The 133,179-nt window shown below is 43.2% G+C and overlaps 90 non-coding genes across 90 annotated transcripts; all 90 read left to right on the top strand.

Annotated features, from left to right (window-relative positions):
* The first annotated feature begins 72,224 nt into the window (after positions 1-72,224).
* Positions 72,225-72,296, top strand: TRNAE-CUC (transfer RNA glutamic acid (anticodon CUC)). Its single transcript has one exon. It is a non-coding gene; the product is annotated as a tRNA-Glu (tRNA).
* Positions 72,297-72,983: 687 nt separating this feature from the next.
* Positions 72,984-73,056, top strand: TRNAR-UCU (transfer RNA arginine (anticodon UCU)). Its single transcript has one exon. It is a non-coding gene; the product is annotated as a tRNA-Arg (tRNA).
* Positions 73,057-73,480: 424 nt separating this feature from the next.
* On the top strand, positions 73,481-73,573 carry TRNAI-UAU (transfer RNA isoleucine (anticodon UAU)). Its single transcript is given in 2 exon segments — positions 73,481-73,518; positions 73,538-73,573. It is a non-coding gene; the product is annotated as a tRNA-Ile (tRNA).
* A 1,472-nt stretch (positions 73,574-75,045) lies between these two features.
* Positions 75,046-75,118, top strand: TRNAR-UCU (transfer RNA arginine (anticodon UCU)). The gene has a single exon. It is a non-coding gene; the product is annotated as a tRNA-Arg (tRNA).
* A 360-nt stretch (positions 75,119-75,478) lies between these two features.
* TRNAI-UAU (transfer RNA isoleucine (anticodon UAU)) lies at positions 75,479-75,571 on the top strand. Its single transcript is given in 2 exon segments — positions 75,479-75,516; positions 75,536-75,571. It is a non-coding gene; the product is annotated as a tRNA-Ile (tRNA).
* A 697-nt stretch (positions 75,572-76,268) lies between these two features.
* TRNAE-CUC (transfer RNA glutamic acid (anticodon CUC)) lies at positions 76,269-76,340 on the top strand. The gene has a single exon. It is a non-coding gene; the product is annotated as a tRNA-Glu (tRNA).
* Positions 76,341-77,027: 687 nt separating this feature from the next.
* Positions 77,028-77,100, top strand: TRNAR-CCU (transfer RNA arginine (anticodon CCU)). The gene has a single exon. It is a non-coding gene; the product is annotated as a tRNA-Arg (tRNA).
* A 360-nt stretch (positions 77,101-77,460) lies between these two features.
* Positions 77,461-77,553, top strand: TRNAI-UAU (transfer RNA isoleucine (anticodon UAU)). The gene is given in 2 exon segments: positions 77,461-77,498; positions 77,518-77,553. It is a non-coding gene; the product is annotated as a tRNA-Ile (tRNA).
* Positions 77,554-78,251: 698 nt separating this feature from the next.
* Positions 78,252-78,323, top strand: TRNAE-CUC (transfer RNA glutamic acid (anticodon CUC)). Its single transcript has one exon. It is a non-coding gene; the product is annotated as a tRNA-Glu (tRNA).
* A 704-nt stretch (positions 78,324-79,027) lies between these two features.
* Positions 79,028-79,100, top strand: TRNAR-UCU (transfer RNA arginine (anticodon UCU)). The gene has a single exon. It is a non-coding gene; the product is annotated as a tRNA-Arg (tRNA).
* Positions 79,101-79,460: 360 nt separating this feature from the next.
* Positions 79,461-79,553, top strand: TRNAI-UAU (transfer RNA isoleucine (anticodon UAU)). The gene is given in 2 exon segments: positions 79,461-79,498; positions 79,518-79,553. It is a non-coding gene; the product is annotated as a tRNA-Ile (tRNA).
* A 697-nt stretch (positions 79,554-80,250) lies between these two features.
* TRNAE-CUC (transfer RNA glutamic acid (anticodon CUC)) lies at positions 80,251-80,322 on the top strand. The gene has a single exon. It is a non-coding gene; the product is annotated as a tRNA-Glu (tRNA).
* A 687-nt stretch (positions 80,323-81,009) lies between these two features.
* Positions 81,010-81,082, top strand: TRNAR-UCU (transfer RNA arginine (anticodon UCU)). Its single transcript has one exon. It is a non-coding gene; the product is annotated as a tRNA-Arg (tRNA).
* Positions 81,083-81,506: 424 nt separating this feature from the next.
* TRNAI-UAU (transfer RNA isoleucine (anticodon UAU)) lies at positions 81,507-81,599 on the top strand. The gene is given in 2 exon segments: positions 81,507-81,544; positions 81,564-81,599. It is a non-coding gene; the product is annotated as a tRNA-Ile (tRNA).
* A 697-nt stretch (positions 81,600-82,296) lies between these two features.
* TRNAE-CUC (transfer RNA glutamic acid (anticodon CUC)) lies at positions 82,297-82,368 on the top strand. The gene has a single exon. It is a non-coding gene; the product is annotated as a tRNA-Glu (tRNA).
* A 687-nt stretch (positions 82,369-83,055) lies between these two features.
* TRNAR-CCU (transfer RNA arginine (anticodon CCU)) lies at positions 83,056-83,128 on the top strand. Its single transcript has one exon. It is a non-coding gene; the product is annotated as a tRNA-Arg (tRNA).
* Positions 83,129-83,488: 360 nt separating this feature from the next.
* TRNAI-UAU (transfer RNA isoleucine (anticodon UAU)) lies at positions 83,489-83,581 on the top strand. The gene is given in 2 exon segments: positions 83,489-83,526; positions 83,546-83,581. It is a non-coding gene; the product is annotated as a tRNA-Ile (tRNA).
* A 697-nt stretch (positions 83,582-84,278) lies between these two features.
* Positions 84,279-84,350, top strand: TRNAE-CUC (transfer RNA glutamic acid (anticodon CUC)). The gene has a single exon. It is a non-coding gene; the product is annotated as a tRNA-Glu (tRNA).
* Positions 84,351-85,037: 687 nt separating this feature from the next.
* On the top strand, positions 85,038-85,110 carry TRNAM-CAU (transfer RNA methionine (anticodon CAU)). Its single transcript has one exon. It is a non-coding gene; the product is annotated as a tRNA-Met (tRNA).
* A 360-nt stretch (positions 85,111-85,470) lies between these two features.
* TRNAI-UAU (transfer RNA isoleucine (anticodon UAU)) lies at positions 85,471-85,563 on the top strand. The gene is given in 2 exon segments: positions 85,471-85,508; positions 85,528-85,563. It is a non-coding gene; the product is annotated as a tRNA-Ile (tRNA).
* A 697-nt stretch (positions 85,564-86,260) lies between these two features.
* TRNAE-CUC (transfer RNA glutamic acid (anticodon CUC)) lies at positions 86,261-86,332 on the top strand. The gene has a single exon. It is a non-coding gene; the product is annotated as a tRNA-Glu (tRNA).
* A 687-nt stretch (positions 86,333-87,019) lies between these two features.
* Positions 87,020-87,092, top strand: TRNAR-CCU (transfer RNA arginine (anticodon CCU)). The gene has a single exon. It is a non-coding gene; the product is annotated as a tRNA-Arg (tRNA).
* A 360-nt stretch (positions 87,093-87,452) lies between these two features.
* On the top strand, positions 87,453-87,545 carry TRNAI-UAU (transfer RNA isoleucine (anticodon UAU)). Its single transcript is given in 2 exon segments — positions 87,453-87,490; positions 87,510-87,545. It is a non-coding gene; the product is annotated as a tRNA-Ile (tRNA).
* A 697-nt stretch (positions 87,546-88,242) lies between these two features.
* TRNAE-CUC (transfer RNA glutamic acid (anticodon CUC)) lies at positions 88,243-88,314 on the top strand. The gene has a single exon. It is a non-coding gene; the product is annotated as a tRNA-Glu (tRNA).
* A 703-nt stretch (positions 88,315-89,017) lies between these two features.
* Positions 89,018-89,090, top strand: TRNAR-UCU (transfer RNA arginine (anticodon UCU)). The gene has a single exon. It is a non-coding gene; the product is annotated as a tRNA-Arg (tRNA).
* Positions 89,091-89,450: 360 nt separating this feature from the next.
* On the top strand, positions 89,451-89,543 carry TRNAI-UAU (transfer RNA isoleucine (anticodon UAU)). The gene is given in 2 exon segments: positions 89,451-89,488; positions 89,508-89,543. It is a non-coding gene; the product is annotated as a tRNA-Ile (tRNA).
* Positions 89,544-90,240: 697 nt separating this feature from the next.
* On the top strand, positions 90,241-90,312 carry TRNAE-CUC (transfer RNA glutamic acid (anticodon CUC)). Its single transcript has one exon. It is a non-coding gene; the product is annotated as a tRNA-Glu (tRNA).
* Positions 90,313-90,999: 687 nt separating this feature from the next.
* Positions 91,000-91,072, top strand: TRNAR-CCU (transfer RNA arginine (anticodon CCU)). Its single transcript has one exon. It is a non-coding gene; the product is annotated as a tRNA-Arg (tRNA).
* Positions 91,073-91,432: 360 nt separating this feature from the next.
* Positions 91,433-91,525, top strand: TRNAI-UAU (transfer RNA isoleucine (anticodon UAU)). Its single transcript is given in 2 exon segments — positions 91,433-91,470; positions 91,490-91,525. It is a non-coding gene; the product is annotated as a tRNA-Ile (tRNA).
* A 697-nt stretch (positions 91,526-92,222) lies between these two features.
* TRNAE-CUC (transfer RNA glutamic acid (anticodon CUC)) lies at positions 92,223-92,294 on the top strand. The gene has a single exon. It is a non-coding gene; the product is annotated as a tRNA-Glu (tRNA).
* Positions 92,295-92,981: 687 nt separating this feature from the next.
* TRNAR-CCU (transfer RNA arginine (anticodon CCU)) lies at positions 92,982-93,054 on the top strand. Its single transcript has one exon. It is a non-coding gene; the product is annotated as a tRNA-Arg (tRNA).
* Positions 93,055-93,414: 360 nt separating this feature from the next.
* Positions 93,415-93,507, top strand: TRNAI-UAU (transfer RNA isoleucine (anticodon UAU)). Its single transcript is given in 2 exon segments — positions 93,415-93,452; positions 93,472-93,507. It is a non-coding gene; the product is annotated as a tRNA-Ile (tRNA).
* A 697-nt stretch (positions 93,508-94,204) lies between these two features.
* Positions 94,205-94,276, top strand: TRNAE-CUC (transfer RNA glutamic acid (anticodon CUC)). Its single transcript has one exon. It is a non-coding gene; the product is annotated as a tRNA-Glu (tRNA).
* A 687-nt stretch (positions 94,277-94,963) lies between these two features.
* TRNAR-UCU (transfer RNA arginine (anticodon UCU)) lies at positions 94,964-95,036 on the top strand. The gene has a single exon. It is a non-coding gene; the product is annotated as a tRNA-Arg (tRNA).
* Positions 95,037-95,460: 424 nt separating this feature from the next.
* On the top strand, positions 95,461-95,553 carry TRNAI-UAU (transfer RNA isoleucine (anticodon UAU)). The gene is given in 2 exon segments: positions 95,461-95,498; positions 95,518-95,553. It is a non-coding gene; the product is annotated as a tRNA-Ile (tRNA).
* A 697-nt stretch (positions 95,554-96,250) lies between these two features.
* On the top strand, positions 96,251-96,322 carry TRNAE-CUC (transfer RNA glutamic acid (anticodon CUC)). The gene has a single exon. It is a non-coding gene; the product is annotated as a tRNA-Glu (tRNA).
* Positions 96,323-97,009: 687 nt separating this feature from the next.
* On the top strand, positions 97,010-97,082 carry TRNAR-CCU (transfer RNA arginine (anticodon CCU)). The gene has a single exon. It is a non-coding gene; the product is annotated as a tRNA-Arg (tRNA).
* A 360-nt stretch (positions 97,083-97,442) lies between these two features.
* TRNAI-UAU (transfer RNA isoleucine (anticodon UAU)) lies at positions 97,443-97,535 on the top strand. The gene is given in 2 exon segments: positions 97,443-97,480; positions 97,500-97,535. It is a non-coding gene; the product is annotated as a tRNA-Ile (tRNA).
* Positions 97,536-98,232: 697 nt separating this feature from the next.
* TRNAE-CUC (transfer RNA glutamic acid (anticodon CUC)) lies at positions 98,233-98,304 on the top strand. The gene has a single exon. It is a non-coding gene; the product is annotated as a tRNA-Glu (tRNA).
* A 687-nt stretch (positions 98,305-98,991) lies between these two features.
* Positions 98,992-99,064, top strand: TRNAR-UCU (transfer RNA arginine (anticodon UCU)). The gene has a single exon. It is a non-coding gene; the product is annotated as a tRNA-Arg (tRNA).
* Positions 99,065-99,488: 424 nt separating this feature from the next.
* Positions 99,489-99,581, top strand: TRNAI-UAU (transfer RNA isoleucine (anticodon UAU)). Its single transcript is given in 2 exon segments — positions 99,489-99,526; positions 99,546-99,581. It is a non-coding gene; the product is annotated as a tRNA-Ile (tRNA).
* Positions 99,582-100,278: 697 nt separating this feature from the next.
* On the top strand, positions 100,279-100,350 carry TRNAE-CUC (transfer RNA glutamic acid (anticodon CUC)). The gene has a single exon. It is a non-coding gene; the product is annotated as a tRNA-Glu (tRNA).
* Positions 100,351-101,037: 687 nt separating this feature from the next.
* On the top strand, positions 101,038-101,110 carry TRNAR-CCU (transfer RNA arginine (anticodon CCU)). Its single transcript has one exon. It is a non-coding gene; the product is annotated as a tRNA-Arg (tRNA).
* Positions 101,111-101,470: 360 nt separating this feature from the next.
* TRNAI-UAU (transfer RNA isoleucine (anticodon UAU)) lies at positions 101,471-101,563 on the top strand. The gene is given in 2 exon segments: positions 101,471-101,508; positions 101,528-101,563. It is a non-coding gene; the product is annotated as a tRNA-Ile (tRNA).
* A 697-nt stretch (positions 101,564-102,260) lies between these two features.
* TRNAE-CUC (transfer RNA glutamic acid (anticodon CUC)) lies at positions 102,261-102,332 on the top strand. The gene has a single exon. It is a non-coding gene; the product is annotated as a tRNA-Glu (tRNA).
* Positions 102,333-103,019: 687 nt separating this feature from the next.
* Positions 103,020-103,092, top strand: TRNAR-UCU (transfer RNA arginine (anticodon UCU)). The gene has a single exon. It is a non-coding gene; the product is annotated as a tRNA-Arg (tRNA).
* A 424-nt stretch (positions 103,093-103,516) lies between these two features.
* On the top strand, positions 103,517-103,609 carry TRNAI-UAU (transfer RNA isoleucine (anticodon UAU)). Its single transcript is given in 2 exon segments — positions 103,517-103,554; positions 103,574-103,609. It is a non-coding gene; the product is annotated as a tRNA-Ile (tRNA).
* Positions 103,610-104,306: 697 nt separating this feature from the next.
* On the top strand, positions 104,307-104,378 carry TRNAE-CUC (transfer RNA glutamic acid (anticodon CUC)). Its single transcript has one exon. It is a non-coding gene; the product is annotated as a tRNA-Glu (tRNA).
* A 687-nt stretch (positions 104,379-105,065) lies between these two features.
* Positions 105,066-105,138, top strand: TRNAR-CCU (transfer RNA arginine (anticodon CCU)). The gene has a single exon. It is a non-coding gene; the product is annotated as a tRNA-Arg (tRNA).
* Positions 105,139-105,498: 360 nt separating this feature from the next.
* TRNAI-UAU (transfer RNA isoleucine (anticodon UAU)) lies at positions 105,499-105,591 on the top strand. The gene is given in 2 exon segments: positions 105,499-105,536; positions 105,556-105,591. It is a non-coding gene; the product is annotated as a tRNA-Ile (tRNA).
* A 697-nt stretch (positions 105,592-106,288) lies between these two features.
* Positions 106,289-106,360, top strand: TRNAE-CUC (transfer RNA glutamic acid (anticodon CUC)). Its single transcript has one exon. It is a non-coding gene; the product is annotated as a tRNA-Glu (tRNA).
* A 687-nt stretch (positions 106,361-107,047) lies between these two features.
* Positions 107,048-107,120, top strand: TRNAR-UCU (transfer RNA arginine (anticodon UCU)). The gene has a single exon. It is a non-coding gene; the product is annotated as a tRNA-Arg (tRNA).
* A 424-nt stretch (positions 107,121-107,544) lies between these two features.
* On the top strand, positions 107,545-107,637 carry TRNAI-UAU (transfer RNA isoleucine (anticodon UAU)). The gene is given in 2 exon segments: positions 107,545-107,582; positions 107,602-107,637. It is a non-coding gene; the product is annotated as a tRNA-Ile (tRNA).
* A 697-nt stretch (positions 107,638-108,334) lies between these two features.
* TRNAE-CUC (transfer RNA glutamic acid (anticodon CUC)) lies at positions 108,335-108,406 on the top strand. Its single transcript has one exon. It is a non-coding gene; the product is annotated as a tRNA-Glu (tRNA).
* A 687-nt stretch (positions 108,407-109,093) lies between these two features.
* Positions 109,094-109,166, top strand: TRNAR-UCU (transfer RNA arginine (anticodon UCU)). The gene has a single exon. It is a non-coding gene; the product is annotated as a tRNA-Arg (tRNA).
* A 360-nt stretch (positions 109,167-109,526) lies between these two features.
* On the top strand, positions 109,527-109,619 carry TRNAI-UAU (transfer RNA isoleucine (anticodon UAU)). The gene is given in 2 exon segments: positions 109,527-109,564; positions 109,584-109,619. It is a non-coding gene; the product is annotated as a tRNA-Ile (tRNA).
* A 697-nt stretch (positions 109,620-110,316) lies between these two features.
* TRNAE-CUC (transfer RNA glutamic acid (anticodon CUC)) lies at positions 110,317-110,388 on the top strand. Its single transcript has one exon. It is a non-coding gene; the product is annotated as a tRNA-Glu (tRNA).
* Positions 110,389-111,091: 703 nt separating this feature from the next.
* Positions 111,092-111,164, top strand: TRNAR-UCU (transfer RNA arginine (anticodon UCU)). The gene has a single exon. It is a non-coding gene; the product is annotated as a tRNA-Arg (tRNA).
* A 360-nt stretch (positions 111,165-111,524) lies between these two features.
* TRNAI-UAU (transfer RNA isoleucine (anticodon UAU)) lies at positions 111,525-111,617 on the top strand. Its single transcript is given in 2 exon segments — positions 111,525-111,562; positions 111,582-111,617. It is a non-coding gene; the product is annotated as a tRNA-Ile (tRNA).
* A 697-nt stretch (positions 111,618-112,314) lies between these two features.
* On the top strand, positions 112,315-112,386 carry TRNAE-CUC (transfer RNA glutamic acid (anticodon CUC)). Its single transcript has one exon. It is a non-coding gene; the product is annotated as a tRNA-Glu (tRNA).
* A 687-nt stretch (positions 112,387-113,073) lies between these two features.
* Positions 113,074-113,146, top strand: TRNAR-CCU (transfer RNA arginine (anticodon CCU)). Its single transcript has one exon. It is a non-coding gene; the product is annotated as a tRNA-Arg (tRNA).
* Positions 113,147-113,506: 360 nt separating this feature from the next.
* Positions 113,507-113,599, top strand: TRNAI-UAU (transfer RNA isoleucine (anticodon UAU)). Its single transcript is given in 2 exon segments — positions 113,507-113,544; positions 113,564-113,599. It is a non-coding gene; the product is annotated as a tRNA-Ile (tRNA).
* A 697-nt stretch (positions 113,600-114,296) lies between these two features.
* TRNAE-CUC (transfer RNA glutamic acid (anticodon CUC)) lies at positions 114,297-114,368 on the top strand. The gene has a single exon. It is a non-coding gene; the product is annotated as a tRNA-Glu (tRNA).
* Positions 114,369-115,055: 687 nt separating this feature from the next.
* Positions 115,056-115,128, top strand: TRNAR-CCU (transfer RNA arginine (anticodon CCU)). Its single transcript has one exon. It is a non-coding gene; the product is annotated as a tRNA-Arg (tRNA).
* Positions 115,129-115,488: 360 nt separating this feature from the next.
* TRNAI-UAU (transfer RNA isoleucine (anticodon UAU)) lies at positions 115,489-115,581 on the top strand. The gene is given in 2 exon segments: positions 115,489-115,526; positions 115,546-115,581. It is a non-coding gene; the product is annotated as a tRNA-Ile (tRNA).
* Positions 115,582-116,278: 697 nt separating this feature from the next.
* TRNAE-CUC (transfer RNA glutamic acid (anticodon CUC)) lies at positions 116,279-116,350 on the top strand. Its single transcript has one exon. It is a non-coding gene; the product is annotated as a tRNA-Glu (tRNA).
* Positions 116,351-117,037: 687 nt separating this feature from the next.
* On the top strand, positions 117,038-117,110 carry TRNAR-UCU (transfer RNA arginine (anticodon UCU)). Its single transcript has one exon. It is a non-coding gene; the product is annotated as a tRNA-Arg (tRNA).
* Positions 117,111-117,534: 424 nt separating this feature from the next.
* Positions 117,535-117,627, top strand: TRNAI-UAU (transfer RNA isoleucine (anticodon UAU)). The gene is given in 2 exon segments: positions 117,535-117,572; positions 117,592-117,627. It is a non-coding gene; the product is annotated as a tRNA-Ile (tRNA).
* A 697-nt stretch (positions 117,628-118,324) lies between these two features.
* On the top strand, positions 118,325-118,396 carry TRNAE-CUC (transfer RNA glutamic acid (anticodon CUC)). The gene has a single exon. It is a non-coding gene; the product is annotated as a tRNA-Glu (tRNA).
* Positions 118,397-119,083: 687 nt separating this feature from the next.
* TRNAR-CCU (transfer RNA arginine (anticodon CCU)) lies at positions 119,084-119,156 on the top strand. The gene has a single exon. It is a non-coding gene; the product is annotated as a tRNA-Arg (tRNA).
* Positions 119,157-119,516: 360 nt separating this feature from the next.
* On the top strand, positions 119,517-119,609 carry TRNAI-UAU (transfer RNA isoleucine (anticodon UAU)). Its single transcript is given in 2 exon segments — positions 119,517-119,554; positions 119,574-119,609. It is a non-coding gene; the product is annotated as a tRNA-Ile (tRNA).
* Positions 119,610-120,306: 697 nt separating this feature from the next.
* On the top strand, positions 120,307-120,378 carry TRNAE-CUC (transfer RNA glutamic acid (anticodon CUC)). The gene has a single exon. It is a non-coding gene; the product is annotated as a tRNA-Glu (tRNA).
* A 687-nt stretch (positions 120,379-121,065) lies between these two features.
* TRNAR-UCU (transfer RNA arginine (anticodon UCU)) lies at positions 121,066-121,138 on the top strand. Its single transcript has one exon. It is a non-coding gene; the product is annotated as a tRNA-Arg (tRNA).
* A 424-nt stretch (positions 121,139-121,562) lies between these two features.
* Positions 121,563-121,655, top strand: TRNAI-UAU (transfer RNA isoleucine (anticodon UAU)). Its single transcript is given in 2 exon segments — positions 121,563-121,600; positions 121,620-121,655. It is a non-coding gene; the product is annotated as a tRNA-Ile (tRNA).
* Positions 121,656-122,352: 697 nt separating this feature from the next.
* Positions 122,353-122,424, top strand: TRNAE-CUC (transfer RNA glutamic acid (anticodon CUC)). Its single transcript has one exon. It is a non-coding gene; the product is annotated as a tRNA-Glu (tRNA).
* Positions 122,425-123,111: 687 nt separating this feature from the next.
* Positions 123,112-123,184, top strand: TRNAR-CCU (transfer RNA arginine (anticodon CCU)). Its single transcript has one exon. It is a non-coding gene; the product is annotated as a tRNA-Arg (tRNA).
* Positions 123,185-123,544: 360 nt separating this feature from the next.
* TRNAI-UAU (transfer RNA isoleucine (anticodon UAU)) lies at positions 123,545-123,637 on the top strand. The gene is given in 2 exon segments: positions 123,545-123,582; positions 123,602-123,637. It is a non-coding gene; the product is annotated as a tRNA-Ile (tRNA).
* A 697-nt stretch (positions 123,638-124,334) lies between these two features.
* On the top strand, positions 124,335-124,406 carry TRNAE-CUC (transfer RNA glutamic acid (anticodon CUC)). Its single transcript has one exon. It is a non-coding gene; the product is annotated as a tRNA-Glu (tRNA).
* A 687-nt stretch (positions 124,407-125,093) lies between these two features.
* Positions 125,094-125,166, top strand: TRNAR-UCU (transfer RNA arginine (anticodon UCU)). Its single transcript has one exon. It is a non-coding gene; the product is annotated as a tRNA-Arg (tRNA).
* A 424-nt stretch (positions 125,167-125,590) lies between these two features.
* On the top strand, positions 125,591-125,683 carry TRNAI-UAU (transfer RNA isoleucine (anticodon UAU)). The gene is given in 2 exon segments: positions 125,591-125,628; positions 125,648-125,683. It is a non-coding gene; the product is annotated as a tRNA-Ile (tRNA).
* Positions 125,684-126,380: 697 nt separating this feature from the next.
* TRNAE-CUC (transfer RNA glutamic acid (anticodon CUC)) lies at positions 126,381-126,452 on the top strand. Its single transcript has one exon. It is a non-coding gene; the product is annotated as a tRNA-Glu (tRNA).
* Positions 126,453-127,139: 687 nt separating this feature from the next.
* On the top strand, positions 127,140-127,212 carry TRNAR-UCU (transfer RNA arginine (anticodon UCU)). The gene has a single exon. It is a non-coding gene; the product is annotated as a tRNA-Arg (tRNA).
* A 424-nt stretch (positions 127,213-127,636) lies between these two features.
* Positions 127,637-127,729, top strand: TRNAI-UAU (transfer RNA isoleucine (anticodon UAU)). Its single transcript is given in 2 exon segments — positions 127,637-127,674; positions 127,694-127,729. It is a non-coding gene; the product is annotated as a tRNA-Ile (tRNA).
* Positions 127,730-128,426: 697 nt separating this feature from the next.
* Positions 128,427-128,498, top strand: TRNAE-CUC (transfer RNA glutamic acid (anticodon CUC)). The gene has a single exon. It is a non-coding gene; the product is annotated as a tRNA-Glu (tRNA).
* Positions 128,499-129,185: 687 nt separating this feature from the next.
* On the top strand, positions 129,186-129,258 carry TRNAR-CCU (transfer RNA arginine (anticodon CCU)). Its single transcript has one exon. It is a non-coding gene; the product is annotated as a tRNA-Arg (tRNA).
* A 360-nt stretch (positions 129,259-129,618) lies between these two features.
* TRNAI-UAU (transfer RNA isoleucine (anticodon UAU)) lies at positions 129,619-129,711 on the top strand. Its single transcript is given in 2 exon segments — positions 129,619-129,656; positions 129,676-129,711. It is a non-coding gene; the product is annotated as a tRNA-Ile (tRNA).
* Positions 129,712-130,408: 697 nt separating this feature from the next.
* On the top strand, positions 130,409-130,480 carry TRNAE-CUC (transfer RNA glutamic acid (anticodon CUC)). The gene has a single exon. It is a non-coding gene; the product is annotated as a tRNA-Glu (tRNA).
* A 687-nt stretch (positions 130,481-131,167) lies between these two features.
* On the top strand, positions 131,168-131,240 carry TRNAR-UCU (transfer RNA arginine (anticodon UCU)). The gene has a single exon. It is a non-coding gene; the product is annotated as a tRNA-Arg (tRNA).
* A 424-nt stretch (positions 131,241-131,664) lies between these two features.
* On the top strand, positions 131,665-131,757 carry TRNAI-UAU (transfer RNA isoleucine (anticodon UAU)). The gene is given in 2 exon segments: positions 131,665-131,702; positions 131,722-131,757. It is a non-coding gene; the product is annotated as a tRNA-Ile (tRNA).
* A 697-nt stretch (positions 131,758-132,454) lies between these two features.
* Positions 132,455-132,526, top strand: TRNAE-CUC (transfer RNA glutamic acid (anticodon CUC)). Its single transcript has one exon. It is a non-coding gene; the product is annotated as a tRNA-Glu (tRNA).
* Positions 132,527-133,179: the final 653 nt, after the last annotated feature.

Raw genomic sequence — 133,179 nt, 5'->3', positions numbered from 1 at the left:
TGTAAAGTGCAATCAGGGGCGTACCTAGAGTATTTGGCACCCGGGGCGGATCCTGTAAGTGGCACCCCCCCCAAATGTAAAGACATCTACAAAATTATGTTAAGAATATTTATTGCACCAATTTGTAAACTGTATGTCAACTGTAAACAACAAGAAATCTGAAAAAATTAATTAATAACTTATAAGTAAAATAAATACATTTAAATAACATTTACTGAACATATAATAGTGCTTTCTTTAATAACCCTCCAAAAAAAACAGCGTCCACATTGCCCACATAGAACCTGACCAGCACCCAAATTACACACATAGGACGTGCCATCTTTGCCCCCAAACAGCCCAGCATGAGTCAGCATTGTTCCCAAACAGCCGAGTGTACGCCATCTTTGTCCCATGAACACGCTACCTGTGCCATCTTTGTCCCATAAACACCCTGCCTGTGACATTTTTGTCCCATAAACACCCTGCTTATACCATCTTTGCCTTTTTGAAAAATCAACTATACACCTATGATTAACACAAACACTTTTACAGTCACTCACTAATTCACTTTCATTCACACAATTCATTCACACAATCATTTATTCTTTCACACAAATTATTTACACATATTCATTGATGCATTCTCACAAAATCATTAATTCTCTCACTCATTCACACAATTCATCCACACATTAATCCATTCATTTTCTCTCTCTCATTCTGACTCTTTATTTCAATATTCTTGCTACCCTCCTTTCTCCCTATCTACCCATTCTCATCCCCTTCTGCCCTATCTACCCCTTCTCACTCCCTTCTCCCTATCTACCCCCTATCCCCCCGTCTCACTCCCTTCTCCCTATCTACCCCCTCCTAACTATCTACCCTCTCCCCCCTTTGAAGTTCACTTACCTTTCAGGAGTCCTGCGGTGGGGGTGCAAGGCCTCTGTCTCCCAGCTCTGCCACTGTATGGAACAGTATAGAGTGATGGGAGTTATGATGTACTTTAGAGCATAATTATATAATGAAAAAGACATTGGAAATGGTACAGCATAACACCCATCGCTCTCACACACTTACCAATCCACACATATGCCAATCCACACACACACCAATCCACACACACACCAATCCACACATACACCTATCCACACATACACCAATCCACACATACCAATCCACACATATACTAATCCACACATATACCAATCCACATTTACCAATCCACAGATTCCACACATACCAATCCACAGATTCCACACATACCAATCCACAGATCCCACACATACCAATCCACAGATCCCACACATACCAATCCACACTTACCAATCCACATTTACCAATCCACAGATTCCACACATATCAATCCACACATACCAATCCACAGATTGCACACATACCAATCCACAGATTCCACACATACCAATCCACTCTCACTGTCACTCTCACTGAATGATTTCCTACCTTTCCTCTTTTCTTCTTACAGCAGTCAGCTCCTTTTCTTCCTCTTCGCTCCTCATCTTCTGTCTTCTTCCGGTTCAGAGGGCACGAATGGAGGTGGGCGCGGCTTCAGTATTGTGCGCCGGGATCTGACAACAAACCCCGGTGCACAGCAGCAGTTGCCGCGTGGATCGCGAGGGAGCGGTATCGGAGGTCTTTCAAGGGAACCGGCTTAAAATCACTCAAGGGAGCCGGAGATCTGTTAAAGACCTCCCATACCGCTCCCTTGCTAGCCTTCTCCTCCAGCGGCGGACATTACTGTCCGTCTCTGGAGGGGTGCCGGGTGCCGGCAAGCTGGCACCCCCCTGATGAGCGGCACCCGGTGCGGACCGCCCCACGCTAGGTACGCTACTGAGTGCAATTGCTTGTATCGGTGAGTTCTGCAAGAGCGATAAAAAAAAAACAAACTGTCCCTCTTTCACATTTTGAAATGTTGGGAATTATATATGCTCTTCATTTTTCACAATTTTTTGTAAAATTGAGCATAAGTTGAAAAAAGTTTCATCAATCAAAAAATCTCCAATGAACTTCAGTCACTACGCCGTGGGATGTGCAGTCCCGTTATAGCTGTGGTAGTCCCTGGAGTTCTCCATGCGATAACCATTCCCTGTGTCCTTATACAGAAAGTACGCCGTGCTTCTTTACACGATATAAAGAGCTCTGAAGCAGTTATCGTCTGTTTATTGCTCTCTACTTCTGCTACAGAATAGAATGCTAATGCTTGAATGAAGTAGCGTCCAGTTTCGGTACCTCTTTTACAAATAAAAACAAGAGACACTTCTTTATTTCAAAATTTTATTAAACGTCAGATATGGAATTATTTGTCCGCAGTGCGGACTAAAAAACTTTAGCACCGTGACACTCAACCTTTATTAATATGTTGCAAAGTGTCAAATATTATTAACACACAAATTTGACACCATATATATCAATAATTTATTGTCAAAACGAAAGCAAACATAACCAATTGTAACCATTTAATAACCACTTAATAACCAAATTAATAACCAAATTAATAACCTGCTTATTAATCCACCTGCATCCCTGCTGGAACTGCCGGCGTCCCCTAGCGCGGCAGTCACATGACCCTACGATTCACAGGGGCGCATGCCCCCGGAGTGTCCTGCACTTACACCTCTGTGCACCACAAGTAACCGTACCTAGAGGGTTAACTCCTGCACCGTACCAGCGTAAAAACCAGAGTACCCGGCAAATGCCAAAATTAGGGGAGGGATGGGCGGGAAAATTATTGCCCCTATAGGCCACGACCCTTCCTTATATAACATCTTACCTCCTCAAGAACGTCGACGTCCCTACTTTAATATTTAACCCTTTAAAACTCTATGAACCATGGATTTGTATTATGGGGATGTTTGTGAGGTTATATTTTGCTTGACTCAATTAAGGCTACGTATATTACATAGCATGAACAAAATGTTACTGTACATAACACTGATCGATCAGTAGCTTTTCCTCACTAATACATTTTAATACTTTTTCAAAAAGTTTTATATGATTTCTGGGCGTTTGGAAAATCCCAACACTATATCAAATAGTTGAAATACTACTTTTTTTTTTTTAAAAAAGAAAAATATCCATGAAGTTTCTCTTCATTTTTGAATTGAATTGGAAGAACTAAACTGATGATGAACCCATAAATACACGGCTTTGTGAAAGTTGAAGTAAGTTTATCCAAAACCTTTTTATGTTGGTGGCAAATTTTCAGAGTCTGCAATCTCCCATGTATTTCTTCCTCAGTCAGTTATCGGTGTGCGATCTCCTACTTACTTCAAGTATAACCCCCAACCTGCTCCATGTTCTAATTAATGGAGGAAGCACGATATCTCATTGCCTCTTTCATTTGTAAAAATGTTTGAAGTGACTCAGACAAAAGTGGTGGGGATTATACTGTTGGGTTTTCGGAACTTACAGAGTTTGAAGTATGTTCTCTTTGTTCTGTTCTTATTGATCTACATCTTGACGTTAGTCGGGAACCTGCTGATTATTATATTGGTGCCCAAGTTTCAGAGGCTGAAATCTCCCATGTATTTCTTCCTCACTCAGTTATCGGTGTGCGATATCCTGCTGACCACAAATATATCCCCCAACATGCTCCATGTTATAATTAATGAAGGAGGCACAATATCTCTTACTGGCTGCATTACACAGTTTTACTTTTTTGTGTTTCAGAAGCCACAGCGATGTCCTACGACCGGTATTTGGCCATTTGCCGCCCCCTGCATTATAACTCCATCATGAGTTTTAGACTCTGTTTCCAATTCATTCTACTTTCCTGGGTTTTAGCATGGATAACAACATTAGTTCTTGTCCCTCAAGTTTCTGCTTTACAGTTCTGCGATCATGTCATTGACCATTTTTTCTGTGATTTGCTTCCCCTCCTAGAGCTCTCATGTACAAAGCATACACTTGCCGAGCTTACAGATTTCCTCTTAGGCATTCCCTTTGTAGCTGTCTCTTTCTTCTTTATTATTTTTACATATCTTTCTATTTTTATCACTATCCTTGGAATTTCCTCCAGCACCGGGAGACAGAAAGCCTTCTCCACCTGCAGCTCTCACCTGACTGTAGTTTGTGTCTACTACGGGACTCTAATTATAGTCTATCTTGCTCCCTCCCATGGGGAATGGTTTCATGTAAATAAAGCACTATCTGTTCTGTATACAGTTCTATGCCCATTTATAAACCCAATGATATATAGTCTTAGGAACAAGGATATCAGAATACACTTTAAGAAATTTATTTTCAGTAGCCTAAGGATTTAAAAAAGACCATTTATCTTTTTCTGTTGTGGAACCCTCAAGCTTAATGCTGCCCTCAGCCTTGTCTTAAATTTAGGAGCCTTACACCTATCCCATTGATATGTAAATCCACTCGCTACATGAATTTCTGTCTCAGCACTCTTTCTACTGAAAGACTGTTCCACATATGTGCAACCCCTCTCTGGAAAAGTAAAGTTACTTCACAACTAAGCCTCTGATCCTCTAGTTTTAAAAAAACGAGCACTTGTCCAACCATTTGTCCTCTTTTGAGGACAGCATTTGACGGAAGCTGCTTTCCAGAAGTGGTACAGGTTTGAGGGAATTAAAACATGCATGGAATAGGCAAGATGTTCCTGGATTTCAGAAAAAAACAAAGGACTAAATAAGGATTGAGATTTTTACAGCAGAAAAATTGGTTGACTAGATGGACCAAACATTTTGGATATATCACCAAAATCTAGGTTTTTATGGATTCTTTCCTTTATTTACTTCCTTCTTTCCTTCCATTCCTGTCTCCCTTTGATTTAATTTTCTTCTTCACAGTTTTTTATTTAATTTCTTTGCTCCCTTCCTTACTGGCATAATCAGATCTGTTATTGTTGTCCATCAGGTTTTAATAGGGTAACAGAGGTCATTTTTGGTCCCACATAAGTGGTATAGATTAATTCAATGAGGACATTTAAATATGCGTGGTATAGACACATGGATCCTGAATCTAAGATGAGACCAACGGCTAGTTTGAGGCTTTAAACCATGTTTTAGAGTTTTATCATTTGAACCTACCCAGAACTAGTTTAGTCTACTGGCACTGTGCTTTTGTTATAGATTGCAAAGTCAAGCTCATGATCATTATGTACCATTTCTCACTTTATAATGATGAACTCCTTAGGTTCTTTAGAGGAGATCGGCCTGTAATAGGGATGTTATACCTAAATGTTCTAATAAACATTCCTGTCTTGTACCATCAACTGGCTACTTAGACAGAGATCACACACGAGAAAGCAATGGTGGCAGCAATAGCCAACACTTCTTTTCTCTGAATGCCAATGGAGAATCCAGTTGCTTTTAGTGATCCTAAGACCGAAGTCCATGTTAGGAAGCAGGAAGTATGAGTCCTAGCAGAAGTTTCAAGATTTTAATTTGTATTTTGGGATAACATGAGAGAACTTTTTGCAAGGCTTCACTTCTTCTCACTTTGCCCTTTGTGAGTGTATTTAGTAATTATATTCAAAACAGGAGAGTGCATTCAGCAGACAGAACCAGCCCATCCATGAACGTATGAAGGATTCACACAAGCAGCCAAATGAAGAAGTCCATGGTCCATCGTCGATTATTAGACGAGGTTTCTTTCAGAGCAAATAGAGGTCTGACTACAAGACTAAGATCCAGATCCCTACAGAGCTGCAGGGGACCTGGATCCACCTCACTGGCAGCCGGTGGGCATCTGTGCGATACGCGCAGATATCCTCCACTGCTGCCGGCACTTCCTCTGGGGCTTCTATGACGGAGCGCCAGCATCACTGCATTCATCGCACAGACCTCCACCGTCTGCCCCACTAGACACCAAGGAATCTAAAGCATGGGGACACTGGTAAATTGTGGGTTTGATACAGGAAGGGTAATGTTTTTAGCTGTATAATTTTTTTTGAGAGACACGATCATCAGTCAAACTCTACAAACAAGCAAGAGTTTAAGAACATATTTCACTCTATGATTACATTTAAGTATAATTAAGGTTTTGTGACAGAATGACCTGTCATACAAGGTCCCAAGGTAGTCAGAGATGGCTCCAGACTGGCTGCCAAACAGGCAGGAACTCCATTGTGTAAACTAATCCCATTAACAGGATGGCTACCAGGGGGATATTCAGTAGCTAAATGGGATTAAAGGTTGGGTTGTCTACATGTACCTGTTTATCAATGTTAATTTATGTTAATGAAGTTATGTGGCTATATGAGTCTATGTTTTACAACAATAAACTGTTCATTCCTGCTGTACTCAATTCAAGGTAGTTGTGTGTACTTATTGGGTACACATAGCAGGGTTCCAAGGTGCGCATGCTGACTGGTGCTGGAAGTGATTCCGGGGACAAGAGGAGGATACATGTGGGTGATCTCTGGGAGTTATTACAGCTCTCTTGGTTAACCCATTACAGGTTTATTTTTACACTAAATGTTATATATATATTTTTTCCCACATTGCACATATTTGTGTTAATCTGCATGTATATTTTTTCACTCATTTACAGCGCTCCTTCTTTATTCCTTTTTTTTTTCTTGTACTTTTAGTGTAAAGTGGGAGAAGTAGTGAGCACAAAATTGATATTAAATTCACATTTTAGCCCGGAACATTTTCTTTTGCTCTTTACAACCAGTTATTAGGTTTGGGGGGGAGATTACTTTTGCACATGGATGATATGGGTTTTGCTTAACTCAATTCAATAAATAAAATGATCACTTAAAAGGTGCATTTGGGTTTACTCACGTTGTCTGTCTAATTTTTAAAGTTGTTAGATGATCGGAAACATTTAAATTTGACAAATCAGCAAAAATAGAAAAAATCGAGAAGGGGCAAACACTTTTTCACAGAACAGTTTTCTTTCAGTGAGTGCTAGACATATTACTACAATAACCCAAAAGTGAGTTAAGATACAGCGGAAAAGTCAGGTTTTTAATTAAACAATTGATAGGGAGCAAAAAAGAACAGTCTGTAGTCTCACTGAATGCTCATAAAACTAAAAGAAAATGGAATATGTCAAGACAGAGGAAAGAAAAAAAAAGAAGAAAATAAGAAGAAACTGATAACAAAATATATCCATCTAGCCTTATACAAAGTAGACTTGTGCATTCGTCTTCGGGCCAACATGGAAACGAACACGAAGAGTGCGTTTTCGTGTTCGTTCCGAAGACACGCCGAAGAGAAGACGGCGGCGGTAAAACGTAGGCGAAGACGAAGACACACACCACGAAGATCTTCGTGATTGTCTTCGTCTACCATTCCCCCCCCTTCTAACTTACCTTGTCTTCGCGGCTTCGCGGCAACGCGGCAACGCGGCATCGCGGCAGTTCCCGGAAGTGGAAATCCGCAGGTTCGCCGTCACGGGTTACAGGGCAGTGCGAATGAGCCTATTGGTAGCCTACAGGGACCTCCTCTGGCATCAACCAATAGGCTCACTCGCACGGTCTTTGTAACCCCTGACAGCGAACCTATGGATTTCCGCTCCCGTTAACCCCTTCGATGCTGCGTTATCTAACACAGCATCGAAGGGGTTAACGGGAGCGGAAATCCATAGGTTAAAGGGCCGTGCAAGCGACCAATAGGCTCACTTGCACGGCCCCTTAACCCTTTAAAACAAAAAGTTAACCCCTAACTAATTGAACAGGGAGGGAGACCAGTGGCATCGGCAGGGTAAGTTGCAGCATTGGGGTTTTAAAACCCCAATGCTGCAACTTAACCTGCCGATGCCACTGGCCTCCCTCCCTGTTCAATTAGTTAAATGTCCGTACGAGCGACTTTATTGGTCGCTCGTACGGACATTTAACCCGGCACAGACTAACTAATTGAACAGGGAGGGAGACCAGTGGCATCGGTCTCCCTGTCTCCCTCCCTGTTCAATTAGTTAAAGACCAGTGGCATCTGCAGGGCAAGTTGCAGCATTGGGGTTTTAAAACCTCAATGCTGCAACTTACCCTGCCGATGCCACTGGTCTCCCTCCCTGTTCAATTAGTTACATGTCCATACGAGCGACTTTATTGTTCACTCGTACGGTTGCTCATACGGACATTTAAACTCCTGGCGCCAGACCCCGTAAAACCCGAACATGAAGAATGTCCGCGAATATTCGCCCGAAGAGAAGACAGGACCAGGGGAATATTCGCGGAATACGAAGTTTTTTTGTTGTTGCTGAAGACGAGCACGAAGACGGACACGAAGAGCCCCCTGGTGCCCAAGTCTAATACAAAGTGCATGTAGAACATAGGATGATAACAATAGAGCCACAGTGCTGTAGTCATACTTACTCTGTACCAAAAAGAGCTTAAATATTACATTGCCTCATACTATTCTTGCAAATTCCATAAAGTAAAAACATAGTAAAACAGCAAAAGAACATGGAAACAATATCCCAACTGACCATCATCCAGCAATGTTTTTTCACCCAAGTCCCTCCAGTAATCACAGTAACCCAGTTTAGTCATGTTAAAGAAGTTACTCAATGCGTAGCCCAACGAGGGATATAGAGAAGTTTTAGGAATAATAAATGAAAAAATACATTTTAACAAAATATTTTGAGTTGCTTAAGGATTTAGGAAAAAGCCCAGAAAATCAGTGTTTTTATCTTTCCTGCTATAAGAACTAGACTTGTGCATTCAAACTCGTAAGAATTTTAATTTTAACTAAATGTGTCTTACGAACGTCCAAAGATCCCAATGAAACAAACGATAACGAAGCAGAGCGCTGGATTTTTGTTTGCAGCCTTGCTTCTTCTAGTTCCTCTTCTTGTTCTTCTGTCTTCTTTCTTCTTTCTTCTATCTTCTTTCGTCGGCTGCTTCGCTTTCTATCCACTCCGTTAAGTAGGCCGCCCGGAGCAAAAAGCAGAGAAGTGGACAAAGAGAATACATGAGGAGATGTATGTGTGCATGTGGGAGGTATGTTTGGGTACATTTGTGTATGTGTGTGTCTTGGTGTGTTAGTGTGTGTGTATGTTAACGTGTGTGTGGGTATATTAGTGTGTGTGTTGGTATTTTAGCATGTGAATATGTGTCTTTGTATATGTTAGTGTGCGTGTCTGTGTATGTTAGTATGTGAATATGTCTGAGTATATTAGTGAAGGTGTATGTAGGTATGTGTGAACTTGTGTCTGGTTATTTTAGGAGCGTGTGTATCTGGGAATGTTAGTGTGTGTGTTTTGTCTTGGTATGTTAGTGTGTGGGGGTATTTTAGTGTGTAAACATGTGTCTTTGGCTATGTTAGTGTGTCTGGGTATTTTAGGCTGTGTGTGTGTATTTTACTGTGTATGAACATGTCTTTCTTTGAGTATGTTAGCATATGTGCCTGGGTATGTTAGTGTGTGTGGGTATGTTGTGAATAGTGTGTTTCTGGGTATGGTAGTGAAAGTGAGTGTATGGGTATTTTGCAAGTGTTTCTGGGAGTACTTTAGTGCGTGAACATGTGTCTTTGGGTATGTTAGTAAATGTGTAGGTAGGTATGTTAGTGTGTGAACATGTGTCTTTTAGCATGTTAGTGTGAGTGGTTGTGTGTTAGTGTTGAATGTCTAGTTGTTTTGGTGTGTTAGCGTGCATGTTTGGATGTGTGCATGTTAGGGTGTGTGTCTTGATATGTGTGTCTGTATGTGTGTTAGTATAAGTGCCCCTCTCAATGTCAATCTCTGGATCTACCACTGTTCAATGATCTCCTGGAGTCCGGCCTCAACTACAAAAGTGAGACTAGTTGTCGACTCCTTTTATCGACTCCTTTTATCCCTTGTGTCAAGAGGCATACCAATGTACCCTACTAACAAGGCCAAAGAAGGCCAAAAGGTACATTGTTGTTGGTTCTCTTGTGCAAAGGACATTTGTCTCACATTTCAATTCTGGACTCCTCCTGTTGGCAGGATCAGACTGATATGTTGATAGAGATTTCCTATTTAATGGCACAAGTGAACCAAAACATCAGATGCTTCTGAGCAGGGACTCACCATACACCAGGCTATCATTAAGTGGCCAAGTCTGTTCTTGGTTTACTTGTTTTAAAGTTTTTGGTAAATAACTTCAATTTTTGTAGATCTCTTGGTGTCAACTCCAAGAGAAAAGTTGAGCCCAGAAGTTGACCCCCTTCATCATTTGTGCCTAGAAGGATCCCACTGATGAGGCCAAAATCTTGACTTTCTTTGTGCAGGACAATTTGTCTCACGTTTGGTTTCTGGGTACAATTTTTATGTTAATGTCTCTGTAATAGAACAAGTGAACCAAAGCTTAAGATGAGGGGACTCAACACAGGGCAGGCTATTATGCAGTTGTGTTAAGTGTTGTCAGAAAAGATAGAGAAAGTGAGTGAAAGTCAACAAGAGCAAGTGGAAACAATGAATTTTGTTTCCAAACCAAACAAGCCCTCCAGATTTCGTCATTAATGGACAAAAAAACCAAAATGAAAATGTTTTCTCATCCACGTGCACAAGACTAGCACATACATAACGCTTTAGTACAGTGATTGGAAATCCCAGTCGGTTGCAGCCTAATCATGTATATGGAGTCAGAAATGGGACTGAAGACAAAACGAGGGAGGTCTTTGTTCCAATAAAAGTGCCTACAAGTTATTAGTTAACTGAATGCCAAACATAGCCAATTATTCATCTGACAAGGTAGTGCATGAAGGAATCTCTACACAGGTTATGGTCATGGAATCAGAAATGTTCTTTCTTAGCAAGTGTTGCTGCTCTGATATGCGTTAGAGGAAGATTCTATCCACTAAAGGGGTAATATTATGGAGTCTTGAATATATTGGGGTGATATCAGGGCGTTGAAAAGCTACTGATACATGCAGATAAACGTCATACACTTGGATCCATGACCCTGCTTACACCATTACGACAGGCTTCTGGTTGGAGGATCCTGACACTATCTCTGAGCTTTGTCTTTTTCTCACAAGCAATGAGTCATGGAGCTTTTACTCTTACTGACTTCAACAAGTGATTACAAAAGTATCTTCTAACCTCTCACAAGTCATGCCGCCATGAACCAAGTGGGCCCTATTTGGGCCCCTACAACACCCAGTAAAACAGGCACTGTGTTCATGCTGCGTAGTGCCGGTAAATATATAAACAACAAGTAAGGGATGCTCTATGAACGGTCTTTTTTGCCTGTTGTAAATCTGCCCCCGCTATCTGGTCTTTCCCATATCCTTGTTCTGTTTTTTTTTGTTGTTTTTTTGTCAAAACCTTTCCGCGTATTCACTCTGACCATTCTTTTCTCTCATTCTCACAAAACTTTTTAAATGTATCATTTTAGGTTAAATAAGGCTCACATTAAATTATCATTTTCAAAAATACCCTCTGGTTTGATAGAAAACCCTGAAGATTTAATTTGAAAAATGCAATTATAATGTTAGGACGCACAGGGATTATTGCTGCACTGGGGCTTTACTCCCTGGAATTTTCTGTGCGATGTCATATGATGTCATGCTTCTTAGCAAACTATAAAGGCCTCTGAAGCAGTTATTGTCTGTTTATTGCTCTGAAATCCTGCTACAGAAACAGTGCAGGGTCTCAGAAAATAATATTCCCAACTAATATCTTTATTCATGAAGTCGCTTATTTCTTCCTCTTATACGGCGATATATCAGGAAACACCAGACTGGTAAGATTACCGTTTTTTATCTTTTAAATGTGATGATAAAAAGTTAATAGACAAACAAATAACTCTCTATTTTTAATATTCTTCACAAATTTACTGTGTATTGTTGGGGATTTCTTTGTACCCTAAAAATTGGATTTTTGTAATTTTTTTGTAAATAAATCTTCTTGTAATTGCAAAGCTCCTTAACCCTTTAAATTCCATTCACCCCTTTCTATCTCATTTTATAAATTAAAACTACAGAGATAGATAGATAGATAGATAGATAGATAGATAGATAGATAGATAGAAGGATAGATAGATGATAGATAGATAGATAGATAGATAGATAGATAGATAGATAGATAGAAGGATAGACAGAATTTTGTTGTCGACCATCTTCTTCTGCTTACCAAATAATGGTCAAAATAAGGACATGGGAAGTGGGTCTGCTCCAAATTCTAGTTTGCAGCAAAAAAAACTTCTACATATCTCTATCCAGATAGTCGACCTGCATATTTTATTAATAAATTAATCACATGACTCCCTTAATTTAACATATTAAAGAGAATGAATATCTAAAAAGGGCTCCCCTGAAACTTTATGGCGCAAGCAGGGGTCGGCCTCTATACCATGTATAGGATAGAAAGTTAATATAGGAGGCATTGTGGCCATTAATACCCCTCCCCATCCACTCCTGCATGACAACTGGCATTAAGGGGTTAAAAAATAAACTGTGTGCAGAATGATGCATTGTATTATAGAGACCGAACATGCGATGTTGAACATCCAATTTTTCTGGTTACAAAAACAATATTTACACATTCTTGTGCAACTATGACTTTCTTTTCTATTTGTATAGATATTTTACCTTTAAGTTAAATTATGTTAGTTTGATTATACAAAGAAATCAAATTTTTAGTGACCTGTTCATTATAGACTTATAATGTTATTGGACTTAATATTGGTTGAATAATAACTTCCCCCTCTGTTTTTTTTTTCTCGTTTTTTTGACGAATGTATGTTTTTTTGCAGGATCTTTATAATTTCTGGATATGTCTCATGTCTCTAAGTGAAAAATTTGGTTCACTATTTAAAAAAAAAAAATTAAAACTTGAAGGAACAAAGCCAACAACATAACCCGGGGACAGCCTATTTGGGAACTGTTTTTTTTTAAGGCTTTTTTTCCGATGATGAAATACTAAAATAATTTTTGTGGACAGATTTGTAGAAGGAAAAGGTGCTGCATAGATACCAGGAACAAAAGTCCTCTTTTATTTGTAAATATGTCTGAAGTCAATGCGACTAAAGTGGTGGGGTTTCTGCTGTTGGGTTTTCAGAATCCTAGGAGTTTAAACTCTGTTCTATTTGTTCTGTTCCTTGTGATCTACATCTTGACGTTAGTGGGGAACCTGATGATTATTATATTGGTTGCCAAGTTTCAGGGTCTTCAATCGCCCATGTATTTCTTCCTCACTCAGTTATCATTGTGTGATATCCTTATAATCACAAATATATCCCCCAACATGCTCCATGTTATAATTAATGGAGGAAGCACTATATTCTTTATTGGTTGCATCACTCAGTTTTGCTTTTTTGCTATTTCAGAAGCAACAGAGTGTTTCCTTCTCTCAGCAATGTCCTACGACCGGTATTTGGCCATTTGTCGCCCGCTGCATTACACGTCCATCATGGATTTTAGTCTCTATTTCCAACTCATTCTTCTTTCCTGGCTTTTAGCATGTATAGTAGCTTTTATTCTTGCAGCTCATGTTTCTGCTTTACAGTTCTGTGGTCATGTTATTGACCATTATTTCTGTGACCTTGGTCCCCTACTCGAGCTGTCATGTACAAAGCATCCTCTTATTGAACTTATAGATTTTGTCCTAACCATACCCTTTGTAGCTGTCCCTTTCTTCTTTATTATTTTTACATATGTTTCCATTTTTATCACTATCCTTGGAATTTCCTCCAGCCTTGGGAGGCAGAAAGCCTTCTCCACCTGCAGCTCTCACTTGACTGTAGTGTGCGCCTTCTATGGGACTGTAATTATCGTCTATATGGCTCCATCCCAAGGGCTATCATTTAATATAAATAAAGTGTTGTCTCTTCTATATACAGTACTATGCCCATTTTTTAACCCAATTATATATAGTCTAAGGAATCAGGATTTCAGTAGACTTGGGCACCAGGGGGCTCTTCGTGTTCGTCTTCGTGCTCGTCTTCGGGGAAAAAAAAATCTTCGTATTCCGCGAATATTCGCCCGTTCCTGTCTTCTCTTCGGGCGAATATTCGCGGACATTCTTCGTGCTCGTTTAATCTTCGTTTTCCTCCTGGTTGCCTAGCAGGGGTTAATACGGGGTTAATAACACATCACAGCAGCAGCAGCTGCCGTGAAGGTACGTGTGTGCAGCTCTATTGGTCGTTTCGGCAGGGGGCTGGTCTGGCATCAACGAGTGAATTGCAGAACTGCAGAATGCACTTCATTCGTTGATGGCAGGCGAGCCCCCTGCCGAAACGACCAATAGAGTTGCACACACATACCGAGGTGTACTGTCCATAGATGTTTAATAAAAGAATAGGGAATATTTTACATTTTTAAATTGATTTTGGACCACTTTACATGCCTAACATTTGCTACCTATTTACAATGGCATACTTTGCAACAACCCAACTTACTTATTGGACAGGACTGGAAAATAGCAGGACTGTCCACCAAAATCTTGGGTGTGTTGGCAGGTATGCTGATGGAAAAATGTTGGACAAGAACTAAAAAATAGCTTAGGGTTAATGTACGGTTATGTTTAAGATTAGTAGCAGTGCACTGGTTTGGTTAAAGATGGATTATGTCTAAATAATAATAATTAAATTTTAATGTTTTTTTTTAAAAAAAAATAGGGGTTTATTTAAATGTATTTTAAAGTTAGATTTATTATTTAGTACTTGATTATATTTATTAAATGTTTATAGTAGCGTTACCTACCGAGCTATAACTACCTATGTGTATTTGCATTTTGCATACCTAGTTTAGCTAAATTAGATGGGACAGGACTGGAAAAAAGCAGGACTGTCCCTGAAAAAGTTGGGTCTGTTGGCAGGTATGTGGATGGAAAAATGTTATAGGGTGAAGTGTGAGTTATAGTGTTAATGTAATGCTATTAGTGAGTGAAGGCCAGGGCAAATAACAAGGAAAAGGTCCTTGTGTTTTGTGCATTGTAAGTGTGTGTGTATGTGTGTTATGTGTGATGTCACTGTGTGTTATATGTGTTATATGTGTTATTGTGTGTGTTATGTTTGGTTGGTTGTGTATCAGAAGGAAAATAATGAAATGGAAAAGGAAATGGGAAAGGCAAATGAGTGGGCAATTGGCGACCCGCTCACCTGTTTCACCCCAGGGCAAAGCACCCAAACACTGTCAGTCTTAGACGTTTGGCAGCAGACTTCCAGAGCTCAGACACAAGGCCCTAGCGTAAGCTGGCCACTCCGGCGGAGGTAGCAGGCGTTGCCACACCGCAAACAGAGGCAGCCAGGGGGGAGAAACTGCCCTTACCATTAGGGACATTTTGGGCATGACTCTAGCCAGGAAGCGAACTGGCAGAGAAGAGATGCTGGCACCACCACCAGCAGCAGCATTGAAAAGGCGAATGAGTGGGCAATTGGCGACCCACTCACCTGTTTCACCCCAGGGCAAAGCACCCAAACACTGTCAGTCTTAGACGTTTGGCAGCAGACTTCCAGAGCTCAGACACAAGGCCCTAGCGTAAGCTGGCCACTCCGGCGGAGGTAGCAGGCGTTGCCACACCGCAGACAGAGGCAGCCAGGGGGGAGAAACTGCCCTTACAATTAGGGACATTTTGGGCATGACTCTAGCCAGGAAGCGAACTGGCAGAGAAGAGATGCTGGCACCACCACCACCACCACCACCACCAGCAGCATTGAAAAATTGGAAAGGCGAATGAGAGGGCAATTGGCGACCCGCTCACCTGTTTCACCCCAGGGCAAAGCACCCAAACACTGTCAGTCTTAGACGTTTGGCAGCAGACTTCCAGAGCTCAGACACAAGGCCCTAGCGTAAGCTGGCCACTCCGGCGGAGGTAGCAGGCGTTGCCACACCGCAAACAGACGCAGCCAGAGGGGAGAAACTGCCCTTACCACTAGGGACATTTTGGGCATGACTCTAGCCAGGAAGCGAACTGGCAGAGAAGAGATGCTGGCACCACCACCACCACCAGCAGCAGCATTGAAAAATGGGAAAGGCGAATGAGTGGGCAATTGGCGACCCACTCACCTGTTTCACCCCAGGGCAAAGCACCCAAACACTGTCAGTCTTAAACGTTTGGCAGCAGACTTCCAGAGCTCAGACACAAGGCCCTAGCGTAAGCTGGCCACTCCGGCGGAGGTAGCAGGCGTTGCCACACCGCAGACAGAGGCAGCCAGGGGGGAGAAACTGCCCTTACCATTAGGGACATTTGATTCATGACACTAGCCAGGAAGCGAACTGGCATCGAAGAGACACTGGCACCACCACCAGCAGCAGCAGCAGCAGAATTGGGAAAGGCGAATGAGTGGGCAATTGGCGACCCACTCACCTGTTTCACCCCAGAGCAAAGCATCCAAACACTGTCAGTCCTTGGCGTTTGGGAGCGGACTTCCAGAGCTCAGACACAAGGCCCTAGCGTAAGCTGGCTACATTGGCGGAGGTAGCAGGCGTTGCCACACCGCAGCAAGTGCAACCAGGGGGGAGAAACTGCCCTTACCATAAGGGACATTTGAGGCATGACACTAGCCAGGAAGCGAACTGGCAGAGAAGAGACACTGGCACCACCACCAGCAGCAGCAGCAGCAGCATTGGAAAAGGCGAATGAGTGGGCAATTGACGACCCGCTCACCTGTTTCACCCCAGGGCAAAGCATCCAAAAACTGTCAGTCCTTGGCGTTTGGGAGCGGACTTCCAGAGCTCAGACACAAGGCCCTAGCGTAAGCTGGCTACATTGGCGGAGGTAGCAGGCGTTGCCACACCGCAGCAAGTGCAACCAGGGGGGAGAAACTGCCCTTACCATAAGGGACATTTGAGGCATGACACTAGCCAGGAAGCGAACTGGCAGAGAAGAGACACTGGCACCACCACCAGCAGCAGCAGCAGCAGCATTGGAAAAGGCGAATGAGTGGGCAATTGACGACCCGCTCACCTGTTTCACCCCAGGGCAAAGCATCCAAAAACTGTCAGTCCTTGGCGTTTGGGAGCGGACTTCCAGAGCTCAGACACAAGGCCCTAGCGTAAGCTGGCTACATTGGCGGAGGTAGCAGGCGTTGCCACACCGCAGCAAGTGCAACCAGGGGGGAGAAACTGCCCTTACCATAAGGGACATTTGAGGCATGACACTAGCCAGGAAGCGAACTGGCAGAGAAGAGACACTGGCACCACCACCAGCAGCAGCAGCAGCAGCATTGGAAAAGGCGAATGAGTGGGCAATTGACGACCCGCTCACCTGTTTCACCCCAGGGCAAAGCATCCAAAAACTGTCAGTCCTTGGCGTTTGGGAGCGGACTTCCAGAGCTCAGACACAAGGCCCTAGCGTAAGCTGGCTACATTGGCGGAGGTAGCAGGCGTTGCCACACCGCAGCAAGTGCAACCAGGGGGGAGAAACTGCCCTTACCATAAGGGACATTTGAGGCATGACACTAGCCAGGAAGCGAACTGGCAGAGAAGAGACACTGGCACCACCACCAGCAGCAGCAGCAGCAGCATTGGAAAAGGCGAATGAGTGGGCAATTGACGACCCGCTCACCTGTTTCACCCCAGGGCAAAGCATCCAAAAACTGTCAGTCCTTGGCGTTTGGGAGCGGACTTCCAGAACTCAGACACAAGGCCCTAGCGTAAGCTGGCTACACCGGCGGAGGTAGCAGGCGTTGCCACACCGCAACAAGTGCAACCAGGGGGGAGAAACTACCCTTACCATCAGGGACATTCGAGGCATGACACTAGCCAGGAAGCGAACTGGCATTGAAGAGAGACACTGGCACCACCACCAGCAGCAGCAGAATTGGGAAAGGCGAATGAGTGGGCAATTGACGACCCGCTCACCTGTTTCACCCCAGGGCAAAGCATCCAAGCACTGTCAGTCCTTGGCGTTTGGGAGCAGACCTACAGAACTCAGACACAAGGCCCTAGCATAAGCTAGCTACACCGGCGGAGGTAGCAGGCGTTGCCACACCGCAGCAAGTGCAACCAGGGGGGAGAAACTACCCTTTCCATTAGGGACATCTGAGGCATGATTTCAGCCAGGAAGCGAACTGGCAAAAGATACTGGCACCACCACCAGCAGCAGCGTTGGAAACGGAAAAAGGTGAATGAGTGGGCAATTGACGACCCACTCACCTGTTTCACCCCAGGGCAAAGCATCCAAAGACTGTCAGTCCTAGGCGTTTGGGAGCGGACTTACAGAGCTCAGACACTAGGCCCTAGCGTAAATTGGCTACACCAGCGGAGGTAGCAGGCATTGCCACACCGCAGCAAGTGCAACCAGGGGGAGAAACTACCTTAAACATTAGAGAGAAAAAATTTAACTTTCCAAGCTAAGAGCTGGGTAACCCAATTTGGGCAGATTGAATTTAAGAAAGGCAATCTGCTCCATCAGATGAGGTGCCATGCGTGAGCGCTGTGGACTCAGTATGTTTCCAGTCATAGAAAACACGCGCTCACTTTGAACAGTGGTTGGCGGACATGATAGAAGCTGCTGCGCAACCCATGAGAGTGCAGGCCACACACTCTTCTTTTCATCCCAGTAGCTAAGAGGATCAACATTAGGAGCAGAAGGAACTTCACAGAGGTAAAGTTTGACCATTTCAGCAGCACTACTCTCCTTTCTGCTGCTAGCTCTGTCAGATGGTCCAACTATACTGCCAAGTGCCTCTTCCCAAAACGCAGCTGCTCCACTCAGCTGTGTTGTGCTGCTTGTGGCACTGCTGCTGATGCTGCTGCTAGGGGTAGCAGACCACATCATCTCTTCCTCCTCCTGCACCTCACCCTCCTCGGACAGCATTCCCATTTTACGCTGCCAGTCACGCACCTTGTTGACCAATTGCTCCCGGTAGCTACTGAGAACATTGAATTTCAAAGCTAGCTTTCCCTTAATTCTTGGATCACAAAGGCACGCTAGCATCATTTCGGGACTCTCTTCCATTCGCTTGCGAAGGTGTACTTTTAGCAGATCCTTCAGCTTCCTGACTATGGCTGCTACGTCAGGATGTAGAGTGCCACCTTGAACAGCCTCACGGTTTCCAAGGAACACATCCATCTTGCTGCCTAGATGGGAGAACACTGGGATTACCTGGGCCAGACTGGCAGTGTTTGAGCTTAAATTTTCTGTGGCATCCCTGAATGGTTTAAGGACTGCCACTAGCTGGGCGATCACTGTCCAATCCTCCCTATTCAATGGAGAGGTAATCCCAATATTGTGCTCTGAGGCAAGATTATGGATTGCCCTCTGCTGCTCCAAAATCCTCTCTAGCATGTCTAACGTGGAGTTCCACCGTGTACTGACATCCTGACGTAGGCAGTGTACGGGAAGACCTGACCTCTCTTGCTCTTCCCTCAAAAGTTGGCTAGCCTTAACACTATGGTGAAAGTGCCCAGCGATCTTTCTGCAGCGGGACAGAACTACTGCTGCCACATTAGTTCCTTCTGACATTGCTGCCTTCACTACAAGATGGATGATGTGGGCTGCACAGCGCACACCAACAATATGACCATCTCGCAGCGCTTTCACCATATTGGCACCTCCGTCAGTTACCACAAAACCAACTTCAACATTGGTGCCCGCCTCTGCTCCCACCCAAAGGCTAAACATTTTCCTAATCGCATGCAGAATATTTTGGGAAGTGTGCTTTTCATCCATCACTTCTGCATGGAGAAGGAATGATCGGTAGCCTGCTGCAGCAACTTCCTTAGACACACCGGGCTGCCACCAGTGTGCTGTCAAAGAAAGAAAGGCATGCTGGGCGCTAGGTGCACTCCACAAATCTGTAGTGAAATGAACACACTGACCAGCAGCCTTGGAAAGCTCCTCTTTCACTGCTGCAACACAGGACCGATACAGCGAGGGGACAATGTTCCTGCTGAAAGTGGAACGTGACGGAACTGTGTATTGTGGAGCCACAGCCGCCATCAATTGTTTGAAAGGCTCCCCTTCAATCATGGAGAAGGATGCCCCTCCAACAGCAATGAACTGACCAATAAGTCGCGTTACTTTATTGGCCTGCTGTTTGGGCATCGTTCTCTTGGAGTGGAATGCCCCAAATTCTTCCAGGGTGGGCTGGGCATGCAGTGCTCCAACCTGCCTTGGTCTCTGGCTGCCAGCACTAGTTGCTGCTGCTGCTGCTGCTGCTATTGGCTCAGAAGAAGAAGCTGTTGGGGTTTTTCCACGGCCACCAGCTATGCTGCCTGCACTAAGTTTTACCTCTGCATCTTTCCCCAATAGCACAGCGTTGTGTTGAGTGCTGAGGTGATGCTTCATGCTAGCACTGGTAAAATGGCCAGACACTTTCCCTCTGCTTATTAGCTTCCCACAATGTTTGCACTTTCCATAGCGCCCTTCTTCAACATTTTCAAAGTGCTCCCAAATTGGGGCGCGCATAGCCTTGGAGTGTGCCTTGGGTGCTGCTCTTACTGCTCGGGGTGGATGAACAGAGGCAGAACTAGTGGTGGTGGGACTGGTGGTAACAGTACTGGCCATAGTGGGACTGCTAATTGCTTTAGATTTGCTAGGTTTTGCTGCTGCTGCTGGTGGTGGTGATGGTGATGATCGTAGCGGAGAAGGTGGAGGCTCAGGGGAAAATTGTGCACTAGTCATTTGGACACTGCTCCCTGAGGAATCTGATTCCTGACCACTCATCTCCTCTACTTCCTCTGGCTCATAGTCTAGCTCTTCATTAGCCAGATCGAATGGAATTCCTGCTAGGCTGGAGCTAAGACTGATATCGTCGTGAGACTCGTGACTAGTAGTAGTGCGAGCAGGAAGAATAGACTCTGCACTTGGCCTCTCAGTCTCAGGCTCCTCTGCTACCTCGCTAGGTGGAGTTCCACTATGTGTAGCCCTCTCTCTAACTGTCTTTACAAAAATTTTGTAAGGACTTGGTGGCTTGCTAGAGGTACTAGGAGGACATGGCGTGGCGGTACCAGTGGGAACAGTAGGCGCAGCACTAGTGGTGGTAGAGGCGGGGGTGGTGGTGGTGGTGGTTTTCCCTACAAAGGAATGAGATCGCTTTGGTTTGGGACCCCTCTGAGTCTTGCTGCTAATTTGGCTCTGCTTGGTACCTTGCATGCTGCTGGTGGATGGGGAAGATGCTGCTTGGGGCAAAAGGCACTTCTTTTTAGTCACTGGGCTGGTACTACTTGTGCTACCCTTTAACTTTGAACGTGCTTCTGGTGCTTTAGGCTTTCCGTAAAAAACCATAGAGCTTGTGGGCCTAGCCGCACTACTACTGCCTGCTTTTGGTGCCTTTCCTTTACTTGATGATCCTTCAAGCAATGCTTCCCCAAATGATAAGCGAGAGCTTGGCCTACTTGGCCGACTAGACTGACGCAAAGGCTGCATCTTAGAGCTGGTGGTGGTGCTGGTGGTGGTGCTGGTGGTGGTGGTGGTGGTGGTAGATGGAGCTTGTCCCTCCTTAGTCCCAAAAGGAGGATCCATTTCAAATTTTGTGTTGTGTGTGTAGTGTAGTGTAGTGTAGTGTAGTGTAGTGTTTAAAAAACTATAAAAAAAAAAATAAAAAAATAAAAATAAAAAAAAGGAAAAACGAATTAAAGACAAAAAAATTAGAGGAAGTTCTCTTCAGTGCTACTGCTTAAAAAGTAAAACTATGCACTACTGCACTGTGCTGTGTGCAATCTGCCAAAATCCTAAAGTTATTGAAATTATTAACTCAAGATTAACTATTTAATAACTAGCAGTATTTTATTTTTAATTTGAATTTACACGGGCCTAAGAGCTTAGCCTACCACTATGCTAGCCTAAAGCTATATTTCCTTACTATAAGTCTACCTCTAGGCAGACGCTCTCAAACCCACTAAGCTAAAGTGAGGTTAAATCAGATTCAGTATATGATTTATTAATTAATATTAAGTTATATAATATTAATAGATTAGAACTAATTTACTTATATATTATGTATTATAGATAGAAGAATATAGATTATGAATTAGAATTTAGAATTAGAATTACTTATATTATAGATTATGAATTAGAATATTATTATTTATAATATATTATAGATTAAGATTAAAGAAGATTAGAATTATTTTAGTACTACAGCTAGTAGCTTGAAGCTTTGCTTAGTACAGCTCGTCACAGTCAATTTTTCTTGAAAAGAATTAGAAATAAAATAAAATGTCACAGCAAAACAGTTATCTTCACTGCTTGCTGCACTCACTAGCCCAACAAGTTCACTTCACTGATGGACTGAGGTGAGCAAAACACTAAGGGTACTTTTAATAAAATTGAAATAAAATGTAAAATAAATGAGAAAATCTTTGCAAAACAGTTAACGTCACTGCTTGCTGATCAAAAAAAAACACAGCACTTATGCGGCTGCACTCACTAGCCCAACAAGTTCACTTCACTGATGGACTGAGGTGAGCAAAACAAATGAAATAAAATGAAAGATTAATTAAGAAAAATTGACTTGGTCTCTTACTGTTGCTAAAACAAAGCACAAACTATAGAGCTGCAGCACCAGTACTAATAAGATTAGCTGAACTATACGCTAGTAGTAATTAATTAATATTATTACTTTTATTTATAGCTAATTTAATTAACTATTAAGATAAGAAAGAATTAGAGAATTATTGATATTACTGATTTTAGATTAGACACTAGTAGATGTTCTGAATGTCTACAGTACACTCTACACTAGTATACTATTACTAACTATAACTGACAAATATATATATAATTTTATAATGAATTCAATTATTAATTATATTAATTAATATTACTGATTTTAAATTAGACACTAGTAGATGAATGTCTACAGTACACTCTACACTAGTATACTATAGTATATATATATATGACTGACAAATATATATATATATATAATATTATAATGAACTATTAAATTATAGATTCTATTAAATTGTAATTTATAAATTCTATTTAATTTATTTAAGCAGGACAGGCAATAGGCACTAGTGCCAGCCCAGGGCAAGGGCACCCCAGTGCCACTGAGGCACTGGGTGCACTGTCAACTCAACAGCACTTACACTAAAGTTGATGACAAATTAATTTTAAAAAAATTAAATTAATCAAATTATTATTATTAAATATATTAATTAAGTAGCACTGAAGTGAGGATGAAGTACACAGTGAGAAATGGCAGGCTAAGGCTTACCAGTCTCACACAGAACAGAACAATCTCTCTCTGTAACGCTCGGATGCAGCACAGCAGTGTTGCCAAAGCAGTCACAGCGAAAAATGAATGGATCTCTCAGGCAAGCTCTGGTCTTATAAAGGCGCCTTCAGAATTCAAAAAACAGCAGCACAGGCATTGGACGAGACCCTTAGCGTTACGTCACAAGAGTGAGCTGATTGGACAGACGAGGATCAGCTCACTCCTGTTTGAAATTTTGGCGGTTGCGCGGCAAAAACGAAGACGATCACGAAGAATCTTCGAATCTTCGTGATTGTGAGTCTTCGTCTTCGCCTACGGTTTGCCGGCACTGTATTCTGTTCTACGTTCCTTCGGAACGAACAAAAAAACGGCCTCTTCGTGCTCGTTTTCATGTTCGCCCGAAGACGAATGCACAAGTCTAGATTTCAGAATATATTTAAACAAATTTATTCTGAGGAGTTTAGGAAGGATTTAGAAAAAAAAAAGTGTGTTTTCCCCCACCTATTTCTTTCTGCTTTAAGAACCTAAAACCTTATTTGGTCACTTGGTCTTTTTTATTGGTCTTTATTAGACTTAGGTTATTTATCTAAGCCTCTGACCCTCTAGTTGTCAGTCTTCTCCTTTAAAATATGTAGTGTCAGAACAAGGATACCAATCGTTAGGGGAGGCATATTTCACTGCCCCCCTTCCAGCTGCACAGGACACTGCATAGACCTCTGGGTATCCCCTACTTCTCTTATATGTGGAGGCGAGCAAGAAAGTTGAAAAACAGCTAGTTAAATATATATGGGGCCTAGATTTTTTTTATTTACCCTTCTTTTTTACATGCAATTTGTCTGGTTACTGGGATGTCATACTCCTGCGCTCTGTATAAATAGCATAGTGATGAGGGACCAATAAAGCAGAGGTCTGAAATGACAGACCTTGTGCTACCACAACTGGATGTAAGATGAGAAACGTAAGAGGTGGTGTATGTATATATGTATATATGTATATGTGTGTGTTTGTTGGCTGGTGTGTGTAAGGGCAGTGTAGGTATTTCTATGTTTGTAAGCTGGTGTGTGTATATGTATATATGTGTGTGTAAAGACAGTGTATGGGTATATGTGTGTTAATGGACAGGCGTGTGTAAGGGCAGTGAATGTGTATATGTGTGTTTATGGGCAGGTGTGTCTAAGGGCAGTGTATGTATATATGTGTTTATGGAAGGTGTTTGTAAAGGTGGTGTGTGTATACCCCTTGTATGTGTATATGTGTGTGTATGTAAAAGCAGTGTGTGAGGGCAGTCGTATGTAATGGCAGTGTATGTGTGTGTTTATGGGCAGGTGTTTGTGAGGGCAGTGTCAATAAATTAAGCTTTGTAAAAAAAAAATAGCTGGGGGGCGCAATATTCCATTCTTACCTCGGGCACGAAAGAAACCAGCTACAGCTCTACTCATAATAACCAGGCAGCGCAAGAGCCTGTCCCTCTTAACTATAAAGAAAAGCTTGTGATAGTTTTCTGTCTCAGGTCTGAAGCAATACCCGAGGAAGACAGGAAACCTGTCTTTTAAGTATGTTAATCCAATAAAAAGGTATAATTGCATATAAGATTACATGATATCCTTAGGGTAGCAGACTAGTCCACAGAATAAACTTTTCATTTTAACCCTAATGCTCATGTCTATAATTCTGTGATTCCATAGTTCCATAGTTTTTTTCCCCTGATTATCATTGTTAACCCTCTGTAAGAAATCATTGTTATACTTTTATTCTGTTCAACACACTTTAGGCTTGAATGCAACTTGAGTGCTAGGAACATATGTTCTTAAACACGTAATGTAGCTATTAGAGGGTCTTCTGTGGAATGCTAGTGTACCCTATGACTGCGCCAATAGGATTCCTTAAATTCATATATTGCCTATATATAATAAGAACTTATTCCCTAACTGAAGGTAAAGGGTATAAATACTCATGGCTCCAAGGGCAAGGTCTCTTTCTTTCTCCTCTCTTTCACCTTCATCTCACCAAGAATATTGAGCCTACAGTACCTACGCCCACCATCTGTTCATCAAACAGTACTGTATGTATTGATACTTTGTTACTGAATAAATCTACTTAAGAAGACTTGGAAGCTGTGGTCTTGATTGCTGATTGGTCACTGGAAAAGTTTAGATATTTAAGACAAAGAGTATCTAACACCCTCTATTGGTTTTGTTTATCATTTTCTTCTAGATTTATCATCATCGTACTGATCTTGATTAATGTTTTAAACTATTATATTTCATATTTCAGCAAAAATGTATATTGATACAGATGACTATCGATACATTTGTGTGTTATGTTTAGGAATGTTAACTTCCATGTCTACCGTTATTTTTTAAACATCATTATTCTACATTATAATTCCCTATTTGAAGTTACACTATTTGTATTTATTTTGTAATATGGATCCCATTTTTAGAATTCTTTCGCAAATTTTGTTTCAGAAATGTGTTTATCACTTTTAATCGCACTTCAGTGTGATGGACGGTTTCCCACTATCCCTAAATACATTACATGATGGGACAAATAATGAATACAATAATGTAAATAGTGTTTTAAATTATTTAGAATTTTTTTCTTCCTTCTTAGTGATTATAGGTGTCATGAACCTTAACAGCACACTTTTACCCTGAACTTGACCATTCATAGTATTTAATATCGTATTAAATAATATATTATTTAATAATATTTCAGTATTGTCAGCCCCTAATGCTGTTGATATGCTTAAAATATATTCTCTCCTGGCTAAACAAACACCTCTCCCCTAATTAGAGGATTGGGGGAGATAGTGTGCGTGAGGTTTTTACCCTGCCTGCCTGAACCCAGTCTATTTTATACATTGACATGTCTACCTGCAGCCACTAGTGGACACCCTTCCCTCTCAGGAGCACCAGTTTATTTATTTGGGACAGCTGAGCCACGTTACCTGGCCCTGGTCTCCTGCTAGCACTGTTCTGATTTGGTTTGCCCGGCCTGCCTCTGACTTCGTTCCTTGGTTCCTGATTTGGCTCTTTTACTGCCCGTGTTGACCTGGCTTGTGTTAACTCTCCTTCTGGATTCCGATTTGGCATTTGATATCGTCCTTCTGGTTCTGACCCAGCCTGCCTGACTACGTGTGCCTTGCCGTATATCCAGTGCCCTGCCGTGTGTCCCAAGCCCTGCCATGTGTCCAGTGACATGTCTGAGGACTTCCAGCCATGTGCCCTATTTGGTCGTGTCTACAGCCTGTACTTACCTGTCTTGCCAGCTTCTTCAATACAGACCATCTCTTATTTGATTCAGCCTCCTGTGTATTTCATTTTGCCTGTCTGTGCCTTCCTCCTGGTAATGATGCATTATGGGGTAAAAAACTGACCCTTTGATATCCCCTGCAACTGGGCTCCTACCTAATCTGCTTACCTGAGCCCTGACAGTGTGCCTGGAAGCTTCCCCATTTTGCCCGCAGATAACCTCCCGTGAACATCTGCAAAAAGATTGGAGGATCAGGGGAGAGGGTGTGCCTGGAAGCTCCACCATTTAGCTTGAAAAAATACCTCCTGTGAACATCCTCAAAAATGAATGAGGTTCCGGTGACATCCCCTCCCCTGACTGGAGAATAACACCAGAAGCGCTCAAATTTTTAGGGAAGTTCATCAGGGGCTCATGTCCACCAAGATGAAGATGGAGAAAAAAAACAGAAGGACAAGAAGATGAAGAGGGTGCAAGAAAAGAAGCAGAATTGTGACACACGGAAGCGATTGAAGGAAAAGGTAGGAAGATAGATGTGAGAGCGACAGAGTGAATGAAAGTGTGAGAGAGTGAGTGATAGTGTAAGAGATTAAGTGAAAGTGAATGTGGGCATCAGATAACTAATTTTGTTTCCGAATTTAAAATGCCCCTGAGTATTGTCTGAAAATGAATGGGCAGGAAAAGGAATTCATTGTTCGAAAACCAATGGGACAGAAAGAACCGAACATTTTGTCCAAATCGCTTTTGCTCCATTTGCACATGTCTACTATATATATATATATATTTCTCATATATTCTGCTATAATTACTGCACTGATGTATAGATTATATTTGATTACATTTTATTGGCCTCATTGCAGTAGAGCAAGAGTTAAGACATACCAGGCTGTGTATTCCCATTATATCTATATCCAGATGCCTTTTCCGAAATTCCCTGGGCTTTACTGATCCTTCAATCAGAAATGATGTAATGTGTTTTATGTACACTATAAAGACCTCTAAAGCATTTACTGGCCGTTCATTGTTTGCTTGGATTTTTTAACACATGTAAAGACTGTGTAGACTGTTATTTTATCCTTTTATATGATGATATAAGAGGATGGGCCAAGCCGGTAGGTTTATCAAGTTTCTGTTATCTTATTATAAAACGGTTGTGTTTTGGTTGCTCATCTTGGAGTCTGTCTACCAGTAAGTATTGTTTTTTTGCATTTTTAAGCTATCTATTTTTATATTTTTCCATGAAATACTAATGTAAATTAAATTATTATATCCAATTTAATGAAGCTCAGCCCCAGGAATGTTAATTGCAGACTTTTGAAATCTGCAGGACTGAGCAACTAAAATTCAAAGGTGTCTAGATACCTTTTTTTTATGCCACACATAATTATAATATATATATTTTTTTCATGAAAGATAAAAATGTCATTTTGTTTTAGAAAATCCCAGCCTTGTTGAGTTTATATAAATTTGAATTGCTGGGTTATTATTTTTCACAATTTCGATTTATTCATTCTTCCAAATAGACTGCTTTATGAGTTATTTAGCAGTTAAAAATCATTTGAATTGTTTTTATCTTAAATATAAAATAATAATATGAATAATGATAATAATTTAGTTTGCCACTTTTAATTGTTAGGTTATTATTTTTTAATAGTTTTGATTTGTTGATTCCTTCTTTAGGTTATGTGTTATTCAGCTGTTAAAAATAAGGAAAAAGCAAAAGATCTGTATTATAAATATTACCACTTATAATAGAAATTGTTCTTGTTATCCATGTATTTGATTATTATTTACAATACACATTTCTTATTTTTTCTTTATTTTTAATAGCTTAATAGTACTCTATTTTAAAAAAAAGGAATTGACAAATGCAATTTATGAAAAAGTGCTATTCTATCATTTCAAATTTGTATGTGGCAAAATAAATTATGATTACCCTATTTTAAAAAAAAATTGAGAAATATAAATGATGAAAAAATAATGACCCACTGTCAGGCTCCATCCAGGCAGCGGAGCTGCATATCTCTGTTTTTCCCTGCCTTGTCTCAGTTCCCATGTTTTGCTGCGATCCACTCCTGGATTTCCGTATGCTCTGTCCTGAGCCTCTGATTCCTTGATTCTAGTTCTGCTCTTTGCTTCAGCTCCTGTTTCCTTTATAAGGTGTGACTCCCCCATTTGTTCTGTTTGTCTCAGTCTGCAGTCTAAAGGTTTGTCCTTCTCTGTTCTGTGTTTGGATTCAGTGTTTAGTTTATCAGTGCTTTCGTATGCAGGGCTTAGCGTTAGGACCCACCGTCATTGGAGTACTTTGGTGTAGTGGTGGGCTAAGCATACTATGGCCATACGATGTGACGGAATCTCCAATAGTTATCAAATAGTCCTAGGCTAGTTCCTGTATTCATGTTTGTCTCTTATGTACCTTTGCCCTTCTTCCCTGAATCATCTGAGGATTTCAGTTCCTCTCTCCTCTCCCCATGTCCCGGTTAATATGGCCTATCCTTGCTTAAAGGAGAAGCGTCCGAGGATTCCAGCTCCTCACTCCTTCCCCTGTGTTCCTTGCCTTGTTCCCCGTCCTTTGCTGTTCCCTGTATCATGCATGTCGTGTCTGGTTATGTTCCTTGCTTGGTCCCCTGCTCGTTGCTCTGTCCTTGCTTGCTCCGTTTCTGTTGATACTCTGCTTAGCTTCCATACTCCCAGCCTGCAGCAATAATAAACAAAAGCGAAACACCTCCACGTGATAAATATGAAAATGTAAATACCCTAATAAGGTTAGCAGCTCCCAAAAACAACACTCCTCATAAAGTGTACAACAGCAAATATATCAAGGAATGGGGCGCATAAACATGTGAAGAGAAAAGAACAAAACACAATAGTGTAATATGTCCAAATTATAAATATGGGTGATAACAACGTGATGCACTCACAAAGGTAGTAAGTAAAGGAGGCCCATCGAATGAGAAAAATTCTTCTGAGTATCTGGAAAGCAAATGAAGAAAACCACAAATGGTGCAGTATAATGAAACTATATTTAATAAAAAGAGAGCTTATATAACTCACAAAAGGGTTGGCATAACCGAAATGTTATGCAAAATGGCAGAGTAAAAACGTCCAGCAGATCAAAAGAAGTCCAAATACAATAAAGGCTCAGTCTCAACGCGTTTCGCCAAACTCCGTTGGCTTCTTCAGGAGAAAAAAAATATATGTATTCAAGCAGGCAAATGCGTTGGGACCCGTCAAATGCCTTCTCTACCTGCAGCTCGCATTTGACGGTAGTTTGTACCTACCATGTGGCGGCAACAATGGTTTACTTAGCGCCTTCTAAACTGCAATCTTTTAATATGAAGAAGGTTGCATCGCTTCTATTTACAGTGCTTTGCCCATTTGCAAACCCATTTATATATAGTCTTAGGAATCAGGATATCAAACAATATTTAAAAAAAATAGCCATAAACTCAAGATTTAGTTAATCTGTCTATGTCTGCCTGTCTGTCTATCTCTCTCTCAACCCATCTCTTTTCATAGTTTAAAATTCTATAAGCTGATATAAAGATGGATTTGGAAGAAAGGGAGGCGTTAAAGACCGAGACGGGTTTATTCATCAGAAAGAAGAGCCATCTATCAAAAATCCAGCGTTTTTGGCCGCACAGAAAAATGATAACCTGACAAAAGGCTTAATTGGTTCAGAATATAAAAAATATATTTCAATGCATGATGCACTGTAATTAATGCTGTTATGTTAATGCTACAACTGAAGTCAACAGATAAAGTCCAAGTCACTGGATTTAAGAGACCCCGTGTCTGAAGCTTTCCAAAACCAATCCAAAAATGATTAAATAAAAAAAAAACACGTCGTCCCGACCTTCTTCGCTACTAGTTGTATAAATATGTTTACTAATAAGGGCATAGAACTATTTTATGTATTATGATTGGTTTAGGATAGGGTGTTATTTCCGGTCTAATTATATAAATATACCCATAATGTGTCATAATAAACAGGAATCTTATTATACAAACACTCTTGTCTGTGTGTCTGATTTCTCACCGGTCGATCGGGATATAATTTGGAACCCCAAGGTATAGAAGTACTCGGAAGTTCTCCGACAATGCATACAGTACTTCATGCATATAAACATACAGCTTAAATCCGAGGCTGATAATGTATGCAATACCAGGGTTTTAAAAATGAAGATAAGACTGTTTGTTCACTAAAACCCTTAGGGGGTACTGAATACAAAGTTCTCATCCAGAATATCTCTTGTTGAAGTGGTTTTCTTCCACGGCCATTTTACCCAAACTTGAACTCAGGGCAATATGATGGCGCGTCTGTTGACGTCTTCTTCTTCTTGATCCTTCCATAGCCCAGATTCTCTTAGTTCTATCCAAACTCTGTTGGAGCTTTCCACAATAAAAGTATCCATTAAATTGTTTGACCTACGTATTTTATTTGACTGAGTCAGTATGTGTGAGTGAGCCTTAGAAAGAGCAGAATAGAGCTTATGAAACCAACATTTGCACGTCTCTGTGTTGTATTCAATCGTATGACCCCTTAAAACAGTAATCTCAAAATAAGGACTGACATCTTGACATCATTGTTAGTAGGAAAAGTGGGTAGACAAGCGCCAAGGCCTAGGGCCACCCATTAATGTAGGCATAGTGGACTGTATTCAGATGACAGCATGATCAGAAATAACAATGTTTTCAGTCATGGCTTTAAGAATATGGGTCAGTATGTAATCTATTTTGGATGTAGAGTAGGAAAGGAGAGTGGGATCTATAGAGTTGTGTGAAAGTCCCTAGCTGTGGGATGGAGAATTCTCCAAGGGGAAATCCAAGCTCTCTTCCTAGCCTCCCTGAGTTCTGTTAATGATGAGAAAATGATTGTCCACTCCCGTGATGAAGCAATGCAATGCATTCCAAATACTTAAAACCACAACTAGAATTCGTAACAAGTTTAAGCATAACAAAAGAAAACAAAACCATAGCCTCTACATAATTCAGTGAGAATTGTTGCCAAATACAATTATATGTTTAAATGTTGCATGCATGTGAATTCACCTTCTGAATGGTTTCAAAAAGTACAACATAGCAAATTGTATCATTTTGTCAAGAAGCATTCTAGTATTTGAAAAATTAAGATTATGTTAGAGATGTACATAAAATCTAACTAAATATGTAGTGAGAGATAACAGGAAAGGGGAGACTTAATGAGTAAGAGGAGAGATAGGGAGAAGGGGAGAGATAAAGAGAAAGAAGATAGATATAAAGAGGAGAAGAGATATAGAAAGAAGAGGGACCAAGAGGAGGAGATATAGATAAAGGAGAGGAAATAAAATGAGAAGACAAAGAGATATAATGAGATGGGGGAGATAATGTGGAAAAGGAGAGATAAAGTGAAATAGGAGGAGAGATAAAGAAAAATGGAAGAGATGAGATAATGAAGAAAGGAGAAATAACGAGAAAGGATGGATCAAAGAAAAGAGGGAGTATAAAAGAAAAAGGGAGAAATAAAGAAGAGGAGATATACCGAAAGGGGAAAAAAAACAGTGAAATTGTGAGATAAAGAAAAATAGAAGGAGAGAAAAGGAAGAGAAAGAAAAGGGGCTAGAGAAAGAAGGAAAGACCAAAAAAAGAAAGAGGGGTGATAAAAAGAACAAAGAGGGATAAAAAGAAATGAGTGTGATAAAGAGAAGAGATAGAGAAAATAGATAAAGTAAAAGAGAAGAAGGGATAATGGGAAGTGTGATCAAAAAGATTAAGAAGAGATAGAGAGAGAAAAGGGAGTGTTAAAGAGAAAGAGAAGACATAAGGAAAAAAGGAAGAGAAAGGAGGAGAGATAAAGACAGAAATGATAAAAAGATAAATGGGAAAAAGAATGAGAAAGAGGGAGAATCATAAAAAGGGGGAGATAAAGATAAAGAAGAGACATAAAAAGGAGAGGAGATTAACAGAAAAGGGAAAGAGTGAGGTAAAGAGAATGGGGGGGGAAAGGGAAAAATAAAGAGGAGAGAGAAAGAGTAGTAGAGAGTAGATAAATAGACATATAAAAATAGAGAGAAAGAAAGGAGAGACAAAGATACATAGAAAAGAAGTGCTGAGGTAAAGAGAAAGGGGAGGATCAAAGAGAAGGGGAAAATAAGGAGACAAGGGAGAGATAATCATAGGGGAGAAATTTTGAGAATTACAAAAATAGTTTTGAAAGCTCCACTCATCCTTTCTTTCTCTAAGCCTCCCCGGATTTGAAGGGGATGAGATTTACCAATGCACCATCTAGGGTCCGTGAGTGATGTTCACTGTCCATCAAAGGGAGTGCAAACCTATGGACATAAAGAAAAAAAATATCACTTACATTTTTAGGACCCATCCTTTTTAGGATGATCCATAAAACCATTCATTTCCATTGTTGAACAAAGGAAAAATGGTCCCTTGATGCTCAAAAACTTATATATATAAGACATTTGCAAAAGGGCCAAAAACAATTTGGACAAATTTTTGGTCCTCTTTATGGCCCATTCATCTTTGGGCAATGAATTACATTCCCTGGCCATTCGGTGCAAATATTCGCTCTTGTTCACTCACTCTCACAATCTCTCAGTCTCTCACAATCTCATTCTAGTTCACTCTCACGCCCTCTAAATGTTTCCCTACCTTCTCTGCCAACCACTTCTACTTCTGCAACCACTTCCGCATCTTCTTCTTTTTCATCTTCTATCTTCCATCTTTTTTATATTCTTCCTTCTCTCTTTTTTAATCTCTTCTATCTTCAGTCTGCTAACTTCAATCTTCTATCTTCGTCCGCATCTCCTCAGACAAAACCCAGCAGGAACCCAACAGGTTTCATCTTTACAAATCAGCCACACTGTCCGTGTTTTTGCTTTGCACCACTAAAATGTCAATAAAGTGAATTTGATCCAAGTGAGTTTATGCTGTGAATAGAACTGTTATATATGGATGGACTTAAACCAAAGTCAGCAACTTTCATGCTTAAATAATTCTTACCCTTCAAAGTTTTTTGATGTGCCCCATCCATATGCTATAATACAACTGCGAGTGTTTGTGAATTGGATACAGAGCGGCAAACTCACATAAGTTGGACACATGGAAATTCATGAATGCCAGGTTTACAAACTCATTAGTACTTGTGAAATAACTCTCAAGTCAACAAACACTCGCATGTAAGAGAGTGAAATGCATGTGAGTTGAAAAAAGGGTATTTTAATTAACTTTGATGGGTGTATTGCCTAAAATCCCCTCCACTCATCTTGATACCCAGCTCAAAATGATGGAAAATGATTGACTCAAGCCCTGTCCCTGCATTAAATCCCATTTCATATCCAGATGGCATTTTTAACCCCTTAATGACAAAGCCTGTACATGTACAGGCTCAAAATGCATTGCTTTCATTGGGTTTAGGGACCGCCCATTGTCCTGCTGCCCACGTAGTCTGAATGGAACGGAGGGGGCCTTGACAGGGATGAAGAGCAGGGCTAGGTCAGGGGGTCAAAGAAAGTTCAGTGGGGAGGGGGAGGAAGTGAAAGGGGGTATATAAGGATGGGGCTTAAGGGGGTTCGGGGCTTTTTGTTGTGCCATCCTACCTGGTGTGTTTGTCCCACCCTCCCTCCCTTTATTTTGTGATGTTTCACGTGGTTATGTGACCTTGTTTACTAATTTTCTTTGTTTTGTTTCAGGATCTTGTCACAGCCGGGGGGCGGTAGCTTGCCAGGTTGCCGGCGGTTTAATGTGGTTATTGCCACTGGTGTTCAAGGTCGGTGGGAGGTTCCTGGCTGGGCGGTTGTTGGAACCTCAGGTGGGGGAGGGGCATCATGGTATGCCCTCCCATAAGGTGATGCTTACGGTTCGGCCCCGGTTGGTCCTGGCAAGCTTACGGGTGTTTATGGTATTTGGGTCATTGCCGTGTTAAGGCACCTTTTTATGTTTACAGGTTGCGTGGCAATGACGTTTAATAAATCGGCTGTGGCCTTTATTCATCCCACATTTAGTGTCTGTGTTTTTATTGGGGGGTGTTATCTAGGACGACCTAGCCCGAGAGTCGAGGCTACCACTGTCATTAAGGGGTTAAACAAAATTAATACAAAAAAATAAATGAAAACACACACAAAACAACTCTACCCAAACTCTAAGTCCCCTTGTCTATTTAGCAACCTTTGGGTGTCACAAAGGGTGGCAGTGAAAATCTGCCCCCCCCCCAGCATTCGAAACGAAAAAACAAACAATATTACTGTCAGGATTGCACCCTGTTAGGCCGGACTCTGTATTTGTGTATAGGTGTTATATCCGCTGTAGCCTCTAGAGGCCACCTGTCAGAACACAGTACTGTGTATGCTTATGACCTGACCAGCTGCATTTGCTCACTTGGGTGCAAACCTCACCCTTAAATGCCTGCTTACTCCTCCATTCAGCGCCTTTGCATTGTGGTGTATCTGCCAGGCCCTGCTCTCCTGCTAGCAGCGTTCTTTTTATATTAACCCATTGTGACCTGGCTTGCTTCTGACCTCGTTCCTTGGTTCCTGATTTGGCTCTTCCACTGTCCGTGTGACTTGTTCTGATTCTCCTCCTCGATTCGGATTTGGCTTTATTATTGTCCTTCTGGTTCTGACCTGGCCTGCCTGACTAAGTCTGTTCTTCCTGAGGGCTACCTGCCATGTGCCCTGCCTGAGGGCTCCCTGCCATGTGTCCAGTACCCTGCCGTGTGTCCAGCCATGTGCCCTGTCTGAATGCTTCTAGCCATGTGTCCAGCCGTGTGCCCTGTCTGAGGGCTTTCAGCCGTGTGTGCAGCCATGTACCCTGTCTGAGAGCTTCTAGCTGTGTGCCCTGTCTGTGTATGTTCCCCGTGCGACAGAGAGCAAGACCCGACAGTCCAGCTACAGCGTATTATCATGTGCCCGACTAGGGGCTATCATGCTTTACATCTGCCTTTGTGTCTCGCCAGCTTCTCAATACAGACCATCTCATATTAAGATTCAGCCTGCTTTGTGTTTCATTTTGTATCAAAAGAAAGTGATGAAAACCAGTGTGAAAGAAGGTATATATAGAGAAAATAAATATACTTTCCTATGTGTCGCAGAACCGGATACTCAGCTGCAACCCGTAAAACAACACTCTCCGGGTGTGAAAAGTCAGAACAAAACAACCGCTAGGGGGCGCTCGTGTATACCGGTCAAAATATAGAAACAGAAAAAGACAATAATAGCGTAATATTGTGTGCAAATAGTGACACTGTGTGTCAATGTTTTGCACTCACAATGTATATGTGTGTTCAAGCTTCATAACCGTCAAATCCTCCAGGTGGACGTATAGTAGGTATATGCAAGGAAGCAGAAACAGCGAACAGGGACCACAATGGTGCAGTATCACACAGTAGTCTTGGTACGCAAATGTAAAAATACACTTACACTTTTCATGAAGATACAGTGCCCATGTGTGTTTGGCTTGTTCTCCTCTGCTTGTCTCCAAAATCTCCGGATCTGTATCAGTATTCCACTGGTATGTGTGTCAGTGCCCAATGGGTAGATAGGATTCAATCCACAATATGGTAGAGTAAATACTATTTATTAAGGCTGATGCCAAATGTAAAAATAAAAATCTACAGATGGATATATTTAAAAAACAGAATAAATATGTCCTTAAAAAGAGCTCTCTAAAATCCTCAACGCGTTTCGCCAAGTGAGTGGCTTCATCAGGAGTGATTTCTGTAGTGATGTATGGTTCTTTTAAATCGTCCCGGGCGCCATCTTGCTTCTCCGGCGTCTGACGTCAATACGTATAGTATCGTCATCCCGTTCGTCTCATAGAAACTCGGAGGTAAGTAAACAGAGTTTAATTAGTTTAGGTATATTGCATTTTATGTGTATCCACTCATAAATTTAAAATAGATTTAAAAGAACCATACATCACTACAGAAATCACTCCTGATGAAGCCACTCACTTGGCGAAACGCGTTGAGGATTTTAGAGAGCTCTTTTTAAGGACATATTTATTCTGTTTTTTAAATATATCCATCTGTAGATTTTTATTTTTACATTTGGCATCAGCCTTAATAAATAGTATTTACTCTACCATATTGTGGATTGAATCCTATCTACCCATTGGGCACTGACACACATACCAGTGGAATACTGATACAGATCCGGAGATTTTGGAGACAAGCAGAGGAGAACAAGCCAAACACACATGGGCACTGTATCTTCATGAAAAGTGTAAGTGTATTTTTACATTTGCGTACCAAGACTACTGTGTGATACTGCACCATTGTGGTCCCTGTTCGCTGTTTCTGCTTCCTTGCATATACCTACTATACGTCCACCTGGAGGATTTGACGGTTATGAAGCTTGATCACACATATACATTGTGAGTGCAAAACATTGACACACAGTGTCACTATTTGCACACAATATTACGCTATTATTGTCTTTTTCTGTGTCTATATTTTGACCGGTATACACGAGCGCCCCCTAGCGGTTGTTTTGTGTTTCATTTTGCCTGTCTGTACCTTCCTTCTGGTAATGATGCATCAAGGGGTACAAACTGAGCCTCTGGTATCCCCTGCAACTGGACTCCTACCTGACCTGCTTACCCGCACCCTGACACAGACATACTAACATACATACCTAACACTAACACGCAAACACACTAACATTCATGGATACCCAGACACTGACCTTTAACATATCCATACACTCAAACATAGCCACTGAGATTAATACACATGCACACGGACACTGACACTAATGTACCCAGACGTTTTCTCCTCGCAGGGAGCCATCTACATTATATTTAAGCTATGTTGGAAGGACCTGGTGACCTATTGTTTTTCACTGAATATTACACTATTGTGTATGTTTATATTTTTCTCCACATATTATCTCCTGCTACTTCAGTATAATACTCAGTTGCCAAGTCATCTCTGATCCCATACATTCCATTGGGGTATAAAACACCTTTTTTGCATCAGCTCATTATCAATATTTCATTATGTCTTTGCACATACTATGTTCCCATGTTGAGGTGACATAATAGTCAAGAAAAATTGAGGGTCAGATAAGACTTTTATGTCAATGCTAAAAAAATATGAATATTCTATCCTATAAACAGATCAGAGTCAAATTATTGACCTTTCCCACTAGTATAATTTTAGAGAAATAATAAATAACTTTGAGAAAGCATATTTTTCTAAAACCGCTTGAGTATACTTAGCATTCTAGTCTCCTTGGAGTCAATTCTATTGCTGAAAGGATACCTCCTGAGGGTTCTTAAAAATACACTCAAATGCAGATGACTTAAGTGTATGAAAGTATAAAACTCAAAGTTTTATTAACCTTGGAATCAGTGACTACCAAATGGGAGTTGGAACTTAAATTGAGGTAATTAATAAACCTGTGGTAAAGGGGTGCATATTCCCTATTCAAGTCTATGAAGCCCTTTGAAGTCAATGGAGCTGCATTATCCTCCCTCCTTTGTTGATAGGGTTTTTAAATTATACATTCATTAATATGAGGACATGCAAGTTGTTTTGTTAACTCAGACACCCTTGCATGCCTTCTCATGAATCTCCCAAAATGTTAAGTTGCAAGCAATTCAATGATTTGTGTACCCTTAACTTGACTCACCACCCAGATGGCTAGAAAAAGTGATGATCTCTAAAGCCATTAATATTTTTTTCAATACAAGGAATAAATCCATCCAATAAATAATATAGTTTAAAAAATCTGTAAAAGGACAACAAAAATAAAAAAAATCCAAATAAATAAAGAAAATAAAAATAAAATAAAATGAAACCATCTTTGTCTGATAGTAGTAGATTAAAAAATGGTTGCTGTTGCGCACCAGGGGCCTTCAGTGTTTGAAAGCTGAAATGCATCCACCATTGACATCAGAAAATAAATGTTTGTCCTAGAATGCTTTGGCCTGTGCTTCCAATAGGTTAACAGTTTTTGCCCCTCATCATAAGCCTCCCATGACTCATGGTGTAGGGTTAATTATATTAACCCCTTAATGACAAAGCCCGTACATGTACGGATCCAAAATGCATTGTTTTCAATGGGTTTAGGAACCGCCCATTGTCCTTAAGGGGTTAATTTTGGCTTAATATAGGGTCCTGGAGTTCTGTTTTTATTAATATGTCTAAAGTTATTTAAGGCTGATGGACCCACAGGTAAATTTAGCACTTGGATTTTAGCACCCCAGTGTGGGTCTCATATAGTACTTGTATCTATGTATTTATACTGCATCCTGTTCTGTGTTAGAGGAATTATATTGGTATCTAGATATTCTCGCTGTATTTCTGCTATACTAGAAGATATATAATTCTCAACGATTCACAGACAAATCATGACATTCCACCCTCAACACTGTTGATGCCGACTTTCACAAAACCATACAAAAGGCACATTCCGCTAGGTTAATTGACTTATCTAATTAAAAAATGACAAGATGGTAACAAGGCTAATAAAGTATTAGTGTCCGGCACAGGATTTATCTAATGCCTACTGCTCGGTACCCTGAATGGGGTCCGGTAGTGTAAAAGAGCCCTGACCCTTAAATGGTTAAAGATTAAAAAAAAAACATCAAAAAAGCAAATACTCTATAACCCCATAGTCATATGGCCATCATGGCATTTAATTTTGTTTGCGAACATTACATCACTGTTTGGAGCTTGTAATTCCACGAATATTCGCCCATTCCTGTGTTCGGCTTCGGGCGAATATCCGTGCACATTCTTCGTGTTCGTTTTTTTCTTCTTTTTTTGCTGTTTTTTGTAGAAGGGGTTAATATGGGGTTAACGCGATACGCACTACTCAGCAGCTTTGGCATCAGCATTTTAAATATCCATACTTCATTGGTTGATGGCAGACTAGCCCCCTGCTGGCGACCAATAGAGTCGCTAGTACAGACTTTTAAAATCCTGGTGCCACAACTTGGCTGGTGACCACTTGTCTCCCCGCTCCAAGAGTTAAAGGTCCGTACGAACGACCAATAGAGTCACTTGTACGGACCTTTAACTCTTGGACCGGGGAGACCAGGCCAAGTTGCGCCATCAGGAGTTAAAGGGCCGTGCGAGTGAGTCTATTGGTCACCTGCAGGGGCCTCCTCTGGCATCAACCAATTGGTTGAGGCCCCTGCAGGCGACCAATAAACTTTTAAAATCCTGGTGCCGCAACTTGGCTCAAAGTTGCGCCATCAGGAGTTAAACGGCTGTGCGAGTGAGTCTATTGGTCGCCTGCAGGGCTTGCACGGGCTTTAACTCCTGACGGGGAACTTGGCCTGTCTACCCTCTACAAGAGTTGAAGGTCCTGACCTTCGGATTTCCACTCCTGTTATCTATGCAGCATCGCAGGGGTTAACGGGAGCTGAAATCCGTAGGTTCGCTGTCAGGAGTTAAAGGTCTGTGCGGGCGTAGATAAGGCAGGCTAGATGGGGAAGGGACCAGGAAGATTAGTAAATGAAGACGAACATGAAAATTCTTTGTGTTGTATGTCTTCGTGTACGTTTTGTTGCTGCAATGTTCGTATGTTCGGCATTCGAACAACGAAAACATACCCTTCGTGTTCGTTTTCATGTTTGCCCGAATACGAATGCACAAGTGTAATTTGTATTATTAATAATAATAATACAGTATATTCCCTTTTAATGGAATATGTTTAGATATTAATGTTGGGGTGTTTTCTTAAGCCTTTAAAAAACTCACTCTAAGGAGCTACTTGCATTTGATGAAACTTTTTGATGAGCACTTTTCTGTTCTTCTAATTAGAAAAGTTTCTTGTTTAGGACTTGCAAAAGTAAGTAATTAATACCATGGAGTCCCTGGTGTCTGTACACAGGTGTGATGTCATCCTTTTCTGTGACTTTCACAAAAGGTATAAAGCTCTATGGAGAACATGAAAGCAAAAAGATTCCATTGTTACGTTGACTATCGTGTCCTATCACACAATGATTTGTTTTTTTTAATCTTCTATAAAATGTAAAGGTCCCATCCAGAGTCATATGAGCATGGATCAAGGCGATGGTAAGTTTATCAATGTCTTTTCATACCTGTTGATGAGAATTGGAAACCCATTTAAGTTTTCATTATATAAGAGAGGAGAATATGAAGTGAGATATAACAAGGAATGATTTGAAAGTTTACTAGAGGTCTAACATGTCTTCTTCTAATGTTCTTGTGGATCTTTTATATTCGAATGTAGGTGATGTAGCCATTTCCGTGTCCACTGTTCAGAGATGGTCAGCGACTAACTTTGTGGGGGACTTTTCAGTTAGTACCCATAGGCACCTAAGGGCTGCCAGAAGCCATGGCATGGTTAGTGGTGCCTGGGTACGGATGCTTTCCTGTTACTGTGATGTCATTATATATTCAGTTATATACACCACTGTCATAATATAGTGCAGTGGACCTCATACCAGCTCTCAAGGCACACTAACATGGCAGGATTTAGTAAATACCGTATTGTATTACTTTTTGTGTTTCCTACTTTTCCTACCACCACTATTATTATTATTGTTATTACTATTGTTATAGAAAGAAAATCATTTTACCTTTGTGTGTTTAAATAAATGGATGAGCACAATATCTGTGAAAGTGTATATGCACAAAGCCACTTCGGATATACTAGTTCTAGAACTGGAAAAGTGCTCCTCTTATGCTATACTTTGGGGCTTGAAGTGTTAAAAAGACCAGTCTCCGAGACAGTTCTTAAGAACGTATTTGTATATATGTGTCAGTATGGTTATGTGCTCTATATGTATATGAGTGTATCCCTGTATATTTTAGAGAGTGTACCCCATTTAAGAAGGCAATGATTTAATCCAGTTCTGTTCAGTGCAATACCTATACAGGGAAATAACATAATATGTATGACTGACAAAATATATGTGTGTATGTGTATATGTGTGTATGTGTGTGCATATGTGTTGTGTAACTGCGAGCCAGTGATGCTGAAGTATTATTTGATCCTAAAGAATACTACTTATTTACTATCACACAACCTTTGCGATATCTAAACATTTGGATTGGGAAGGTGAGTTGCTGACATTTTTATGATTATATTATCTAAGTTTATTAAATTGCATAATATTTTTAGAATAAGTGGGTAATTTTAAGGACTTGTACTAAATCCTACATTCCTTTTTTGTGTTTTAGGCTTTAATTGAAGTCAATACAACAAAAGTAACAACATTTCAAATTTTAGGCTTTCTTGACCTCCATATTCCCAACCCCGTGCTGTTTGTTCCGATTCTTTTGATCTACGTCTTTGCAGTGGTCGGGAACCTGCTGATTATCGTGTTGGTAGTAAAGGTTCGAAGCCTGAAATCTCCCATGTATTTCTTCCTCACTCAGTTATCGTTGTCTGATATCCTTCTTACCACAAACACAGTTCCTTATTTGCTCCATCTTATCATTAATGGAGGAAGCACAATATCTGTTACTTGGTGCATCATTCAGTTTTCCTTATATTGTTTTCCAGCAGCTGCCGAGTGTCTTCTTCTCACAGCGATGTCCTATGACAGATATTTGGCCATCTGTCGTCCACTCCATTACTCCTCAATCATGGATCAAAGGTTTCAATCCCAGCTGGTCGTTTGGTCTTGGCTTGTAGCCTTCATGGGAATGGCATGCACTGTTTTTTTTATAAGTAACTTACAGTTCTGTGGCCTCCATGCTATTGACCACTACTTCTGTGACATAGCACCTATTTTGGAGCTGTCTTGCTCAGACCATACCACAGTTGACATTACTTATTTTATCTGCGGTATAATATTTGCTGTTATCCCATTGTCGTTCATAATTTTCACATACATCTCTATTTTCATCACCATCTTTGGAATTTCTTCCAGGGTTGGGAAACAGAAAACTTTCTCCACCTGCAGCTCTCACTTGACTGTAGTGAGTACCTACTATGGGACTCTAATAATAATTTACATGGTTCCCACCAAAGGTCAATCATTTAATTTAAATAAGGTTATATCTCTCCTTTATACCCTGGGAACACCATTTTTTAACCCTATCATATATAGTCTCAGGAATCAAGAGATTAAGGTTGCCTTGGTGAAATCTTTACTTACTGTGTTGTTGAGTGATGGTATCTCGCATGAGATGAGAAGAAGAAAGAAAAGAAAAATATTTCAATAATCCCCCAGGGCAGCTACACCTAATGTTCAGTATGTTGGCTCAGGTTCCTCAAGTTTCCCGAGTACCTGGGACCATCAGAACAGCTCATAACCCGATACTGAAGTACCAGCCTTGATGGCTTTGTTTAGTGTTTGGTAGAAAAACTATTTTAATTTGGAGCACAAAGAGGGCTAAATGGGATATACAGTAATTTGAACCAAATCTTTGCAAGGAATGTGTGTCATGGACTCTACTCATTTCGGTCAAACATTTTTTTCTACAGAGTGACCATTAAAGCATCTTCAAATGGCTTTGAATGCTAGCGTAAGTATATTAGAAGAACCCTTGCACATATGCAGATCTAAAATAGGTGTACAGGAGGGAGTTGTAACTCTGATTCTAACTGGGGTTCTGATGTCCAATTTCATTGATGATTGAAATGTCTGAGGCATGTTTGTAAATGTTTGGTGATGTCATTGATGTTTTTAACAGATGGTAGGCAAAGTGTCCATACAAGGACACAGTGTCCATGGCAAGGCTTCTGGAAGTCACAAGTAAAAGGTGAAACGTTAGCTGGACAGTCTACAGTTGTTTCTACACCTGAAAGTGGAGGCCAAGTGCTTATAATGCAGCTACATGTGACTAATAGACAGTGTTCTCAAAGGGTCAGCCTATGGAGGTCTTAATACCCATCTCCATCAGGGATAATTCCATTGACCCTGCACCTTCACATCTCTTACAATCCCTTTGTGCTTACCCCAACCCAAACATGTCATCATTTCTCCCATCCTAAAGAAAACCTTGATCCCACATCCCCATCTAACTACCAATTTCCCTTCTCCTATTAGTATTCAAACTGCTGGAACGACTAACTTATAATCAATTAACTGATTTCCTGTCTTCAAACTCTATGCTTGACTCAATTTGGTTTCTGTCCACGGCATTCAACTGAGACCGCACTCACTAAAATTACTAATGATCTCCATGCAGATAAAACAAAAGGCCACTTCATTGGCTCCCCATTCCATCCAGAATCAAATTCAAACATCTCAACCCTGAACTACAGATCCCGTAATAACTCTGCATCCCCTCTACCTTCCTATCCAAGTACATCCCTAATTGCTTTCTTTGTTCTTCTCATGACTTGCATCACTACCTCTTCTCACGCCTGTATTCAGGATTTCCCCTATGTTGTAACCTTTCTATGAAATTCTTTTACCTGTTCACTTGTACGCGACTTTCAAAACTTCTCTGAAAACCCACCTTTTCACCTATAATGTTCAGCCATCATCATAATCAAGCCACCTGAAGGACCAACAACCTCTGTAGATAATCCAGACCCTATCAACTAATCCAGGCAGTCCTCTCCTATTGTTTGACTTCTCCTTCAACCAGTGACTAAATTGTAAGCTCGGAAGAGCAAGACACTCTTCTACTTTTGTCCCAGTTTGTTTTTATGTGTGATTTTAAATCATTATATTGATTATAACAGTGACAAATGTAATGCAATGTACTTGGGCTGGATGTTCTTGATTAAACCTTGTGAAAGATATTCTTAAAAATAGTCACAATGCTTACTTGGTTCATGACATTCTATGTCTTGATCAAAACAATGATTCTTTGTGACCATGAGGACAGCATTGAAAGTCTTTGGGTTCTATTACAGTGAGTCTGGCCTTCACTTCACAATGTGCCTGCCTCAAAAATGAAGAAAACTTTACAGAGATTATCGTGTCATGTGATTGCTATCCTTTGAAACTATTAATACTACTTTGACTGCAAAAATGTATTCTGCTACAACCATTTTACTGTTACCACTGCTAATTTTACTACTACTACCATTAGTATTACTAGTAATAGTAATGCTACTACTACGCCTACTGTTACCATATCAAATATGTTACTGCTACTCCCACTTACGTCAACATTAATTCTATTATGACTATTATTACAAATTCTACTATTATTACCGTCACCAGTTATTTCTGCTACTTACAGCACTACTACTAATACTACCATTATTACTATTACGGATATCACTCCTAATGCTACTAGTACAACTAGTAAATTCTACTTCTGCTATTTATTCTACTAACTCTAATAATTACAATATTACTATTCTGCTAATAGAACAGTTGTGTTACTCTTATATATTTTTTCATCTAGTATTACAATGATTAGGAATTTTATGTTTAGGTTTTTGGATCCTGTTTTGGCTTATATTTGCTTTTTTCCATTAATGTTTTTAATAAAGGTGTGTTAACTAGTATTTCTGCTTCCGTCCTAATTCTTGGTACCTGGTCAGCGCCAAACCTTGCATCCATACACCAGTAACTTTATGTTTACCCCTTGTTGGGTGGCATTGGAGAATGTTACACTTCATGATATGTTACAAAAGTAATCAATATGAACAACACTGAAAAAGTTATTAAGAAATATTTGAAAATTAACTTTTTTCTTGGTTCAGTAAATTTACTTGAAAGTAATAACATTTAAAAAATAGAAGACTAAAACTCTCATTGAGCTTTTTTTTTTTTTAAATTACACACAAGAATCCTTAACATAGTGATTTATGGAAAGTCTTCCCTAGGGTACTGACAGAGGTTTGCTGATACTGACAAAGGGTATAAAGAGCTGCAAACGTTTATTGTGTAAACTTAAACAACTGTAACTCTGGTAGTGCTCATACCTCACGTTACTATAGAAACAGACTACAGATCATAGAGTGTGATAGGACTTTCCATCATCTATGATGATGCATGACATGGTTTTCTGCGCAATTTGATGGTGTTTTTGTAGGTTAGACTAGAGGACCGAGTTGAGAGAGAAAAGTGGAACACCATGTGGAGAAAAAAAGTGTCTGCATACATCTTCTGGGAGATAAACCAATGAAATATTATGACATTCTAACCAAACCATCTGGTGAAGATCCAGTATATAACCTGCTATACTCCCAGCAAACCATCTGGTGAGGATCCAGAAAGACAGAGAGCGACAAAGGGTGTCCTGTATTTCATATTAAATTTTATCTATGGAGTGCCCGTTGATTCCATGTTGATTAACAAACAAAAGGAAAGTAGAAAGTTACCATTGACATTAAAATTGACAGTATACAAAAGTAACATGAACTCAAGTTAAGGTATTATGGAAGGAAAAGATGGTCCTGCTCTTGCAAATTAAGTAGGTACAGTTAGGTAAGTAGATGAAATATGCAGATCTGGTGTTAATTGAAAGTCTCTTCATATCAGTGAGCGCTGACGTAATACTAAACACAAAATACAAGGGAAGTATATTTCAAGTATATTTAAAAAAGAGGTGGGGATCATAATCTAAAAGTAGAAGGTCAGAGTCTTAGAGATAATGTAAGGGAGGTCCACTTCACTGAGAAAGTGGTAAATAAACAGAACAACCTCCAAGCAGAGGTTGCAGAGTCAACTAGATCAAGAGAATCCCGACATGTATGGGATTGGCATGTGGCTCCTGAATATGACAAGCCCAATGACTGATTAAGGTTCAAGTCTTTGGAGCAGGAAAAACACGCAGAACAGTCAAGCAGATCTAATGTGCCATAAAATTCTATGTTTCTATAAAGGACCATTATATTGTGCGTGATTTTTATATGCTGCGTGGTAAATAATTATTTTTTGAACGTTCTACCGTATAATATTTACTCAATTATTTCCATCTCTTACAGGATAATTGTGAAATGAACCAAACAACAAATACATATTTCATGCTTCTAGGATTCCAGAACCTCCAAATGTTCAAGCCTGTGATATTTGCTCTATGCCTCGTGATCTATATTTTGTTCAGAGTCTGAAATCTCCCATGTATTTCTTCCTCACTCAGTTATCATTGTCTGATATACTGCTTAGTACAGACATAGTCCCTAACATGCTCCATGTAATAATTAATGGAGGAAGCCCAATATCTCTAATAGGATGCATCACATAGCTTTACTTTTATGGCATTTCAGCAGGTACCGAATGTCTTCTTCTAACGGTGATGTCCTACGATCGATATCTAGCCATCTGCCGTCCATTACATTACTCTTCTATTATGAATCTTAAGCTTCAAATCCAAATGGCTCTTTGGGCTTGGGCTGCCATATTTATAATAATGCTATTCATTGCTTTCTTTGTAGGAAGTTTAAAGTGTTGTGGCCCCCTTGTGATTGATCATTACTTTTGTGACCTTGCTCCCCTCTTGGAGATGTCTTGCTCCAAACAGACCACATTTGGACTCATACACTTTTCTTTGTCCATTCTTATTATTATATGCCCTTTTGTTTACATCATGTTCACGTATGTCTCAATTTTTACCACAATTTCAAGAATTTCCGCATCTCGTGGTAAAGAGAAAGCCTTCTCCACCTGTAGCTCTCACCTGATCGTAGTGAGTACATACTACGGGACTCTGATGGTGGTTTACATGGTCCCATCCGAAGGAGAATCTTTTAAAGTCAATAAGGTTATATCTCTTTTGTATAGTATGGTGCCTCCCTTTTTAAATCCAACTGTATATTGTCTTAGGAACCAGGAAATCAAAGAAGCTTTGCTAAAAACCATCTCCAACCAAAAATTGATACTAGTTTCACACTAGGTGCAAATTACTTATGATTGAAATCATTGAGAGTCTGAGTTCCCTGGGATCCTTTTCATTTTGTAACTTTTACCAAAATGTGTTTTTTCACCTTTTACCGTCTCTCTTGAAAGAGCCATGACTATTTTACACAGATGTAACATGAAAAATGACTTTTATTTCTTTGTTTCTATTTGCTGGATTATTTTTTTGTATTACTATAGAAACGGTATTTCAAGGGTTGTTAAGTCAACTGTTTGGGTTAGGTAATTTTTACTTTACAGAGGTAACAGTGTCACGAAAGCCTCCGTGCCTGGGGGCCAGCAACCTCCCTACAGACTATGGGCCCTGGCCTTGGAAGGGGTTCTGTTTTGGGGAGGTGGGTACAATGGGTCTGTTGTGACTACTTCTTCCCTCTGGTATAGAGTGCCACATTTTCCCAAGTACCAGAGACTCTAAAGACTGTGGAGCTTGGGCACAGATTTGGGGTACCTGCATTTGAGGAAGGAGGTTTATGTGTGGTTTTACTTCCCATCGCGGCAGGACTTACAGGACAGAAACCTCAATGGCCAGCATTTGCCCCAAGAAGTGATATCCAGCCATTTTAAACTGGTTTCAGCCAAACGTCAGGGTACTTCTCATGTTTACCATCTTCCCCACAGACTTCAATAGTGACCCGGAACTGGGCTGAGTGCAAATACTGAGCCGTGTGCAAAAGAGGGCTTGATTGAGAACTATGTGTGTTTTGTATGTAAATTACCCCCTTGTAATGTTTTAAATACCAGTGTGTTTCCCATTAAACGTATTAAATTATTTTACCCTCAAGCATTGAATCTCGGCTGATGTCTCTTGAGGGGAAGGTATGCGATGATAATAATAATAAGCGACAGACTCAGAGGTCAGAGTTGCGGAGGAAGCCATTGCTTGCAGATGAAGATACCATGCAATGTTTACTTGTATGCAATGTATCCACTAGTTTACTGCTGTTACAATAACGAAAAATGAAGACCCATCTCTGGGTGGTAGCAGTAGTAGTAGTAGTGGACTGGGTAGAAACTGGCAGATGCACACATCCAGCCCCACGCTACAGGACATAAATTTCCCCCCAAAATTAGAAAAATATTTGAAGAACTGATTCCTCAGGGTAAGGAAGGAGATTGAGCCGAAGCAGGGCAGGGCACAGGGAAGTCACTTGCAGAATGACACATCCAGACATATTGTACAACACCAGATTTCCCCCAATATTGGAAAAAAAAAGAATTGACCACCCCAGGGTAAGGAATGAAATAGAGCAGCAGTAACAGTAAGGCCCATGGCTTGGGTCGGCACTGGCAGACCCTTAGTGCAAGACTGAATTTCCACAATATAGGGGGCTCCCTGGACCTATAGGAAACGGGGATCATGACTGCTGGCCCATGCAGATGGCTGCAGTAAGCCCCTTTTCCATTGGTGTGGAGCTGCAACAATGTTGCAGCTGAGAGGGTTTAAAGGAAGGTGAAGACGTGACTCTTACCTCTTTTCCTGTGCCTGCAGCAAGCTTCCAGACGTTCAACGCCCGCCCGTCCTGGGTCTGGTAGACTTCATATTCGTGGTATCATTGTTTTGTATTTATTTGTTCTTTTTACTTCTATGTTCCTTATCTTCAATTGTCTCAGCTGCGGTCTGGGTCCCCTGGCCAGCGCGGTTTTTCAGACAACTTTGATCATTTTGCCCTTAGCGGGCTTGGGGAGGCGTGTCCTGCGGGTGGCTTATGGCACCCGTAGGGCCGGGACTCTTGGCTAATCGGCGGTTGTTTAACTGCATGTTGGGCCTAGCGCTCAGCAGCTGGCAGGTTCTTTCTCATGGTAAAGGTTTGGTTGTTCCGCTGGCTTGGGGAATGGTTATATTCATGTTTAATAAATCTGTGGCCGTATGCCCCATCCCACACAATGGTGCCCAGTGTCTTTATTTTTATGGGGTTTGGTGGGTGGGGTATTTTGGGTTTGTTCTCTCTTTGGCCTCTTGCTATGGGTCTAAGCAGTCCTTTTAAAATGAAACATATTGGCCCCACATTACATCACTCAGAGACACAATGAAAAACAGGAACTCTCTCCACTTTAAAAGAATATTGGATTCAAACTTATTACTCAGGTCATGGAAAAACTAAGTCTATAGATGTAGAAAGCCTTAATAAACCACTACCTTAGGAAATATATAATACAATAGTCAATCCTAATGGCAGGCATTTAATATAAGAGCTTAATGTGTATATCCAAAGGTTTTGTGTGGTCAATATGTATGCTGCAGTTTGAATCATTCTTGAACTAGTATCTATATCACACTTCTGTAGACCATGGAGATTTCCAGATGCCTCTCTCTTCTAAACTCTAGCGTAACAGAGGAGGATGTGAGTCAGGCAACCAAATCCCACTCCAATGACTGGGCTCCCAGTCCAGATGGATTCCCTACAGAATATTACAAAATATTTCCCCCCCGTATGTTGCCCAATCAACCCAATCCTTAACCCAATCAAGAACTATAGAAATACCAAATTCAAATAAAGACCACACAAGGGTGTAGTCCTACCAACCAATCTCTCTCTTTTAAACCAAGTCAGAAGCATTTTGACTATAATAATAGTTCATTTTTTCCCAGAATTAATAACCTACCAACAATTGGGATTTAAGGGGGGCTGGCACTCTATGAAAGGCATTTGCATGGCTCTAGTGGCTGTGATAACATCACAAAAATCTTTTCCACATCATCCAAGGGTATTATATGATTCTTTGGACAGAATTTTCTATACACCCACCCAAAAACAGTTCTAACCAGTTCCATGGATTGGATTCCAGAGTGATGTTTGGTCCAAGGGGTCCACCAGGGGTGCCCTTTGACACTACTCCTTTTTAATCTAGCGTTGGCCCCTTTGCTCTGAATATTGCTTTCATCTAGGGACATAAAAAATAACAGCATTCGCAAATGAACCCCCCCCAAAAACGTCATCTTGTTGTTAAACATATGGGGCACAGTAATAGAATTTAAAATCAATATTAACAAAACTGAAGCACTACACTTAGGTACGTCCCCATTACCACCAGGTACCCCTAGATTTGGCTTTCATTGGGTGGAAAACCCCTTTCATTGGAAAAAAAAGGGGAAGTGAGAAGAAAGAAGAAGTGAGAACATGGATACTTTAAAGACATTACTCTTTATTTACTTTGATAAGGCATTATTCTGTTTTGAAATTATATCCATTTTCTGGATCCATCAATTCCACGTGTGCTTGGTAGGTATTAAACTTTGTACATAACCCCCCCAAAAAAACAACCCTAACATAAATGTATTAAATATTTAATTCTAGGTCTTCATGACTATCATACCGACTGTTGCTGGATAGAGGAATAATAAAAAGATGAAATCTTATGTAAATAATATAACTGTAAAAGCTAGCAATTTAATGTTATTATTATGTAAACTAGAGAAAAGAAGCATGGCTGCTCATACTAAAACATGCAGGATTTAGTACTTTTATATACTTGATGTCGTGACGTTAGTTTAAGCTAAACTTTCATAGCGGTTCATCAGAAATCATTTTTCACCCCTTAATGACAAAGCCCCTACATGTACAGGCTCAAAATGCATTGTTTTTAATGGGTTTAGGGACCGCCCATTGTCCTTAAGGGGTTAATTTATAACTTTTTGAAATATAAGATTTCTTATTGTCCGTTTAATCTCTTCGTTCCTTAGGGTGTATATAAGAGGGTTCAACAGCGGGGTCACAACGGTATAGCACACAGAAACCATTTTATGGAAACCTAAGTATTGGTCTTTAGGTGGAACCAAATAATTAAACAACAAGGTCCCATAATACATACAGACCACGGTGAGATGAGAGCTGCAGGTAGAGAAGGCCTTTTGTCTTCCATCGGAATTTGAGATCCGTATGATGGTGAGAATGATGTTTATATAAGTTATAGAGATAAACATTAGTGGTAGAAATGCCATTGGGACAGAGTTAACAGCATTTACTATTTCGTTCGCTGATGTGTCTGAACAAGAAAGTCTGAGAAGTGGAGGAAGGTCACAATAAAAATGGTTAATGATATTTGACCCACAAAAGGCCATCTTGTCGAAAAGAACAATATGTGGTAAAGCGATAAGTATCCCACACACCCAACATGAAGTTGCAAGAAGAATACAAAGTTTGAGGTCCATGATGGAGGAATAACGCAATGGGTTACAGATGGCCAAATATCGATCGTAGGACATCACGGTGAGGAGCAAACACTCATTAACAACAGATACTGAAAAAAAATAAAACTGAGTGAAGCATTCAGACAGAGAAATAGAACTTCCCCCTTTCAATACAATGTGGAGCATTTCAGGTTCAATGGTTGTGGAGAGAAGGATGTCGTTGAAAGACAGGTGGCTGAGGAAGAAGTACATCGGAGCGTTGATTTGGCGACATGTGAGGACCAGTAATATGATTGTAAAATTTGCCGATAATATAAAAATATAAATTATTAGAAACAAAAAAAAGAGCATGATTTTACTATTGTGGATGTTTTGAAATCCCAGAATCCAGAATTCATCGATTGTTGTCGTGTTCATAAGATTCTCCAAAATGTTTTTATGTAAAAAAAAAATGCATGAGTATTAAAAAATCTGGAAAACAAATATTAGTTGCTAAAAGTAGCGGGATATGCTATCACTCCAGACAGGTTTAAAAAAAAAACTGTGATTCAGATATCCAGAAAAACCAAAGCAGTTATTTAACAATTACCTAGGAATTTGCTTCTTTTTCCATTCCCCTTCAGCTCACGGTGACAACCATAAAAATACAAGACGGAGGATCCACGCTCAAGGAAATCTATTATCATATTAACAAAACCTGAAGTATGATCTGGAAAATCCAGAATGGCCGGAGTTCAGTCAAATAAAAAAAAAATCTACTTTTGGTCATTGGTTAATAAAAGATCCATGATAAAATCTGAAAGGAAAATAGCACAAAGGCACCTAATACAAAGAGAAAGCAAAGCAATAGTAATTTAGAACACGTTACTGCCAGCTTTCTGTTACATAAATATAAATATGTCGGTATAAATATGATTAACCCCTTAAGGACAATGGACGGTCCCTAAACCCATTGAAAACAATGCATTTTGAGCCCGTACATCTATGGGCTTTGTCATTAAGGGGTTAAAAAATGTCAAAATTAACCAAAAAAGATTATTGAAATCACTTTATGTGTGACTTTAACGTCACACATATTAAAAAAACGAGCTGATACCTACTTTACAAATGTAATTTAAATTAGAGACATGCATATTTTACATAATGGTTTTACCTGTCTCCTGCTGATAAATGTTGAATAGATTTAGTCTGTGTTTTTTGTTTATGCGCTGTGAGTATATTTATATATTTTTTTCTAGACGAGGTAACTGTGAAGAGATTTCCGTAGAAGGACACTAGGGATGGGTGTTCTATAGAGAGTTTCAAGGAAAGACCCTTGCGTATAGAACATGCAAAGAGAAAATTGCATCATTTGTTATAATCGAGAAACATATAGTTACATCTTGGATAAAATAAAGGTAAAAGAAACAAAAGACTCTCAAGGTAAAAAAAAAAAAAAAAAAAGGAAAAGCAGCTCCAAAAAAACACCCAGCATGTGGTTCCTCTACACATAGAAATACAAATCAAATAAAATACGGGTGGGAGCGCTATGGATAAGAACTCAAATAAATATCTATTTTATTTAGTTGTATGCAACTGGCAAGGGCTATACGCAAAATGATTTAATATGATCAAATGACTCCAGAACACATTAAACATAAAATTTCAAATTACATACATGTGTGGTGAATATTCAATGGTAAAATACATATAAAATAGCATATAAAATAGTATACAATGATTCGACAGTCATGCGTCTGGGTTTAGAGATAAAAAATCTGAACCTGACGCATTTCGCCGCTGAAAAGCAGCTTCCTCAGAGGTGGAGGGAAGTAAAGACAGCCCTCGGTTACTCATAAAAGGAATGAATTAGAGACCAGAACTTGGTATTTAGGGATCCTTCTTTTTTTTAGTCAGCCTTAATGTTTGTTTCATGTGTCTGTCTCCTATATTAGAGTAACATTTATTTTGTATCCTGCTAAAATAGAGAGTAGCGGAGTGTATCTGGTTTATGCCTCTGCAGGTGTGGAGAAGAAAAGAATTTCAGTTTTTTTTATGTGATGGTTATTTCTTAGAATTCCTCTGACATTCTTGCCCAGATCATGCGTTCTGGTGAAGGTTTTTTTGAGTTTATGTAGAGGGTTAATCCTGCAGTGACATCCGGAAAGGCTTCTTCCAGGTTGCAAATTGCTAATATAGGAGACAGACACATGAAACAAACATTAAGGCTGACTAAAAAGAAGGATCCCTAAATACCAAGTTCTGGTCTTCATTCCTTTCATGAGTAACCGAGGGCTGTCTTGACTTCCCTCCACCTCTGAGGAAGCTGCTTTTCAGCGGCGAAACGCGTCAGGTTCAGTTTTTTATATCTAAACCCAGACGCATGACTGTTGAATCATTGTATACTATTTGATATGTTATTTTATATGTATTTTAACATTGAATATTCACCACACATGTATGTAATTTGAAATTTTATGTTTAATGTGTTCTGGAGTCATTTGACCATATTAAAACATTTTGCGTATAGCCCTTGCCAGTTGCATACATTTCTATAGATATTTATTTGAATTCATATTCGTAGCGCTCCCACCCGTATTTTATTTATTTACATCTTATTTAGATGTTTTCAGAGTTTTCTTGACCATTGGGATAAGGGTTAACTCAGTTGACCAAACTCAATTCCAGCCACATGCCATCACATGCTAACACTCACAAAACGTTTCACTAACCTGAGAGTTTCTTGGTGCATACCTGGGAACTCTCCGGGTTTGACCCCGTGATTGATGGGTGAAGCACCGCTGAGAAAAGACAGTGAACAGAAGTGTTCTGGGCCAGGAGACAAGATGGCTTCTAGGAGAAGCCTATGAGCTGAGAGAGGTTTCCAAAGGACGTGGTAACAGAGTAGCCATTGGCAGCACAATACGCCATTTGCTTGGATGGATCTTGTGACGGAACCCTCCATCACTGGGGCCACTGGAGAGGCCTGAAAGCCAGCCTCCTCCCTAACGACTATGGGCCCTGACTTTGTAAGGACTTCAGTGTGTAGGTACAGAGGGGCAGTTTCTACTGATTTTCCCCCTTGTACAGGTTTTACCGTATTTCCTAAATATGAGAGACTCTGAGGACTGTGGGGCACTGATACTGATTTGGGATTGGTCCTGTACTTCGCCAACACAGATGATGTTTTGCAACTACTTTTCCCTGTGTGTCCCACCCCTCCCCTCGTTCCACCACTACAGACATTTACCCCGGCCAAACCCTGGAACAGATTTAGACCAGTAATAGAGTGGAGGTTGGGTCTCCTATTGTCTCTTAAGGACAGATTAAGGGGGCGGTTGTGTACCCATTGTATCCCAATATCTTGATTTATGTTAATGTGCGCTTTGCTGGCTATATCCAGCCATGTGTGGGAAAAATAAAGCAGTTTTCATTTTGTTTATACCCTACACTGAGTCTCGGCTAGTGACCGGGAAACCGGGGAAAGAGTGTGTTGTCCCAGGCTAAGGAAGCATAAGTCAGAGGAGGTAGTCGGTCAGGCTATCCAGCTCCGTGACAGGTCTACAAAGCAAACATGTTGCACAATGGACGCAGATCATGTCTTAGCCCCCTCTACTAACCATATCCAGATCAAGGAAAGCCTGGACAGTAGACCTCTGCAAATGGGCTAAAAATATTAGGAGAAAATTTGTGTTTACTTTTTGGTCCATTCGTATTCAGATAATGAATTTCATTTACTGCCCTTATGGCTCATAAGAAATTCGGAGGGCCTTTTTCTATTCAAAAATTAAATTCATTGTCACGCACCCTCGCTCACTTTCTTATTCATGCTGTCTAACACTATGTCACGGCCTCTCATACTCACTCTCAATGTCTCCCTACCTTCTCCACCCCACCACTTTTCTCCCTCTGTCTCCTTTCCGCAGCTCCACTTTTTCTCTTGCCTCTTCTTGTTCTTCAGTCTTTTTTCTGAAGAAACATTATGTAGCATAATATAACTGGATTTCAAGCATATGGAACAATGCTACTTAATGTATCTAACCAACAGAAGGCACTCGCGGACATTTAACTGTTGGAGCGGGGAGACCAGCGGATCATGGGAATATATTTTATTTGAATAAATGCAAATGAGCACACTACCATATATGAATAATATATCTTCGGACAGAATGCTGCCCTCTGTTGGTAAGATACATTAAGTAGCATTGTTCCATATGCTTGGAATCCAGTTATGCTACTCAATGTATCTAACCAACAGAGGGCAGCATTCTGTCCGAAGATATATTAGCCATATGTGGCAGTGTGCTCATTTGCATTTATTCAAATAAAATATATTCCCATGATCCTTTCGTGTAATGGTTTAATAATGGTGGTACAACAAAGATCAGGAGAAATGTTTACATAAAGAGCAGCAGAGAAGTTGGTCCGAATGGCCCCGCAAGCTTTTATAACAATTTGAGAAGGCTGCACATCTGGTTCCAGGCTTGGGACAGAAAGTTAAAAAGAGCATCACAAGAGTGGTGTTTGCACTGTTGTCAGAGTGCAAGTTATGACACCGTGACAGGAAGCACAATTGGAAGCTCAGTCTGGGAGAAAACTGGAGGAATAAAAAGATTTTTTTTTTCTGAAGACGAGCACAAAGACGAAGAGCCCCCTGGTGCCCAAGTCTACTTCTCCCTCTGTCTTCTTTCTCTGTCTGGGTCTCCGTGAACCAGGTCCCTTGGCGCACTTCCGCCTTGGAGGAACGGGGAGAGCTTGTCCCTGTGACTCCACTCTTTTGCAGAAGTACTCTGATAGACTAGAATAAGTGCAGACAGATTCAATAAAAAAAAAAAAAGCATAATCCTCAAATTTGTCTGCATTATTCAGGCCTGTCGGAGTTCTTCTGAGTAAAGTGGGGAGCCACTGATCATGGCTCTACTTAGCAATGCTCAGTGACAGCAGAAGAGGACCTAATCATGTCGTCTGCTTTTACAAAACTTTTCTAGGGCTGTAATATTATATCCTCCATTCTTAATGGGTTAAAAAAAAGTCAGATTAAAAAGAATTGACAGAAATAAGAAGAAAAATAATCCATCATAGCCCATCAAAGTTGCCAATCACAAATAATAAAAAAAACAAGCACACCAACTATTTTATTTTGCTACCAAACTTTTTATTGTACACATTACCAAAGTGCGGTGATCTAAAGGAAAAACACAGTCTCAAAATAAAATATCCAGGTGCATTTACAAAAATGCTGAAAACAAGGACCAAGGTCTCATGCATCCTTTGGGTGCCAGATATAGTTTAACTTCCATTTTATGTATTGCATCTTCCCCCCACTTGGGGCCGCTATTACACAGGTTTATATAAAGAAGTTTCAGTGCAACCAGTAGACATTTTAGTACCAACTGTCATGAAACGCATGTAGTGTTACCCTTTTTATGATTTCCTTAATTTTGAATTTGCTGTATCCTTTCCTTTGACTGAAGACGATGAGAGGGTTTTTTTAAGTTTATTTTTTATTGTGCCTTTCTTTTTTTGTTCTTACAGAATTACAAACTGGTAGGTCCTCAACATTTTTATTTTCATCCACAACATTTTCATTTGCATCACTAAAGTTTTCATTTCCTGTCTCACTTGAATCTGAATTCTAATCATCTTCATCACTAAATTCACATTCAGAATCACTTCCTCGGTTTACTGTTGCACCATTTATGGTATAATAGTGACATCTAGTGGTCAATAGGAAATCCGACAGTGGATCACAAGCGGTAAAATATTTTGTCGGATAAATTGCGTCATAGGACCGCAAAGGGTTAAAAGTTAATGCATATCGAATTTTGTAATTTTAATTAACCCTTTAACTTAAATGACAACTTGTCTGTTAGAGAATTTACAACAAAAAAGTGTTTCAATCCAACCTTTCTGTGTCCACATTCAGTTAAAATAATACCATTTAAATAGGAAACAATTTTGTAATTATCCATAGGCTATGAAATGCCTAAACATACGGGTTATTGGATAAAGGATACTCTGGGCTGCGCTTTCAAAGTTCTACTTTATTAAACAAATCACTTTATATAATTTTTTTGAAAGATGAATTTCATTACTGCCTTTATAATCTCTTCATTCCTTAGGCTGTAGATAAAGGGGTTCAATAGTGGGGCTACAATGGTGTAACACAGAGAAACCATTTTTTGTAATCCCAAGTATTGCTCCTTAAAAGGAACCAAATAATTGAACACTATAGTGCCATAATACAAACAGACCACCGTTAGATGGGAACTGCAGGTGGAGAACGCCTTTTTTCTCCCATCTGGGGCAGAAATCCGCATGATGGCAAGAATAATGTTTATATAAGTTGCAGAGATAAAGATCAACGGAAGAAATAATATGGGGATAGAGTTGATGGCATTTACAGTTCCATTAGCTGATGTGTCTGAACAAGAAAGTTTGAGAAGTGGAACTAGGTCACAATAAAAATAGTTAATTATATTGGACCCACAAAATGTCATCTTCTGCAAAAGAATAAGATGTGATAACATCAACAGCATCCCACCTACCCAAGATGAAGCTGCCAATAGAGTACAAAGTTTGAGGTCCACGATGGAAGAATAACGCAATGGGTTACAGATGGCCAAATATCGATCGTAGGACATCACGGTGAGGAGTAAACACTCATTTACAACGCATACAGAGAGAAAGTAGAATTGGGTTAAGCAGCCAGACAGAGAAATAGCGCTTCCTTCTCTCAATATTATCTGGAGCATTTCAGGCTCAATGGTCGTGGTGAGAAGAATGTCGTTGAAAGACAGGTGGCTGAGGAAGAAGTACATCGGAGCTCTGATGTGGTGACACATGGAGACCAATAATATGATGGTGAAATTAGCAGAAAACGTTATAATATAACATATTAGTAACAAAAGAAAGAGCATGATTTTAGAGTTGTTGCTGTTCTCAGATCCTATAATCCAGAACTCATTGAACGTTGTCTTATTCTTATGATCTCCCAACTTTCATGTAAAAATAAATGCATGAAAAATTAAATCTCTGAAATACAAAATTTGTTAACATGCATAAAATAATTTAAAAGAAAAGCAAGTTCAAATCTGTTATTATTTCCATGTTAGGGTTTTTTTTTAGGACATAGTCATGGAAACAAAAATTAAAATCCCACTCACGTTACATCACTCCAAGCTTTACAAGGTCGAGCAACCTAAGTATGTTTTCAGTCTTTAAAATATATATCTAGTCTTTCAAGATTTAGAGGACTATCGATTAGTCACTAATCTAACATTGTGATTATTAAATAAGAACTATAGACCATAATGGCAAGTGGGAGTCAATTGTCCCACCAAGTATGCCCATTCTTCTTCTCGCAAAGAACACTGGCTTTATGTTATAGTAGACTTACCATGACCCAAACAAGTATGAATTCCACAATTCATACAATCACATCACATATATGTCCAAATAATCTGCAAAACAGTACTCAGACTATGTTAATTGTAAATTTGCTTAATATGTAATATGTATCTTTATCCTTCACCTTACTTTTCCTTATACCTAAATGCCAATGTCATCAATAAACATATCTCTTACCAAGTGCTTGGGTTCCCCCATATGTTCTTGGGCTGCTGCGACGAACGCTATTACCTTTTCTGAGCAGACTATTCTTCCAGGCTTTTAATGTTATGCTTTTTATAGTTTTTCCATTCTCTACTGCCATATCCTAAAGGATCCTCGAGAGGTTTCCTTTTGGCTTAAGAAGCGGCTCCAAAGAGACCAGATGGCTAATTATACTCAAGTGATTTAAGAAGAAATATTTTCTCAAATGTATTTTAGTCCAACTATTTAAACCTGATCTACTTATATGAAGAAAAATGATCTATTGCGCCCCTTGAACTAGCAAACCCTTCAATATAATGTAGCCCATGTCAGGTTTGAAGGTCATCGTGAGGACAGGTGCTAAAGAGGAAGTACATTAAAGCATTTATGTGAGATTGCGGATGTTCTCAAATGTATGTAAAAATTAATGCTACATAAAAAACATTCATACATACATACTTATACACAGAAATATATACATACATGGGCCCTAATGGGATACACCCAAAGTTATTCATTGAGCTTAGTGGTGTTCTAGCAGTTAATGGATTTATTTAAGCAGTCATTATTAACGGGAGTCATCCCAGAAGATTGGAAATTAGCAAACGTTGTGCCCATTCACAAGAAAGGCCGCAGGCAGGAGTCAGGGAACTACATAAAACAATTGATCAAGGTGGTGCAGCACACATTGGGTATCTAGATTTCAGTAAAGCTTTTTACTCTGTCCCAGATAGCAGTGGCGTCGGCAGGGGGGGGCCAGAGGGGGCCATGGCCCCCCCTACATCATGCTGTGCCCCCCGGTGTGCCCCCCCAATTGAAACTAGACTTGTGCATTCGTCTTCGGGCGAACATGAAAACGAGCACGAAGAGGCCGTTTTTTTGTTCGTTCCGAAGGAACGTAGAACAGAATACAGTGCCGGCAAACCGTAGGCGAAGACGAAGACTCACAATCACGAAGAATCGAAGATTCTTCGTGATCGTCTTCGTTTTTGCCGCGCAACCGCCAAAATTTCAAACAGGAGTGAGCTGATCCTCGTCTGTCCAATCAGCTCACTCTTGTGACGTAACGCTAAGGGTCTCGTCCAATGCCTGTGCTGCTGTTTTTTGAATTCTGAAGGCGCCTTTATAAGACCAGAGCTTGCCTGAGAGATCCATTCATTTTTCGCTGTGACTGCTTTGGCAACACTGCTGTGCTGCATCCGAGCGTTACAGAGAGAGATTGTTCTGTTCTGTGTGAGACTGGTAAGCCTTAGCCTGCCATTTCTCACTGTGTACTTCATCCTCACTTCAGTGCTACTTAATTAATATATTTAATAATAATAATTTGATTAATTTAATTTTTTTTAAATTAATTTGTCATCAACTTTAGTGTAAGTGCTGTTGAGTTGACAGTGCACCCAGTGCCTCAGTGGCACTGGGGTGCCCTTGCCCTGGGCTGGCACTAGTGCCTATTGCCTGTCCTGCTTAAATAAATTAAATAGAATTTATAAATTACAATTTAATAGAATCTATAATTTAATAGTTCATTATAATATTATATATATATATATATATTTGTCAGTCATATATATATATATACTATAGTATACTAGTGTAGAGTGTACTGTAGACATTCATCTACTAGTGTCTAATTTAAAATCAGTAATATTAATTAATATAATTAATAATTGAATTCATTATAAAATTATATATATATTTGTCAGTTATAGTTAGTAATAGTATACTAGTGTAGAGTGTACTGTAGACATTCAGAACATCTACTAGTGTCTAATCTAAAATCAGTAATATCAATAATTCTCTAATTCTTTCTTATCTTAATAGTTAATTAAATTAGCTATAAATAAAAGTAATAATATTAATTAATTACTACTAGCGTATAGTTCAGCTAATCTTATTAGTACTGGTGCTGCAGCTCTATAGTTTGTGCTTTGTTTTAGCAACAGTAAGAGACCAAGTCAATTTTTCTTAATTAATCTTTCATTTTATTTCATTTGTTTTGCTCACCTCAGTCCATCAGTGAAGTGAACTTGTTGGGCTAGTGAGTGCAGCCGCATAAGTGCTGTGTTTTTTTTTGATCAGCAAGCAGTGACGTTAACTGTTTTGCAAAGATTTTCTCATTTATTTTACATTTTATTTCAATTTTATTAAAAGTACCCTTAGTGTTTTGCTCACCTCAGTCCATCAGTGAAGTGAACTTGTTGGGCTAGTGAGTGCAGCAAGCAGTGAAGATAACCGTTTTGCTGTGACATTTTATTTTATTTCTAATTCTTTTCAAGAAAAATTGACTGTGACGAGCTGTACTAAGCAAAGCTTCAAGCTACTAGCTGTAGTACTAAAATAATTCTAATCTTCTTTAATCTTAATCTATAATATATTATAAATAATAATATTCTAATTCATAATCTATAATATAAGTAATTCTAATTCTAAATTCTAATTCATAATCTATATTCTTCTATCTATAATACATAATATATAAGTAAATTAGTTCTAATCTATTAATATTATATAACTTAATATTAATTAATAAATCATATACTGAATCTGATTTAACCTCACTTTAGCTTAGTGGGTTTGAGAGCGTCTGCCTAGAGGTAGACTTATAGTAAGGAAATATAGCTTTAGGCTAGCATAGTGGTAGGCTAAGCTCTTAGGCCCGTGTAAATTCAAATTAAAAATAAAATACTGCTAGTTATTAAATAGTTAATCTTGAGTTAATAATTTCAATAACTTTAGGATTTTGGCAGATTGCACACAGCACAGTGCAGTAGTGCATAGTTTTACTTTTTAAGCAGTAGCACTGAAGAGAACTTCCTCTAATTTTTTTGTCTTTAATTCGTTTTTCCTTTTTTTTATTTTTATTTTTTTATTTTTTTTTTTATAGTTTTTTAAACACTACACTACACTACACTACACTACACTACACACACAACACAAAATTTGAAATGGATCCTCCTTTTGGGACTAAGGAGGGACAAGCTCCATCTACCACCACCACCACCAGCACCACCACCAGCACCACCACCAGCTCTAAGATGCAGCCTTTGCGTCAGTCTAGTCGGCCAAGTAGGCCAAGCTCTCGCTTATCATTTGGGGAAGCATTGCTTGAAGGATCATCAAGTAAAGGAAAGGCACCAAAAGCAGGCAGTAGTAGTGCGGCTAGGCCCACAAGCTCTATGGTTTTTTACGGAAAGCCTAAAGCACCAGAAGCACGTTCAAAGTTAAAGGGTAGCACAAGTAGTACCAGCCCAGTGACTAAAAAGAAGTGCCTTTTGCCCCAAGCAGCATCTTCCCCATCCACCAGCAGCATGCAAGGTACCAAGCAGAGCCAAATTAGCAGCAAGACTCAGAGGGGTCCCAAACCAAAGCGATCTCATTCCTTTGTAGGGAAAACCACCACCACCACCACCCCCGCCTCTACCACCACTAGTGCTGCGCCTACTGTTCCCACTGGTACCGCCACGCCATGTCCTCCTAGTACCTCTAGCAAGCCACCAAGTCCTTACAAAATTTTTGTAAAGACAGTTAGAGAGAGGGCTACACATAGTGGAACTCCACCTAGCGAGGTAGCAGAGGAGCCTGAGACTGAGAGGCCAAGTGCAGAGTCTATTCTTCCTGCTCGCACTACTACTAGTCACGAGTCTCACGACGATATCAGTCTTAGCTCCAGCCTAGCAGGAATTCCATTCGATCTGGCTAATGAAGAGCTAGACTATGAGCCAGAGGAAGTAGAGGAGATGAGTGGTCAGGAATCAGATTCCTCAGGGAGCAGTGTCCAAATGACTAGTGCACAATTTTCCCCTGAGCCTCCACCTTCTCCGCTACGATCATCACCATCACCACCACCAGCAGCAGCAGCAAAACCTAGCAAATCTAAAGCAATTAGCAGTCCCACTATGGCCAGTACTGTTACCACCAGTCCCACCACCACTAGTTCTGCCTCTGTTCATCCACCCCGAGCAGTAAGAGCAGCACCCAAGGCACACTCCAAGGCTATGCGCGCCCCAATTTGGGAGCACTTTGAAAATGTTGAAGAAGGGCGCTATGGAAAGTGCAAACATTGTGGGAAGCTAATAAGCAGAGGGAAAGTGTCTGGCCATTTTACCAGTGCTAGCATGAAGCATCACCTCAGCACTCAACACAACGCTGTGCTATTGGGGAAAGATGCAGAGGTAAAACTTAGTGCAGGCAGCATAGCTGGTGGCCGTGGAAAAACCCCAACAGCTTCTTCTTCTGAGCCAATAGCAGCAGCAGCAGCAGCAGCAGCAACTAGTGCTGGCAGCCAGAGACCAAGGCAGGTTGGAGCACTGCATGCCCAGCCCACCCTGGAAGAATTTGGGGCATTCCACTCCAAGAGAACGATGCCCAAACAGCAGGCCAATAAAGTAACGCGACTTATTGGTCAGTTCATTGCTGTTGGAGGGGCATCCTTCTCCATGATTGAAGGGGAGCCTTTCAAACAATTGATGGCGGCTGTGGCTCCACAATACACAGTTCCGTCACGTTCCACTTTCAGCAGGAACATTGTCCCCTCGCTGTATCGGTCCTGTGTTGCAGCAGTGAAAGAGGAGCTTTCCAAGGCTGCTGGTCAGTGTGTTCATTTCACTACAGATTTGTGGAGTGCACCTAGCGCCCAGCATGCCTTTCTTTCTTTGACAGCACACTGGTGGCAGCCCGGTGTGTCTAAGGAAGTTGCTGCAGCAGGCTACCGATCATTCCTTCTCCATGCAGAAGTGATGGATGAAAAGCACACTTCCCAAAATATTCTGCATGCGATTAGGAAAATGTTTAGCCTTTGGGTGGGAGCAGAGGCGGGCACCAATGTTGAAGTTGGTTTTGTGGTAACTGACGGAGGTGCCAATATGGTGAAAGCGCTGCGAGATGGTCATATTGTTGGTGTGCGCTGTGCAGCCCACATCATCCATCTTGTAGTGAAGGCAGCAATGTCAGAAGGAACTAATGTGGCAGCAGTAGTTCTGTCCCGCTGCAGAAAGATCGCTGGGCACTTTCACCATAGTGTTAAGGCTAGCCAACTTTTGAGGGAAGAGCAAGAGAGGTCAGGTCTTCCCGTACACTGCCTACGTCAGGATGTCAGTACACGGTGGAACTCCACGTTAGACATGCTAGAGAGGATTTTGGAGCAGCAGAGGGCAATCCATAATCTTGCCTCAGAGCACAATATTGGGATTACCTCTCCATTGAATAGGGAGGATTGGACAGTGATCGCCCAGCTAGTGGCAGTCCTTAAACCATTCAGGGATGCCACAGAAAATTTAAGCTCAAACACTGCCAGTCTGGCCCAGGTAATCCCAGTGTTCTCCCATCTAGGCAGCAAGATGGATGTGTTCCTTGGAAACCGTGAGGCTGTTCAAGGTGGCACTCTACATCCTGACGTAGCAGCCATAGTCAGGAAGCTGAAGGATCTGCTAAAAGTACACCTTCGCAAGCGAATGGAAGAGAGTCCCGAAATGATGCTAGCGTGCCTTTGTGATCCAAGAATTAAGGGAAAGCTAGCTTTGAAATTCAATGTTCTCAGTAGCTACCGGGAGCAATTGGTCAACAAGGTGCGTGACTGGCAGCGTAAAATGGGAATGCTGTCCGAGGAGGGTGAGGTGCAGGAGGAGGAAGAGATGATGTGGTCTGCTACCCCTAGCAGCAGCATCAGCAGCAGTGCCACAAGCAGCACAACACAGCTGAGTGGAGCAGCTGCGTTTTGGGAAGAGGCACTTGGCAGTATAGTTGGACCATCTGACAGAGCTAGCAGCAGAAAGGAGAGTAGTGCTGCTGAAATGGTCAAACTTTACCTCTGTGAAGTTCCTTCTGCTCCTAATGTTGATCCTCTTAGCTACTGGGATGAAAAGAAGAGTGTGTGGCCTGCACTCTCATGGGTTGCGCAGCAGCTTCTATCATGTCCGCCAACCACTGTTCAAAGTGAGCGCGTGTTTTCTATGACTGGAAACATACTGAGTCCACAGCGCTCACGCATGGCACCTCATCTGATGGAGCAGATTGCCTTTCTTAAATTCAATCTGCCCAAATTGGGTTACCCAGCTCTTAGCTTGGAAAGTTAAATTTTTTCTCTCTAATGTTTAAGGTAGTTTCTCCCCCTGGTTGCACTTGCTGCGGTGTGGCAATGCCTGCTACCTCCGCTGGTGTAGCCAATTTACGCTAGGGCCTAGTGTCTGAGCTCTGTAAGTCCGCTCCCAAACGCCTAGGACTGACAGTCTTTGGATGCTTTGCCCTGGGGTGAAACAGGTGAGTGGGTCGTCAATTGCCCACTCATTCACCTTTTTCCGTTTCCAACGCTGCTGCTGGTGGTGGTGCCAGTATCTTTTGCCAGTTCGCTTCCTGGCTGAAATCATGCCTCAGATGTCCCTAATGGAAAGGGTAGTTTCTCCCCCCTGGTTGCACTTGCTGCGGTGTGGCAACGCCTGCTACCTCCGCCGGTGTAGCTAGCTTATGCTAGGGCCTTGTGTCTGAGTTCTGTAGGTCTGCTCCCAAACGCCAAGGACTGACAGTGCTTGGATGCTTTGCCCTGGGGTGAAACAGGTGAGCGGGTCGTCAATTGCCCACTCATTCGCCTTTCCCAATTCTGCTGCTGCTGGTGGTGGTGCCAGTGTCTCTCTTCAATGCCAGTTCGCTTCCTGGCTAGTGTCATGCCTCGAATGTCCCTGATGGTAAGGGTAGTTTCTCCCCCCTGGTTGCACTTGTTGCGGTGTGGCAACGCCTGCTACCTCCGCCGGTGTAGCCAGCTTACGCTAGGGCCTTGTGTCTGAGTTCTGGAAGTCCGCTCCCAAACGCCAAGGACTGACAGTTTTTGGATGCTTTGCCCTGGGGTGAAACAGGTGAGCGGGTCGTCAATTGCCCACTCATTCGCCTTTTCCAATGCTGCTGCTGCTGCTGCTGGTGGTGGTGCCAGTGTCTCTTCTCTGCCAGTTCGCTTCCTGGCTAGTGTCATGCCTCAAATGTCCCTTATGGTAAGGGCAGTTTCTCCCCCCTGGTTGCACTTGCTGCGGTGTGGCAACGCCTGCTACCTCCGCCAATGTAGCCAGCTTACGCTAGGGCCTTGTGTCTGAGCTCTGGAAGTCCGCTCCCAAACGCCAAGGACTGACAGTGTTTGGATGCTTTGCTCTGGGGTGAAACAGGTGAGTGGGTCGCCAATTGCCCACTCATTCGCCTTTCCCAATTCTGCTGCTGCTGCTGCTGGTGGTGGTGCCAGTGTCTCTTCGATGCCAGTTCGCTTCCTGGCTAGTGTCATGAATCAAATGTCCCTAATGGTAAGGGCAGTTTCTCCCCCCTGGCTGCCTCTGTCTGCGGTGTGGCAACGCCTGCTACCTCCGCCGGAGTGGCCAGCTTACGCTAGGGCCTTGTGTCTGAGCTCTGGAAGTCTGCTGCCAAACGTCTAAGACTGACAGTGTTTGGGTGCTTTGCCCTGGGGTGAAACAGGTGAGTGGGTCGCCAATTGCCCACTCATTCGCCTTTCCCAATTCTGCTGCTGCTGCTGGTGGTGGTGCCAGTGTCTCTTCGATGCCAGTTCGCTTCCTGGCTAGTGTCATGAATCAAATGTCCCTAATGGTAAGGGCAGTTTCTCCCCCCTGGCTGCCTCTGTCTGCGGTGTGGCAACGCCTGCTACCTCCGCCGGAGTGGCCAGCTTACGCTAGGGCCTTGTGTCTGAGCTCTGGAAGTCTGCTGCCAAACGTTTAAGACTGACAGTGTTTGGGTGCTTTGCCCTGGGGTGAAACAGGTGAGTGGGTCGCCAATTGCCCACTCATTCGCCTTTCCCATTTTTCAATGCTGCTGCTGGTGGTGGTGGTGGTGCCAGCATCTCTTCTCTGCCAGTTCGCTTCCTGGCTAGAGTCATGCCCAAAATGTCCCTAGTGGTAAGGGCAGTTTCTCCCCTCTGGCTGCGTCTGTTTGCGGTGTGGCAACGCCTGCTACCTCCGCCGGAGTGGCCAGCTTACGCTAGGGCCTTGTGTCTGAGCTCTGGAAGTCTGCTGCCAAACGTCTAAGACTGACAGTGTTTGGGTGCTTTGCCCTGGGGTGAAACAGGTGAGCGGGTCGCCAATTGCCCTCTCATTCGCCTTTCCAATTTTTCAATGCTGCTGGTGGTGGTGGTGGTGGTGGTGCCAGCATCTCTTCTCTGCCAGTTCGCTTCCTGGCTAGAGTCAGGCCCAAAATGTCCCTAATTGTAAGGGCAGTTTCTCCCCCCTGGCTGCCTCTGTCTGCGGTGTGGCAACGCCTGCTACCTCCGCCGGAGTGGCCAGCTTACGCTAGGGCCTTGTGTCTGAGCTCTGGAAGTCTGCTGCCAAACGTCTAAGACTGACAGTGTTTGGGTGCTTTGCCCTGGGGTGAAACAGGTGAGTGGGTCGCCAATTGCCCACTCATTCGCCTTTTCAATGCTGCTGCTGGTGGTGGTGCCAGCATCTCTTCTCTGCCAGTTCGCTTCCTGGCTAGAGTCATGCCCAAAATGTCCCTAATGGTAAGGGCAGTTTCTCCCCCCTGGCTGCCTCTGTTTGCGGTGTGGCAACGCCTGCTACCTCCGCCGGAGTGGCCAGCTTACGCTAGGGCCTTGTGTCTGAGCTCTGGAAGTCTGCTGCCAAACGTCTAAGACTGACAGTGTTTGGGTGCTTTGCCCTGGGGTGAAACAGGTGAGCGGGTCGCCAATTGCCCACTCATTTGCCTTTCCCATTTCCTTTTCCATTTCATTATTTTCCTTCTGATACACAACCAACCAAACATAACACACACAATAACACATATAACACATATAACACACAGTGACATCACACATAACACACATACACACACACTTACAATGCACAAAACACAAGGACCTTTTCCTTGTTATTTGCCCTGGCCTTCACTCACTAATAGCATTACATTAACACTATAACTCACACTTCACCCTATAACATTTTTCCATCCACATACCTGCCAACAGACCCAACTTTTTCAGGGACAGTCCTGCTTTTTTCCAGTCCTGTCCCATCTAATTTAGCTAAACTAGGTATGCAAAATGCAAATACACATAGGTAGTTATAGCTCGGTAGGTAACGCTACTATAAACATTTAATAAATATAATCAAGTACTAAATAATAAATCTAACTTTAAAATACATTTAAATAAACCCCTATTTTTTTTTAAAAAAAAACATTAAAATTAAATTATTATTATTTAGACATAATCCATCTTTAACCAAACCAGTGCACTGCTACTAATCTTAAACATAACCGTACATTAACCCTAAGCTATTTTTTAGTTCTTGTCCAACATTTTTCCATCAGCATACCTGCCAACACACCCAAGATTTTGGTGGACAGTCCTGCTATTTTCCAGTCCTGTCCAATAAGTAAGTTGGGTTGTTGCAAAGTATGCCATTGTAAATAGGTAGCAAATGTTAGGCATGTAAAGTGGTCCAAAATCAATTTAAAAATGTAAAATATTCCCTATTCTTTTATTAAACATCTATGGACAGTACACCTCGGTATGTGTGTGCAACTCTATTGGTCGTTTCGGCAGGGGGCTCGCCTGCCATCAACGAATGAAGTGCATTCTGCAGTTCTGCAATTCACTCGTTGATGCCAGACCAGCCCCCTGCCGAAACGACCAATAGAGCTGCACACACGTACCTTCACGGCAGCTGCTGCTGCTGTGATGTGTTATTAACCCCGTATTAACCCCTGCTAGGCAACCAGGAGGAAAACGAAGATTAAACGAGCACGAAGAATGTCCGCGAATATTCGCCCGAAGAGAAGACAGGAACGGGCGAATATTCGCGGAATACGAAGATTTTTTTTCCCCGAGCACGAAGACGAACACGAAGAGCCCCCTGGTGCCCAAGTCTAATTGAAACGCCGTCTTTTTTTTTTTTTTTTTTTTTAATAGACCCGGAGGAGAGAGTGAGAGGCGCCGAGCGGTTGCTGAGGAATAAGTTCTCAGCAACCGTTCGGCACCTCTCACTCTTCTCCGCGACCGCGAGGCCTCTTCCTGGTTCGCAGTGCCGGCATTTCAAGCCGAGCGCCGGTATATGTCGTCATATCCGGCGCCCAGCAGTGAAGCCGGCAGAACCAGGGACACAGAGACCTCGCGATCTCACCGCTGGACAAGCCCAAGGTAAGTGAACTTCAAGGGGGGGGTTAGAAAGTTAGGAGGGGGTTAGAGAGTCAGAAGAGGTAGATAGGAAGTGAGAAGGGGTAGATAAGGATAGATTGGGAGGGAGAGGGGGTAGATAGGATAGATTGGGAGGGAGAGGGGGTAGATTGGGAGGGAGAGGGGGGTAGATTGGGAGGGAGAGGGGGGTAGATGGGATAGATTGGGAGGGAGAGGGGGTAGATTGGGAGGGAGATGGGGGTGGATGGGATACATTGGGAGGGAGAGGGGATAGTTAGGATTGATTGGGAGGGAGAGGGGGTAGATAGGATAGATTGGGAGGGAGAGGGGGGGTACATAGGATAGATTGGGAGGGAGAGGGGGGTACATAGGATAGATTGGGAGGCAGATGTGGTAGATAGAGAGGCAGATGTGGTAGATAGGGAGGGAGAGGGGGTAGATAGGATAGATTGGGAGGGAGAGGGGGTAGATAGGATAGATTGGGAGGGAGAGGTCTTTATGGGACAAAAACGGCGTATGTTCAGCTGTTTGGGGACAAAGTTGACATAATGTGTAACTTAGGTGCTGGTCAGGTTCTATGTGGGCAGTGTGGACACCAGGGCTGGATTTGGGGTGTGTGACCAGTGATCTATGCCTGTAATTTAGGGGGTTTTATCTATACCTTTAATGCAGAGTTTATATGTAATTTCCAATTGATTTATATCTGCAAAGCTGGGTTTTGTGTCATTCTGTTCATCTGTATCGGTTATATTTCCATACATTATTAATGTTTACCTGCAAATATAGGATTTGCATGTCTTATTCAGTTGATCAATACCTGGAGTGATGTTTCCATGTGTTGATTATTTGATCTAAACCTTCAGTGCTGAGTGTACATGTGATTTCCAGTTGATCTATACCTGCAATGCTGGGTTTGTGTGTTCTGTTGGTTTATACCTGCAATGCTATGTTTCCATACATTATTTATGTATACCTGCAAATACAAGTTTTTTTTTAATCTCATTCAGTTGCATGTGCTCTTTCCATGTGTTGTTTATTTGATCTATACCTGAACTACAGGGTGTAAGTAAAAGAGCGCTATGGTTTAGTGAATGAGGGGACAAAGGGACTCGGGATGATTACAGAGGAGAGGACCTCTCAATGTCACGGTGCAGTCAGAAGGAGGGAACACTGCACTGACTCTCACTGTCTTCCCCTGATCTGCAGTCAGTGTGGCAAATATATTGGCAGCAGGGTCTAATATTATTATATATTGGCTGCAGGGGCTAATATTAATATATATTGGCTGCAGGGACTAATACTATATATCGACAGTAGGGGCTAATATTAATATATGTTGGCAGCAGGGTATAATTTCTATGTATATCGGCAGCAGGGTATAATATAAGTATGTATCCGCAGCAGGGGCTAATATTAATATATCCGCAGCAGGGGTTAATATTAATATATATCGGAAGCAGGGTGTAATATTTCTATATATCTGCAGCAGGGTCTAATATTTATATATATTGTCAGCAGGTGTTTAGCAGGTGTTTAGCTGTTATTTTGAAATCATATTTTAATCACAGTCTTTACTTCAAAGAGATAAGTGCATATTATGTAGTTAAAAATGCACGTCTAACGTGTGTGTGTGTATATATATATATATATATATATATAGTGTATATGTACCGTTTTATAATTGGCCCCCCTACTTTGGTCCCTGGCCCCCCATGTGCCCCCCCCTAAATATGAAACCTGGAGACGCCACTGCCAGATAGTAGATAACAGATGGTTGTAGTAAATGGGGCATATTCAGAGTGAGGTCTTGTTACCAGGGGGGTACCTCAAAGATCTGTACTTGTAACCATGCATTCTTGCTGATGATACAAGATGGAAATGGACACGGACACAGACACCGATTTCCCATTAAAGCCTTTCAATGGGAGAAATGGTAGATGTCTTACAGATTTTTCTTGCATTGGGTGGGGAACCAAGAACAAGAATTTTACAATCTTTACAAATTGAGCAGGCTGCACATCTGGTTCCAGGCTTGTGACAGAAAGTTGAAAAGAGCTCTTTTCAAAAGACATTCCAAAAGTAGTGTTTGCTTGGTTTTTTTTTTTCTAATTGACTGTTTTAGCCCAGAGCGATCAGTCGATCTTGTATGTCGGGCAACAAACTAGAGTCATAATGAGGGCTCTCTGAACCTAGTTTGCAGCCACCAAAACCTGCCAGTGCTGCTACCAGATGCCCCAGTGGCCTAATGGATAAGGCACTGGCCTCCTAAGCCAGGTTTTGTGGGTTCGAGTCTCATCTGGGGTGCTCTTAACCGGGCAAGAGACCAGCTCGGCCCAGTGTATTGCTATTTGCAAGACATCTGCCAGTAGGCAAGGTGTTTTTACGCCAGGAATCAATTCCACTCGATATCCATGTCCCAAAACCACCCCTTTAAGCATGGCTCTACAAGCTTGCATGGGAATCACAAAGCTTTCAACAAGCCTATTTTGAAAGAAAAAACAGACAATTGGCTTGTGGACTGAAAAGGCTTCAAGCGAACTTTGGTCAAACTACCTTTCTTAATGTGCAAGAAGCCTTTCATCAATTTTCGCTGTCCCACAGAGGAGCGTTAAGTTTGCAAATGAAAAAACAAGAAAACCGAGTGTAAGGTGGCCCAGCACGAAGCTCCAGTGGCGCAATCGGTTAGCGTGCAGTACTTATAAGACAGTATTTGTTGAGCAATGCCGAGGTTGTGAGTTCAAGCCTCAGCTGGAGCACATCCCTTTAAGCTTTCAAGTTTTATTTGAAAGATTTTTTAAGGGATAATGTGCAGGAATATATTTTCTCCAATATTTTCATTAGTAGACGTTAACACGCCTTAACGAAGCGCTGACCGCGGTTAAGAACTGCTTGGAGAGTTCATGGTTTCAAACCAACAGACAGCGATTCCCTGGTGGTCTAGTGGGTAGGATTCGGTGTTCTCACGGCTGCGGCCTGGATTCGATTCCCAGTCAGGAAAGTACAGCAAAGATGAGGAGAAATGTTTACATGTTGAGGAGCAGAGAAGTTGGTCCGAATGGTCCCGCGAGCTTTTCGAACAAGTTGAAACGGCTGCGCATCTGGTTTCAAGTTTTAATCCTGACAGGTTAATATTGGAACAAGGAATTTTACAATCTTCAAGGAGTCTCTCTCATTTGGCATGGTGCCAAAAGTTTGGTGCAAAAAGCATAAATGGTGCTAATCTTTAAAACGAGACCAAAATCCCCGCCACTGGATGAAAGACTTAGTGAGCCTCAACATCTGTGGTGTGGAAGTTATTTGAAAGATTTTTAAGGGATAATGTGCAAGGATATATTGTCTCCCACCTTATCAGTAGTAGACGTTAACACGGCTCAATGAAGGACTGATCGGGTTTAAGAACTGCTGGGAGAGCTCATGGCTTCAGAACACTCACCAGCGATTCCCTGGTGGTCTAGTGGCTAGGATTCGGCGCTCTCACCGCCGCGGCCCGGGTTCGATTCCCGGTCAGGGAAGGTTTTTAATAAAGCACAACAAAGATCAGGAGAAATGTTTACATAAAAAGGAGCAGAGAAGTTGGTCCGAATGGCCCCGCAAGCTTTTACAACAATTTGAGATGGCTGCACATCTGGTTCCAGGCTTGGGACAGAAAGTTGAAAAGAGCATCACAAGAGTGGTGTTTGCAAGTTATGACACCGTGACAGGAAGCTCAGTCTGGGAGAAAACAGGAGTCCTTCAGTCCAGTCCCCCAAATTGCAGATTGATATTTTAGTGCACGTTAGGGTCCGTTTTGCCTGGACTCCAAATGTATTTGCTGCATGCGTTCTTTGGTTATTGGACTTTGAAAATGAGACCTGTGCCTCCTTGACGTGCTCACCTTGAAGCGTCTATTGAAAACCAGGAAGTCTTAGTATGCAAACGTCTTGCACATGCTCAGTAGCACTCCCTGTAGAAGTCAACCAGGCAAATCAAGCAGGTGCCAAAGAGGTGTTTTTCCAGAGGAACGTCCAGTTTTTGGGGCTCTTTTCAAAAGACATTCCAAAAGTAGTGTTTGCTTGGTTGTTTTTTTTTCTAATTGACTGTTTTATTTTAGCCCAGAGCGATCAGTCGATCTTGTATGTCGGGCAACAAACTAGAGTCATAATGAGGGCTCTATGAACCTAGTTTGCAGCCACCAAAACCTGCCAGTGTTGCTACCAGATGCCCCAGTGGCCTAATGGATAAGGCACTGGCCTTCTAAGCTAGGGATTGTGGGTTCGAGTCCCATCTGGGGTGCTCTTAACCAGGCAAGAGACCGGCTTGGCCCGGTGTAACGCTATTTGCGAGACATCTGCCAGTGCTCTTAACCGGGCAAGAGACTGGCTCGGCCCGGTGTAACGCTATTTGCGAGACATCTGCCAGTAGGCAAGGTGTTTTTACGCCAGGAATCAATTCCACTCGATATCCATGTCCCAAAACCACCCCTTTAAGCATGGCTCTACAAGCTTGCATGGGAATCACAAAGCTTTCCACAAGCCTATTTTGAAAGAAAAAAATAGACAATTGGCTTGTGAACTGAAAAGGCTTCAAGCGAACTTTGGTCAAACTACCTTTCTTAATGTGCAAGAAGCCTTTCATCAATTTTCGCTGTCCCACAGAGGAGCGTTAAGTTTGCAAGTGACAAAACAAGAAAACCGAGTGTAAGGTGACCCCGCATGAAGCTCCAGTGGCGCAATCGGTTAGCGCGCGGTACTTATAAGGCAGTATTTGTTGAGCAATGCCGAGGTTGTGAGTTCAAGCCTCACCTGGAGCACATCCCTTTAAGCTTTCAAGTTTTATTTGAAAGATTTTTTAAGGGATAATGTGCAGGAATATATTTTCTCCAATATTTTCATTAGTAGACGTTAACACGCCTTAACGAAGCACTGACCGCGGTTAAGAACTGCTTGGAGAGTTCATGGTTTCAAACCAACAGACAGCGATTCCCTGGTGGTCTAGTGGGTAGGATTCGGTGTTCTCACGGCTGCGGCCTGGATTCGATTCCCAGTCAGGGAACGTTTTTAATAAAGTACAGCAAAGATGAGGAGAAATGTTTACATGTTGAGGAGCAGAGAAGTTGGTCCGAATGGTCCCGCGAGCTTTTCGAACAAGTTGAAACGGCTGCGCATCTGGTTTCAAGTTTTAATCCTGACAGGTTAATATTGGAACAAGGAATTTTACAATCTTCAAGGAGTCTCTCTCATTTGGCATGGTGCCAAAAGTTTGGTGCAAAAAGCATAAATGGTGCTAATCTTTAAAACGAGACCAAAATCCCCGCAACTGGATGAAAGACTTAGTGAGCCTCAACATCTGTGGTGTGGAAGTTATTTGAAAGATTTTTAAGGGATAATGTGCAAGGATATATTGTCTCCCACCTTATCAGTAGTAGACGTTAACACGGCTCAATGAAGGACTGATCGGGTTTAAGAACTGCTGGGAGAGCTCATGGCTTCAGAACACTCACCAGCGATTCCCTGGGGGTCTAGTGGCTAGGATTCGGCGCTCTCACCGCCGCAGCCCGGGTTCAATTCCCGGTCAGGGAAGGTTTTTAATAAAGCACAACAAAGATCAGGAGAAATGTTTACATAAAAAGGAGCAGAGAAGTTGGTCCGAATGGCCCCGCAAGCTTTTATAACAATTTGAGATGGCTGCACATCTGGTTCCAGGCTTGGGACAGAAAGTTGAAAAGAGCATCACAAGAGTGGTGTTTGCACTGTTGTCAGAGTGCAAGTTATGACACCGTGACAGGAAGCTCAGTCTGGGAGAAAACAGGAGTCCTTCAGTCCAGTCCCCCAAATTGCAGATTGATATTTTAGTGCACGTTAGGGTCCGTTTTGCCTGGACTCCAAATGTATTTGCTGCATGCGTTCTTTGGTTATTGGACTTTGAAAATGAGACCTGTGCCTCCTTGACGTGCTCACCTTGAAGCGTCTATTGAAAACCAGGAAGTCTTAGTATGCAAACGTCTTGCACATGCTCAGTAGCACTCCCTGTAGAAGTCAACCAGGCAAATCAAGCAGGTGCCAAAGAGGTGATTTTCCAGAGGAACGTCCAGTTTTTGGGGCTCTTTTCAAAAGACATTCCAAAAGTAGTGTTTGCTTGGTTGTTTTTTTTTCTAATTGACTGTTTTATTTTAGCCCAGAGCGATCAGTCGATCTTGTATGTCGGGCAACAAACTAGAGTCATAATGAGGGCTCTATGAACCTAGTTTGCAGCCACCAAAACCTGCCAGTGTTGCTACCAGATGCCCCAGTGGCCTAATGGATAAGGCACTGGCCTTCTAAGCCAGGGATTGTGGGTTCGAGTCCCATCTGGGGTGCTCTTAACCGGGCAAGAGACCGGCTCGGCCCGGTGTAACGCTATTTGCGAGACATCTGCCAGTATGCAAGGTGTTTTTACGCCAGGAATCAATTCCACTCGATATCCATGTCCCAAAACCACCCCTTTAAGCATGGCTCTACAAGCTTGCATGGGAATCACAAAGCTTTCCACAAGCCTATTTTGAAAGAAAAAAATAGACAATTGGCTTGTGAACTGAAAAGGCTTCAAGCGAACTTTGGTCAAACTACCTTTCTTAATGTGCAAGAAGCCTTTCATCAATTTTCGCTGTCCCACAGAGGAGCGTTAAGTTTGCAAGTGACAAAACAAGAAAACCGAGTGTAAGGTGACCCAGCATGAAGCTCCAGTAGCGCAATCGGTTAGCGCGCGGTACTTATAAGGCAGTATTTGTTGAGCAATGCTGAGGTTGTGAGTTCAAGCCTCACCTGGAGCACATCCCTTTAAGCTTTCAAGTTTTATTTGAAAGATTTTTTAAGGGATAATGTGCAGGAATATATTTTCTCCAATATTTTCATTAGTAGACGTTAACACGCCTTAACGAAGCACTGACCGCGGTTAAGAACTGCTTGGAGAGTTCATGGTTTCAAACCAACAGACAGCGATTCCCTGGTGGTCTAGTGGGTAGGATTCGGTGTTCTCACGGCTGCAGCCTGGATTCGATTCCCAGTCAGGGAACGTTTTTAATAAAGTACAGCAAAGATGAGGAGAAATGTTTACATGTTGAGGAGCAGAGAAGTTGGTCCGAATGGTCCCGCGAGCTTTTCGAACAAGTTGAAACGGCTGCGCATCTTGTTTCAAGTTTTAATCCTGACAGGTTAATATTGGAACAAGGAATTTTACCATCTTCAAGGAGTCTCTCTCATTTGGCATGGTGCCAAAAGTTTGGTGCAAAAAGCATAAATGGTGCTAATCTTTAAAACGAGACCAAAATCCCCGCCACTGGATGAAAGACTTAGTGAGCCTCAACATCTGTGGTGTGGAAGTTATTTGAAAGATTTTTAAGGGATAATGTGCAAGGATATATTGTCTCCCACCTTATCAGTAGTAGACGTTAACACGGCTCAATGAAGGACTGATCGGGTTTAAGAACTGCTGGGAGAGCTCATGGCTTCAGAACACTCACCAGCGATTCCCTGGTGGTCTAGTGATTAGGATTCGGCGCTCTCACCGCCGCGGCCCGGGTTCGATTCCCGGTCAGGGAAGGTTTTTAATAAAGCACAACAAAGATCAGGAGAAATGTTTACATAAAAAGGAGCAGAGAAGTTGGTCCGAATGGCCCCGCAAGCTTTTATAACAATTTGAGATGGCTGCACATCTGGTTCCAGGCTTGGGACAGAAAGTTGAAAAGAGCATCACAAGAGTGGTGTTTGCAAGTTATGACACCGTGACAGGAAGCTCAGTCTGGGAGAAAACAGGAGTCCTTCAGTCCAGTCCCCCAAATTGCAGATTGATATTTTAGTGCACGTTAGGGTCCGTTTTGCCTGGACTCCAAATGTATTTGCTGCATGCGTTCTTTGGTTATTGGACTTTGAAAATGAGACCTGTGCCTCCTTGATGTGCTCACCTTGAAGCGTCTATTGAAAACCAGGAAGTCTTAGTATGCAAACGTCTTGCACATGCTCAGTAGCACTCCCTGTAGAAGTCAACCAGGCAAATCAAGCAGGTGCCAAAGAGGTGATTTTCCAGAGGAACGTCCAGTTTTTGGGGCTCTTTTCAAAAGACATTCCAAAAGTAGTGTTTGCTTGGTTGTTTTTTTTTCTAATTGACTGTTTTATTTTAGCCCAGAGCGATCAGTCGATCTTGTATGTCGGGCAACAAACTAGAGTCATAATGAGGGCTCTATGAACCTAGTTTGCAGCCACCAAAACCTGCCAGTGTTACTACCAGATGCCCCAGTGGCCTAATGGATAAGGCACTGGCCTCCTAAGCCAGGGATTGTGGGTTCGAGTCCCATCTGGGGTGCTCTTAACTGGGCAAGAGACCGGCTCGGCCCGGTGTGACGCTATTTGCGAGACATCTGCCAGTAGGCAAGGTGTTTTTACGCCAGGAATCAATTCCACTCGATATCCATGTCCCAAAACCACCCCTTTAAGCATGTCTCTACAAGCTTGCATGGGAATCACAAAGCTTTCCACAAGCCTATTTTGAAAGAAAAAAATAGACAATTGGCTTGTGAACTGAAAAGGCTTCAAGCGAACTTTGGTCAAACTACCTTTCTTAATGTGCAAGAAGCCTTTCATCAATTTTCGCTGTCCCACAGAGGAGCGTTAAGTTTGCAAGTGACAAAACAAGAAAACCGAGTGTAAGGTGACCCAGCATGAAGCTCCAGTGGCGCAGTCGGTTAGCGCGCGTTACTTATAAGGCAGTATTTGTTGAGCAATGCCGAGGTTGTGAGTTCAAGCCTCACCTGGAGCACATCCCTTTAAGCTTTCAAGTTTTATTTGAAAGATTTTTTAAGGGATAATGTGCAGGAATATATTTTCTCCAATATTTTCATTAGTAGACGTTAACACGCCTTAACGAAGCACTGACCGCGGTTAAGAACTGCTTGGAGAGTTCATGGTTTCAAACCAACAGACAGCGATTCCCTGGTGGTCTAGTGGGTAGGATTCGGTGTTCTCACGGCTGCGGCCTGGATTCGATTCCCAGTCAGGGAACGTTTTTAATAAAGTACAGCAAAGATGAGGAGAAATGTTTACATGTTGAGGAGCAGAGAAGTTGGTCCGAATGGTCCCGCGAGCTTTTCGAACAAGTTGAAACGGCCTGCGCATCTGGTTTCAAGTTTTAATCCTGACAGGTTAATATTGGAACAAGGAATTTTACAATCTTCAAGGAGTCTCTCTCATTTGGCATGGTGCCAAAAGTTTGGTGCAAAAAGCATAAATGGTGCTAATCTTTAAAACGAGACCAAAATCCCCGCCACTGGATGAAAGACTTAGTGAGCCTCAACATCTGTGGTGTGGAAGTTATTTGAAAGATTTTTAAGGGATAATGTGCAAGGATATATTGTCTCCCACCTTATCAGTAGTAGACGTTAACACGGCTCAATGAAGGACTGATCGGGTTTAAGAACTGCTGGGAGAGCTCATGGCTTCAGAACACTCACCAGCGATTCCCTGGTGGTCTAGTGGCTAGGATTCGGCGCTCTCACCGCCGCGGCCCGGGTTCGATTCCCGGTCAGGGAAGGTTTTTAATAAAGCACAACAAAGATCAGGAGAAATGTTTACATAAAAAGGAGCAGAAAAGTTGGTCCGAATGGCCCCGCAAGCTTTTATAACAATTTGAGATGGCTGCACATCTGGTTCCAGGCTTGGGACAGAAAGTTGAAAAGAGCATCACAAGAGTGGTGTTTGCACTGTTGTCAGAGTGCAAGTTATGACACCGTGACAGGAAGCTCAGTCTGGGAGAAAACAGGAGTCCTTCAGTCCAGTCCCCCAAATTGCAGATTGATATTTTAGTGCACATTAGGGTCCGTTTTGCCTGGACTCCAAATGTATTTGCTGCATGCGTTCTTTGGTTATTGGACTTTGAAAATGAGACCTGTGCCTCCTTGACGTGCTCACCTTGAAGCGTCTATTGAAAACCAGGAAGTCTTAGTATGCAAACGTCTTGCACATGCTCAGTAGCACTCCCTGTAGAAGTCAACCAGGCAAATCAAGCAGGTGCCAAAGAGGTGATTTTCCAGAGGAACGTCCAGTTTTTGGGGCTCTTTTCAAAAGACATTCCAAAAGTAGTGTTTGCTTGGTTGTTTTTTTTTCTAATTGACTGTTTTATTTTAGCCCAGAGCGATCAGTCGATCTTGTATGTCGGGCAACAAACTAGAGTCATAATGAGGGCTCTATGAACCTAGTTTGCAGCCACCAAAACCTGCCAGTGTTGCTACCCAGATGCCCCAGTGGCCTAATGGATAAGGCACTGGCCTTCTAAGCCAGGGATTGTGGGTTCGAGTCCCATCTGGGGTGCTCTTAACCAGGCAAGAGACCGGCTCGGCCCGGTGTAACGCTATTTGCGAGACATCTGCCAGTATGCAAGGTGTTTTTACGCCAGGAATCAATTCCACTCGATATCCATGTCCCAAAACCACCCCTTTAAGCATGGCTCTACAAGCTTGCATGGGAATCACAAAGCTTTCCACAAGCCTATTTTGAAAGAAAAAAATAGACAATTGGCTTGTGAACTGAAAAGGCTTCAAGCGAACTTTGGTCAAACTACCTTTCTTAATGTGCAAGAAGCCTTTCATCATTTTTCGCTGTCCCACAGAGGAGCGTTAAGTTTGCAAGTGACAAAACAAGAAAACCGAGTGTAAGGTGACCCAGCATGAAGCTCCAGTGGCGCAGTCGGTTAGCGCGCGTTACTTATAAGGCAGTATTTGTTGAGCAATGCCGAGGTTGTGAGTTCAAGCCTCACCTGGAGCACATCCCTTTAAGCTTTCAAGTTTTATTTGAAAGATTTTTTAAGGGATAATGTGCAGGAATATATTTTCTCCAATATTTTCATTAGTAGACGTTAACACGCCTTAACGAAGCACTGACCGCGGTTAAGAACTGCTTGGAGAGTTCATGGTTTCAAACCAACAGACAGCGATTCCCTGGTGGTCTAGTGGGTAGGATTCGGTGTTCTCACGGCTGCGGCCTGGATTCGATTCCCAGTCAGGGAACGTTTTTAATAAAGTACAGCAAAGATGAGGAGAAATGTTTACATGTTGAGGAGCAGAGAAGTTGGTCCGAATGGTCCCGCGAGCTTTTCGAACAAGTTGAAACGGCTGCGCATCTGGTTTCAAGTTTTAATCCTGACAGGTTAATATTGGAACAAGGAATTTTACAATCTTCAAGGAGTCTCTCTCATTTGGCATGGTGCCAAAAGTTTGGTGCAAAAAGCATAAATGGTGCTAATCTTTAAAACGAGACCAAAATCCCCGCCACTGGATGAAAGACTTAGTGAGCCTCAACATCTGTGGTGTGGAAGTTATTTGAAAGATTTTTAAGGGATAATGTGCAAGGATATATTGTCTCCCACCTTATCAGTAGTAGACGTTAACACGGCTCAATGAAGGACTGATCGGGTTTAAGAACTGCTGGGAGAGCTCATGGCTTCAGAACACTCACCAGCGATTCCCTGGTGGTCTAGTGGCTAGGATTCGGCGCTCTCACCGCCGCGGCCCGGGTTCGATTCCCGGTCAGGGAAGGTTTTTAATAAAGCACAACAAAGATCAGGAGAAATGTTTACATAAAAAGGAGCAGAGAAGTTGGTCCGAATGGCCCCACAAGCTTTTATAACAATTTGAGATGGCTGCACATCTGGTTCCAGGCTTGGGACAGAAAGTTGAAAAGAGCATCACAAGAGTGGTGTTTGCAAGTTATGACACCGTGACAGGAAGCTCAGTCTGGGAGAAAACAGGAGTCCTTCAGTCCAGTCCCCCAAATTGCAGATTGATATTTTAGTGCACGTTAGGGTCCGTTTTGCCTGGACTCCAAATGTATTTGCTGCATGCGTTCTTTGGTTATTGGACTTTGAAAATGAGACCTTTGCCTCCTTGACGTGCTCACCTTGAAGCGTCTATTGAAAACCAGGAAGTCTTAGTATGCAAACGTCTTGCACATGCTCAGTAGCACTCCCTGTAGAAGTCAACCAGGCAAATCAAGCAGGTGCCAAAGAGGTGATTTTCCAGAGGAACGTCCAGTTTTTGGGGCTCTTTTCAAAAGACATTCCAAAAGTAGTGTTTGCTTGGTTGTTTTTTTTTCTAATTGACTGTTTTATTTTAGCCCAGAGCGATCAGTCGATCTTGTATGTCGGGCAACAAACTAGAGTCATAATGAGGGCTCTATGAACCTAGTTTGCAGCCACCAAAACCTGCCAGTGTTGCTACCCGATGCCCCAGTGGCCTAATGGATAAGGCACTGGCCTTCTAAGCCAGGGATTGTGGGTTCGAGTCCCATCTGGGGTGCTCTTAACCAGGCAAGAGACCGGCTTGGCCCGGTGTAACGCTATTTGCGAGACATCTGCCAGTGCTCTTAACCGGGCAAGAGACTGGCTCGGCCCGGTGTAACGCTATTTGCGAGACATCTGCCAGTAGGCAAGGTGTTTTTACGCCAGGAATCAATTCCACTCGATATCCATGTCCCAAAACCACCCCTTTAAGCATGGCTCTACAAGCTTGCATGGGAATCACAAAGCTTTCCACAAGCCTATTTTGAAAGAAAAAAATAGACAATTGGCTTGTGAACTGAAAAGGCTTCAAGCGAACTTTGGTCAAACTACCTTTCTTAATGTGCAAGAAGCCTTTCATCAATTTTCGCTGTCCCACAGAGGAGCGTTAAGTTTGCAAGTGACAAAACAAGAAAACCGAGTGTAAGGTGACCCAGCATGAAGCTCCAGTGGCGCAATCGGTTAGCGTGCGGTACTTATAAGGCAGTATTTGTTGAGCAATGCCGAGGTTGTGAGTTCAAGCCTCACCTGTAGCACGTCCCTTTAAGCTTTCAAGTTTTATTTGAAAGATTTTTTAAGGGATAATGTGCAGGAATATATTTTCTCCAATATTTTCATTAGTAGACGTTAACACGCCTTAACGAAGCACTGACCGCGGTTAAGAACTGCTTGGAGAGTTCATGGTTTCAAACCAACAGACAGCGATTCCCTGGTGGTCTAGTGGGTAGGATTCGGTGTTCTCACGGCTGCGGCCTGGATTCGATTCCCAGTCAGGGAACGTTTTTAATAAAGTACAGCAAAGATGAGGAGAAATGTTTACATGTTGAGGAGCAGAGAAGTTGGTCCGAATGGTCCCGCGAGCTTTTCGAACAAGTTGAAACGGCTGCGCATCTGGTTTCAAGTTTTAATCCTGACAGGTTAATATTGGAACAAGGAATTTTACAATCTTCAAGGAGTCTCTCTCATTTGGCATGGTGCCAAAAGTTTGGTGCAAAAAGCATAAATGGTGCTAATCTTTAAAACGAGACCAAAATCCCCGCCACTGGATGAAAGACTTAGTGAGCCTCAACATCTGTGGTGTGGAAGTTATTTGAAAGATTTTTAAGGGATAATGTGCAAGGATATATTGTCTCCCACCTTATCAGTAGTAGACGTTAACACGGCTCAATGAAGGACTGATCGGGTTTAAGAACTGCTGGGAGAGCTCATGGCTTCAGAACACTCACCAGCGATTCCCTGGTGGTCTAGTGGCTAGGATTCGGCGCTCTCACCGCCGCGGCCCGGGTTCGATTCCCGGACAGGGAAGGTTTTTAATAAAGCACAACAAAGATCAGGAGAAATGTTTACATAAAAAGGAGCAGAGAAGTTGGTCCGAATGGCCCCGCAAGCTTTTATAACAATTTGAGATGGCTGCACATCTGGTTCCAGGCTTGGGACAGAAAGTTGAAAAGAGCATCACAAGAGTGGTGTTTGCAAGTTATGACACCGTGACAGGAAGCTCAGTCTGGGAGAAAACAGGAGTCCTTCAGTCCAGTCCCCCAAATTGCAGATTGATATTTTAGTGCACGTTAGGGTCCGTTTTGCCTGGACTCCAAATGTATTTGCTGCATGCGTTCTTTGGTTATTGGACTTTGAAAATGAGACCTTTGCCTCCTTGACGTGCTCACCTTGAAGCGTCTATTGAAAACCAGGAAGTCTTAGTATGCAAACGTCTTGCACATGCTCAGTAGCACTCCCTGTAGAAGTCAACCAGGCAAATCAAGCAGGTGCCAAAGAGGTGATTTTCCAGAGGAACGTCCAGTTTTTGGGGCTCTTTTCAAAAGACATTCCAAAAGTAGTGTTTGCTTGGTTGTTTTTTTTTCTAATTGACTGTTTTATTTTAGCCCAGAGCGATCAGTCGATCTTGTATGTCGGGCAACAAACTAGAGTCATAATGATGGCTCTATGAACCTAGTTTGCAGCCACCAAAACCTGCCAGTGTTGCTACCAGATACCCCAGTGGCCTAATGGATAAGGCACTGGCCTCCTAAGCCAGGGATTGTGGGTTCAAGTCCCATCTGGGGTGCTCTTAACCGGGCAAGAGACCGGCTCGGCCCGGTGTAACGCTATTTGCGAGACATCTGCCAGTAGGCAAGGTGTTTTTACACCAGGAATCAATTCCACTCGATATCCATGTCCCAAAACCACCCCTTTAAGCATGGCTCTACAAGCTTGCATGGGAATCACAAAGCTTTCCACAAGCCTATTTTGAAAGAAAAAAATAGACAATTGGCTTGTGAACTGAAAAGGCTTCAAGCGAACTTTGGTCAAACTACCTTTCTTAATGTGCAAGAAGCCTTTCATCAATTTTCGCTGTCCCACAGAGGAGCGTTAAGTTTGCAAGTGACAAAACAAGAAAACCGAGTGTAAGGTGACCCAGCATGAAGCTCCAGTGGCGCAATCGGTTAGCGCGCGGTACTTATAAGGCAGTATTTGTTGAGCAATGCCGTGGTTGTGAGTTCAAGCCTCACCTGGAGCACATCCCTTTAAGCTTTCAAGTTTTATTTGAAAGATTTTTTAAGGGATAATGTGCAGGAATATATTTTCTCCAATATTTTCATTAGTAGACGTTAACACGCCTTAACGAAGCACTGACCGCGGTTAAGAACTGCTTGGAGAGTTCATGGTTTCAAACCAACAGACAGCGATTCCCTGGTGGTCTAGTGGGTAGGATTCGGTGTTCTCACGGCTGCGGCCTGGATTCGATTCCCAGTCAGGGAACGTTTTTAATAAAGTACAGCAAAGATGAGGAGAAATGTTTACATGTTGAGGAGCAGAGAAGTTGGTCCGAATGGTCCCGCGAGCTTTTCGAACAAGTTGAAACGGCTGCGCATCTGGTTTCAAGTTTTAATCCTGACAGGTTAATATTGGAACAAGGAATTTTACAATCTTCAAGGAGTCTCTCTCATTTGGCATGGTGCCAAAAGTTTGGTGCAAAAAGCATAAATGGTGCTAATCTTTAAAACGAGACCAAAATCCCCGCCACTGGATGAAAGACTTAGTGAGCCTCAACATCTGTGGTGTGGAAGTTATTTGAAAGATTTTTAAGGGATAATGTGCAAGGATATATTGTCTCCCACCTTATCAGTAGTAGACGTTAACACGGCTCAATGAAGGACTGATCGGGTTTAAGAACTGCTGGGAGAGCTCATGGCTTCAGAACACTCACCAGCGATTCCCTGGTGGTCTAGTGGCTAGGATTCGGCGCTCTCACCGCCGCGGCCCGGGTTCGATTCCCGGTCAGGGAAGGTTTTTAATAAAGCACAACAAAGATCAGGAGAAATGTTTACATAAAAAGGAGCAGAGAAGTTGGTCCGAATGGCCCCACAAGCTTTTATAACAATTTGAGATGGCTGCACATCTGGTTCCAGGCTTGGGACAGAAAGTTGAAAAGAGCATCACAAGAGTGGTGTTTGCAAGTTATGACACCGTGACAGGAAGCTCAGTCTGGGAGAAAACAGGAGTCCTTCAGTCCAGTCCCCCAAATTGCAGATTGATATTTTAGTGCACGTTAGGGTCCGTTTTGCCTGGACTCCAAATGTATTTGCTGCATGCGTTCTTTGGTTATTGGACTTTGAAAATGAGACCTTTGCCTCCTTGACGTGCTCACCTTGAAGCGTCTATTGAAAACCAGGAAGTCTTAGTATGCAAACGTCTTGCACATGCTCAGTAGCACTCCCTGTAGAAGTCAACCAGGCAAATCAAGCAGGTGCCAAAGAGGTGATTTTCCAGAGGAACGTCCAGTTTTTGGGGCTCTTTTCAAAAGACATTCCAAAAGTAGTGTTTGCTTGGTTGTTTTTTTTTCTAATTGACTGTTTTATTTTAGCCCAGAGCGATCAGTCGATCTTGTATGTCGGGCAACAAACTAGAGTCATAATGAGGGCTCTATGAACCTAGTTTGCAGCCACCAAAACCTGCCAGTGTTGCTACCAGATGCCCCAGTGGCCTAATGGATAAGGCACTGGCCTCATAAGCCAGGGATTGTGGGTTCAAGTCCCATCTGGGGTGCTCTTAACCGGGCAAGAGACCGGCTCGGCCCGGTGTAACGCTATTTGCGAGACATCTGCCAGTAGGCAAGGTGTTTTTACGCCAGGAATCAATTCCACTCGATATCCATGTCCCAAAACCACCCCTTTAAGCATGGCTCTACAAGCTTGCATGGGAATCACAAAGCTTTCCACAAGCCTATTTTGAAAGAAAAAAATAGACAATTGGCTTGTGAACTGAAAAGGCTTCAAGCGAACTTTGGTCAAACTACCTTTCTTAATGTGCAAGAAGCCTTTCATCAATTTTCGCTGTCCCACAGAGGAGCGTTAAGTTTGCAAGTGACAAAACAAGAAAACCGAGTGTAAGGAGACCCAGCATGAAGCTCCAGTGGCGCAATGGGTTAGCGCGCGGTACTTATAAGGCAGTATTTGTTGAGCAATGCTGAGGTTGTGAGTTCAAGCCTCACCTGGAGCACATCCCTTTAAGCTTTCAAGTTTTATTTGAAAGATTTTTTAAGGGATAATGTGCAGGAATATATTTTCTCCAATATTTTCATTAGTAGACGTTAACACGCCTTAACGAAGCACTGACCGCGGTTAAGAACTGCTTGGAGAGTTCATGGTTTCAAACCAACAGACAGCGATTCCCTGGTGGTCTAGTGGGTAGGATTCGGTGTTCTCACGGCTGCGGCCTGGGTTCGATTCCCAGTCAGGGAACGTTTTTAATAAAGTACAGCAAAGATGAGGAGAAATGTTTACATGTTGAGGAGCAGAGAAGTTGGTCCGAATGGTCCCGCGAGCTTTTCGAACAAGTTGAAACGGCTGCGCATCTTGTTTCAAGTTTTAATCCTGACAGGTTAATATTGGAACAAGGAATTTTACAATCTTCAAGGAGTCTCTCTCATTTGGCATGGTGCCAAAAGTTTGGTGCAAAAAGCATAAATGGTGCTAATCTTTAAAACGAGACCAAAATCCCCGCCACTGGATGAAAGACTTAGTGAGCCTCAACATCTGTGGTGTGGAAGTTATTTGAAAGATTTTTAAGGGATAATGTGCAAGGATATATTGTCTCCCACCTTATCAGTAGTAGACGTTAACACGGCTCAATGAAGGACTGATCGGGTTTAAGAACTGCTGGGAGAGCTCATGGCTTCAGAACACTCACCAGCGATTCCCTGGTGGTCTAGTGGCTAGGATTCGGCGCTCTCACCGCCGCGGCCCGGGTTCGATTCCCGGTCAGGGAAGGTTTTTAATAAAGCACAACAAAGATCAGGAGAAATGTTTACATAAAAAGGAGCAGAGAAGTTGGTCCGAATGGCCCCGCAAGCTTTTATAACAATTTGAGATGGCTGCACATCTGGTTCCAGGCTTGGGACAGAAAGTTGAAAAGAGCATCACAAGAGTGGTGTTTGCAAGTTATGACACCGTGACAGGAAGCTCAGTCTGGGAGAAAACAGGAGTCCTTCAGTCCAGTCCCCCAAATTGCAGATTGATATTTTAGTGCACGTTAGGGTCCGTTTTGCCTGGACTCCAAATGTATTTGCTGCATGCGTTCTTTGGTTATTGGACTTTGAAAATGAGACCTTTGCCTCCTTGACGTGCTCACCTTGAAGCGTCTATTGAAAACCAGGAAGTCTTAGTATGCAAACGTCTTGCACATGCTCAGTAGCACTCCCTGTAGAAGTCAACCAGGCAAATCAAGCAGGTGCCAAAGAGGTGATTTTCCAGAGGAACGTCCAGTTTTTGGGGCTCTTTTCAAAAGACATTCCAAAAGTAGTGTTTGCTTGGTTGTTTTTTTTTCTAATTGACTGTTTTATTTTAGCCCAGAGCGATCAGTCGATCTTGTATGTCGGGCAACAAACTAGAGTCATAATGATGGCTCTATGAACCTAGTTTGCAGCCACCAAAACCTGCCAGTGTTGCTACCAGATACCCCAGTGGCCTAATGGATAAGGCACTGGCCTCCTAAGCCAGGGATTGTGGGTTCAAGTCCCATCTGGGGTGCTCTTAACCGGGCAAGAGACCGGCTCGGCCCGGTGTAACGCTATTTGCGAGACATCTGCCAGTAGGCAAGGTGTTTTTACACCAGGAATCAATTCCACTCGATATCCATGTCCCAAAACCACCCCTTTAAGCATGGCTCTACAAGCTTGCATGGGAATCACAAAGCTTTCCACAAGCCTATTTTGAAAGAAAAAAATAGACAATTGGCTTGTGAACTGAAAAGGCTTCAAGCGAACTTTGGTCAAACTACCTTTCTTAATGTGCAAGAAGCCTTTCATCAATTTTCGCTGTCCCACAGAGGAGCGTTAAGTTTGCAAGTGACAAAACAAGAAAACCGAGTGTAAGGTGACCCAGCATGAAGCTCCAGTGGCGCAATCGGTTAGCGCGCGGTACTTATAAGGCAGTATTTGTTGAGCAATGCCGTGGTTGTGAGTTCAAGCCTCACCTGGAGCACATCCTTTTAAGCTTTCAAGTTTTATTTGAAAGATTTTTTAAGGGATAATGTGCAGGAATATATTTTCTCCAATATTTTCATTAGTAGACGTTAACACGCCTTAACGAAGCACTGACCGCGGTTAAGAACTGCTTGGAGAGTTCATGGTTTCAAACCAACAGACAGCGATTCCCTGGTGGTCTAGTGGGTAGGATTCGATGTTCTCACAGCTGCGGCCTGGATTCGATTCCCAGTCAGGGAACGTTTTTAATAAAGTACAGCAAAGATGAGGAGAAATGTTTACATGTTGAGGAGCAGAGAAGTTGGTCCGAATGGTCCCGCGAGCTTTTCGAACAAGTTGAAACGGCTGCGCATCTGGTTTCAAGTTTTAATCCTGACAGGTTAATATTGGAACAAGGAATTTTACAATCTTCAAGGAGTCTCTCTCATTTGGCATGGTGCCAAAAGTTTGGTGCAAAAAGCATAAATGGTGCTAATCTTTAAAACGAGACCAAAATCCCCGCCACTGGATGAAAGACTTAGTGAGCCTCAACATCTGTGGTGTGGAAGTTATTTGAAAGATTTTTAAGGGATAATGTGCAAGGATATATTGTCTCCCACCTTATCAGTAGTAGACGTTAACACGGCTCAATGAAGGACTGATCGGGTTTAAGAACTGCTGGGAGAGCTCATGGCTTCAGAACACTCACCAGCGATTCCCTGGTGGTCTAGTGGCTAGGATTCGGCGCTCTCACCGCCGCGGCCCGGGTTCGATTCCCGGTCAGGGAAGGTTTTTAATAAAGCACAACAAAGATCAGGAGAAATGTTTACATAAAAAGGAGCAGAAAAGTTGGTCCGAATGGCCCCGCAAGCTTTTATAACAATTTGAGATGGCTGCACATCTGGTTCCAGGCTTGGGACAGAAAGTTGAAAAGAGCATCACAAGAGTGGTGTTTGCACTGTTGTCAGAGTGCAAGTTATGACACCGTGACAGGAAGCTCAGTCTGGGAGAAAACAGGAGTCCTTCAGTCCAGTCCCCCAAATTGCAGATTGATATTTTAGTGCACATTAGGGTCCGTTTTGCCTGGACTCCAAATGTATTTGCTGCATGCGTTCTTTGGTTATTGGACTTTGAAAATGAGACCTGTGCCTCCTTGACGTGCTCACCTTGAAGCGTCTATTGAAAACCAGGAAGTCTTAGTATGCAAACGTCTTGCACATGCTCAGTAGCACTCCCTGTAGAAGTCAACCAGGCAAATCAAGCAGGTGCCAAAGAGGTGATTTTCCAGAGGAACGTCCAGTTTTTGGGGCTCTTTTCAAAAGACATTCCAAAAGTAGTGTTTGCTTGGTTGTTTTTTTTTCTAATTGACTGTTTTATTTTAGCCCAGAGCGATCAGTCGATCTTGTATGTCGGGCAACAAACTAGAGTCATAATGAGGGCTCTATGAACCTAGTTTGCAGCCACCAAAACCTGCCAGTGTTGCTACCAGATGCCCCAGTGGCCTAATGGATAAGGCACTGGCCTTCTAAGCCAGGGATTGTGGGTTCGAGTCCCATCTGGGGTGCTCTTAACCAGGCAAGAGACCGGCTCGGCCCGGTGTAACGCTATTTGCGAGACATCTGCCAGTATGCAAGGTGTTTTTACGCCAGGAATCAATTCCACTCGATATCCATGTCCCAAAACCACCCCTTTAAGCATGGCTCTACAAGCTTGCATGGGAATCACAAAGCTTTCCACAAGCCTATTTTGAAAGAAAAAAATAGACAATTGGCTTGTGAACTGAAAAGGCTTCAAGCGAACTTTGGTCAAACTACCTTTCTTAATGTGCAAGAAGCCTTTCATCAATTTTCGCTGTCCCACAGAGGAGCGTTAAGTTTGCAAGTGACAAAACAAGAAAACCGAGTGTAAGGTGACCCAGCATGAAGCTCCAGTGGCGCAGTCGGTTAGCGCGCGTTACTTATAAGGCAGTATTTGTTGAGCAATGCCGAGGTTGTGAGTTCAAGCCTCACCTGGAGCACATCCCTTTAAGCTTTCAAGTTTTATTTGAAAGATTTTTTAAGGGATAATGTGCAGGAATATATTTTCTCCAATATTTTCATTAGTAGACGTTAACACGCCTTAACGAAGCACTGACCGCGGTTAAGAACTGCTTGGAGAGTTCATGGTTTCAAACCAACAGACAGCGATTCCCTGGTGGTCTAGTGGGTAGGATTCGGTGTTCTCACGGCTGCGGCCTGGATTCGATTCCCAGTCAGGGAACGTTTTTAATAAAGTACAGCAAAGATGAGGAGAAATGTTTACATGTTGAGGAGCAGAGAAGTTGGTCCGAATGGTCCCGCGAGCTTTTCGAACAAGTTGAAACGGCTGCGCATCTGGTTTCAAGTTTTAATCCTGACAGGTTAATATTGGAACAAGGAATTTTACAATCTTCAAGGAGTCTCTCTCATTTGGCATGGTGCCAAAAGTTTGGTGCAAAAAGCATAAATGGTGCTAATCTTTAAAACGAGACCAAAATCCCCGCCACTGGATGAAAGACTTAGTGAGCCTCAACATCTGTGGTGTGGAAGTTATTTGAAAGATTTTTAAGGGATAATGTGCAAGGATATATTGTCTCCCACCTTATCAGTAGTAGACGTTAACACGGCTCAATGAAGGACTGATCGGGTTTAAGAACTGCTGGGAGAGCTCATGGCTTCAGAACACTCACCAGCGATTCCCTGGTGGTCTAGTGGCTAGGATTCGGCGCTCTCACCGCCGCGGCCCGGGTTCGATTCCCGGTCAGGGAAGGTTTTTAATAAAGCACAACAAAGATCAGGAGAAATGTTTACATAAAAAGGAGCAGAGAAGTTGGTCCGAATGGCCCCACAAGCTTTTATAACAATTTGAGATGGCTGCACATCTGGTTCCAGGCTTGGGACAGAAAGTTGAAAAGAGCATCACAAGAGTGGTGTTTGCAAGTTATGACACCGTGACAGGAAGCTCAGTCTGGGAGAAAACAGGAGTCCTTCAGTCCAGTCCCCCAAATTGCAGATTGATATTTTAGTGCACGTTAGGGTCCGTTTTGCCTGGACTCCAAATGTATTTGCTGCATGCGTTCTTTGGTTATTGGACTTTGAAAATGAGACCTTTGCCTCCTTGACGTGCTCACCTTGAAGCGTCTATTGAAAACCAGGAAGTCTTAGTATGCAAACGTCTTGCACATGCTCAGTAGCACTCCCTGTAGAAGTCAACCAGGCAAATCAAGCAGGTGCCAAAGAGGTGATTTTCCAGAGGAACGTCCAGTTTTTGGGGCTCTTTTCAAAAGACATTCCAAAAGTAGTGTTTGCTTGGTTGTTTTTTTTTCTAATTGACTGTTTTATTTTAGCCCAGAGCGATCAGTCGATCTTGTATGTCGGGCAACAAACTAGAGTCATAATGATGGCTCTATGAACCTAGTTTGCAGCCACCAAAACCTGCCAGTGTTGCTACCAGATACCCCAGTGGCCTAATGGATAAGGCACTGGCCTCCTAAGCCAGGGATTGTGGGTTCAAGTCCCATCTGGGGTGCTCTTAACCGGGCAAGAGACCGGCTCGGCCCGGTGTAACGCTATTTGCGAGACATCTGCCAGTAGGCAAGGTGTTTTTACGCCAGGAATCAATTCCACTCGATATCCATGTCCCAAAACCACCCCTTTAAGCATGGCTCTACAAGCTTGCATGGGAATCACAAAGCTTTCCACAAGCCTATTTTGAAAGAAAAAAATAGACAATTGGCTTGTGAACTGAAAAGGCTTCAAGCGAACTTTGGTCAAACTACCTTTCTTAATGTGCAAGAAGCCTTTCATCAATTTTCGCTGTCCCACAGAGGAGCGTTAAGTTTGCAATTGACAAAACAAGAAAACCGAGTGTAAGGTGACCCCGCATGAAGCTCCAGTGGCGCAATCGGTTACCGCGCGGTACTTATAAGGCAGTATTTGTTGAGCAATGCCGAGGTTGTGAGTTCAAGCCTCACCTGGAGCACATCCCTTTAAGCTTTCAAGTTTTATTTGAAAGATTTTTTAAGGGATAATGTGCAGGAATATATTTTCTCCAATATTTTCATTAGTAGACGTTAACACGCCTTAACGAAGCACTGACCGCGGTTAAGAACTGCTTGGAGAGTTCATGGTTTCAAACCAACAGACAGCGATTCCCTGGTGGTCTAGTGGGTAGGATTCGGTGTTCTCACGGCTGCGGCCTGGATTCGATTCCCAGTCAGGGAACGTTTTTAATAAAGTACAGCAAAGATGAGGAGAAATGTTTACATGTTGAGGAGCAGAGAAGTTGGTCCGAATGGTCCCGCGAGCTTTTCGAACAAGTTGAAACGGCTGCGCATCTGGTTTCAAGTTTTAATCCTGACAGGTTAATATTGGAACAAGGAATTTTACAATCTTCAAGGAGTCTCTCTCATTTGGCAAGGTGCCAAAAGTTTGGTGCAAAAAGCATAAATGGTGCTAATCTTTAAAACGAGACCAAAATCCCCGCCACTGGATGAAAGACTTAGTGAGCCTCAACATCTGTGGTGTGGAAGTTATTTGAAAGATTTTTAAGGGATAATGTGCAAGGATATATTGTCTCCCACCTTATCAGTAGTAGACGTTAACACGGCTCAATGAAGGACTGATCGGGTTTAAGAACTGCTGGGAGAGCTCATGGCTTCAGGACACTCACCAGCAATTCCCTGGTGGTCTAGTGGCTAGGATTCGGCGCTCTCACCGCCGCGGCCCGGGTTCGATTCCCGGTCAGGGAAGGTTTTTAATAAAGCACAACAAAGATCAGGAGAAATGTTTACATAAAAAGGAGCAGAGAAGTTGGTCCGAATGGCCCCGCAAGCTTTTATAACAATTTGAGATGGCTGCACATCTGGTTCCAGGCTTGGGACAGAAAGTTGAAAAGAGCATCACAAGAGTGGTGTTTGCAAGTTATGACACCGTGACAGGAAGCTCAGTCTGGGAGAAAACAGGAGTCCTTCAGTCCAGTTCCCCAAATTGCAGATTGATATTTTAGTGCACGTTAGGGTCCGTTTTGCCTGGACTCCAAATGTATTTGCTGCATGCGTTCTTTGGTTATTGGACTTTGAAAATGAGACCTGTGCCTCCTTGATGTGCTCACCTTGAAGCGTCTATTGAAAACCAGGAAGTCTTAGTATGCAAACGTCTTGCACATGCTCAGTAGCACTCCCTGTAGAAGTCAACCAGGCAAATCAAGCAGGTGCCAAAGAGGTGATTTTCCAGAGGAACGTCCAGTTTTTGGGGCTCTTTTCAAAAGACATTCCAAAAGTAGTGTTTGCTTGGTTGTTTTTTTTTCTAATTGACTGTTTTATTTTAGCCCAGAGCGATCAGTCGATCTTGTATGTCGGGCAACAAACTAGAGTCATAATGAGGGCTCTATGAACCTAGTTTGCAGCCACCAAAACCTGCCAGTGTTGCTACCAGATACCCCAGTGGCCTAATGGATAAGGCACTGGCCTCCTAAGCCAGGGATTGTGGGTTCAAGTCCCATCTGGGGTGCTCTTAACCGGGCAAGAGACCGGCTCGGCCCGGTGTAACGCTATTTGCGAGACATCTGCCAGTAGGCAAGGTGTTTTTACGCCAGGAATCAATTCCACTCGATATCCATGTCCCAAAACCACCCCTTTAAGCATGGCTCTACAAGCTTGCATGGGAATCAGAAAGCTTTCCACAAGCCTATTTTGAAAGAAAAAAATAGACAATTGGCTTGTGAACTGAAAAGGCTTCAAGCGAACTTTGGTCAAACTACCTTTCTTAATGTGCAAGAAGCCTTTCATCAATTTTCGCTGTCCCACAGAGGAGCGTTAAGTTTGTAAGTGACAAAACAAGAAAACCGAGTGTAAGGTGACCCAGCATGAAGCTCCAGTGGCGCAATCGGTTAGCGCGCGGTACTTATAAGGCAGTATTTGTTGAGCAATGCCGAGGTTGTGAGTTCAAGCCTCACCTGGAGCACATCCCTTTAAGCTTTCAAGTTTTATTTGAAAGATTTTTTAAGGGATAATGTGCAGGAATATATTTTCTCCAATATTTTCATTAGTAGACGTTAACACGCCTTAACGAAGCACTGACCGCGGTTAAGAACTGCTTGGAGAGTTCATGGTTTCAAACCAACAGACAGCGATTCCCTGGTGGTCTAGTGGGTAGGGTTCGGTGTTCTCACGGCTGCGGCCTGGATTCGATTCCCAGTCAGGGAACGTTTTTAATAAAGTACAGCAAAGATGAGGAGAAATGTTTACATGTTGAGGAGCAGAGAAGTTGGTCCGAATGGTCCCGCGAGCTTTTCGAACAAGTTGAAACGGCTGCGCATCTGGTTTCAAGTTTTAATCCTGACAGGTTAATATTGGAACAAGGAATTTTACAATCTTCAAGGAGTCTCTCTCATTTGGCATGGTGCCAAAAGTTTGGTGCAAAAAGCATAAATGGTGCTAATCTTTAAAACGAGACCAAAATCCCCGCCACTGGATGAAAGACTTAGTGAGCCTCAACATCTGTGGTGTGGAAGTTATTTGAAAGATTTTTAAGGGATAATGTGCAAGGATATATTGTCTCCCACCTTATCAGTAGTAGACGTTAACACGGCTCAATGAAGGACTGATCGGGTTTAAGAACTGCTGGGAGAGCTCATGGCTTCAGAACACTCACCAGCGATTCCCTGGTGGTCTAGTGGCTAGGATTCGGCGCTCTCACCGCCGCGGCCCGGGTTCGATTCCCGGACAGGGAAGGTTTTTAATAAAGCACAACAAAGATCAGGAGAAATGTTTACATAAAAAGGAGCAGAGAAGTTGGTCCGAATGGCCCCGCAAGCTTTTATAACAATTTGAGATGGCTGCACATCTGGTTCCAGGCTTGGGACAGAAAGTTGAAAAGAGCATCACAAGAGTGGTGTTTGCAAGTTATGACACCGTGACAGGAAGCTCAGTCTGGGAGAAAACAGGAGTCCTTCAGTCCAGTCCCCCAAATTGCAGATTGATATTTTAGTGCACGTTAGGGTCCGTTTTGCCTGGACTCCAAATGTATTTGCTGCATGCGTTCTTTGGTTATTGGACTTTGAAAATGAGACCTGTGCCTCCTTGACGTGCTCACCTTGAAGCGTCTATTGAAAACCAGGAAGTCTTAGTATGCAAACGTCTTGCACATGCTCAGTAGCACTCCCTGTAGAAGTCAACCAGGCAAATCAAGCAGGTGCCAAAGAGGTGATTTTCCAGAGGAACGTCCAGTTTTTGGGGCTCTTTTCAAAAGACATTCCAAAAGTAGTGTTTGCTTGGTTGTTTTTTTTTCTAATTGACTGTTTTATTTTAGCCCAGAGCGATCAGTCGATCTTGTATGTCGGGCAACAAACTAGAGTCATAATGAGGGCTCTATGAACCTAGTTTGCAGCCACCAAAACCTGCCAGTGTTGCTACCAGATGCCCCAGTGGCCTAATGGATAAGGCACTGGCCTTCTAAGCCAGGGATTGTGGGTTCAAGTCCCATCTGGGGTGCTCTTAACCGGGCAAGAGACCGGCTTGGCCCGGTGTAACGCTATTTGCGAGACATCTGCCAGTGCTCTTAACCGGGCAAGAGACTGGCTCGGCCCGGTGTAACGCTATTTGCGAGACATCTGCCAGTAGGCAAGGTGTTTTTACGCCAGGAATCAATTCCACTCGATATCCATGTCCCAAAACCACCCCTTTAAGCATGGCTCTACAAGCTTGCATGGGAATCACAAAGCTTTCCACAAGCCTATTTTGAAAGAAAAAAATAGACAATTGGCTTGTGAACTGAAAAGGCTTCAAGCGAACTTTGGTCAAACTACCTTTCTTAATGTGCAAGAAGCCTTTCATCAATTTTCGCTGTCCCACAGAGGAGCGTTAAGTTTGCAATTGACAAAACAAGAAAACCGAGTGTAAGGTGACCCCGCATGAAGCTCCAGTGGCGCAATCGGTTACCGCGCGGTACTTATAAGGCAGTATTTGTTGAGCAATGCCGAGGTTGTGAGTTCAAGCCTCACCTGGAGCACATCCCTTTAAGCTTTCAAGTTTTATTTGAAAGATTTTTTAAGGGATAATGTGCAGGAATATATTTTCTCCAATATTTTCATTAGTAGACGTTAACACGCCTTAACGAAGCACTGACCGCGGTTAAGAACTGCTTGGAGAGTTCATGGTTTCAAACCAACAGACAGCGATTCCCTGGTGGTCTAGTGGGTAGGATTCGGTGTTCTCACGGCTGCGGCCTGGATTCGATTCCCAGTCAGGGAACGTTTTTAATAAAGTACAGCAAAGATGAGGAGAAATGTTTACATGTTGAGGAGCAGAGAAGTTGGTCCGAATGGTCCCGCGAGCTTTTCGAACAAGTTGAAACGGCTGCGCATCTGGTTTCAAGTTTTAATCCTGACAGGTTAATATTGGAACAAGGAATTTTACAATCTTCAAGGAGTCTCTCTCATTTGGCAAGGTGCCAAAAGTTTGGTGCAAAAAGCATAAATGGTGCTAATCTTTAAAACGAGACCAAAATCCCCGCCACTGGATGAAAGACTTAGTGAGCCTCAACATCTGTGGTGTGGAAGTTATTTGAAAGATTTTTAAGGGATAATGTGCAAGGATATATTGTCTCCCACCTTATCAGTAGTAGACGTTAACACGGCTCAATGAAGGACTGATCGGGTTTAAGAACTGCTGGGAGAGCTCATGGCTTCAGGACACTCACCAGCAATTCCCTGGTGGTCTAGTGGCTAGGATTCGGCGCTCTCACCGCCGCGGCCCGGGTTCGATTCCCGGTCAGGGAAGGTTTTTAATAAAGCACAACAAAGATCAGGAGAAATGTTTACATAAAAAGGAGCAGAGAAGTTGGTCCGAATGGCCCCGCAAGCTTTTATAACAATTTGAGATGGCTGCACATCTGGTTCCAGGCTTGGGACAGAAAGTTGAAAAGAGCATCACAAGAGTGGTGTTTGCAAGTTATGACACCGTGACAGGAAGCTCAGTCTGGGAGAAAACAGGAGTCCTTCAGTCCAGTTCCCCAAATTGCAGATTGATATTTTAGTGCACGTTAGGGTCCGTTTTGCCTGGACTCCAAATGTATTTGCTGCATGCGTTCTTTGGTTATTGGACTTTGAAAATGAGACCTGTGCCTCCTTGATGTGCTCACCTTGAAGCGTCTATTGAAAACCAGGAAGTCTTAGTATGCAAACGTCTTGCATATGCTCAGTAGCACTCCCTGTAGAAGTCAACCAGGCAAATCAAGCAGGTGCCAAAGAGGTGATTTTCCAGAGGAACGTCCAGTTTTTGGGGCTCTTTTCAAAAGACATTCCAAAAGTAGTGTTTGCTTGGTTGTTTTTTTTTCTAATTGACTGTTTTATTTTAGCCCAGAGCGATCAGTCGATCTTGTATGTCGGGCAACAAACTAGAGTCATAATGAGGGCTCTATGAACCTAGTTTGCAGCCACCAAAACCTGCCAGTGTTGCTACCAGATACCCCAGTGGCCTAATGGATAAGGCACTGACCTCCTAAGCCAGGGATTGTGGGTTCAAGTCCCATCTGGGGTGCTCTTAACCGGGCAAGAGACCGGCTCGGCCCGGTGTAACGCTATTTGCGAGACATCTGCCAGTAGGCAAGGTGTTTTTACGCCAGGAATCAATTCCACTCGATATCCATGTCCCAAAACCACCCCTTTAAGCATGGCTCTACAAGCTTGCATGGGAATCACAAAGCTTTCCACAAGCCTATTTTGAAAGAAAAAAATAGACAATTGGCTTGTGAACTGAAAAGGCTTCAAGCGAACTTTGGTCAAACTACCTTTCTTAATGTGCAAGAAGCCTTTCATCAATTTTCGCTGTCCCACAGAGGAGCGTTAAGTTTGTAAGTGACAAAACAAGAAAACCGAGTGTAAGGTGACCCAGCATGAAGCTCCAGTGGCGCAATCGGTTAGCGCGCGGTACTTATAAGGCAGTATTTGTTGAGCAATGCCGAGGTTGTGAGTTCAAGCCTCACCTGGAGCACATCCCTTTAAGCTTTCAAGTTTTATTTGAAAGATTTTTTAAGGGATAATGTGCAGGAATATATTTTCTCCAATATTTTCATTAGTAGACGTTAACACGCCTTAACGAAGCACTGACCGCGGTTAAGAACTGCTTGGAGAGTTCATGGTTTCAAACCAACAGACAGCGATTCCCTGGTGGTCTAGTGGGTAGGGTTCGGTGTTCTCACGGCTGCGGCCTGGATTCGATTCCTAGTCAGGGAACGTTTTTAATAAAGTACAGCAAAGATGAGGAGAAATGTTTACATGTTGAGGAGCAGAGAAGTTGGTCCGAATGGTCCCGCGAGCTTTTCGAACAAGTTGAAACGGCTGCGCATCTGGTTTCAAGTTTTAATCCTGACAGGTTAATATTGGAACAAGGAATTTTACAATCTTCAAGGAGTCTCTCTCATTTGGCATGGTGCCAAAAGTTTGGTGCAAAAAGCATAAATGGTGCTAATCTTTAAAACGAGACCAAAATCCCCGCCACTGGATGAAAGACTTAGTGAGCCTCAACATCTGTGGTGTGGAAGTTATTTGAAAGATTTTTAAGGGATAATGTGCAAGGATATATTGTCTCCCACCTTATCAGTAGTAGACGTTAACACGGCTCAATGAAGGACTGATCGGGTTTAAGAACTGCTGGGAGAGCTCATGGCTTCAGAACACTCACCAGCGATTCCCTGGTGGTCTAGTGGCTAGGATTCGGCGCTCTCACCGCCGCGGCCCGGGTTCGATTCCCGGACAGGGAAGGTTTTTAATAAAGCACAACAAAGATCAGGAGAAATGTTTACATAAAAAGGAGCAGAGAAGTTGGTCCGAATGGCCCCGCAAGCTTTTATAACAATTTGAGATGGCTGCACATCTGGTTCCAGGCTTGGGACAGAAAGTTGAAAAGAGCATCACAAGAGTGGTGTTTGCAAGTTATGACACCGTGACAGGAAGCTCAGTCTGGGAGAAAACAGGAGTCCTTCAGTCCAGTCCCCCAAATTGCAGATTGATATTTTAGTGCACGTTAGGGTCCGTTTTGCCTGGACTCCAAATGTATTTGCTGCATGCGTTCTTTGGTTATTGGACTTTGAAAATGAGACCTGTGCCTCCTTGACGTGCTCACCTTGAAGCGTCTATTGAAAACCAGGAAGTCTTAGTATGCAAACGTCTTGCACATGCTCAGTAGCACTCCCTGTAGAAGTCAACCAGGCAAATCAAGCAGGTGCCAAAGAGGTGATTTTCCAGAGGAACGTCCAGTTTTTGGGGCTCTTTTCAAAAGACATTCCAAAAGTAGTGTTTGCTTGGTTGTTTTTTTTTCTAATTGACTGTTTTATTTTAGCCCAGAGCGATCAGTCGATCTTGTATGTCGGGCAACAAACTAGAGTCATAATGAGGGCTCTATGAACCTAGTTTGCAGCCACCAAAACCTGCCAGTGTTGCTACCAGATGCCCCAGTGGCCTAATGGATAAGGCACTGGCCTTCTAAGCCAGGGATTGTGGGTTCGAGTCCCATCTGGGGTGCTCTTAACCGGGCAAGAGACCGGCTTGGCCCGGTGTAATGCTATTTGCGAGACATCTGCCAGTGCTCTTAACCGGGCAAGAGACTGGCTCGGCCCGGTGTAACGCTATTTGCGAGACATCTGCCAGTAGGCAAGGTGTTTTTACGCCAGGAATCAATTCCACTCGATATCCATGTCCCAAAACCACCCCTTTAAGCATGGCTCTACAAGCTTGCATGGGAATCACAAAGCTTTCCACAAGCCTATTTTGAAAGAAAAAAATAGACAATTGGCTTGTGAACTGAAAAGGCTTCAAGCGAACTTTGGTCAAACTACCTTTCTTAATGTGCAAGAAGCCTTTCATCAATTTTCGCTGTCCCACAGAGGAGCGTTAAGTTTGCAATTGACAAAACAAGAAAACCGAGTGTAAGGTGACCCCGCATGAAGCTCCAGTGGCGCAATCGGTTACCGCGCGGTACTTATAAGGCAGTATTTGTTGAGCAATGCCGAGGTTGTGAGTTCAAGCCTCACCTGGAGCACATCCCTTTAAGCTTTCAAGTTTTATTTGAAAGATTTTTTAAGGGATAATGTGCAGGAATATATTTTCTCCAATATTTTCATTAGTAGACGTTAACACGCCTTAACGAAGCACTGACCGCGGTTAAGAACTGCTTGGAGAGTTCATGGTTTCAAACCAACAGACAGCGATTCCCTGGTGGTCTAGTGGGTAGGATTCGGTGTTCTCACGGCTGCGGCCTGGATTCGATTCCCAGTCAGGGAACGTTTTTAATAAAGTACAGCAAAGATGAGGAGAAATGTTTACATGTTGAGGAGCAGAGAAGTTGGTCCGAATGGTCCCGCGAGCTTTTCGAACAAGTTGAAACGGCTGCGCATCTGGTTTCAAGTTTTAATCCTGACAGGTTAATATTGGAACAAGGAATTTTACAATCTTCAAGGAGTCTCTCTCATTTGGCAAGGTGCCAAAAGTTTGGTGCAAAAAGCATAAATGGTGCTAATCTTTAAAACGAGACCAAAATCCCCGCCACTGGATGAAAGACTTAGTGAGCCTCAACATCTGTGGTGTGGAAGTTATTTGAAAGATTTTTAAGGGATAATGTGCAAGGATATATTGTCTCCCACCTTATCAGTAGTAGACGTTAACACGGCTCAATGAAGGACTGATCGGGTTTAAGAACTGCTGGGAGAGCTCATGGCTTCAGGACACTCACCAGCGATTCCCTGGTGGTCTAGTGGCTAGGATTCGGCGCTCTCACCGCCGCGGCCCGGGTTCGATTCCCGGTCAGGGAAGGTTTTTAATAAAGCACAACAAAGATCAGGAGAAATGTTTACATAAAAAGGAGCAGAGAAGTTGGTCCGAATGGCCCCGCAAGCTTTTATAACAATTTGAGATGGCTGCACATCTGGTTCCAGGCTTGGGACAGAAAGTTGAAAAGAGCATCACAAGAGTGGTGTTTGCAAGTTATGACACCGTGACAGGAAGCTCAGTCTGGGAGAAAACAGGAGTCCTTCAGTCCAGTCCCCCAAATTGCAGATTGATATTTTAGTGCACGTTAGGGTCCGTTTTGCCTGGACTCCAAATGTATTTGCTGCATGCGTTCTTTGGTTATTGGACTTTGAAAATGAGACCTGTGCCTCCTTGATGTGCTCACCTTGAAGCGTCTATTGAAAACCAGGAAGTCTTAGTATGCAAACGTCTTGCACATGCTCAGTAGCACTCCCTGTAGAAGTCAACCAGGCAAATCAAGCAGGTGCCAAAGAGGTGATTTTCCAGAGGAACGTCCAGTTTTTGGGGCTCTTTTCAAAAGACATTCCAAAAGTAGTGTTTGCTTGGTTGTTTTTTTTTCTAATTGACTGTTTTATTTTAGCCCAGAGCGATCAGTCGATCTTTTATGTCGGGCAACAAACTAGAGTCATAATGAGGGCTCTATGAACCTAGTTTGCAGCCACCAAAACCTGCCAGTGTTACTACCAGATGCCCCAGTGGCCTAATGGATAAGGCACTGGCCTCCTAAGCCAGGGATTGTGGGTTCGAGTCCCATCTGGGGTGCTCTTAACTGGGCAAGAGACCGGCTCTGCCCGGTGTAACGCTATTTGCGAGACATCTGCCAGTAGGCAAGGTGTTTTTACGCCAGGAATCAATTCCACTCGATATCCATGTCCCAAAACCACCCCTTTAAGCATGGCTCTACAAGCTTGCATGGGAATCAGAAAGCTTTCCACAAGCCTATTTTGAAAGAAAAAAATAGACAATTGGCTTGTGAACTGAAAAGGCTTCAAGCGAACTTTGGTCAAACTACCTTTCTTAATGTGCAAGAAGCCTTTCATCAATTTTCGCTGTCCCACAGAGGAGCGTTAAGTTTGTAAGTGACAAAACAAGAAAACCGAGTGTAAGGTGACCCAGCATGAAGCTCCAGTGGCGCAATCGGTTAGTGCGCGGTACTTATAAGGCAGTATTTGTTGAGCAATGCCGAGGTTGTGAGTTCAAGCCTCACCTGGAGCACATCCCTTTAAGCTTTCAAGTTTTATTTGAAAGATTTTTTAAGGGATAATGTGCAGGAATATATTTTCTCCAATATTTTCATTAGTAGACGTTAACACGCCTTAACGAAGCACTGACCGCGGTTAAGAACTGCTTGGAGAGTTCATGGTTTCAAACCAACAGACAGCGATTCCCTGGTGGTCTAGTGGGTAGGGTTCGGTGTTCTCACGGCTGCGGCCTGGATTCGATTCCCAGTCAGGGAACGTATTTAATAAAGTACAGCAAAGATGAGGAGAAATGTTTACATGTTGAGGAGCAGAGAAGTTGGTCCGAATGGTCCCGCGAGCTTTTCGAACAAGTTGAAACGGCTGCGCATCTGGTTTCAAGTTTTAATCCTGACAGGTTAATATTGGAACAAGGAATTTTACAATCTTCAAGGAGTCTCTCTCATTTGGCATGGTGCCAAAAGTTTGGTGCAAAAAGCATAAATGGTGCTAATCTTTAAAACGAGACCAAAATCCCCGCCACTGGATGAAAGACTTAGTGAGCCTCAACATCTGTGGTGTGGAAGTTATTTGAAAGATTTTTAAGGGATAATGTGCAAGGATATATTGTCTCCCACCTTATCAGTAGTAGACGTTAACACGGCTCAATGAAGGACTGATCGGGTTTAAGAACTGCTGGGAGAGCTCATGGCTTCAGAACACTCACCAGCGATTCCCTGGTGGTCTAGTGGCTAGGATTCGGCGCTCTCACCGCCGCGGCCCGGGTTCGATTCCCGGACAGGGAAGGTTTTTAATAAAGCACAACAAAGATCAGGAGAAATGTTTACATAAAAAGGAGCAGAGAAGTTGGTCCGAATGGCCCCGCAAGCTTTTATAACAATTTGAGATGGCTGCACATCTGGTTCCAGGCTTGGGACAGAAAGTTGAAAAGAGCATCACAAGAGTGGTGTTTGCAAGTTATGACACCGTGACAGGAAGCTCAGTCTGGGAGAAAACAGGAGTCCTTCAGTCCAGTCCCCCAAATTGCAGATTGATATTTTAGTGCACGTTAGGGTCCGTTTTGCCTGGACTCCAAATGTATTTGCTGCATGCGTTCTTTGGTTATTGGACTTTGAAAATGAGACCTGTGCCTCCTTGACGTGCTCACCTTGAAGCGTCTATTGAAAACCAGGAAGTCTTAGTATGCAAACGTCTTGCACATGCTCAGTAGCACTCCCTGTAGAAGTCAACCAGGCAAATCAAGCAGGTGCCAAAGAGGTGATTTTCCAGAGGAACGTCCAGTTTTTGGGGCTCTTTTCAAAAGACATTCCAAAAGTAGTGTTTGCTTGGTTGTTTTTTTTTCTAATTGACTGTTTTATTTTAGCCCAGAGCGATCAGTCGATCTTGTATGTCGGGCAACAAACTAGAGTCATAATGAGGGCTCTATGAACCTAGTTTGCAGCCACCAAAACCTGCCAGTGTTGCTACCAGATGCCCCAGTGGCCTAATGGATAAGGCACTGGCCTTCTAAGCCAGGGATTGTGGGTTCGAGTCCCATCTGGGGTGCTCTTAACCGGGCAAGAGACCGGCTTGGCCCGGTGTAACGCTATTTGCGAGACATCTGCCAGTGCTCTTAACCGGGCAAGAGACTGGCTCGGCCCGGTGTAACGCTATTTGCGAGACATCTGCCAGTAGGCAAGGTGTTTTTACGCCAGGAATCAATTCCACTCGATATCCATGTCCCAAAACCACCCCTTTAAGCATGGCTCTACAAGCTTGCATGGGAATCACAAAGCTTTCCACAAGCCTATTTTGAAAGAAAAAAATAGACAATTGGCTTGTGAACTGAAAAGGCTTCAAGCGAACTTTGGTCAAACTACCTTTCTTAATGTGCAAGAAGCCTTTCATCAATTTTCGCTGTCCCACAGAGGAGCGTTAAGTTTGCAATTGACAAAACAAGAAAACCGAGTGTAAGGTGACCCCGCATGAAGCTCCAGTGGCGCAATCGGTTACCGCGCGGTACTTATAAGGCAGTATTTGTTGAGCAATGCCGAGGTTGTGAGTTCAAGCCTCACCTGGAGCACATCCCTTTAAGCTTTCAAGTTTTATTTGAAAGATTTTTTAAGGGATAATGTGCAGGAATATATTTTCTCCAATATTTTCATTAGTAGACGTTAACACGCCTTAACGAAGCACTGACCGCGGTTAAGAACTGCTTGGAGAGTTCATGGTTTCAAACCAACAGACAGCGATTCCCTGGTGGTCTAGTGGGTAGGATTCGGTGTTCTCACGGCTGCGGCCTGGATTCGATTCCCAGTCAGGGAACGTTTTTAATAAAGTACAGCAAAGATGAGGAGAAATGTTTACATGTTGAGGAGCAGAGAAGTTGGTCCGAATGGTCCCGCGAGCTTTTCGAACAAGTTGAAACGGCTGCGCATCTGGTTTCAAGTTTTAATCCTGACAGGTTAATATTGGAACAAGGAATTTTACAATCTTCAAGGAGTCTCTCTCATTTGGCAAGGTGCCAAAAGTTTGGTGCAAAAAGCATAAATGGTGCTAATCTTTAAAACGAGACCAAAATCCCCGCCACTGGATGAAAGACTTAGTGAGCCTCAACATCTGTGGTGTGGAAGTTATTTGAAAGATTTTTAAGGGATAATGTGCAAGGATATATTGTCTCCCACCTTATCAGTAGTAGACGTTAACACGGCTCAATGAAGGACTGATCGGGTTTAAGAACTGCTGGGAGAGCTCATGGCTTCAGGACACTCACCAGCAATTCCCTGGTGGTCTAGTGGCTAGGATTCGGCGCTCTCACCGCCGCGGCCCGGGTTCGATTCCCGGTCAGGGAAGGTTTTTAATAAAGCACAACAAAGATCAGGAGAAATGTTTACATAAAAAGGAGCAGAGAAGTTGGTCCGAATGGCCCCGCAAGCTTTTATAACAATTTGAGATGGCTGCACATCTGGTTCCAGGCTTGGGACAGAAAGTTGAAAAGAGCATCACAAGAGTGGTGTTTGCAAGTTATGACACCGTGACAGGAAGCTCAGTCTGGGAGAAAACAGGAGTCCTTCAGTCCAGTTCCCCAAATTGCAGATTGATATTTTAGTGCACGTTAGGGTCCGTTTTGCCTGGACTCCAAATGTATTTGCTGCATGCGTTCTTTGGTTATTGGACTTTGAAAATGAGACCTGTGCCTCCTTGATGTGCTCACCTTGAAGCGTCTATTGAAAACCAGGAAGTCTTAGTATGCAAACGTCTTGCATATGCTCAGTAGCACTCCCTGTAGAAGTCAACCAGGCAAATCAAGCAGGTGCCAAAGAGGTGATTTTCCAGAGGAACGTCCAGTTTTTGGGGCTCTTTTCAAAAGACATTCCAAAAGTAGTGTTTGCTTGGTTGTTTTTTTTTCTAATTGACTGTTTTATTTTAGCCCAGAGCGATCAGTCGATCTTGTATGTCGGGCAACAAACTAGAGTCATAATGAGGGCTCTATGAACCTAGTTTGCAGCCACCAAAACCTGCCAGTGTTGCTACCAGATACCCCAGTGGCCTAATGGATAAGGCACTGGCCTCCTAAACCAGGGATTGTGGGTTCAAGTCCCATCTGGGGTGCTCTTAACCGGGCAAGAGACCGGCTCGGCCCGGTGTAACGCTATTTGCGAGACATCTGCCAGTAGGCAAGGTGTTTTTACGCCAGGAATCAATTCCACTCGATATCCATGTCCCAAAACCACCCCTTTAAGCATGGCTCTACAAGCTTGCATGGGAATCAGAAAGCTTTCCACAAGCCTATTTTGAAAGAAAAAAATAGACAATTGGCTTGTGAACTGAAAAGGCTTCAAGCGAACTTTGGTCAAACTACCTTTCTTAATGTGCAAGAAGCCTTTCATCAATTTTCGCTGTCCCACAGAGGAGCGTTAAGTTTGTAAGTGACAAAACAAGAAAACCGAGTGTAAGGTGACCCAGCATGAAGCTCCAGTGGCGCAATCGGTTAGCGCGCGGTACTTATAAGGCAGTATTTGTTGAGCAATGCCGAGGTTGTGAGTTCAAGCCTCACCTGGAGCACATCCCTTTAAGCTTTCAAGTTTTATTTGAAAGATTTTTTAAGGGATAATGTGCAGGAATATATTTTCTCCAATATTTTCATTAGTAGACGTTAACACGCCTTAACGAAGCACTGACCGCGGTTAAGAACTGCTTGGAGAGTTCATGGTTTCAAACCAACAGACAGCGATTCCCTGGTGGTCTAGTGGGTAGGGTTCGGTGTTCTCACGGCTGCGGCCTGGATTCGATTCCCAGTCAGGGAACGTTTTTAATAAAGTACAGCAAAGATGAGGAGAAATGTTTACATGTTGAGGAGCAGAGAAGTTGGTCCGAATGGTCCCGCGAGCTTTTCGAACAAGTTGAAACGGCTGCGCATCTGGTTTCAAGTTTTAATCCTGACAGGTTAATATTGGAACAAGGAATTTTACAATCTTCAAGGAGTCTCTCTCATTTGGCATGGTGCCAAAAGTTTGGTGCAAAAAGCATAAATGGTGCTAATCTTTAAAACGAGACCAAAATCCCCGCCACTGGATGAAAGACTTAGTGAGCCTCAACATCTGTGGTGTGGAAGTTATTTGAAAGATTTTTAAGGGATAATGTGCAAGGATATATTGTCTCCCACCTTATCAGTAGTAGACGTTAACACGGCTCAATGAAGGACTGATCGGGTTTAAGAACTGCTGGGAGAGCTCATGGCTTCAGAACACTCACCAGCGATTCCCTGGTGGTCTAGTGGCTAGGATTCGGCGCTCTCACCGCCGCGGCCCGGGTTCGATTCCCGGACAGGGAAGGTTTTTAATAAAGCACAACAAAGATCAGGAGAAATGTTTACATAAAAAGGAGCAGAGAAGTTGGTCCGAATGGCCCCGCAAGCTTTTATAACAATTTGAGATGGCTGCACATCTGGTTCCAGGCTTGGGACAGAAAGTTGAAAAGAGCATCACAAGAGTGGTGTTTGCAAGTTATGACACCGTGACAGGAAGCTCAGTCTGGGAGAAAACAGGAGTCCTTCAGTCCAGTCCCCCAAATTGCAGATTGATATTTTAGTGCACGTTAGGGTCCGTTTTGCCTGGACTCCAAATGTATTTGCTGCATGCGTTCTTTGGTTATTGGACTTTGAAAATGAGACCTGTGCCTCCTTGACGTGCTCACCTTGAAGCGTCTATTGAAAACCAGGAAGTCTTAGTATGCAAACGTCTTGCACATGCTCAGTAGCACTCCCTGTAGAAGTCAACCAGGCAAATCAAGCAGGTGCCAAAGAGGTGATTTTCCAGAGGAACGTCCAGTTTTTGGGGCTCTTTTCAAAAGACATTCCAAAAGTAGTGTTTGCTTGGTTGTTTTTTTTTCTAATTGACTGTTTTATTTTAGCCCAGAGCGATCAGTCGATCTTGTATGTCGGGCAACAAACTAGAGTCATAATGAGGGCTCTATGAACCTAGTTTGCAGCCACCAAAACCTGCCAGTGTTGCTACCAGATGCCCCAGTGGCCTAATGGATAAGGCACTGGCCTTCTAAGCCAGGGATTGTGGGTTCGAGTCCCATCTGGGGTGCTCTTAACCGGGCAAGAGACCGGCTTGGCCCGGTGTAACGCTATTTGCGAGACATCTGCCAGTGCTCTTAACCGGGCAAGAGACTGGCTCGGCCCGGTGTAACGCTATTTGCGAGACATCTGCCAGTAGGCAAGGTGTTTTTACGCCAGGAATCAATTCCACTCGATATCCATGTCCCAAAACCACCCCTTTAAGCATGGCTCTACAAGCTTGCATGGGAATCACAAAGCTTTCCACAAGCCTATTTTGAAAGAAAAAAATAGACAATTGGCTTGTGAACTGAAAAGGCTTCAAGCGAACTTTGGTCAAACTACCTTTCTTAATGTGCAAGAAGCCTTTCATCAATTTTCGCTGTCCCACAGAGGAGCGTTAAGTTTGCAATTGACAAAACAAGAAAACCGAGTGTAAGGTGACCCCGCATGAAGCTCCAGTGGCGCAATCGGTTACCGCGCGGTACTTATAAGGCAGTATTTGTTGAGCAATGCCGAGGTTGTGAGTTCAAGCCTCACCTGGAGCACATCCCTTTAAGCTTTCAAGTTTTATTTGAAAGATTTTTTAAGGGATAATGTGCAGGAATATATTTTCTCCAATATTTTCATTAGTAGACGTTAACACGCCTTAACGAAGCACTGACCGCGGTTAAGAACTGCTTGGAGAGTTCATGGTTTCAAACCAACAGACAGCGATTCCCTGGTGGTCTAGTGGGTAGGATTCGGTGTTCTCACGGCTGCGGCCTGGATTCGATTCCCAGTCAGGGAACGTTTTTAATAAAGTACAGCAAAGATGAGGAGAAATGTTTACATGTTGAGGAGCAGAGAAGTTGGTCCGAATGGTCCCGCGAGCTTTTCGAACAAGTTGAAACGGCTGCGCATCTGGTTTCAAGTTTTAATCCTGACAGGTTAATATTGGAACAAGGAATTTTACAATCTTCAAGGAGTCTCTCTCATTTGGCATGGTGCCAAAAGTTTGGTGCAAAAAGCATAAATGGTGCTAATCTTTAAAACGAGACCAAAATCCCCGCCACTGGATGAAAGACTTAGTGAGCCTCAACATCTGTGGTGTGGAAGTTATTTGAAAGATTTTTAAGGGATAATGTGCAAGGATATATTGTCTCCCACCTTATCAGTAGTAGACGTTAACACGGCTCAATGAAGGACTGATCGGGTTTAAGAACTGCTGGGAGAGCTCATGGCTTCAGAACACTCACCAGCGATTCCCTGGTGGTCTAGTGGCTAGGATTCGGTGCTCTCACCGCCGCGGCCCGGGTTCGATTCCCGGACGGGGAAGGTTTTTAATAAAGCACAACAAAGATCAGGAGAAATGTTTACATAAAAAGGAGCAGAGAAGTTGGTCCGAATGGCCCCGCAAGCTTTTATAACAATTTGAGATGGCTGCACATCTGGTTCCAGGCTTGGGACAGAAAGTTGAAAAGAGCATCACAAGAGTGGTGTTTGCAAGTTATGACACCGTGACAGGAAGCTCAGTCTGGGAGAAAACAGGAGTCCTTCAGTCCAGTCCCCCAAATTGCAGATTGATATTTTAGTGCACGTTAGGGTCCGTTTTGCCTGGACTCCAAATGTATTTGCTGCATGCGTTCTTTGGTTATTGGACTTTGAAAATGAGACCTGTGCCTCCTTGACGTGCTCACCTTGAAGCGTCTATTGAAAACCAGGAAGTCTTAGTATGCAAACGTCTTGCACATGCTCAGTAGCACTCCCTGTAGAAGTCAACCAGGCAAATCAAGCAGGTGCCAAAGAGGTGATTTTCCAGAGGAACGTCCAGTTTTTGGGGCTCTTTTCAAAAGACATTCCAAAAGTAGTGTTTGCTTGGTTGTTTTTTTTTCTAATTGACTGTTTTATTTTAGCCCAGAGCGATCAGTCGATCTTGTATGTCGGGCAACAAACTAGAGTCATAATGAGGGCTCTATGAACCTAGTTTGCAGCCACCAAAACCTGCCAGTGTTGCTACCAGATGCCCCAGTGGCCTAATGGATAAGGCACTGGCCTTCTAAGCCAGGGATTGTGGGTTCGAGTCCCATCTGGGGTGCTCTTAACTGGGCAAGAGACTGGCTCGGCCCGGTGTAACGCTATTTGCGAGACATCTGCCAGTAGGCAAGGTGTTTTTACGCCAGGAATCAATTCCACTCGATATCCATGTCCCAAAACCACCCCTTTAAGCATGGCTCTACAAGCTTGCATGGGAATCACAAAGCTTTCCACAAGCCTATTTTGAAAGAAAAAAATAGACAATTGGCTTGTGAACTGAAAAGGCTTCAAGCGAACTTTGGTCAAACTACCTTTCTTAATGTGCAAGAAGCCTTTCATCAATTTTCGCTGTCCCACAGAGGAGCGTTAAGTTTGCAAGTGACAAAACAAGAAAACCGAGTGTAAGGTGACCCAGCATGAAGCTCCAGTGGCGCAATCGGTTAGCGCGCGGTACTTATAAGGCAGTATTTGTTGAGCAATGCCGAGGTTGTGAGTTCAAGCCTCACCTGGAGCACATCCCTTTAAGCTTTCAAGTTTTATTTGAAAGATTTTTTAAGGGATAATGTGCAGGAATATATTTTCTCCAATATTTTCATTAGTAGACGTTAACACGCCTTAACGAAGCACTGACCGCGGTTAAGAACTGCTTGGAGAGTTCATGGTTTCAAACCAACAGACAGCGATTCCCTGGTGGTCTAGTGGGTAGGATTCGATGTTCTCACGGCTGCGGCCTGGATTCGATTCCCAGTCAGGGAACGTTTTTAATAAAGTACAGCAAAGATGAGGAGAAATGTTTACATGTTGAGGAGCAGAGAAGTTGGTCCGAATGGTCCCGCGAGCTTTTCGAACAAGTTGAAACGGCTGCGCATCTGGTTTCAAGTTTTAATCCTGACAGGTTAATATTGGAACAAGGAATTTTACAATCTTCAAGGAGTCTCTCTCATTTGGCATGGTGCCAAAAGTTTGGTGCAAAAAGCATAAATGGTGCTAATCTTTAAAACGAGACCAAAATCCCCGCCACTGGATGAAAGACTTAGTGAGCCTCAACATCTGTGGTGTGGAAGTTATTTGAAAGATTTTTAAGGGATAATGTGCAAGGATATATTGTCTCCCACCTTATCAGTAGTAGACGTTAACACGGCTCAATGAAGGACTGATCGGGTTTAAGAACTGCTGGGAGAGCTCATGGCTTCAGAACACTCACCAGCGATTCCCTGGTGGTCTAGTGGCTAGGATTCGGCGCTCTCACCGCCGCGGCCCGGGTTCGATTCCCGGTCAGGGAAGGTTTTTAATAAAGCACAACAAAGATCAGGAGAAATGTTTACATAAAAAGGAGCAGAAAAGTTGGTCCGAATGGCCCCGCAAGCTTTTATAACAATTTGAGATGGCTGCACATCTGGTTCCAGGCTTGGGACAGAAAGTTGAAAAGAGCATCACAAGAGTGGTGTTTGCACTGTTGTCAGAGTGCAAGTTATGACACCGTGACAGGAAGCTCAGTCTGGGAGAAAACAGGAGTCCTTCAGTCCAGTCCCCCAAATTGCAGATTGATATTTTAGTGCACATTAGGGTCCGTTTTGCCTGGACTCCAAATGTATTTGCTGCATGCGTTCTTTGGTTATTGGACTTTGAAAATGAGACCTGTGCCTCCTTGACGTGCTCACCTTGAAGCGTCTATTGAAAACCAGGAAGTCTTAGTATGCAAACGTCTTGCACATGCTCAGTAGCACTCCCTGTAGAAGTCAACCAGGCAAATCAAGCAGGTGCCAAAGAGGTGATTTTCCAGAGGAACGTCCAGTTTTTGGGGCTCTTTTCAAAAGACATTCCAAAAGTAGTGTTTGCTTGGTTGTTTTTTTTTCTAATTGACTGTTTTATTTTAGCCCAGAGCGATCAGTCGATCTTGTATGTCGGGCAACAAACTAGAGTCATAATGAGGGCTCTATGAACCTAGTTTGCAGCCACCAAAACCTGCCAGTGTTGCTACCAGATGCCCCAGTGGCCTAATGGATAAGGCACTGGCCTTCTAAGCCAGGGATTGTGGGTTCGAGTCCCATCTGGGGTGCTCTTAACCAGGCAAGAGACCGGCTCGGCCCGGTGTAACGCTATTTGCGAGACATCTGCCAGTATGCAAGGTGTTTTTACGCCAGGAATCAATTCCACTCGATATCCATGTCCCAAAACCACCCCTTTAAGCATGGCTCTACAAGCTTGCATGGGAATCACAAAGCTTTCCACAAGCCTATTTTGAAAGAAAAAAATAGACAATTGGCTTGTGAACTGAAAAGGCTTCAAGCGAACTTTGGTCAAACTACCTTTCTTAATGTGCAAGAAGCCTTTCATCAATTTTCGCTGTCCCACAGAGGAGCGTTAAGTTTGCAAGTGACAAAACAAGAAAACCGAGTGTAAGGTGACCCAGCATGAAGCTCCAGTGGCGCAGTCGGTTAGCGCGCGTTACTTATAAGGCAGTATTTGTTGAGCAATGCCGAGGTTGTGAGTTCAAGCCTCACCTGGAGCACATCCCTTTAAGCTTTCAAGTTTTATTTGAAAGATTTTTTAAGGGATAATGTGCAGGAATATATTTTCTCCAATATTTTCATTAGTAGACGTTAACACGCCTTAACGAAGCACTGACCGCGGTTAAGAACTGCTTGGAGAGTTCATGGTTTCAAACCAACAGACAGCGATTCCCTGGTGGTCTAGTGGGTAGGATTCGGTGTTCTCACGGCTGCGGCCTGGATTCGATTCCCAGTCAGGGAACGTTTTTAATAAAGTACAGCAAAGATGAGGAGAAATGTTTACATGTTGAGGAGCAGAGAAGTTGGTCCGAATGGTCCCGCGAGCTTTTCGAACAAGTTGAAACGGCTGCGCATCTGGTTTCAAGTTTTAATCCTGACAGGTTAATATTGGAACAAGGAATTTTACAATCTTCAAGGAGTCTCTCTCATTTGGCATGGTGCCAAAAGTTTGGTGCAAAAAGCATAAATGGTGCTAATCTTTAAAACGAGACCAAAATCCCCGCCACTGGATGAAAGACTTAGTGAGCCTCAACATCTGTGGTGTGGAAGTTATTTGAAAGATTTTTAAGGGATAATGTGCAAGGATATATTGTCTCCCACCTTATCAGTAGTAGACGTTAACACGGCTCAATGAAGGACTGATCGGGTTTAAGAACTGCTGGGAGAGCTCATGGCTTCAGAACACTCACCAGCGATTCCCTGGTGGTCTAGTGGCTAGGATTCGGCGCTCTCACCGCCGCGGCCCGGGTTCGATTCCCGGTCAGGGAAGGTTTTTAATAAAGCACAACAAAGATCAGGAGAAATGTTTACATAAAAAGGAGCAGAGAAGTTGGTCCGAATGGCCCCACAAGCTTTTATAACAATTTGAGATGGCTGCACATCTGGTTCCAGGCTTGGGACAGAAAGTTGAAAAGAGCATCACAAGAGTGGTGTTTGCAAGTTATGACACCGTGACAGGAAGCTCAGTCTGGGAGAAAACAGGAGTCCTTCAGTCCAGTCCCCCAAATTGCAGATTGATATTTTAGTGCACGTTAGGGTCCGTTTTGCCTGGACTCCAAATGTATTTGCTGCATGCGTTCTTTGGTTATTGGACTTTGAAAATGAGACCTTTGCCTCCTTGACGTGCTCACCTTGAAGCGTCTATTGAAAACCAGGAAGTCTTAGTATGCAAACGTCTTGCACATGCTCAGTAGCACTCCCTGTAGAAGTCAACCAGGCAAATCAAGCAGGTGCCAAAGAGGTGATTTTCCAGAGGAACGTCCAGTTTTTGGGGCTCTTTTCAAAAGACATTCCAAAAGTAGTGTTTGCTTGGTTGTTTTTTTTTCTAATTGACTGTTTTATTTTAGCCCAGAGCGATCAGTCGATCTTGTATGTCGGGCAACAAACTAGAGTCATAATGATGGCTCTATGAACCTAGTTTGCAGCCACCAAAACCTGCCAGTGTTGCTACCAGATACCCCAGTGGCCTAATGGATAAGGCACTGGCCTCCTAAGCCAGGGATTGTGGGTTCAAGTCCCATCTGGGGTGCTCTTAACCGGGCAAGAGACCGGCTCGGCCCGGTGTAACGCTATTTGCGAGACATCTGCCAGTAGGCAAGGTGTTTTTACGCCAGGAATCAATTCCACTCGATATCCATGTCCCAAAACCACCCCTTTAAGCATGGCTCTACAAGCTTGCATGGGAATCACAAAGCTTTCCACAAGCCTATTTTGAAAGAAAAAAATAGACAATTGGCTTGTGAACTGAAAAGGCTTCAAGCGAACTTTGGTCAAACTACCTTTCTTAATGTGCAAGAAGCCTTTCATCAATTTTCGCTGTCCCACAGAGGAGCGTTAAGTTTGCAATTGACAAAACAAGAAAACCGAGTGTAAGGTGACCCCACATGAAGCTCCAGTGGCGCAATCGGTTACCGCGCGGTACTTATAAGGCAGTATTTGTTGAGCAATGCCGAGGTTGTGAGTTCAAGCCTCACCTGGAGCACATCCCTTTAAGCTTTCAAGTTTTATTTGAAAGATTTTTTAAGGGATAATGTGCAGGAATATATTTTCTCCAATATTTTCATTAGTAGACGTTAACACGCCTTAACGAAGCACTGACCGCGGTTAAGAACTGCTTGGAGAGTTCATGGTTTCAAACCAACAGACAGCGATTCCCTGGTGGTCTAGTGGGTAGGATTCGGTGTTCTCACGGCTGCGGCCTGGATTCGATTCCCAGTCAGGGAACGTTTTTAATAAAGTACAGCAAAGATGAGGAGAAATGTTTACATGTTGAGGAGCAGAGAAGTTGGTCCGAATGGTCCCGCGAGCTTTTCGAACAAGTTGAAACGGCTGCGCATCTGGTTTCAAGTTTTAATCCTGACAGGTTAATATTGGAACAAGGAATTTTACAATCTTCAAGGAGTCTCTCTCATTTGGCAAGGTGCCAAAAGTTTGGTGCAAAAAGCATAAATGGTGCTAATCTTTAAAACGAGACCAAAATCCCCGCCACTGGATGAAAGACTTAGTGAGCCTCAACATCTGTGGTGTGGAAGTTATTTGAAAGATTTTTAAGGGATAATGTGCAAGGATATATTGTCTCCCACCTTATCAGTAGTAGACGTTAACACGGCTCAATGAAGGACTGATCGGGTTTAAGAACTGCTGGGAGAGCTCATGGCTTCAGGACACTCACCAGCAATTCCCTGGTGGTCTAGTGGCTAGGATTCGGCGCTCTCACCGCCGCGGCCCGGGTTCGATTCCCGGTCAGGGAAGGTTTTTAATAAAGCACAACAAAGATCAGGAGAAATGTTTACATAAAAAGGAGCAGAGAAGTTGGTCCGAATGGCCCCGCAAGCTTTTATAACAATTTGAGATGGCTGCACATCTGGTTCCAGGCTTGGGACAGAAAGTTGAAAAGAGCATCACAAGAGTGGTGTTTGCAAGTTATGACACCGTGACAGGAAGCTCAGTCTGGGAGAAAACAGGAGTCCTTCAGTCCAGTTCCCCAAATTGCAGATTGATATTTTAGTGCACGTTAGGGTCCGTTTTGCCTGGACTCCAAATGTATTTGCTGCATGCGTTCTTTGGTTATTGGACTTTGAAAATGAGACCTGTGCCTCCTTGATGTGCTCACCTTGAAGCGTCTATTGAAAACCAGGAAGTCTTAGTATGCAAACGTCTTGCACATGCTCAGTAGCACTCCCTGTAGAAGTCAACCAGGCAAATCAAGCAGGTGCCAAAGAGGTGATTTTCCAGAGGAACGTCCAGTTTTTGGGGCTCTTTTCAAAAGACATTCCAAAAGTAGTGTTTGCTTGGTTGTTTTTTTTTCTAATTGACTGTTTTATTTTAGCCCAGAGCGATCAGTCGATCTTGTATGTCGGGCAACAAACTAGAGTCATAATGAGGGCTCTATGAACCTAGTTTGCAGCCACCAAAACCTGCCAGTGTTGCTACCAGATACCCCAGTGGCCTAATGGATAAGGCACTGGCCTCCTAAGCCAGGGATTGTGGGTTCAAGTCCCATCTGGGGTGCTCTTAACCGGGCAAGAGACCGGCTCGGCCCGGTGTAACGCTATTTGCGAGACATCTGCCAGTAGGCAAGGTGTTTTTACGCCAGGAATCAATTCCACTCGATATCCATGTCCCAAAACCACCCCTTTAAGCATGGCTCTACAAGCTTGCATGGGAATCAGAAAGCTTTCCGCAAGCCTATTTTGAAAGAAAAAAATAGACAATTGGCTTGTGAACTGAAAAGGCTTCAAGCGAACTTTGGTCAAACTACCTTTCTTAATGTGCAAGAAGCCTTTCATCAATTTTCGCTGTCCCACAGAGGAGCGTTAAGTTTGTAAGTGACAAAACAAGAAAACCGAGTGTAAGGTGACCCAGCATGAAGCTCCAGTGGCGCAATCGGTTAGCGCGCGGTACTTATAAGGCAGTATTTGTTGAGCAATGCCGAGGTTGTGAGTTCAAGCCTCACCTGGAGCACATCCCTTTAAGCTTTCAAGTTTTATTTGAAAGATTTTTTAAGGGATAATGTGCAGGAATATATTTTCTCCAATATTTTCATTAGTAGACGTTAACACGCCTTAACGAAGCACTGACCGCGGTTAAGAACTGCTTGGAGAGTTCATGGTTTCAAACCAACAGACAGCGATTCCCTGGTGGTCTAGTGGGTAGGGTTCGGTGTTCTCACGGCTGCGGCCTGGATTCGATTCCCAGTCAGGGAACGTTTTTAATAAAGTACAGCAAAGATGAGGAGAAATGTTTACATGTTGAGGAGCAGAGAAGTTGGTCCGAATGGTCCCGCGAGCTTTTCGAACAAGTTGAAACGGCTGCGCATCTGGTTTCAAGTTTTAATCCTGACAGGTTAATATTGGAACAAGGAATTTTACAATCTTCAAGGAGTCTCTCTCATTTGGCATGGTGCCAAAAGTTTGGTGCAAAAAGCATAAATGGTGCTAATCTTTAAAACGAGACCAAAATCCCCGCCACTGGATGAAAGACTTAGTGAGCCTCAACATCTGTGGTGTGGAAGTTATTTGAAAGATTTTTAAGGGATAATGTGCAAGGATATATTGTCTCCCACCTTATCAGTAGTAGACGTTAACACGGCTCAATGAAGGACTGATCGGGTTTAAGAACTGCTGGGAGAGCTCATGGCTTCAGAACACTCACCAGCGATTCCCTGGTGGTCTAGTGGCTAGGATTCGGCGCTCTCACCGCCGCGGCCCGGGTTCGATTCCCGGACAGGGAAGGTTTTTAATAAAGCACAACAAAGATCAGGAGAAATGTTTACATAAAAAGGAGCAGAGAAGTTGGTCCGAATGGCCCCGCAAGCTTTTATAACAATTTGAGATGGCTGCACATCTGGTTCCAGGCTTGGGACAGAAAGTTGAAAAGAGCATCACAAGAGTGGTGTTTGCAAGTTATGACACCGTGACAGGAAGCTCAGTCTGGGAGAAAACAGGAGTCCTTCAGTCCAGTCCCCCAAATTGCAGATTGATATTTTAGTGCACGTTAGGGTCCGTTTTGCCTGGACTCCAAATGTATTTGCTGCATGCGTTCTTTGGTTATTGGACTTTGAAAATGAGACCTGTGCCTCCTTGACGTGCTCACCTTGAAGCGTCTATTGAAAACCAGGAAGTCTTAGTATGCAAACGTCTTGCACATGCTCAGTAGCACTCCCTGTAGAAGTCAACCAGGCAAATCAAGCAGGTGCCAAAGAGGTGATTTTCCAGAGGAACGTCCAGTTTTTGGGGCTCTTTTCAAAAGACATTCCAAAAGTAGTGTTTGCTTGGTTGTTTTTTTTTCTAATTGACTGTTTTATTTTAGCCCAGAGCGATCAGTCGATCTTGTATGTCGGGCAACAAACTAGAGTCATAATGAGGGCTCTATGAACCTAGTTTGCAGCCACCAAAACCTGCCAGTGTTGCTACCAGATGCCCCAGTGGCCTAATGGATAAGGCACTGGCCTTCTAAGCCAGGGATTGTGGGTTCGAGTCCCATCTGGGGTGCTCTTAACCGGGCAAGAGACCGGCTTGGCCCGGTGTAACGCTATTTGCGAGACATCTGCCAGTGCTCTTAACCGGGCAAGAGACTGGCTCGGCCCGGTGTAACGCTATTTGCGAGACATCTGCCAGTAGGCAAGGTGTTTTTACGCCAGGAATCAATTCCACTCGATATCCATGTCCCAAAACCACCCCTTTAAGCATGGCTCTACAAGCTTGCATGGGAATCACAAAGCTTTCCACAAGCCTATTTTGAAAGAAAAAAATAGACAATTGGCTTGTGAACTGAAAAGGCTTCAAGCGAACTTTGGTCAAACTACCTTTCTTAATGTGCAAGAAGCCTTTCATCAATTTTCGCTGTCCCACAGAGGAGCGTTAAGTTTGCAATTGACAAAACAAGAAAACCGAGTGTAAGGTGACCCCGCATGAAGCTCCAGTGGCGCAATCGGTTACCGCGCGGTACTTATAAGGCAGTATTTGTTGAGCAATGCCGAGGTTGTGAGTTCAAGCCTCACCTGGAGCACATCCCTTTAAGCTTTCAAGTTTTATTTGAAAGATTTTTTAAGGGATAATGTGCAGGAATATATTTTCTCCAATATTTTCATTAGTAGACGTTAACACGCCTTAACGAAGCACTGACCGCGGTTAAGAACTGCTTGGAGAGTTCATGGTTTCAAACCAACAGACAGCGATTCCCTGGTGGTCTAGTGGGTAGGATTCGGTGTTCTCACGGCTGCGGCCTGGATTCGATTCCCAGTCAGGGAACGTTTTTAATAAAGTACAGCAAAGATGAGGAGAAATGTTTACATGTTGAGGAGCAGAGAAGTTGGTCCGAATGGTCCCGCGAGCTTTTCGAACAAGTTGAAACGGCTGCGCATCTGGTTTCAAGTTTTAATCCTGACAGGTTAATATTGGAACAAGGAATTTTACAATCTTCAAGGAGTCTCTCTCATTTGGCAAGGTGCCAAAAGTTTGGTGCAAAAAGCATAAATGGTGCTAATCTTTAAAACGAGACCAAAATCCCCGCCACTGGATGAAAGACTTAGTGAGCCTCAACATCTGTGGTGTGGAAGTTATTTGAAAGATTTTTAAGGGATAATGTGCAAGGATATATTGTCTCCCACCTTATCAGTAGTAGACGTTAACACGGCTCAATGAAGGACTGATCGGGTTTAAGAACTGCTGGGAGAGCTCATGGCTTCAGGACACTCACCAGCAATTCCCTGGTGGTCTAGTGGCTAGGATTCGGCGCTCTCACCGCCGCGGCCCGGGTTCGATTCCCGGTCAGGGAAGGTTTTTAATAAAGCACAACAAAGATCAGGAGAAATGTTTACATAAAAAGGAGCAGAGAAGTTGGTCCGAATGGCCCCGCAAGCTTTTATAACAATTTGAGATGGCTGCACATCTGGTTCCAGGCTTGGGACAGAAAGTTGAAAAGAGCATCACAAGAGTGGTGTTTGCAAGTTATGACACCGTGACAGGAAGCTCAGTCTGGGAGAAAACAGGAGTCCTTCAGTCCAGTTCCCCAAATTGCAGATTGATATTTTAGTGCACGTTAGGGTCCGTTTTGCCTGGACTCCAAATGTATTTGCTGCATGCGTTCTTTGGTTATTGGACTTTGAAAATGAGACCTGTGCCTCCTTGATGTGCTCACCTTGAAGCGTCTATTGAAAACCAGGAAGTCTTAGTATGCAAACGTCTTGCACATGCTCAGTAGCACTCCCTGTAGAAGTCAACCAGGCAAATCAAGCAGGTGCCAAAGAGGTGATTTTCCAGAGGAACGTCCAGTTTTTGGGGCTCTTTTCAAAAGACATTCCAAAAGTAGTGTTTGCTTGGTTGTTTTTTTTTCTAATTGACTGTTTTATTTTAGCCCAGAGCGATCAGTCGATCTTGTATGTCGGGCAACAAACTAGAGTCATAATGAGGGCTCTATGAACCTAGTTTGCAGCCACCAAAACCTGCCAGTGTTGCTACCAGATACCCCAGTGGCCTAATGGATAAGGCACTGGCCTCCTAAGCCAGGGATTGTGGGTTCAAGTCCCATCTGGGGTGCTCTTAACCGGGCAAGAGACCGGCTCGGCCCGGTGTAACGCTATTTGCGAGACATCTGCCAGTAGGCAAGGTGTTTTTACGCCAGGAATCAATTCCACTCGATATCCATGTCCCAAAACCACCCCTTTAAGCATGGCTCTACAAGCTTGCATGGGAATCAGAAAGCTTTCCACAAGCCTATTTTGAAAGAAAAAAATAGACAATTGGCTTGTGAACTGAAAAGGCTTCAAGCGAACTTTGGTCAAACTACCTTTCTTAATGTGCAAGAAGCCTTTCATCAATTTTCGCTGTCCCACAGAGGAGCGTTAAGTTTGTAAGTGACAAAACAAGAAAACCGAGTGTAAGGTGACCCAGCATGAAGCTCCAGTGGCGCAATCGGTTAGCGCGCGGTACTTATAAGGCAGTATTTGTTGAGCAATGCCGAGGTTGTGAGTTCAAGCCTCACCTGGAGCACATCCCTTTAAGCTTTCAAGTTTTATTTGAAAGATTTTTTAAGGGATAATGTGCAGGAATATATTTTCTCCAATATTTTCATTAGTAGACGTTAACACGCCTTAACGAAGCACTGACCGCGGTTAAGAACTGCTTGGAGAGTTCATGGTTTCAAACCAACAGACAGCGATTCCCTGGTGGTCTAGTGGGTAGGGTTCGGTGTTCTCACGGCTGCGGCCTGGATTCGATTCCCAGTCAGGGAACGTTTTTAATAAAGTACAGCAAAGATGAGGAGAAATGTTTACATGTTGAGGAGCAGAGAAGTTGGTCCGAATGGTCCCGCGAGCTTTTCGAACAAGTTGAAACGGCTGCGCATCTGGTTTCAAGTTTTAATCCTGACAGGTTAATATTGGAACAAGGAATTTTACAATCTTCAAGGAGTCTCTCTCATTTGGCATGGTGCCAAAAGTTTGGTGCAAAAAGCATAAATGGTGCTAATCTTTAAAACGAGACCAAAATCCCCGCCACTGGATGAAAGACTTAGTGAGCCTCAACATCTGTGGTGTGGAAGTTATTTGAAAGATTTTTAAGGGATAATGTGCAAGGATATATTGTCTCCCACCTTATCAGTAGTAGACGTTAACACGGCTCAATGAAGGACTGATCGGGTTTAAGAACTGCTGGGAGAGCTCATGGCTTCAGAACACTCACCAGCGATTCCCTGGTGGTCTAGTGGCTAGGATTCGGCGCTCTCACCGCCGCGGCCCGGGTTCGATTCCCGGACAGGGAAGGTTTTTAATAAAGCACAACAAAGATCAGGAGAAATGTTTACATAAAAAGGAGCAGAGAAGTTGGTCCGAATGGCCCCGCAAGCTTTTATAACAATTTGAGATGGCTGCACATCTGGTTCCAGGCTTGGGACAGAAAGTTGAAAAGAGCATCACAAGAGTGGTGTTTGCAAGTTATGACACCGTGACAGGAAGCTCAGTCTGGGAGAAAACAGGAGTCCTTCAGTCCAGTCCCCCAAATTGCAGATTGATATTTTAGTGCACGTTAGGGTCCGTTTTGCCTGGACTCCAAATGTATTTGCTGCATGCGTTCTTTGGTTATTGGACTTTGAAAATGAGACCTGTGCCTCCTTGACGTGCTCACCTTGAAGCGTCTATTGAAAACCAGGAAGTCTTAGTATGCAAACGTCTTGCACATGCTCAGTAGCACTCCCTGTAGAAGTCAACCAGGCAAATCAAGCAGGTGCCAAAGAGGTGATTTTCCAGAGGAACGTCCAGTTTTTGGGGCTCTTTTCAAAAGACATTCCAAAAGTAGTGTTTGCTTGGTTGTTTTTTTTTCTAATTGACTGTTTTATTTTAGCCCAGAGCGATCAGTCGATCTTGTATGTCGGGCAACAAACTAGAGTCATAATGAGGGCTCTATGAACCTAGTTTGCAGCCACCAAAACCTGCCAGTGTTGCTACCAGATGCCCCAGTGGCCTAATGGATAAGGCACTGGCCTTCTAAGCCAGGGATTGTGGGTTCGAGTCCCATCTGGGGTGCTCTTAACCGGGCAAGAGACCGGCTTGGCCCGGTGTAACGCTATTTGCGAGACATCTGCCAGTGCTCTTAACCGGGCAAGAGACTGGCTCGGCCCGGTGTAACGCTATTTGCGAGACATCTGCCAGTAGGCAAGGTGTTTTTACGCCAGGAATCAATTCCACTCGATATCCATGTCCCAAAACCACCCCTTTAAGCATGGCTCTACAAGCTTGCATGGGAATCACAAAGCTTTCCACAAGCCTATTTTGAAAGAAAAAAATAGACAATTGGCTTGTGAACTGAAAAGGCTTCAAGCGAACTTTGGTCAAACTACCTTTCTTAATGTGCAAGAAGCCTTTCATCAATTTTCGCTGTCCCACAGAGGAGCGTTAAGTTTGCAATTGACAAAACAAGAAAACCGAGTGTAAGGTGACCCCGCATGAAGCTCCAGTGGCGCAATCGGTTACCGCGCGGTACTTATAAGGCAGTATTTGTTGAGCAATGCCGAGGTTGTGAGTTCAAGCCTCACCTGGAGCACATCCCTTTAAGCTTTCAAGTTTTATTTGAAAGATTTTTTAAGGGATAATGTGCAGGAATATATTTTCTCCAATATTTTCATTAGTAGACGTTAACACGCCTTAACGAAGCACTGACCGCGGTTAAGAACTGCTTGGAGAGTTCATGGTTTCAAACCAACAGACAGCGATTCCCTGGTGGTCTAGTGGGTAGGATTCGGTGTTCTCACGGCTGCGGCCTGGATTCGATTCCCAGTCAGGGAACGTTTTTAATAAAGTACAGCAAAGATGAGGAGAAATGTTTACATGTTGAGGAGCAGAGAAGTTGGTCCGAATGGTCCCGCGAGCTTTTCGAACAAGTTGAAACGGCTGCGCATCTGGTTTCAAGTTTTAATCCTGACAGGTTAATATTGGAACAAGGAATTTTACAATCTTCAAGGAGTCTCTCTCATTTGGCAAGGTGCCAAAAGTTTGGTGCAAAAAGCATAAATGGTGCTAATCTTTAAAACGAGACCAAAATCCCCGCCACTGGATGAAAGACTTAGTGAGCCTCAACATCTGTGGTGTGGAAGTTATTTGAAAGATTTTTAAGGGATAATGTGCAAGGATATATTGTCTCCCACCTTATCAGTAGTAGACGTTAACACGGCTCAATGAAGGACTGATCGGGTTTAAGAACTGCTGGGAGAGCTCATGGCTTCAGGACACTCACCAGCGATTCCCTGGTGGTCTAGTGGCTAGGATTCGGCGCTCTCACCGCCGCGGCCCGGGTTCGATTCCCGGTCAGGGAAGGTTTTTAATAAAGCACAACAAAGATCAGGAGAAATGTTTACATAAAAAGGAGCAGAGAAGTTGGTCCGAATGGCCCCGCAAGCTTTTATAACAATTTGAGATGGCTGCACATCTGGTTCCAGGCTTGGGACAGAAAGTTGAAAAGAGCATCACAAGAGTGGTGTTTGCAAGTTATGACACCGTGACAGGAAGCTCAGTCTGGGAGAAAACAGGAGTCCTTCAGTCCAGTCCCCCAAATTGCAGATTGATATTTTAGTGCACGTTAGGGTCCGTTTTGCCTGGACTCCAAATGTATTTGCTGCATGCGTTCTTTGGTTATTGGACTTTGAAAATGAGACCTGTGCCTCCTTGATGTGCTCACCTTGAAGCGTCTATTGAAAACCAGGAAGTCTTAGTATGCAAACGTCTTGCACATGCTCAGTAGCACTCCCTGTAGAAGTCAACCAGGCAAATCAAGCAGGTGCCAAAGAGGTGATTTTCCAGAGGAACGTCCAGTTTTTGGGGCTCTTTTCAAAAGACATTCCAAAAGTAGTGTTTGCTTGGTTGTTTTTTTTTCTAATTGACTGTTTTATTTTAGCCCAGAGCGATCAGTCGATCTTGTATGTCGGGCAACAAACTAGAGTCATAATGAGGGCTCTATGAACCTAGTTTGCAGCCACCAAAACCTGCCAGTGTTACTACCAGATGCCCCAGTGGCCTAATGGATAAGGCACTGGCCTCCTAAGCCAGGGATTGTGGGTTCGAGTCCCATCTGGGGTGCTCTTAACTGGGCAAGAGACCGGCTCGGCCCGGTGTAACGCTATTTGCGAGACATCTGCCAGTAGGCAAGGTGTTTTTACGCCAGGAATCAATTCCACTCGATATCCATGTCCCAAAACCACCCCTTTAAGCATGGCTCTACAAGCTTGCATGGGAATCAGAAAGCTTTCCACAAGCCTATTTTGAAAGAAAAAAATAGACAATTGGCTTGTGAACTGAAAAGGCTTCAAGCGAACTTTGGTCAAACTACCTTTCTTAATGTGCAAGAAGCCTTTCATCAATTTTCGCTGTCCCACAGAGGAGCGTTAAGTTTGTAAGTGACAAAACAAGAAAACCGAGTGTAAGGTGACCCAGCATGAAGCTCCAGTGGCGCAATCGGTTAGTGCGCGGTACTTATAAGGCAGTATTTGTTGAGCAATGCCGAGGTTGTGAGTTCAAGCCTCACCTGGAGCACATCCCTTTAAGCTTTCAAGTTTTATTTGAAAGATTTTTTAAGGGATAATGTGCAGGAATATATTTTCTCCAATATTTTCATTAGTAGACGTTAACACGCCTTAACGAAGCACTGACCGCGGTTAAGAACTGCTTGGAGAGTTCATGGTTTCAAACCAACAGACAGCGATTCCCTGGTGGTCTAGTGGGTAGGGTTCGGTGTTCTCACGGCTGCGGCCTGGATTCGATTCCCAGTCAGGGAACGTTTTTAATAAAGTACAGCAAAGATGAGGAGAAATGTTTACATGTTGAGGAGCAGAGAAGTTGGTCCGAATGGTCCCGCGAGCTTTTCGAACAAGTTGAAACGGCTGCGCATCTGGTTTCAAGTTTTAATCCTGACAGGTTAATATTGGAACAAGGAATTTTACAATCTTCAAGGAGTCTCTCTCATTTGGCATGGTGCCAAAAGTTTGGTGCAAAAAGCATAAATGGTGCTAATCTTTAAAACGAGACCAAAATCCCCGCCACTGGATGAAAGACTTAGTGAGCCTCAACATCTGTGGTGTGGAAGTTATTTGAAAGATTTTTAAGGGATAATGTGCAAGGATATATTGTCTCCCACCTTATCAGTAGTAGACGTTAACACGGCTCAATGAAGGACTGATCGGGTTTAAGAACTGCTGGGAGAGCTCATGGCTTCAGAACACTCACCAGCGATTCCCTGGTGGTCTAGTGGCTAGGATTCGGCGCTCTCACCGCCGCGGCCCGGGTTCGATTCCCGGACAGGGAAGGTTTTTAATAAAGCACAACAAAGATCAGGAGAAATGTTTACATAAAAAGGAGCAGAGAAGTTGGTCCGAATGGCCCCGCAAGCTTTTATAACAATTTGAGATGGCTGCACATCTGGTTCCAGGCTTGGGACAGAAAGTTGAAAAGAGCATCACAAGAGTGGTGTTTGCAAGTTATGACACCGTGACAGGAAGCTCAGTCTGGGAGAAAACAGGAGTCCTTCAGTCCAGTCCCCCAAATTGCAGATTGATATTTTAGTGCACGTTAGGGTCCGTTTTGCCTGGACTCCAAATGTATTTGCTGCATGCGTTCTTTGGTTATTGGACTTTGAAAATGAGACCTGTGCCTCCTTGACGTGCTCACCTTGAAGCGTCTATTGAAAACCAGGAAGTCTTAGTATGCAAACGTCTTGCACATGCTCAGTAGCACTCCCTGTAGAAGTCAACCAGGCAAATCAAGCAGGTGCCAAAGAGGTGATTTTCCAGAGGAACGTCCAGTTTTTGGGGCTCTTTTCAAAAGACATTCCAAAAGTAGTGTTTGCTTGGTTGTTTTTTTTTCTAATTGACTGTTTTATTTTAGCCCAGAGCGATCAGTCGATCTTGTATGTCGGGCAACAAACTAGAGTCATAATGAGGGCTCTATGAACCTAGTTTGCAGCCACCAAAACCTGCCAGTGTTGCTACCAGATGCCCCAGTGGCCTAATGGATAAGGCACTGGCCTTCTAAGCCAGGGATTGTGGGTTCGAGTCCCATCTGGGGTGCTCTTAACCGGGCAAGAGACCGGCTTGGCCCGGTGTAACGCTATTTGCGAGACATCTGCCAGTGCTCTTAACCGGGCAAGAGACTGGCTCGGCCCGGTGTAACGCTATTTGCGAGACATCTGCCAGTAGGCAAGGTGTTTTTACGCCAGGAATCAATTCCACTCGATATCCATGTCCCAAAACCACCCCTTTAAGCATGGCTCTACAAGCTTGCATGGGAATCACAAAGCTTTCCACAAGCCTATTTTGAAAGAAAAAAATAGACAATTGGCTTGTGAACTGAAAAGGCTTCAAGCGAACTTTGGTCAAACTACCTTTCTTAATGTGCAAGAAGCCTTTCATCAATTTTCGCTGTCCCACAGAGGAGCGTTAAGTTTGCAAGTGACAAAACAAGAAAACCGAGTGTAAGGTGACCCACCATGAAGCTCCAGTGGCGCAATCGGTTAGCGCGCGGTACTTATAAGGCAGTATTTGTTGAGCAATGCCGAGGTTGTGAGTTCAAGCCTCACCTGGAGCACATCCCTTTAAGCTTTCAAGTTTTATTTGAAAAATTTTTTAAGGGATAATGTGCAGGAATATATTTTCTCCAATATTTTCATTAGTAGACGTTAACACGCCTTAACGAAGCACTGACCGCGGTTAAGAACTGCTTGGAGAGTTCATGGTTTCAAACCAACAGACAGCGATTCCCTGGTGGTCTAGTGGGTAGGATTCGGTGTTCTCACGGCTGCGGCCTGGATTCGATTCCCAGTCAGGGAACGTTTTTAATAAAGTACAGCAAAGATGAGGAGAAATGTTTACATGTTGAGGAGCAGAGAAGTTGGTCCGAATGGTCCCGCAAGCTTTTCGAACAAGTTGAAACGGCTGCGCATCTGGTTTCAAGTTTTAATCCTGACAGGTTAATATTGGAACAAGGAATTTTACAATCTTCAAGGAGTCTCTCTCATTTGGCATGGTGCCAAAAGTTTGGTGCAAAAAGCATAAATGGTGCTAATCTTTAAAACGAGACCAAAATCCCCGCCACTGGATGAAAGACTTAGTGAGCCTCAACATCTGTGGTGTGGAAGTTATTTGAAAGATTTTTAAGGGATAATGTGCAAGGATATATTGTCTCCCACCTTATCAGTAGTAGACGTTAACACGGCTCAATGAAGGACTGATCGGGTTTAAGAACTGCTGGGAGAGCTCATGGCTTCAGAACACTCACCAGCGATTCCCTGGTGGTCTAGTGGCTAGGATTCGGCGCTCTCACCGCCGCGGCCCGGGTTCGATTCCCGGTCAGGGAAGGTTTTTAATAAAGCACAACAAAGATCAGGAGAAATGTTTACATAAAAAGGAGCAGAGAAGTTGGTCCGAATGGCCCCGCAAGCTTTTATAACAATTTGAGATGGCTGCACATCTGGTTCCAGGCTTGGGACAGAAAGTTGAAAAGAGCATCACAAGAGTGGTGTTTGCAAGTTATGACACCGTGACAGGAAGCTCAGTCTGGGAGAAAACAGGAGTCCTTCAGTCCAGTCCCCCAAATTGCAGATTGATATTTTAGTGCACGTTAGGGTCCGTTTTGCCTGGACTCCAAATGTATTTGCTGCATGCGTTCTTTGGTTATTGGACTTTGAAAATGAGACCTGTGCCTCCTTGACGTGCTCACCTTGAAGCGTCTATTGAAAACCAGGAAGTCTTAGTATGCAAACGTCTTGCACATGCTCAGTAGCACTCCCTGTAGAAGTCAACCAGGCAAATCAAGCAGGTGCCAAAGAGGTGATTTTCCAGAGGAACGTCCAGTTTTTGGGGCTCTTTTCAAAAGACATTCCAAAAGTAGTGTTTGCTTGGTTGTTTTTTTTTCTAATTGACTGTTTTATTTTAGCCCAGAGCGATCAGTCGATCTTGTATGTCGGGCAACAAACTAGAGTCATAATGAGGGCTCTATGAACCTAGTTTGCAGCCACCAAAACCTGCCAGTGTTGCTACCAGATGCCCCAGTGGCCTAATGGATAAGGCACTGGCCTTCTAAGCCAGGGATTGTGGGTTCGAGTCCCATCTGGGGTGCTCTTAACCGGGCAAGAGACCGGCTTGGCCCGGTGTAACGCTATTTGCGAGACATCTGCCAGTGCTCTTAACCGGGCAAGAGACTGGCTCGGCCCGGTGTAACGCTATTTGCGAGACATCTGCCAGTAGGCAAGGTGTTTTTACGCCAGGAATCAATTCCACTCGATATCCATGTCCCAAAACCACCCCTTTAAGCATGGCTCTACAAGCTTGCATGGGAATCACAAAGCTTTCCACAAGCCTATTTTGAAAGAAAAAAATAGACAATTGGCTTGTGAACTGAAAAGGCTTCAAGCGAACTTTGGTCAAACTACCTTTCTTAATGTGCAAGAAGCCTTTCATCAATTTTCGCTGTCCCACAGAGGAGCGTTAAGTTTGCAAGTGACAAAACAAGAAAACCGAGTGTAAGGTGACCCACCATGAAGCTCCAGTGGCGCAATCGGTTAGCGCGCGGTACTTATAAGGCAGTATTTGTTGAGCAATGCCGAGGTTGTGAGTTCAAGCCTCACCTGGAGCACATCCCTTTAAGCTTTCAAGTTTTATTTGAAAAATTTTTTAAGGGATAATGTGCAGGAATATATTTTCTCCAATATTTTCATTAGTAGACGTTAACACGCCTTAACGAAGCACTGACCGCGGTTAAGAACTGCTTGGAGAGTTCATGGTTTCAAACCAACAGACAGCGATTCCCTGGTGGTCTAGTGGGTAGGATTCGGTGTTCTCACGGCTGCGGCCTGGATTCGATTCCCAGTCAGGGAACGTTTTTAATAAAGTACAGCAAAGATGAGGAGAAATGTTTACATGTTGAGGAGCAGAGAAGTTGGTCCGAATGGTCCCGCAAGCTTTTCGAACAAGTTGAAACGGCTGCGCATCTGGTTTCAAGTTTTAATCCTGACAGGTTAATATTGGAACAAGGAATTTTACAATCTTCAAGGAGTCTCTCTCATTTGGCATGGTGCCAAAAGTTTGGTGCAAAAAGCATAAATGGTGCTAATCTTTAAAACGAGACCAAAATCCCCGCCACTGGATGAAAGACTTAGTGAGCCTCAACATCTGTGGTGTGGAAGTTATTTGAAAGATTTTTAAGGGATAATGTGCAAGGATATATTGTCTCCCACCTTATCAGTAGTAGACGTTAACACGGCTCAATGAAGGACTGATCGGGTTTAAGAACTGCTGGGAGAGCTCATGGCTTCAGGACACTCACCAGCAATTCCCTGGTGGTCTAGTGGCTAGGATTCGGCGCTCTCACCGCCGCGGCCCGGGTTCGATTCCCGGTCAGGGAAGGTTTTTAATAAAGCACAACAAAGATCAGGAGAAATGTTTACATAAAAAGGAGCAGAGAAGTTGGTCCGAATGGCCCCGCAAGCTTTTATAACAATTTGAGATGGCTGCACATCTGGTTCCAGGCTTGGGACAGAAAGTTGAAAAGAGCATCACAAGAGTGGTGTTTGCAAGTTATGACACCGTGACAGGAAGCTCAGTCTGGGAGAAAACAGGAGTCCTTCAGTCCAGTTCCCCAAATTGCAGATTGATATTTTAGTGCACGTTAGGGTCCGTTTTGCCTGGACTCCAAATGTATTTGCTGCATGCGTTCTTTGGTTATTGGACTTTGAAAATGAGACCTGTGCCTCCTTGATGTGCTCACCTTGAAGCGTCTATTGAAAACCAGGAAGTCTTAGTATGCAAACGTCTTGCACATGCTCAGTAGCACTCCCTGTAGAAGTCAACCAGGCAAATCAAGCAGGTGCCAAAGAGGTGATTTTCCAGAGGAACGTCCAGTTTTTGGGGCTCTTTTCAAAAGACATTCCAAAAGTAGTGTTTGCTTGGTTGTTTTTTTTTCTAATTGACTGTTTTATTTTAGCCCAGAGCGATCAGTCGATCTTGTATGTCGGGCAACAAACTAGAGTCATAATGAGGGCTCTATGAACCTAGTTTGCAGCCACCAAAACCTGCCAGTGTTGCTACCAGATACCCCAGTGGCCTAATGGATAAGGCACTGGCCTCCTAAGCCAGGGATTGTGGGTTCAAGTCCCATCTGGGGTGCTCTTAACCGGGCAAGAGACCGGCTCGGCCCGGTGTAACGCTATTTGCGAGACATCTGCCAGTAGGCAAGGTGTTTTTACGCCAGGAATCAATTCCACTCGATATCCATGTCCCAAAACCACCCCTTTAAGCATGGCTCTACAAGCTTGCATGGGAATCAGAAAGCTTTCCACAAGCCTATTTTGAAAGAAAAAAATAGACAATTGGCTTGTGAACTGAAAAGGCTTCAAGCGAACTTTGGTCAAACTACCTTTCTTAATGTGCAAGAAGCCTTTCATCAATTTTCGCTGTCCCACAGAGGAGCGTTAAGTTTGTAAGTGACAAAACAAGAAAACCGAGTGTAAGGTGACCCAGCATGAAGCTCCAGTGGCGCAATCGGTTAGCGCGCGGTACTTATAAGGCAGTATTTGTTGAGCAATGCCGAGGTTGTGAGTTCAAGCCTCACCTGGAGCACATCCCTTTAAGCTTTCAAGTTTTATTTGAAAGATTTTTTAAGGGATAATGTGCAGGAATATATTTTCTCCAATATTTTCATTAGTAGACGTTAACACGCCTTAACGAAGCACTGACCGCGGTTAAGAACTGCTTGGAGAGTTCATGGTTTCAAACCAACAGACAGCGATTCCCTGGTGGTCTAGTGGGTAGGGTTCGGTGTTCTCACGGCTGCGGCCTGGATTCGATTCCCAGTCAGGGAACGTTTTTAATAAAGTACAGCAAAGATGAGGAGAAATGTTTACATGTTGAGGAGCAGAGAAGTTGGTCCGAATGGTCCCGCGAGCTTTTCGAACAAGTTGAAACGGCTGCGCATCTGGTTTCAAGTTTTAATCCTGACAGGTTAATATTGGAACAAGGAATTTTACAATCTTCAAGGAGTCTCTCTCATTTGGCATGGTGCCAAAAGTTTGGTGCAAAAAGCATAAATGGTGCTAATCTTTAAAACGAGACCAAAATCCCCGCCACTGGATGAAAGACTTAGTGAGCCTCACATCTGTGGTGTGGAAGTTATTTGAAAGATTTTTAAGGGATAATGTGCAAGGATATATTGTCTCCCACCTTATTCAGTAGTAGACGTTAACACGGCTCAATGAAGGACTGATCGGGTTTAAGAACTGCTGGGAGAGCTCATGGCTTCAGAACACTCACCAGCGATTCCCTGGTGGTCTAGTGGCTAGGATTCGGCGCTCTCACCGCCGCGGCCCGGGTTCGATTCCCGGACAGGGAAGGTTTTTAATAAAGCACAACAAAGATCAGGAGAAATGTTTACATAAAAAGGAGCAGAGAAGTTGGTCCGAATGGCCCCGCAAGCTTTTATAACAATTTGAGATGGCTGCACATCTGGTTCCAGGCTTGGGACAGAAAGTTGAAAAGAGCATCACAAGAGTGGTGTTTGCAAGTTATGACACCGTGACAGGAAGCTCAGTCTGGGAGAAAACAGGAGTCCTTCAGTCCAGTCCCCCAAATTGCAGATTGATATTTTAGTGCACGTTAGGGTCCGTTTTGCCTGGACTCCAAATGTATTTGCTGCATGCGTTCTTTGGTTATTGGACTTTGAAAATGAGACCTGTGCCTCCTTGACGTGCTCACCTTGAAGCGTCTATTGAAAACCAGGAAGTCTTAGTATGCAAACGTCTTGCACATGCTCAGTAGCACTCCCTGTAGAAGTCAACCAGGCAAATCAAGCAGGTGCCAAAGAGGTGATTTTCCAGAGGAACGTCCAGTTTTTGGGGCTCTTTTCAAAAGACATTCCAAAAGTAGTGTTTGCTTGGTTGTTTTTTTTTCTAATTGACTGTTTTATTTTAGCCCAGAGCGATCAGTCGATCTTGTATGTCGGGCAACAAACTAGAGTCATAATGAGGGCTCTATGAACCTAGTTTGCAGCCACCAAAACCTGCCAGTGTTGCTACCAGATGCCCCAGTGGCCTAATGGATAAGGCACTGGCCTTCTAAGCCAGGGATTGTGGGTTCGAGTCCCATCTGGGGTGCTCTTAACCGGGCAAGAGACCGGCTTGGCCCGGTGTAACGCTATTTGCGAGACATCTGCCAGTGCTCTTAACCGGGCAAGAGACTGGCTCGGCCCGGTGTAACGCTATTTGCGAGACATCTGCCAGTAGGCAAGGTGTTTTTACGCCAGGAATCAATTCCACTCGATATCCATGTCCCAAAACCACCCCTTTAAGCATGGCTCTACAAGCTTGCATGGGAATCACAAAGCTTTCCACAAGCCTATTTTGAAAGAAAAAAATAGACAATTGGCTTGTGAACTGAAAAGGCTTCAAGCGAACTTTGGTCAAACTACCTTTCTTAATGTGCAAGAAGCCTTTCATCAATTTTCGCTGTCCCACAGAGGAGCGTTAAGTTTGCAATTGACAAAACAAGAAAACCGAGTGTAAGGTGACCCCGCATGAAGCTCCAGTGGCGCAATCGGTTACCGCGCGGTACTTATAAGGCAGTATTTGTTGAGCAATGCCGAGGTTGTGAGTTCAAGCCTCACCTGGAGCACATCCCTTTAAGCTTTCAAGTTTTATTTGAAAGATTTTTTAAGGGATAATGTGCAGGAATATATTTTCTCCAATATTTTCATTAGTAGACGTTAACACGCCTTAACGAAGCACTGACCGCGGTTAAGAACTGCTTGGAGAGTTCATGGTTTCAAACCAACAGACAGCGATTCCCTGGTGGTCTAGTGGGTAGGATTCGGTGTTCTCACGGCTGCGGCCTGGATTCGATTCCCAGTCAGGGAACGTTTTTAATAAAGTACAGCAAAGATGAGGAGAAATGTTTACATGTTGAGGAGCAGAGAAGTTGGTCCGAATGGTCCCGCGAGCTTTTCGAACAAGTTGAAACGGCTGCGCATCTGGTTTCAAGTTTTAATCCTGACAGGTTAATATTGGAACAAGGAATTTTACAATCTTCAAGGAGTCTCTCTCATTTGGCAAGGTGCCAAAAGTTTGGTGCAAAAAGCATAAATGGTGCTAATCTTTAAAACGAGACCAAAATCCCCGCCACTGGATGAAAGACTTAGTGAGCCTCAACATCTGTGGTGTGGAAGTTATTTGAAAGATTTTTAAGGGATAATGTGCAAGGATATATTGTCTCCCACCTTATCAGTAGTAGACGTTAACACGGCTCAATGAAGGACTGATCGGGTTTAAGAACTGCTGGGAGAGCTCATGGCTTCAGGACACTCACCAGCGATTCCCTGGTGGTCTAGTGGCTAGGATTCGGCGCTCTCACCGCCGCGGCCCGGGTTCGATTCCCGGTCAGGGAAGGTTTTTAATAAAGCACAACAAAGATCAGGAGAAATGTTTACATAAAAAGGAGCAGAGAAGTTGGTCCGAATGGCCCCGCAAGCTTTTATAACAATTTGAGATGGCTGCACATCTGGTTCCAGGCTTGGGACAGAAAGTTGAAAAGAGCATCACAAGAGTGGTGTTTGCAAGTTATGACACCGTGACAGGAAGCTCAGTCTGGGAGAAAACAGGAGTCCTTCAGTCCAGTCCCCCAAATTGCAGATTGATATTTTAGTGCACGTTAGGGTCCGTTTTGCCTGGACTCCAAATGTATTTGCTGCATGCGTTCTTTGGTTATTGGACTTTGAAAATGAGACCTGTGCCTCCTTGATGTGCTCACCTTGAAGCGTCTATTGAAAACCAGGAAGTCTTAGTATGCAAACGTCTTGCACATGCTCAGTAGCACTCCCTGTAGAAGTCAACCAGGCAAATCAAGCAGGTGCCAAAGAGGTGATTTTCCAGAGGAACGTCCAGTTTTTGGGGCTCTTTTCAAAAGACATTCCAAAAGTAGTGTTTGCTTGGTTGTTTTTTTTTCTAATTGACTGTTTTATTTTAGCCCAGAGCGATCAGTCGATCTTGTATGTCGGGCAACAAACTAGAGTCATAATGAGGGCTCTATGAACCTAGTTTG

The sequence above is a fragment of the Sceloporus occidentalis genome, unplaced genomic scaffold (assembly GCF_023333645.1).
Source record: "Sceloporus occidentalis isolate IW3139 unplaced genomic scaffold, rSceOcc1.0.p SCAF_244, whole genome shotgun sequence".
In the NCBI taxonomy this organism is placed as follows: Eukaryota; Metazoa; Chordata; class Lepidosauria; order Squamata; family Phrynosomatidae; genus Sceloporus; species Sceloporus occidentalis.
Note: the sequence above shows the minus strand (reverse complement) of the source record. Positions and strands in the feature narration are given on the sequence as shown.